This window comes from Pogona vitticeps, chromosome 5 (genome assembly GCF_051106095.1).
Source record: "Pogona vitticeps strain Pit_001003342236 chromosome 5, PviZW2.1, whole genome shotgun sequence".
Lineage (NCBI taxonomy): Eukaryota > Metazoa > Chordata > Lepidosauria > Squamata > Agamidae > Pogona > Pogona vitticeps.
The window spans coordinates 4,271,198-4,414,979 of record NC_135787.1 but is presented as its reverse complement, the minus strand read 5'-3'; the positions used below and the strand labels follow the sequence as shown (position 1 = coordinate 4,414,979).

Genomic DNA, 143,782 nt, shown 5'->3' with positions numbered 1-143,782 from the left:
CCTCTCCACATAAATCTGCATCTCTGGCTCGTGGCAATGAGGAGCAATATGGAGCCGTTATACTCATGTCATGACAGGACATTCAAGCAGAAGGCATGGGCTCCTCTCATCAGAATGAGCCCCAGATCCTCTTAGTGGCAGGATTCATTTCTTTTGAGAGAAATGAAATGCTCATGAATTGTTAAAGATGCCCGGTGACTGGCAGACCAAATTCTAAAACTGATGCACGGATCGCATCCTGTTCAGTTAGAATCCTGCTGGTGTGTACATTTGCATAAGGGTAACCCCATCAGAGTAATTGCAGAAATGCTTTCATACAAAGGAGGAGCAGGAACTGTTCCCGATCATCCCAAGGTGCAGGATATGCAACAAGGGGCTCAAGTTCCACGAAGCTAGATTTCGGTTGAATGTCAGGAAAAACTTCTTAACTGTTAGAGCAGTACGACAGTGCAACCTGTGACCTCGGGAGTTGGTGAGTGCTCCAATGCTGGAGGAATTCAAGAAAAACTTAGATAATCACCTGGCATATCTGCTTTGATTGCATTCCTGCCTTGAGCAAGGGGTTGGACTTGATGGCCTTTTAGACCCCTTCTGACTTCACTTTTCTACAATTCTATGCATTTTCCAGGTTGCCCGCCTTGTGCCACATCTTCCTGTGGTCAGTCCAGTCAAATCTCCTGCACGATAAGGGCAGCCAGAAGATATGAAAAATACCTCTGCTAATGTCTTGAAGAAGGTGGAACATTTCCAAGTGCTTTTGCACACTAACGTGTTTGCATCACACAATCCAGAAAGGAGCATGATGGGTAGTAAGAATCAAACCATCAGCTGCAGAGTTTAGAAAAGTTGCTTTTTCTGGACCACCCTACTCCTCCAGATGCCATTCTGGCTCAGGCATTCTGGGTGCTATCGTCTCCATGAATAACATTTCCAAACCCTGGTTAGGTCACAGCCGAGCCAGGGAGGCCACACACTGCATTCTGAAGCTCGCTAGGTCTTGCTAGAAGCACCTCTTGCCTGAGACCTTGCTAGTCCCCGTCGAGAGGAAGGTGAGGAGGAAATCCGAAGACCTGCTCAAACGGTGGCTTGCACGTGGTTTTATAACTTCTGTTTTGGCTATTTTTGACACACCATTGTGTAAAGTTTCTCCCCCAACTTCAGCTCCAAAAACAGAGTCCTCGGGCACACTGGCTCCCCATGGAGATGTGTCAGCTGCAAATACATCAAGGGCAATAGGGGGCTGCGTGGCTTCAGTGGAGATCATCCACCCCAAAGCTAAAAGCCTCCCCCTGCTTGGGTTCAGCGGCTACTGCTGCCACCCACTCCATAACAGCTACATCTACGGTGCTCCCCCTTGGTCTTTCCGTTGAGGGTAATTTCCTCCGGTTGAGAACTTACCTCTCTGTCTCACTGCATGGATTGTCCATGGCTAAGCTTCGCTACATGGCATGGAGATATCATGATGATAGGTGCCCCCCCCGCAAAGAAACACACCCCTGCTTGCTAGCTGCTCTGACACCCTCGAAACAAGGAAAGCCCCTATTTAGGCTAGAGCTTTCATGACTTCTTTGACAGCGGCTCCCAGAATCCCCTAGGCCACCTTCTGAGGTGGATTCTGGGTGCTGTCGTAAAATAATTATTATTATTCCAAGCTCAAGGCACTAGTTTCATCTATAGAGCCAGCACTGAAAATAACCATAGAGGAAAGGGCAGGGTCACCAGCTCAAGATTCTTTTTGCTGCCTGAGGCAAGGGACAATAGCAAACAGATAATTCCACATACAGAAAGCAACTGAATTGATGGTTGACTCTTCTTTCAGCACTTGAGACAGGGCACAATTCCCCTTGATATCTGATAGCATCTAGCAAGCTTTGGAGATGCGGGAGGGACAAGTGCATACAACACAACTTGGTCCTCAGTACGTTGATGCCCACTCCTCTCTTCTTTGCACTTTCTGCCGGAGGTGACCCTCCCTGTTGTCCTGATGGTAGGACTAGCCCTGGCCGAGAGGGTCACCTCCATACAACCCAGGCCAAACAAATTTGTGCTGGGCTTGCATAGCCCAAAATGATCATTACTGTAGATTTGAAAGGGCTTCTTTACAAAAAAAACCTTTACAAAAAATACCTCTGCAAAACCACGCCAAACATCTGAAACCTGAAGTAGGAGTAAACAGGGCCGGGCAGTTTCCTGGGGTGATTCTTATCTCCCCAAAGTTGAGGGTGGAAGAGTTGGTCCAGCTCCTACCTTGGCAAGTCAGAGGCTGGCCCTCCAGGTTGGCTGCTCCCTACCAAGTTTATTGCTTTGTAGCATTTCTGTGTGATGACAAACCGAGACAGCATCTTAAAAAGCAGAGACCTCACGTTGCCGACAAAGGTCCGAATAGTCACAGCTATGGTTTTTCCAGTAGCCATGTATGGAAGTGAGAGCAGGAACATAAAGAAAGCTAACCGCCAAAGAACTGATGCTTTTGAATTGTGGTGCTGGAGGAGACTCTTGAGAGTCCCCTGGACTGCAAGGAGAACAAACCTATCCATTCTAAAGGAAATCAACCCTGAGTGCTCACTGGAAGGACAGATCCTGAAGCTGAGGCTCCAGTACTTTGGCCATCTCATGAGAAGAGAAAAGACCCTGATGTTGGGAAAGTGTGAAGGCAAGAGGAGAAGGGGATGACAGAGGACGAGATGGTTGGACAGTGTCATTGAAGCGACCAACATGAATTTGACCCAACTCCAAGAGGCAGTGGAAGACAGGAGGGCCTGGCGTGCTCTGGTCCATGGGGTCACGAAGAGTCGGACACGACTTTACAACTAAACAACAAGCATGTCTGTACTGCTTTAATACAATAGAATCTTGCTGTGGTTTGTGTTAAAATGCATATTCCTGTTGTTGCCGTTTCAGATGCTTGCCTGCAAGTGTGCTGGCTTTGAGCGGGGAAGGAAGTGGCCTGGAAGCTCTGACCAGTAAGATACCTCCTTACTGGTGTGGCCGGTTGTCTCTCCTTTCATTCTAGAAGGGAAAGCAGAATGGCTCATCTGTGGTGTTTTCTTTCTTTCTTTAATCTTGTTTTTGCAGCAGGGTCAAACTCCCACAGCGTGTGCCTCCAGGTGACATCCTGTCCGGGTAGCCAGCGACACCAACGCAGACAGGTGCGAGAACCAGACAGTCTGTAGGCTGCATATTATCCGTAGAAATGGATAGCGGTTGTGTGAGCAGAGAGCAGCAGAGCTAGCACTCACGGTAAAGGAAAAGGAAACATTTATTATTTCCCAATAAACTATTATTCCAGCAAACATCTTTGGTGTCTGAGCCCATGATTATCTCCAAATGTTCTGTTCTAGAGACCGAAGCAAAATAGATTCCAAGGGCAGGAATGATCTTGCTTGTCGCATCACCGTAAGGGGGAGCCACAAACTCTTTTTTTTTCATTTCTACGACTGTCAAAACTCTTTTAAATTTTTCCAGACTCATGTTTTGATGTGCCAATTCCATCCTCCTGCTGCTTTCTGTTAGTCTTCCCAGTTTTTAATCTCGCTGCATTATTCCGACCATTTAAAAATGAGTCTGTGTCCATTTTAACGGTATATTGCTTGGAGTTCATTTGATGTAGAATAAAAATAGGTAGATAGAAAGGGACACAAATAAATCGGTCTTGTTAAGCTTGGCGGCTGCTAATTCTGAGAAAAGATTTATTTATTTATTTTATTTATTTATTTAATTTATATGCCGCCCACTCTACCCAAAGGTCTCTGGGCAGCTTACAACAACAGATGTTTACCAAGGCATCTGGAACTCCCTGCCACTGGAGGCCAGTGTTTGCTGTCCTTCTGCAAGCAGACAAAAAGACCTTTCTCTCCAGTCAAGCTTTTCCTCAGTAACCAGGTACCCGTGTGTGAATTTTAGATAGATTGTTATGCATTACCGCTCTGACTAAATTTTTAATATTGCTTGTTTACCATTTTTCAGAATAGCATTTGTTCCTTTTTAATATTTCTGTACTTAGTGCTTTTAGTTTTAAATGTGGTCTTTTAATGATGTAAACTGCCTCTTTGTACTCATCCTTTTTATCTTTACATGTCGTCTCTTAAGGATGTAAGCCACTTTTGTATAAATGTTTCTAGCCTTAAATAATGTCAATCTGTGCCGTAAGCAGCTTGACTCCTTTTTTAAAGGAGAAAGGCGGGGTAAAATTTTTTTAAATAAATAAATAAAATTCGTTACTGACAATATTTTCTGCAGGTTGAAAAAATAGGTCCATATTCTCTGTCCTGCCCTGAACCACACAACCATCTTCGCTTACAACTTTAAACAGCTAACTGTGGCGTACAGATTTACTGTGCTTAACTCTTCCTCACTCGTTCAGCCCCATTTCTGGATCTGGTCACATTCCCTGACCCCTCGCAGGGAGCCGTTACACCTTTGAAGGTCAACGTCCGAGAATATCATTTAAAACAAAACCCCATAATCTTGCATCTCGTTCCGCTATCAGCCTCCGTGGAGTGCCGGCTGGGTGGAAAAAATCTGTGCTTTGTTCTGCGGCCCTTTGTGGTATTTTTAGAACCGTTGGCACCGGGGAGGTGGAAATAGGATGGCCGAGACCCCGAAAGGGAGGAAAGGCACAGTACATAAAGAGACTCCTGCCAGCCTCTTTGGCTCGCCTGACCTTAGCAGCAGCAGCGCGCATGGAAATGGGACAGGCGTAAGGAGTGACCTCTTCCATCAGGCAAAGGGTCTGTGCAGACAAATCTTTTTTATGCAACGGAGGCAGAGGGAGAAACCCCTGTGGCATCGGAGCAGGCATTCGGAGGTAAGGCAGTGTAGTGTTTTCTTAATCTAGGCAAATTTCGAAGCCCTCTTCTCTCTCTCTGAGGTGGAGGAATTTCTGGACATGTGCAACAGAATGTACGAGTGCTATTTCATTTTGCAATGATCAACTGATTGATGGATTGGACGACAGCTCTCATAATCAGTCTTCCAGCTTTACGTTTACCACGAAACCTGCTGACCTCAAGCTGGTCCCACAAATTTGTGCCCTCTCTTTTGGAATGTAACTTTGACAACAGATCCTGAATCTTCCATTTTTCTTTCCTGCAGCCTAGCCCACAAATCCTGCAATGCCCAGACTACTTGGAAAAGAGTCTTGCAAGATTAAAATCTCTCTCTCTCTCTCAATCTTTCTCTCTGTGATATTTTAATGGTACATAAGGCCAGATTTAGACATACTGTATCAGGAAAAAAAATGTCTTAACTGTTAGAGCAGTATAATGATGGAACCAATTACCTCAGGTTGTGGGGAGTGCTCCAATGCTGGAGGCATTCAAAACTGAGGAAAACCATATGTCCGATCGGCTTTGATTTGGATTCCTGCACTCAGCAGGGGGTGAGACTTGATGGCCTTTGAGGGCCCCTTCCAACTCCATGATTCTATGTTAAAGGCAGAACTCAACCTTTGATTTGGAATGTATTTTGGAACTACACCATCGTCTCCCCTTTTGCCTAGTGTGCTCAATGCAGGGCTATGTCTGGCCCTCCCTCTCCCACCTTTATCCTCACAACAGACCTGTGAGGTAGGCTAGATCGACAGAGAAAGTGTCAGGGCCAAGATCATGCCATGATTTACGCAGATCACTGGGGATTCCCCCAGCAATATAAGGAATATATTGCTGGGGTAATCATACAGAGGAGGGGCAGGATCTGTTCTCGATCATCCAGAGTGCAGGACACGTAATAATAGATTTAAATTACAGGAAGCCAGATTAAGACTGAATATCAGGAAAAACCTTAACTGTTCGAGTAGTATGACCATGGAACTGATGACCTCATGGGGAGGTGGTGAATGCTCCAATGCTGGAGGCATTCAAGGGAAAACCGAATAACCATCTGTCAGATTTGCTTTGATTTAGATTCCTGCACTGAGCAGGGGGTTTCACCCGATGGCTTTAGAGGCTTCTTCTAACTCAATTAATCTCTAATTAAACTCAATTGATTCTATGCTGACCAACCTTATATAGAAGTTATAAGAACTTTCCTGATAATCAGTCCTCTGAAAATATGGAAGTGTTACAGAAATTGTAGTGCTAGAGTTAATTGTCTAGGAGATCCCTTTAAATGTATTTTATGCTTTTAACAAAACATAATTGAGCTTTTAATTTTTGGCAAAGTTTTCATTCCAGTTTTTTATTTGCTGCTCTTTGCTGGGTGTTACGCCTTGGCATTTTTCATCATCACCTCGTTTCAAGGCATCTGGCCAAAAAGGTGGTGTAGACATTTTATGTAAAAGGCGAGGATGCTATATTGTACAGTGATACCTTTCATTCCTTCTGTGAAACAACTCAAGGCAATGTGTTTTGTGTTTGCAGAGAAGGTGCTGCATTTCACCCAGAGAAGGTGCTGCATTTCAACCATGTAGCTTGGATAAGTCACTTCTCTTTCCGCCAAACTCCCCCCCCTTCCAACCACCAGCAGCCACCTTCACTGGATTCTGGGAAGCCCAGTTCAAGAAAGAAAAAATGTCCACGTCCTGTTCGATATTTGCCCATCCACCGTGCATAAAAGCTTCACACGATGCTCCTGCCATGCGATGAAGCTTTGGCTCTATGTGTCTTCCTGTTTTATTCAGAGCAGGGATAGGTTCTGTACCGGCGTTACCCTGTTCTTCCTAAAAGTTCAGTAGAGAGCCAAGAAGCTTTCAGTAAACTGATAAGGTTAACCGGGTTTCCATTCCAGAGATAAGGGTGCAAGATTTACGCTGATGCTGTCTCACACCAGAACTTGGCGGGATGACTGTGCTTCTCCTTAAAGGCAGGAGAGACTGATGGATATTGTGGGTTTTTCAGGCTCTTTGGCCGTGTTCTGAAGGTTGTTTTTCCTGATGTTTCGCCCGTCTCTGTGGCCAGCCTCTTCAGGAGTCGGAACTTTGTCTGTGCTCTGGTGCAGCTTGTTTGGATAGTTGAGTATTTATAGCTGTGGGGTCAGCTTTTGTCCTGTTCAGGAGATTGGGTGATTATGGTGATCAGCATGTTTTTTGTTGTGGGTGTATTATTGTGATAAGGGGGAGAGATGATCTGTCACTGTGATTGATGGGTGTCATTAGCTGGTCTTTTGTGTGTAGTGATCACATATCCTTGTGGCTGGGTAGAGTTCGTTGACTTTCTGCAGGCTGTATTTTTCAGTGCTGGGAGCCAAGCTTTGTTGAGTTTTAAGCTTTCTTTGTTTGTTGTTGTTGAAGCTCTGCTGCTGTTTGTGGCTTTCAATGGCTTCCTTGTTCAGTCTAACATAAGGATTGCTGGTGTTGTCCAGTACTTTAGTATTTCGGAATAGAATTTCATGTCCAGCTTGTTTTAGGGCATGTTCAGCTACTGCCAATTTTTCCAGTTGTTTTAGTCTGCAGTGTCTCTCATGTTCTTTGATTCTGGTGTGGATGCTGCATTTTGTGGTTCCAATATACACCTGGTCACAACTGCAAGGTATCCAATATACTCCTGCAGTGGTGAGGGCGTCCCTTTTGTCCTTTGCTGACCGTAACATTTGTTGTATTTTTGTGGTGGTCCTGAATACTGTTTGTAGGTTGTGTTTTTTCAGAAGTTTCCCCATGCAGTCTGTGACCCCTTTGATGTATGGCAGAAATACTTTATTTGTGGGTGTCTGTTTTTCCTCTTCAGTTTGGTGTTTTCTTGGTTTGATGGCTCTTTTGATTTCATTCTTGGAATAGCCATTTGCCTGTAGGGCCCAATTCAGATGGTTGAGTTCAGTGCTGAGAAACTGAACTTCACAGTTCCGATTTGCACGGTCTACCAGTATTTTGATTATGCCTCTTTTTTGGAAAATGGAAAACCTATCCCTGTTTTTGGATGATCGTTTAGCTCTGAAAGAGGCAAAGGTAGGTGTGAACTACTCACACCTACAGGATGTATGGGAGTCCCATGGATCGTCCCGCTCCCTCTGCAGCACCCTCTCTGTCCCCAAGGTAGTAGGGTTTTAGAAATGCTAAAGAAACGGAAAGTCAAATCACACACCTCATCTAGTTTGATCGTTGATCAGCCGTTGATGTTACGTTCCATAGGAAGAGATTGAAAAGCAGAGTGAAAAGCCCCATCCATAAATAAAGGGGGGGGGGGAAGAGCATCAAATTGATCATCTCACTCTTTTTAATATCAGTTCACCTGAAACAGCAAAGGCCCTTAGGGTGATGATGTCCATTTCAGTTAAGATAATGGTCCTCTTGTCCCCCTTTTGGTTTATCATTTTGCATTCTCCCCCAGCCTACCTCAGGAACGGGGTCCTACACCAGGGTCTTTCATCCCATAATTTGCAAAAATACAACAGAGTTAGAGAGAAGTATTTCATACATGCATGTGTGTAGGAACGTCCACATGAGCTTGTTTGTAAAGGCCAAACTATACACTACAAATATCTCAACAGAAGAGGGCATTCCTTAACTGCAGAGAAATCTGATTACAAACTACAGGATTTTCACAAAGCCGGTGGTTTGCAAATTACTTTGCTTCCCTTTGCAATTGGCCATTGGGAGGGTGGATTTTTTTAAAATACAAAGTTGTGCCTGAATCACGTCTTTAGAATACTAATGGGTGACAGCAGGCTATCTGTAAGATACAGTTTTGCCATGTTTGAGAAGGAGCAAAGTACAGATGGTAATATTAACAGACGTTCCCCGCTTTGCACTGTCCCATTTCACCCTCAGTTGTCAAGAATGAAGCCAGAGGGCAAGCAGAACCAATCCTCCCGAAATACCAAGGACCTCAAAATGTCCTTTCTGAGCCCATCGTCCATCATCAACAACTTCTCCAGTAGATGCCCCGACATAAATGAATTGGGATACACTCAGGGCCAACACCACAAGGGAGAAGTGACAACCTCAAGGGGAGAGGCCCTCTTGTCCACTACCGGAGAGAGCCAAATGACAGATATTTGTAACGGCAACGTTCCCCAGGAAGGAAACCTTTCTGAGGATCTCCAGGGCTGGTCTGTGGGAAGCCCTTCGCAGAAATGTCTCGGAAGCCACAGCGGGAACAAGAGACGTGGACAATTCAGCCAGCAACCCAAAGACACCTTGCTTTCCAAAACGACCACAGAGAGCCCCCAGGCGTTCCCATGTAATGATATATTTCTGTTTTGGGCAAAGAAAGTCAACGACAGCAAGAGCAAAGTTCCTTCAAGGGCTCTGGGATCTCAGAGGCCCCTCAAGAAGCGACCATGGATGGCCAGTTCTCACTGTGGACTTTCCAAAGAGGGGAGGGAAGGCGTGAAGGGAAAAGGCTGGCCCCCTTCCCTCTGTCCTGAAACGAAAGAGAGGAAAACACGACGAGAACTTTTCCCTGACTCGGAGGTTTTCAGGCAGCTCGATGCCCACGTTCTTCATGTCAGTGAGCAGGTGGGTGTGATGATGAATAACAATGGTATCCAGAAAGGCTAAAAGGGACCCTTCTGACTTGAGCTGCAGGTGGCCTTCCATTTGCAGAAGAATGGATTCAAGGTTTTCAGCGGAGACGTTATAAGCACACCCGCTGAATTCGATCAACGTGGGTGTTCACCCAAGCTGTTCGCCTAAGCTGACCAGTGATAACAACAATTTGCCTTTAAGGCTTGCTTTGGGGCTTACCAAGGAAGCCCCCTTGAACCCAGACACCCTGTAGGCCTACCTGAGCCTAGAACCATCAACTCTGATGGGAAACGATGGCTGTCCATGGTTTCAGGTGCGGTTCTTTGCTATCTCTCTCCGGAGAATCCCGTGTTCCCTAATGGTCACCCATCCAAACACAGGTCAACCTTGAGCCTGCTTAGTGTGTGAAATCCGTCAAGCGCAATACACTGAGGATGGGGGGGGGGCAGAGATAGAATCTGGTTGGTGTCCACTTTGATATCTTTGTCAGATGTTTGATTTAATGATCGACTGCCCAATTTTCCACATGATTCTAGGCTGAGATTTCCTCAACCTGGGGTCATTGTATTGGGTTACTCCTCCCAATACACCTAGTATGGGCATGATGGGATCTATAGGCTGAAGGGATCCAGGTTTGGGAATATTGATAAGAGTGCTTTCAACCAGAGTGTTGAAAATATACTTTTGGGATTACAGAGGCCAGAATGGCTGAAGGATTCTGGGATATGTAGTTCAACAAACATCTCCCAGGCTCTGCTCTGAACAGATGCTCAGCAACTGGGACTTCCAAAGAGGAAGACAGGTGAATTGCACCCACGCCCAACCTCCGTAACCCGGCTCTTCTTCCTTTGACAGCTAAATCCCAAACGGGGACCGTTGTCCACGGAGGCTCTTGTACCATTGATTACTGAAGGGGCCAGAAGCCAGCTGGAGAGAGTGCGAGCCATATGGGTGTGGTTGTGCCACAATATCGGTAAGTGTGTTTTTGTGGGTTTTTTAAAAATTGCTTTAAATTTAAAAAAATAATAACAAATAATAATTAAAAATAATTATTAAAAAATTTATTTTTAATTATTATTTTTTAAAAAAATTAAATTAAACTGTGTTTTAAAGCAATTCAATTGCTTGAAATTTTAAAAAAAATAACAAAAATAATAATTACAAATAATTTTAAAAATAATTTAAAAATTTATTTTTAATTATTATTTTTTTAAAAAAAATTAAATTAAACTGTGCTTGTCTGAAATGTGAAGAAAAGGTAAGTGTTTTCTGAAAAAGGACTCTAGAGAAGACGCAGAGTCTGTTATTCCCATGCCACTGGGCAAGCTGCAAAGGGCGATATTCCCTTTTACATCTCTAAGGACGGACACCCCCTCCCTTTCCTTTTCCATGCTTGGGGCATGATCCAGATTTAAGCACTTACCTCTGGGTCAGTGGACATGGATCCCCTTTTCCCCTCCTTCCTACAGCAGCTTTTATGTCCTCCTGAAAATGGTACAGAGAAGGGCATAGAAGAAAGTGTATCGGAAGAATGTTACCCAGAGGGGCAAGGGGGATTGTCCATGGGGAGAACGTTTTCGCTGGTATAAGGGGTGGACAAAGTGTTCCCCACAGCCAAATTTGGTCTGCAGGGCTCCCACGGTGGAGCTCCAGACCCCAACTCTTCCACCCGGTGCAAAAGCTAGATAAGCCAGTTTCTGCTCACAGGGAAGCCGGAAATAGATCACAATAGCAAAACATAACTGGAGATGTGAAGGAGGTACAGGGAGAGATTACAGAGCAGGTGTAGCCCCCATCATCCTAAGTGGGGAAATATAAACTTTGCACCTCTGAAAGTCACCTACTCCTGCACTACCAGAAGACTGAGCATGGGTCCTACCCCTAGTCCAAACCCTGTCCCACAGCTCCCCAAATCCTCAAGGAGCACCAACAGGCTAAGGGATTCTGGAGACTTCCATAGACATAGAGGAAAAAGTTCCTAATCTCTGAGTGAAACTCAGTATTTCTCTGCATTACCCATTTTTTGCAGCTGCTTTTACATCAGAAAGCCTGCCAGAGAATGGACTCATCCAGGAATGCAGCAGAGCACCTCCTCTGAGGAAAGGCCGCTCCATCGTGGCTTTTGATTGGGTGTGGCTGGATCATGTAACCCAGTAGATCCCAGTGTGGAGATGATAGATTCACCCACCCTGGAGGAAGTGGATGAGAAGGAGGGGGTGCTGGCAGCCTTTAACAAGGTGGTCTGTTTCTCGCGGCCAGCGAGAGATGCCCTCAAGATGGATGCCTGTGTTCTTCTTCTGGGCAGCCAGGGAAGGTCCACGGGTCCGTGGAATCAAAGTAGGGAACTCATGGATGAAGAAAGACCCCAGTCTGTCTCCTTTGGCTTCTATTACAGCTAAATCAGCAACAGTCTGTTTTTTTCTCTCCTGTAGAATATGACGTGGATGGATTCCTGGGGTTATCGGAGAAGATCCACACCCCTCAACAGGTCCTCCAGACCGGAAGGGGTGTGTGCTCTGGATATGCCCACCTATGTCGTGAAATGTGCAAGTATGGTTTTTTTTTTTGATGTATTAAGCCCTTCCCCTCCTTAAGCTTTGCTGCATAAATGTATTCACGAAGGCTTTCATGGCCGGGATCTAATGGTCGTTGTGGGATTTTCCGAGGGCTCTTTGGCTGTGTTCTGACGGTTGTTCTTCCTAACGTTTCGCCAGTCTCTGTGGCCGGCATCTTCAGAGGACTGGAGTCAGAACTTGTCTGTGTTCTGGTCCACTTTGTTTGGACGGTGCAGTTTGTCACCCAATCTCCTGAAAAGGACAAAAGTGGATCCCACAGCTATAAATACTCCACTCCCAAGCAAACTGCACCAGAGCACAGAGTCCTCTGAAGATGCCCATGGCCACAGAGACTGGTGAAATGTTAGGAAGAACAACGTTCAGAACACAGCCAAAGAGCCCGAAAAACCCACAACAACCATTTGCTGCATAAACTGACTAAGGAAATATCCAGGTATCTATCCATGCCTGCTTAAAACCCACCTTGATAAAGATCGGTTGGGTCTAACACCCTGAGTCGGTAAGTCCCCACCTTGAGAAGTGACAGTCGGCGAAGGGACGGTTGCCTCTTGCCTCTACGCCCTGCGAATGAGCTTGCTTTATTTTCTGATTGTAGCTGCCGGGCAGGTGAACTCAGGCTTGCTCAGAGAAGCAGTATAGCCCCAGAGGGGATTGCTCCTGGATCAGCTGTTTTGGTTTATACCTGCCTTTACAGGGAAGCAGGGCTGACCTGCGTGGAGGTTTCGGGGCAGGGCCGGGGTGCTGGATACAGCCACGGCCGAAGCTGCCTGCAGCAGAAGTCCAACCACATGTGGAATGCGGTGGAACTGGAAGGCCAGTGGTTTCTTCTGGATGTTTGCTGGGGGGCTGGTCTCGTGGATGTCGAGAAGAGGCTGTTCACGCCTAGGTAAGAGAACTCCCTCTCTCCTCCCCTCTGGCTCTGTTCTACACTGCAGGTACAGAGGAGCATAAGAAGTGCTCCTCTGGATTAGGTCAGACCAAAGGTTCATCCTAATCCAGCATCTCATAGACTTTGAGGGGGCCAATAAAGCCAATGAGTCTCAAGGCAGGAATCTAAGTCAAAGAAGATAATTACAATAATCTTTAAATGGAACAGCTGAAAGGACCCCATGGATCATGGAGTCCAGACCCAATCAAGAAGCCACAGTGGCGGAATCGAACTCCAAACCTCTGGCTCCACAGACAAGAGGTCTAAGCCACTGAGCTATCCAGCAGCTTCTGATGGATGGTTGTCCAATGATCTTTTGAAGGCCTCCAGCGCTTCCATTGTGAAACCGCTTCGTTTTTTCCCCCCTGATATGCAGCCTAAATCTCGCTCTGGTAGCTTGAGCCCATTATTATGTGTCCTGCACTCTGGGGTGATCAAGAGCTAGTCCTGCCCTTCCTCTGTATGACTTTCAAATCTTTGAAAAGTGCTGTCCTGCCTACCCTCCATCTTCTTTACTCAAGGCCCATTTTTTTTGTCCAGTCCTTCCTCAGAGGGCTTCGTTTCCAGCCCCCTGACCACCCTGGTTGCCCTCCTCAGAACTTCCTCTAGTTCGTTGGCATCCTTCTTCAAGGTCGGGGTCCAGAACTGGACACAGGACTCTTTTGTTGTTTAGTCGTTAAGTCATGACCGGCTCTTTGTGACCCCATGGACCAGAGCACACCAGACCCTCCTGCCTTCCACTGCCTCCCGGAGGTGGGTCAAAGTCATGTTGGTCGCTTCGATGACCCTGTCCAACCATCTCGTCCTCTGTCGTCCCATTCGCCTCTTGCCTCCACACTTTCCCAACATCAGGGTCTTTTCCAGGGAGTCTCCTCTTCTCATGAGGTGGCCAAAGCACTGGAGCCTCAACTTCAGGATCTGTCCTTCCAGTGAGCACTCAGGGTTGAGTGGACTCTACAGGACACTAGAGGAGGATTAACCAGTGCTGACTAGAGGAGAACTAGTCTTCTTTCCAGCCATAGCCAACCAGACATCACTGGTGTGTGCAGCTATAGCCTTGCCTCCTGTTGTTTTTCGGGACAGGAGATCCAGAAAGTGGCCTGTCTCTGCACCCAGAGATGTGGCCTTCTAGGACTGACTGCCCGTCTCTAAGACAGAAGACCCACAACCCTTTTACATTCCCGCCTCCTGGCATTCTTTGAATACGAAATAGCCAACCAAACTGAGTTTATGACTCCAAACGACTTGGGGAACCTCAGCCCGAACCAAATCTCCCTCCTGAGTTTGCTTGTCTGTTGTAATCCAGGAAGCAGCTCTTCTGAACTTGCTAAGAGTGTTCAGTAACACTGACACAACCCCGTGCCCTACACACTATGTTTTCCCAGCTGCAGTGAGATAGGTATCTGTGATATCATAACATGATAAATCTCTCACTCCTTGGTGGGTTTATTAGGTGACTCCAGGCATAATTACTTGAACCTCTTTCAGCTTGTGTTTTTTCAGACCCAAGGTAAATAATGTGTGTTTAGTCGTTTAGTCGTGTCCGACTCTTCGTGACCCCATGGACCAGAGGACGCCAGGCCCTCCTGTCTTCTACTGCCTCCCGGAGTTGTGTCAGGTTCATGTTGGTTGCTTCGCAGACACTGTCCAGCCATCTCATCCTCGGTCGTCCCCTTCTCCTCTTGCCATCACACCTTCCTAACATCAAGGTTTTTTCCAAGGACTCTTTTCTTCTCATGAGATGGCCAAAGTACTGGAGCCTCAGCTTCAGGATCTGTCCTTCCAGTGAGCACCCAGGGTTGATTTCCTTTAGAACTGATAGGTTTGTTCTCCTTGCAGTCCAGGGGATTCTCAAGAGCCTCCTCCAGCACCACAATTCAAAGGCATCAATTCTTCGGCGGTCTGCTTTCTTTATGGTCCAGCTCTCACTTCCATACATCACGACAGGAAAAACCATAGCTTTGACTATTCGGACTTTTGTCGGCAAGGTGATGTCTCTGCTTTTCAAGATGCTGTCAAGATTTGTCATCGCTTTCCTCCCAAGAAGAAGGCGTCTTTTAATTTCAGGGCTGCTGTCTCCATCTGCAGTGATCATGGAGCCCAGGAAGATAAAATTTGACACTGCCTCCATATCTTCCCCTTCTATTTCCCAGGAGGTGATGGGACCAGTGGCCATGATCTTAGTTTTTTTGATGTTGAGTTTCAGACCGTTTTTTGCACTCTCCTCTTTCACTCTCATTACAAGGTTCTTTAATTCCTCCTCACTTTCTGCCATCAGAGTGGTATCATCTGCATATCGGAGGTTGTTGATATTTCTTCCGGCAATCTTAATTCCGGCTTGGGTTTCTTCCAGTCCAGCCTTCCGCATGATGTATTCTGCATATAAGTTAAATAAGCTGGGGGACAATATACAGCCTTGCCGTACTCCTTTCCCAATTTTGAACCACTCAGTTGTTCCATGACCAGTTCTAACTGTTGCTTCCTGTCCCACATATAGGTTTCTCAGGAGACAGATAAAGTGATCAGGCACTCCCATTTCTTTAAGAACTTGCCATAGTTTGCTGTGGTCCACACAGTCAAAGGCTTTTGCATAGTCAATGAAGCAGAAGTAGATATTTTTCTGGAACTCTCTGGCTTTCTCCATAATCCAGCGCAAGTTAGCAATTTGGTCTCGAGTTCCTCTGCCTCTTCGGAATCCAGCTTGTACTTCTGGGAGTTCTCGGTCCACATACTGCTGAAGCCTACCTTGCAGGATTTTGAGCATAACCTTGCTAGCGTGCGAAATGAGTGCAATTGTACGGTAGTTGGAGCATCCTTTGGCACTGCCTTTCTTTGGGATTGGGATGTAGACTGATCTTTTCCAATCCTCTGGCCACTGTTGAGTTTTCCAAACTTGCTGGCATATTGAATGCAGCACCTTAACAGCATCATCTTTCAAGATTTTAAATAGTTCAACTGGAACGCCATCACCTCCACTGGCCTTGTTGTTAGCCAGGCTTTCTAAGGCCCACTTGACTTCGCTCTCCAGGATGTCTGGCTCAAGGTCAGCAACTACATTGTCTGGGTTGTCCGGGATATCCAAATCTTTCTGATATAATTCCTCTGTGTATTCTTGCCACCTCTTCTTGACATCTTCTGCTTCTGTTAGGTCCCTCCCATTTTTGTCTTTTATCATGTTCATCTTTGCGCAAAATGTTCCTCTAATATCTCCAATTTTCCTGAACAGATCTCTGGTCTTTCCTTTTCTGTTATCTTCCTCTATTTCTTTGCATTGTTCATTTAAGAAGGCCCTCTTGTCTCTCCTTGCTATTCTCTGGAAGTCTGCATTCAATTTTCTGTAACTTTCCCTATCTCCCTTGCATTTTGTTTCCCTTCTCCTCTCTGCTATTTCTAAGGCCTCGTTGGACAGCCACTTTGCTTTCTTGCATTTCCTTTTCTTTGGGATGGTTTTCATTGCTGCCTCCTGGACAATGTTACGAGCCTCTATCCAAAGTTCTTCAGGCACTCTGTCCACCAAATCTAGTTCCTTAAATCTGTTCTTTACTTCCACTGTGTATTCATAAGGGATTTGGTTTAGATTATACCTGAGTGGCCCAGTGGTTTTTCCTACTCTCTTCAGTCTAAGCTTGAATTTTGCTATGAGAAGCTGATGATCAGAACCGCAGTCAGCTCCAGGTCTTGTTTTTGCTGACTGTATAGAGCTTCTCCATCTTTGGCTGCAGAGAATATAATCAATCTGATTTCGATATTGCCCATCTGGTGATTTCCATGTGTAGAGTCGCCTCTTGTGTTGTTGGAAAAGAGTGTTTGTGATGACCAGCTTATTCTCTTGACAAAACTCTATTAGCCTTTGTCCTGCTTCGTTCTGAACTCCAAGGCCAAACTTCCCTGTTGTTCCTTTTATCTCTTGGCTCCCTACTTTAGCATTCCAGTCCCCTAGAATGAGAAGAACATCTTTCTTTGGTGTCAGTTCTAGAAGGTGTTGTAAATCTTCATAGAATTGTTCGATTTCAGTCTCCTCAGCAGTGCTGGTTGGTGCATAAACTTGGATTATTGTGATGTTGAATGGTCTGCCTTGGATTCGTATTGACATCATTCTATCATTTTTGAGATTGTATCCCATTACAGCTTTTCCCACTCTTTTGTTGACTATGAGGGCTACTCCATTCCTTCTACGGGATTCTTGCCCACAGTAGTAGATATGATAATCATCTGAGCTGAATTCGCCCATTCCTGTCCATTTTAGTTCACTGATGCCCAGGATGTCGATGTTTATTCTTGCCATCTCCTGTTTGACCACCTCCAGCTTCCCAAGGTTCATAGATCTTACATTCCAGGTTCCTATGCAGTATTTTTCTTTACAGCATTGGACTTTCCTTTCACTTCCAGGCACGTCCACAGCTGAGCGTCCTTTCGGCTTTGGCCCAACCACTTCATTAGCTCTGGAGCTACTTGTACTTGTCCTCCGCTCTTCCTCAGTAGCATGTTGGACGCCTTCCGACCTGAGGGGCCCATCTTCCAGCGTCATATCTTTTAGCCTTTTGTTTCTGATCATGGGGCGTTCTTGGCAAAGATACTAGAGTGGCTTGCCATTTCCTACTCCAGGTGGATTGCGTTTAGTCGGAACTCTCCACTATGTCCTGTCCGTCTTGGGTGTCCCTGCACGGCATAGCCCATAGCTTCTCTGAGTTACTCAAGCCCCTTCGCCACGACAAGGCAGCAATCCATGAAGGAGAGGTTTGATTCAAAAAATTGATAAATATGTTCAATTATTTCTCATTAGACTCATTATGGAGTTGTCACTTCCTGGCCAGCTCAGTATAATGCAATCAGTGTGGCATTTGTAATATCTAACCATATTACGTGCAACAAATTTACTCCGTGTGTGTGTGTGTGTGTGTGTGTGTGTGTGTGTGTGTGTGTGTGTGTGTGTGTGTGTGTGTGTGTGTGTGTGTGTGTGTGTGTGTGTGTGTGTGTGTGTGTGTGTGTGTGTGTGTGTGAGAGAGAGAGAGAGAGAGAGAGAGAGAGAGAGAGAGAGAGAGAGATGGCTTTGTTCCCGTCTTCAATGCAAAGGACTTGAACAACAGGATCTTGAACAGGCTGACTTAAAATGCAGTTTAAGATCTATGGTTATGGAATCCATAAACACCTCCAAAATATTTTGCCCTCCAAAATTCAACTTGTGCACCTCAGAAAACTCTGACGCCTTGTAATTACTGTTTGGTTCATTTTAGGGACTTCAAAACCCCTCTTTAAAAACAACAAGGGACCAACTCAAGAAACCATAAAGGACACACAGTCTTGAGGGTGGGACAGATTTGCATTTTGGAAGCAAGGTCTGAGGAAAGGCAAAAATGGCCCCTGGAGTCTTTGAAATGTCTTCCTCCTAGAAATAACTAAATCTTATTTGGTTAAATGCTTTCATTTTATGGTTTATTGGTAGCTCATTAGTACATGATCTGTTTTATTTATTGTTGCAAACCCGCCAGAATAGTGCATTGCACAAATGGGGTAAAATGTTAAGCCAACCAAGCAAGCAACCCGCCAGCCTGCGCTCCTGTTTAGGAGGCTGGAATGCCATGGCTTTGTGTGACTTGAGAACCTTTTCTGTGACCTGTTCCTTTTCCTCGCTGCCGCCTTCCCTCGCAGGCATGACGATTTTTTCTTCCTAACCGATCCAGAGGACTTTGTCGAGAGCCACTGGCCCGATGACCCGGCGTGGCAGCTGCTTCAGCCCTCCATCGCCCGGGAGGTCTTCGAAAAGAGAGTCTTCAAAACGCCAGAGTTTTTCAAAATGGAGCTGCGCCTCCTCTCTCCAGACACGTCTCGGCTTCAGACAGGTAAGTCCAGGTAAGGACATCTCCGGATCATTCTGGCGCCTCGAGCAATCGGCTCCCACTGGTCGACATGACGTGTGTCATTTAAAAATAAGATTTTTTGGGGCCACACCTGTAGCCTCTCAGAGGCACCTAAGAGTCTGGTGCGTGGAGTAGCCCATCCGTGTGATTGAAAAAAGCTGGTCCAACTTGTGGACGTTGACCGGAGGTTACGTCTTTAGGTTCGGCAGCATCCTCAGAGTCTCATGACCCTCAGGGCCCACTTCCAAGAACTGCTCCATCCCTCAGAGACAGCCCTCCTTTGCCTTCAGACCTAGGAAGACTCCTTCTGTCCCTCACACATGCTGGAGCACAAGGCCAGTAAGATATCTAGAGAGACCTTTAATGCGGAGTGGAGGGGAACCGGTAAGCCTCCAGATGCTACGAAATTCCTATTTCTGCCACTCCTCAACTTTGGGCAAGGTGGTTGTGGCTGATGGAAAACTGGATCTGGAGAGTCATGGGTTGTCCAACTCTACTTTGTGGGCTACGGGGCCACACAAGGAGGTGCTTCTGAGAGACACTGGCCAACCAGCCATGTTAAGGCCTCAGTTGCCTGCATTCCCGTCCCCCCCCCCCCGGCTGAGACAAGATTCTTCTCCAGAGGGGGTGCTTCCGTCCGTGGCTCTTAATGTACGCTCTCCAGGGTGCTGAAGTTTTGTTAGCTGCTCCCCGGAACCTGGACCTGCCTAGCTGGACTCGGTTGGTCTCCAGCCGCTTGGGGTCCTTTTAAGGAGAAAGGAAGGGTTAAAAAATATTTTAAATGATAGATAAACAAAGCCAATAAACAAACACAGGTGAATGTAAGAGTTTCCTCCCTCCGGGCTCCTGAACTGGAAAAAGGTACTGCATGAATGTGCCAGGGTTGCGAAGCTATAAACCTTCATAGTTTGAATCGTCCAAATGTGCATTAAAACTATGAACAAACCAAAATATTCAATGCAGGACAGAAACAGGCAGCGTTCCCTGATATTTTAAGTCTTCCAGACTTCTGCCTTGCCTTCCCCTAATCATAGCCCAAACTCTCCCGCTGCCTGAAGAAAAGAGATGTTCCTTCCACTATTTCCACTCCTCCCCTCCTCTTCCTCTTCATCCCTGTCCTCCACCACACAGGCCCCATCCTGCCTCCTGCAACTCCTTTCCATTTCAGACAGGAGTGAAAGTCTTGGGTGGGGCTGTAGAGAAGACTTGTGGGTCACACCAGGCCCTGGAGGCTTTCAAATGTGAGTGTACTGGGTCAATATGGAAAGGGATCAGACTCCCAATTCCAATGTTGACTTGGAAGAGTTTTTGAGGGGATGTCTAGGACTGTGTGTCCCCTCCCAAGCAAAAAAATAAAAATAAAAAATACTGTATTTTTCAGTGTATAAGAAACCCCCATGTATAAGACACCCCCACTTTCCTAACCCAAAATTAAGAAATCTAAGTGCGGCTTAGCAAGTGGAGGGGGAAAGAGATCAAAGCACTGCAGGATCACTTTGATCCTGCTTTCCTCTCCACTTGTTTTTGTTCTCTCCTCAGCTTACTTCTGTGTATAAGACGATCCTCAATTTTTAGTCTAAAGATTTCAGACAAAAGTATAGTCTTATACATGGAAAAATTCAGTATATACCTCACCTGGAGGATTCCAGGAAAAGAAAAGCCACCTTTTATAATTAAAAAGAGGTTTTCCGCCCAAGAGACATGTTTGAGGACCCAGGAACATGCAGAAATTGGGTACCTGGCCAACTCTGGTTTAAACAGGAGGTGCCAGCCTAGCCGGCCAGCTTGGTGCAAAGAATGTTCCAGCCGCTTTGGGCAACTGGCACATCTTTGCAGCGACTGGTGTGGGGAAGCCTACACATGGTGGTAGCCATTTAGGCAAGGTGCCAAGGGAGAGAGGATGAATGAGCAAGTGAGCATGGCAGACCATGGCAAGTTAGAGGGAGTCCCATGGGCCCAGGGTGGTGGCAGAATTCCCAGTGCCCGGCCACCTAAATTGGCAACATCATTCTGCCTGGTTTCCTTTTACTGGCATCCTAAACAGAGGAAGGCTTTCCCCAGGGACAAAGTTGTGCAGCGTTGGTCCTCGTGTCAAAAGGTTGACCATTCATTGTACTAACGGTGTCACGCGACGATCAACGCCTGTCCCCTTTTCTTCCTTTCCCCTTTTTCAGAAAAAGGGGAAGCCACCGTTTCTTTCGCCAGTCCCCGCTCAACAGAGTTTGCTTACCAGCTCTTGAAGGTTTGCCCCGATGGCCGCCAAGAAGACGCGGGCAAGACTCATGGCATGCTGACCATGGCTGAGAAAAGGATGAGCCTAAGAGTCTTCCCACCTACAGAGGGACTCTTCGACCTGCAGGTTTTCGCTCGACCTTCCGGTTCTAGGAAGCCGTACTCTTGGGTGTGCTCCTATCAGATTGAGTGCTTGGAGTCCAATGGCAACGAGGAATTACCCAAGAGCCCTTTCTCCTTCTGGGGGCTACATCCAAGAGCAAAGGAGTTTGGGATCACCAGGTGCAACTGGGAAGACGATTTGACCCTTGCCACCACGGGGATGCTGAAGTTAGCTTTGCAGACCCAGAGACCTCTCTTGGCAACGTATGAGTTCGTTCATCAAGACTTAGATGAATCTTTGAGTAGGAAGTGTCTTGTTTCCCAAGCAGAAGATGAGAAACTCAGCTGCCATGTTCTCTGCCCTTTCTTGGGCTATTACAGGCTCTCAGTGTTCACCAAGGGTCTAAGTGAGGATGAGTTCAAGAACACGGCCAACTTCCTTATACGTTGCTCTGAGCCCATCAACCACAACAAACTCTTCCCACTGGGTCTGAGCGCACACTGCGGGTCTGGGATCAGCTCCCAATGGAGAGGGCTGTCCAACCCAAGTCACACCGACCCCATAATCTCTACAAAAAAGGGCCAGTGCACCATCACTTTCCACACCAAGCCGGGCTTTGAGGTCACTGCCACTCTGGACAAGGACAAAATAATGAACAAACAATACCCCATGGAGCGATACGTATTGATCACCCACTTGGAGAACAAAGTTAGCATTTCTGTCCTTCTCCCCGAATCCGGACTTTACCGGGTAGGGTTGTATGGAAGGAATGCTGAAAGTGAGGAATTCACCCATGTATGTGATTATGTGATCCGCTGCTTTACGAACCCCCGGTGGCTACCCTTCCCCAAGATCTACAGCTCTTGGAGAAGAGGCTGTGTCCTTCTCCAGCCTAGAACAGGAGTCCTACAAGAGAAAATCTGGGTGAGATTCGGGGTCAAGATGCCCAAGGCCTACAGTGTCCACGTTGTTGGACATTCAAGGATGGAGCTGAAGCTCGGGCAGAACAAAGTATGGGAGGGAGATGTATACAGCGGCCTTGCTGGGTCAACGCTCAAGGTGGCAGCCAAGTTCTCACGCGAGTCCCCGAGTATGGATGTCCTCCTTTCCTTTGATGTTGAAGGCAGCTCATCGGCCATGGATGACTCTTCAGGATAAAACCCTCTGTGAGGGCTTCAAGGGAAACAACCCTTCCTGCATCACTTCTAGCTTTCTTGATGGACTGGACTGGAGACTGGAACTGTGGGCAGGATGGTAACTGAACCATATCTTAATCTTGGACTCTTTGGATCTTCCAAGAGTCAAGCCAGAGAAAGGAAAGAGGAAGAGTTGCCTTCTGCTTAGTCAGATCATTTGTTCCTCTAGCTCAGGATACTCCACCCTGAGGACCAGTTGACTGTCCAGGATTTCGGACCGGATTCCTTCCTGATGCTACCTGGAATTGCTTGGAATTCCTTGGTGGTCTCCCCTTGCTTAGCTTCCAATTCAGATGAGGTTAAGTGTGTTTGAGGCAGTGTTTTGCTTCAGAACAAGTTCCTAAAGCAGGTAGTAAGAAACCAGAGTAGAGCCAACAGCCAGAATCCCCACTTTGCAGGTAGCCACTGGCCAGTTGACCTCGGTGGTGAGTCCACCCAACCCAGCATCCTTAGGCCCATTATCAAAGGGAGGTTGGAACATTTCTAGCTGGTATGTTGGCCCAGACCTGTTCTTGCTCCTCCTCCTTCCCTTTGTGGGAATGTGTGAAGCACAGTTTGCTTTTGGTTACAAAAGGGGCTGATGGTGTTGCCATTGGTGCTTTTCTTCCCTTCGATCCATACATGGAAAGGGGAAGGATATTGGAAAGGGAAAACTTGTGGTCTCCAACCAGAGATCAAAGTTAGTTGAGTTTCCTTTCACATTAGCCTCCAGGGCAGTGATGACCGGTGACTCCAACTTGAGGGTGTGTGTGCTGTAAATCCACTCCAGGTCTTCGCCATCACTTTACAGCAAGTAGCCGAGGGGGAGGGGGATAGGGCTCGGCTGCCTGGAGAATGCCTGGAAAGTGCGAACTAAAACCTGCAGTGGATTGAGAGCACCTCTGGAACTGGAGTCACTTCTAGTAGCCACCACTTCAGAGAGCAGGTGTTGAGATGAAGAAGAAATCAGGAAATGGCAAAGGCCTGCCAGGAGATTTCTGCGGTCTGGATGAGACTCATGATCTAAAGGTCCCTGTCCCCTGATGGAGAGACAGATGCTGCACAGCTGGGGAAAATCTGAACAAGCCCAAGACCAATGCAGATCTGGCGGACTTTAGAGCGCCTTCTCTCCCAGTTACATGTATGGCTCTTTGAGTGATTGAAAAGCTTAAAACATCAATGCGTGCCTATAAGCAAATATATCTCCAGCAAAAATGAGGTCGTGCCCTGCAATGGATCTTTATCCTCCCCAGCCAGGCTTGCTTTTTTTGAAACGGGATTGAGCAGCATGGCAAGACTTTCCCTGGAATAGAAGAATTGCATTCAGATATTCTTGGATCTGAAAACCAAGCCACACCATCCCCCAGACCCTCCTAAGAATCCCATGCAACCCGGTAGGGCGCATTATGTCGAGATTTTGATATGAAAAGGTATTAAATACTAATGTCGTACAGGATGAAACTTGGAGTAACAGAAACATGAAGTCTTTTCCGATTGGTCCCAGAACTGTACATAAATCATGTGTAAAATGAACGTCTTTCTCTGCTGTAAGTCAGATCACTTTTTCCAATGCTGTGTGTTGTTGCTTCATGTCATGCTATGTTGCCAGAGGAATGTCTATTCTCTATGTATCTATGTCAATAGACTAAGTTGTTGGTTTTACTCTCTCAGTGTCATAGTGTCATAAGTATCTCTGCTAACCAATATCTCCTTACTCTGCTGATGTTATGAGAATACACGTTATAATCAAAATTCTCAACACATTTATGTTCTCCTAGAGGGAAAGGGTAACAAAACAGAAGGAGATCCACATCTCTGGCTACTCCTCTTGGCTGACATAAAACAATGATGCAGAGGTGGTTGTCCTCATGTCCCGCCTGCCTCTCAAAAACTGCTGGATGGAGCTTACCTGTGTACGAAGGAGGCACATAATCCCCTCTGAAGGTCTGTACGGGCTGATGTGCATACAACTCAGTGTGCGCACACGAGAGGTCAGGATTGCACCCGATGGCCAAGATCTCCACGCTTTACCGGAGTTGTTCCCTGGGGGGGAGGGGTCTATACCTGTGCAATTTCTCTTACGCTCTCTTTTTAGAAGGGACAGGAGACCGACTTAACGGCAGGTCCACTCCTGCACCCAATGGACAGATTGGCAGGATCTTCTCTTTCACTCTTCATCCTCTCTTTCATTTCAAAGAAAAGCTGGAAAAAGACCCCTATATTTGAATCAGGCTCAGATAAAGACCGCCAAGAGGGTGTCGAAGGGTATCAGAAGGCCAAAATCCCACAGGTAGAGCCTGCAGAAGTCCAGCCACTCAATGAGTCTATGAAGTGCGAGTCAACGCTTTACATGAATCTCATCCATTCAACAGGTTTACGCAAGCGTGGGGGACGACCCATTGGAACTAGGCCACAATTTTCAGGGGGAGTGGTCAGCAAGTCGGGCGCCTGGCTGCAAAAGTTGGGCGTTCGATTCTCCACTGTGCTTCCTGCACGTAGAGCCAGCCTGGGTGGACTTGGGCCTGCTGTATACTAGTCCCAGGGCAACCCCCCCCCCCTTTAAAAAAGGAATGGTGATTGGATAGGTCAGTAATTTATATGCCTGGCTGCACAATTCCCCACTGTATATACTTATTGTTACTCATTTAAATGCTCTCTTTTAACATTTGTAAGCTGCCTTGGGTCCTTTTTTAAGAAGAAATATGGGCTAAAATATTTTAAATGCATAAACCATTCTATAGATCACTCCTGCTTCCAAGAAGAAGAAAAATCTGTTGAGGCAGCCAGCAGGGTAGTAGACCATGGGCAGTGTTGCCAGCTCTCCAACTTGTGATGGGGTGGGGGATGATGTCTAAACAAGCTCCTACTCTATCCTGACGATGGGCTTTATTACCACCTCTTTATCTCCTCCTGCAACTTAGCAACCTTTGCAGGAGCTGGTTTTCCAAACTGGCCTTGGCAACTCCGCACTCCTGCCTAGGAGATAAGACAGAGCTGTCTACGAGAGCTTGGCTGGCGACCCAAGCAAGCCGCCTCTTCCCTTCTTCGGTGAGGACACAGCTTTAAAAAGTTGCTTTTCCTCTGCCAAATGGAGCTTGGAGGGGGTGGCAGGTGGACCTTTGGCACTCGAGACATTTGGGGTTACAATTCCCACTGCCGTTTTATCATTGGCCATGCAGGCTTGGGATTCGGGGAGTTGTAGCCCAAAATATCCAGACCGAACTGCCAAGAGAGAGACGCCGAAGCGATCCACTGAAAAACAAGTCCTGGGATTGCACAGGATGGAGCCACGGCGGTTAAAAGTGGAGTCTAGCTCCTGTAATGGTCTCATGTGTGCAACTTCCTACGTTAAGCAACAAGACTTTCGCCGCTGAGCATATGTGTCTCAACACACAAGGGCTGCTGTGACACTCTGCTGTCCAGATTTATGCCAACGGAGTTATGCAGTACTATGAACAGAATTCGGCCCAACACACGTTCTGAGATCCCCTGTGTTTGTTTTAAAGCTCATTTTATTTTATGCTTGTTTCAATTCAGTTTTCCATCTGCATTATAGTGTATTAGATTTCATTCATAATGCTCTAAATCTGATCAGTACAGGAGACTCATTGAATCAGCTGCAGATTCTTATGCAAATCTCACTGATTCAATGGCGTTTCCAACAGCTGGAACAACCCATTCAATTTGGACCATTGGATTCTAACCTTTATTGAAACGCTGTCCATTGGGTAGTACAGGAATGCAAGCTAATAAATCAATTCAGAATCAGGCGCACAAAAAGGTAGAAATATCCTTTTGCTGCTCTGCTTTGTTTCAGAGCTAATGGGCACCAGATGACTAGAGTGAACGAATCTGTATTCACCCAGACAGGCACACAGAAAAAACAGATGGATATAATTTATTGGTTTTTAGAATCGCATCGGAGTTACAAGTGTAAAAAACAATAATCACAAACAGCAGGTATAAATGTGTAAAATAATACAAAAATAAAGGGAAAGGTACTTTTATATATTTACTGAATCAAGTAGTGTAATAAATACAAATAAGCAAAAAAGCTTCAATCACACATTTCAGTTTAACTGAAGTTACAGTAGAGTTTGTAAAAATAACATTTTACTGAACGTTGCAAAAATAAAACCAGTTGAAAACTAGTAGGAAAAATTAATTTTGGCACCTGGTTAAAAAAAGCCTTTTTTTTTCACAACTGGCTAAAGGACAAAGCAGTTTCTTACTAGTTTTCTGAGGTACAGTTTTAACCATCTAAAATTAGATTTAGCAACGCAGTTCTAACAACTCACAGTTTACGTATTTTCTTCCCCCCCCCTATGCTAGTTACGATTTTTCCCTTTTGAGAACACGCAATGGTATTCCAGAGCTTATTCGCTGTGCAAAAATTCAGAAAGAAAAAGAAGAAACGCAGAAGAAGAAACTGGGAATACTTGAGCATCTGCAACCTGATCTGTGCTGCTAACTGGGCACTCGGTAGGGATCCTGCAAACTTTTCGGCATACACAGAGAACAAAAAAGCACAGTCCAGAGCGAGGTCTTCTTTCACAAGTCCCTCTGGAAACAAAGGGGACTGTTCAAGAACACACCACGCCTGTTATCCTTAAACGATGGTGGAAACAGATTATCATCGATGTCCACTCCCTACCCTAAAACGAGGGGCTGGCACAGTGCCTACTTTGGTGACTTCTGTGCATCCATCTCAGCAGTCCGAGAGCTGTCGTCGGTGTAAGTGGCGACGGGTCTGCCTCGTAGAGTGACCAACCCATCATAACATTTTTTACCCTAACAGCACAGGTTTGGGCTTGCCCAGTGTTCCCGTTCCCAAATCTGCCCCCCCTTCCTGCCCACCCACCCACCCCGCCGTATAACTTCAGTGTCTTCTGACCGCACTCATTCTCAGGTGATGCCAAACCACACAAGCTGCTAATGAAGGTCAGCAAGCACAGAAACCCCTGGAGGACTCATTTGTGCCCTTCCGCGACAAGACGAGGAAGGCTTTAAACTCTTTCCGCCGTTGCCGTTTCGGACCCAACAGCAGCGGTGTAAAGAACCGTCTAATGGCACTTCTGATTAGGAACGTTTGCAGCTAGAAACGGTGCTTGGTTTTTTTTGTTTCCTGCTTTACAGTAGCTTAAAAAAGTCAAAACTAGAGATTTATTTGCAATGCAAATTTCCCCCTTTTGTAAAAAAAAAAAAGCAAGCCCCTCCCACACCCCTTATAAAAATGCTGCCGAATCACTGACGCAATTCCTAAACGAGATCAGCAACTGCCGTCACGCCGACAGGATCAAGTATTTCTCCATTGTTTTAAAAAGTCCTCAAAGAGTTTATTATTATTATCCGTTTAAAAAAGACACAAAGAACCGAACTTAACCATGTGTGCTAAATATTCTTTGCTAAGAGATCAAAAGGTCCTTTCACCAAAATGGTCCTCCTTTCCTTCAAAAGAAGGGGCACGCAATAGGAACCATGGCGTCATCATCCGCTCGTACAATTTGCGCGGCGTTTCGATGGCGCCACCAGCAAGGCACTGACATGCTTTGAACTGGATCCTGCTGTCACAGCTTCCGCGTTTTGGCTGTTTTCTCCCTCTTCCCTCCCACCCCCCTTCGGAAAAAAAAAATCACAATAGTTCAATGTTAGCAAAGTTGAGGTAATCCCAAAAAAATGCGTCCACGTCAATAATATCAAAGTGGTACCAAGGTGGTGAAAGGCCTTCGTAGTATAACATGGTTACTGTTCTCACTTAGCATGCAGTACAGCATATAATTCTCTCTACCATGCTTTTGTGCTAGAACTCTGGCGCATCCGTGCAACCAAACTGGGGTGGGGTGGGGGCAGAAAGGGTCCCCTGTTCCTGCTCGGTTCTCACAGTGCATTTGCCTAATTACAAATTTAGTGCAGAATGAACCCATCACAGGTTCACCTGACTGGGGAATTAGCTGTCAATAGTTATGCAACCTGGAGGCACGCTTATGGGCCATCTCCCTGAACACCTCCGTTGGGTGTGGTATGAAAAGACCCCAGAGGAAGGGAACGACACGCGCGCAGAAGGCATACCCCACACCAGCTTGTGGGCCACAACAGGATAGCTGTCTGCCCAAGGGGCAGACGCTACGGAGGGACGCATCTGGTCCTCCGAGCAAGGACCCCGTTGATGTTCCTTGTGCTTCCTGGATAGAAATCTATGGAGTCCTGTAGGTGCCACCCTGAGGCACATTCTATGGCTGCCATGGAAAGAGCTGCTTTGAGCCCCTCCGCACGGGCAACCTCACCCGGCTCGTCGCTGTTGACATACAGATGCTCAACAGGCGACTCAGGCTTCTGCTTTCTGCCCACCGCTGGAGACAGCGGAGGAGAAAATCGGGCTCTGGCGGCTAGCGGGATGCTGCCCGGTAGGTCTGAAGAGCCCCCAAGGTGTTGCAAAGTGGAGTGTCCTCAAAGCAATTCCATGCAAGTGTGTGCGCGCGCCACAGTGGCACGGCCAGAACGGTCAAAAACTGCACGCGATTGCCATTACCCTCAAGCACATGCGGAGAGCCTCCCCGGGACGCTCCCTGCAATCCCCGTCTCTCACGAGAGCAAAGGCGGTGCCGAATCCAAGGTTGCGCTTCAGCCACTCCCCGGGACCTGATTTTTGAGGATCCGCGCAGGAGGCGGTTTCCCCCTCCGTTTGCTTCCGAGTCCAGCAGAGTCAAGCAAGCTACAATCTCTTCACCTATTTCATAACAATTGCACTTAAAACCTATATAATTATCAAGGAAGAAGCCGAGGCAAAGCACCTAATTTGCCGTTTGCCTCAGCTTCTGTGTAGCAATGCTGTTATTTCTAGATATATGGCTTTTTTGCAGATCAATAGACAATCTATGCTTTTTTTATATAAAAAAGGAGCAATGTGGGTTTCCACCAAATTATGCTGGCTCTGTGTGTGTGTGTGTGTGTGTGTGTGTGTGTGCGTGCGCGGAATCCTGCTAACAATCTCTCCTCTCCTCCATACCCTTCGCAGGACTCCCCAGGGACCCATACTAAGAGGGGCAAGTTCGCAGCCCATCTCCAGTAAAGTTTGAAGACCTTCAGGTGGTCAATTTGGACGTGACTCAATTTTAGGCCATAGGGGGATCCATTTTGCCTTTTAATGGGCAGGGGTCACAAAAAGCAGCCAAGGATTGGGTTGTCTACACGCCACCTCCAGGAACGAGAGCAACCGCGGGAATTTCTTGCCTTGCTTGTGGCCGGACAAGATGGTGTCCCCGATTCCCAAGAATTCTGCCCAGAACTCTTGACAGGCACGCACAGCCCTCCCCGCCCGTGGCGGCTTTCTCCTTGCCTGCAGGAGAGATAGCCAGTTCCCAAAGAGGAAGCCCAACGATAAAGGGACGTAAGGTCCATCTGAGGTCACACACGGGGGCTTTTAAGAAGACACTCTGCATTTGGCAGGGCTGTGGGCACTCGAAAGAATATAGCGGTGCCAACCTGTGCCGAATTAGTTTCCTGGGAATGACTTATGGATCCCCCCCTGCCCTGCAACATATATAAGGCTGACTCAGGAGTTGGCAAAAGTAGCTTATAAGTTTCTCCTTGAAAACATGTGGGTGCAGGTCAGGAGACAGCCCCTGATGCCTTCTGCTGGAGCCATGTTAAATTTGTGCTATCAGAAAAAAGAGACACCCTGAAGTTTAATGCCAGACTGACTCAGGTGTAACACTCCAATTGCTCCTTCGAAATTAATTACTAGCTACACTTATCCTACCAGGCACTATCAGTATATTTTAAAGAATAACAAAGGTACAGCCATGCATAGATAAATTCACGGTCCTTACATGGACACTCTATTACCATGTTTCCCCAAAAATAAGACAGGGTCTTATATTAATTTTTGCTCCAAAAAACGAATTAGCGCTTATTTTCAGGGGATGTTTTAATTTTTTTTAATGTACAACAATCTATATTTATTCAAATGGTCATGTCATCTGGTTGCTGCACAAGGGTGGAGGGCGGGGTTTCCCTTCACTGTGGCTGGGTTAGGTCATTGATTTTCAGGCCAGGTCTTATTTTCGGGGAAACAGGGTACCTGTAATATGGGCATTACTACCCCACAGAAAGCTTAGTCACAAATGGGTGGCTTACAGGTTTAAGGAAATGACTTTAATCCTATTGAAAGTCCTATGGCGTGCAACAATGACTTAGCGTTTGAAATAAGTCCACAGGTGTGAAGGAGCCACCTTAAAACATTCAAAAGCTAAGGTGAACCACCTAGAATTCTAAGCTGGGGGTCTTTTTAAAGGAAGGGTCATACGGAAGCCAGGAGATCAAACATCAGTTACACTCAATGGGCAACAAATCTTAAATTATGAATAAGGCTTCCTGGTTATTATTCTTTGTTGTTGTTGTTAATGATTGACCTGAAATGTGAATCACAAATCCATTCAGACGTTTTTGTTCCTTGGGTACTTCTCCAGGGTGAGTTAAGACACCGCTGGCCAGAAATGAAATCTTGGGCTTCCAAATTCTGCAGGCCTTGAACAAGAGCCTTTTAATACTATGAGCAGTCAGGTTTCTTAATTTATGAGAACTGCACCAGGTCTCATTGCTCAAATTACTAAGGGACAGAAAAAGTGGTGCTAGGTAACCCTGCTCAGTCACAGCCAATATCAGCCCTGACCTTTTTCCAGACATGAAATATAAGGACAGGATACAGTTAATAACAATTTAACGAATGTACCACATTCAAAACATAACGCAGACAGCAACTGACCAAGGCTGGAGAGAGTATCCTGTTAATTCTTATTTGAGACACTCTGATTCCATCCTGTTGGCAAAAGTAATGCTGAACAGGATTCGTGTTCCGCGTTTGTGACTCTTGGAACCCAAACCAAACTCTCAAGCTGGTAATGAATAACAGTGAAAACCAGATGCATTCCAGCTTCAGAAACGCTTGAATATTACCATGTTGGTTTGAAGCAGAGCTCAAAAGAAAATGTGTTTCCCCCATTTCTCCATTCCAAAAATGTGGGTTTGGAGAAGCCTTCGAAAGCAAAACGTGTTCCCCCATTTCTCGCTTTGGGAACACCTTCCAAAACCACCATGTTGGTCTGGAGAAGGCTTCGAGACCAAAACGTGTTCCCCCATTTCTCGCTTCGGGAACAGCTTCCAAAACCACCATGATGGTCTGGAGAAGCCTTCGAGACCAAAACGTGTTCCCCCATTTCTCGCTTCGGGAACACCTTCCAAAACCACCATGTTGGTCTGGAGAAGTCTTCAAGAGCATAACGTGTTCCCCCATTTCTCGCTTCGGGAACACCTTCCAAAACCACCATGTTGGTCTGGAGAAGCCTTCGAGACCAAAACGTGTTCCCCCATTTTTCGCTTCAGGAACAACTTCTAAAACCACCATGTTGGTCTGGAGAAGCCTTCGAGACGAAAACGTGTTCCCCCATTTCTCGCTTCGGGAACACCTTCCAAAACCACCATGTTGATCTGGAGAAGGCTTCGACACCAAAACGTGTTCCCCCATTTCTCGCTTCGGGAACACCTTCCAAAACCACCATGTTGGTCTGGAGAACGCTTCGAGAGCAAAACGTGTTCCCCAATTTCTCGCTTTAGGAACACCTTCCAAAACCACCATGTTGGTCTGGAGAAGTCTTCAAGAGCATAATGTGTTCCCCCATTTCTCGCTTCGGGAACACCTTCCAAAACCACCATGTTGGTCTGGAGAAGCCTTCGAGACCAAAACGTGTTCCCCCATTTTTCGCTTCAGGAACAACTTCTAAAACCACCATGTTGGTCTGGAGAAGCTTTCGAGAGCAAAACGTGTTCCCCCATTTCTCGCTTTGGGAACACCTTCCAAAACCACCATGTTGGTCTCGAGAACGCTTCGAGAGCAAAACTTGTCCCCAAATTTCTCACTTTAGGAACACCTTTCAAAACCGCCATGTTGGTCTGGAGAACGCTTCGAGAACAAAATGTGTTCCCCAATTTCTTGCTTTAGGAACACCTTCTAAAACCACCATGTTGGTCTGGAGAAGCCTTCGAGACCAAAACGTGTTCCCCCATTTCTTGCTTCGGGAACACCTTCCAAAGCCACCATGTTGGTCTGGAGAACGCTTCGAGAGCAAAATGTGTTCCCCCATTTCTCGCTTTAGGAACACCTTCCAAAACCACCATGTTGGTCTGGAGAACGCTTCGAGAGCAAAACGTGTTCCCCAATTTCTCGCTTTAGGAACACCTTCCAAAACCACCATGTTGGTCTGGAGAACGCTTCGAGAGCAAAACGTGTTCCCCAATTTCTCGCTTTAGGAACACCTTCCAAAACCACCATGTTGGTCTGGAGAACGCTTCGAGAGCAAAACGTGTTCCCCCATTTCTTGCTTTAGGAGCATCTTCCAAAACCACCATGTTGGTCTGGAGTAGCAATGAAGAGTTTCCCATTTCTCGCTTAGGAACACCGGGGTTGCACGCTGACACGTAAGAACACAACAGTACTCAATATTTCCCCCCTTGCTAAAACTGAACATAAGGGTAACCTTGGGACAGCCAAAATGATCGTTCTTAGAACCAGATTTACAACCTAAGAAACACGCCTTTGTAAATCATTACAACAAGAAATCCCACGTATTTCCATTAGATGCAGAAGAATTCTAGGTCAATCAACGCAACGTTAATGTGGAAACGCACTGCTACTGAAATGCTATGATCATTATGAGAATGTTTTCAAGAGATGCAAAGCTTAAATGAATGGTGACTTAATACGAAATGGCTATCTGAAAGACATGATTTCATTTTTCCACACCCTTGTTAGCCAGGAAAGATAGTAAGTCATTCTTGGTTACTGCCATTTAAAATTTTTAACTTTTTAATTCTGCCGAAGGGTGCTTTCCTTAGGTCTTCTGCTCAAATAGGTCATGGTACTCTTGCTCCTCCAGTTCTCTGTTGTACTTTTCAATCTCTCGGTTCGCCTCTTCCAGGTAGTCATTCATGAACTGGTCCATTACTAATGTAAAACTAATAAGGAAAATAAATGCTTCTACATTGTGGAAGAGGCCCTAAGATAAGGTGGTTCCTAAAACCAGGGCAGCTTCAGGAAACTTCTAAAATATGGGCAAAGGGTGCACCCGATGCTGAAAATACAAATAAAACCAGACCCATACCATTAGAAATTTATCTTACACATCGCTCAGTGACAGAAAGAGCATCTCCGCAAGACTATGTCAAACCACAATTTCAGATCCACATTCTTTGGTTGTAGAAGCAGCCAGTTCAATGTCCTGCCTCTCCCATTAAAAGGACCACAGGGCAGATGATGGAGCAAAGACTAGTTCTCTGCCTGAGAGCCTGGAATGCTGCTGCCAGGCAATCAGTAGGCATCCTTCAGTCTCGAAAGACTATGGTAGCGTGCTCTGTATGGAGGACTTGGAACAGCGTCTAGTGTGGCTGAGGAGGCCAATTCGAGAGTTACAATCTCTTCCACACTGAAGACAAATCCAATCTGTCCCCTGTCCAGCTCCCTGGTTTTGCTTCCTTTGTGACTTCCTCTTTGCCTCGGCCTGCTGGACAAGGGTCTCTTCAAATTGGGAGAGGCCGTGATGTACTGCTGCTGCCAGGCAGAATATGCAACTTTGGACCAGATGTGGCCTAGCATATAAAGGCATTTTCCCTTTCTAATGTCGACTAGTGGTTCCACTCCACCGGAAACTCCAAGCACGGGTCTACCTCCGTTAGTATAAATTTCAGATGAAATTGCCACGGTGAGCAGGGGCATTTGCTGCCATGTGCTGAGTCACATGAACTATCTGCACCCACTTCTTGACTTGAGACAATTCACAGCAGAAATTTATGCTGATTCCGGCCAGTCGCAGGGCCGGCCTAAGATATTCTGGTTCTTTAGACACGATGGCACTCCTTCCGCCTACAGAAGCCACATGAACTGGCGCTCCACTTCTACATGGAAGCTGCAGGCTAATTTAGAGGACCCTGGGCCAGTTGTGTGACGGAAGGGAACAGCTGTGGGGTCCATGGAGAACAGGACTGCCCCCCACTGTCCATGCCCTTGCCCCGAATATCATCATTCCCTCTCAAAGCCTATGTAAGGAGGGCCCCACTTACAGTCCCTACCTGTGGCTAGTGAAAGGCAAACAGCACGGAGGAAGTCATAACGTGCAACACAGGGGCTTTTTTATAGGAAGGGGTAGCTTTCTGTCCCATGCCTGCCTGCCTGCCAAGAGTGTAGACCCAACCAGACAGAGAAGACCCACGACACGTACTGGGGCATCCTCAAGGGGCAGTTGCCCACATTAAAAGGTAGGATACATGGGTGATAATCCATTTTGTCTCCAAAGAAATTCACAAACTGTGTCCCGTTGTAGAAGTAGCCGGCGGGAAGGGGGTCCAAGTGGCGTTTCACCTGGATGGAAAGGAAAATATATTTCTCAGCATTGCTCCCTGCTTAAAGTACCTGTAATATGCATTCCTGTTTCGGGAGCCTGCATCAGAACTGCTGACGGGGCCGGTCTTTGCCTAGAAAAACCACAGGCAGCGAAGCAACGGTGCTCAGTGAAGGAAATCCTCTGCGGGGTTATTTTAAGACCGCTTCATTTGCTACGCTATTGTTTCTGTTCACCCATAACTTCCTCCTCACCGCACAGCCTCTTTTTTTAAAGCGGTGAAAGCCCTCCAAAGGACAAAAGCATTAAGACCATGGGGGAAAAAAAAGAGAACTTCCGATCATATGGGTGGTATGGAGAGATCCACCCACATTCTGGAAAATTCTCTCGGCAAGAAGCACTTATTCAGTGCTGCAGGGTTTGCATTAAGGTCTAAGGTGAAACTCTTGCTTAGGTTCTACAGTCCTAAGAGACCAAGAGAGGACACGGGGTCAATTCGTGCAAGTCTCAGGACACGTCAAGCCGGATCCAAACCCCCTCTTCCCTGATTTTCAATTGGATTCAGACTCAAATCTTCCTAAACCTAAAAGAGTCAAAGATCCATTTTTAAAAGCAAGTCTTTAAAACCAAAGGATGGCTGGAATCGCGCAGTTCTTGCTGCCCTCTGTGAGTTCAGTAGGGGTGAAGCCAGGAGCCAAGGAGCCTTGGGAAGGAGAGTGGTCCACAATCAAGGTGGCCGCACAGCGACTGCCCTGTCTCGCTTGTCCTCACCAACCGAGCCTCCTAGGGTGATGGGACTTCTGCTGTAGATCTCACAGTATAGGTGAGACCTCATTGCATGTGTAAAGGTAAAGGTTCCCCTTGACAATTTTTGTCCAGTCGTGTTCGACTCTAGGGGGCGGTGCTCATCCCCGTTTCCAAGCCATAGAGCCAGCATTTTGTCCGAAGACAATCTTCCGTGGTCACATGGCCAGCGCGACTTAGACACGGATCACTGTTACCTTCCCACCGAGGTGATCCCTATTTATCTACTCGCATTTGCATGCTTTCGAACCGCTAGGTTGGACGGAGCTGGGACAAGCGACGGGCGCTCACTCCGTCACGTGGATTCAATCTTACAGCTGAAGATCTACAGACCTTACAGCACAGAGGCTCCTGCGGTTTAACCCACACGCCACCACATCCCACCTATATTTCTGACTGTCCAATCATCTGCTAGCCATGCTGTCTAACTCTATCAGGAGTAGCAACCCAACTGGATAGATCAGGGTTTTAGGCATCTGGCTGCCAAGGTGATCCATTGGATCCTTTCCAGCTCTACAGTTCTAAGAGGACGCCAGTGATTATAAGACATCTAGAGACTGGAGGGGGCTGCCTGGCAACCATTAATGCCCCCTTCACTGCTCAGCCCTGCTCAATGATTCTGGGATAACACAGCCCATGAAGTGACACCCCTACCCGCAGGCAGGGAGAGAAGAAGACATCTTAGACAGGTGTGCAAGACTCACGTGAATGTTTTTAATTTCTTGCAAGGTCAGCATGCCCCGGGTTTTCAGCGCTTTTCTCTGCGGTTTCTGCATCAGGATGGAAAACACGGAAGAATCCCAATTACAACAAGAAGTGGAGTTAGGAGAAGTATTAGAAGCAGAATCAGTTCATTGCCTTGAGCACCGACAAGACGGCATGCTTAGAATAGACCACGAAGGGGATGGAAGTTGAAATAATGGCATACAATTTATAATTATCTCTCCAATTTTATTTGATAGCATTAATGGAAGAGATCCTCTGAGCTGATATGAAAATGACTGAATACTAAATGTGGGCCAATCAGCAATCTGTTACAGATGGAAACAGAAAAATGCCCCGGAACCTTTGGGAGAACAGCAGGTGCGGGAAGAGTTTACATGTTAAAATTTGCAAACTTAGTCTAAGTAGAAGTAGATAAAGGAATAAGTTGCACTGGGAAACTATCAAGCTTTGCTATGTTTTGGAAAAATAAGGTTGAGGATATGATATGTGCGTACAATCTATTGGGAACACTGCAAATTAAAGAGAAGAGAGACTGAATTACGTCTATTCATATTTATAAAAGCTTTCAATATTTGGAATAGTATATGCATTTATTTGCTATGATTTAAGATAATTACATTTCCCTTCTATCTGCAGACCTAACAGCTCCACCCGATCCCTGGGAGAACGATATGGGTCTCTGGACAATTTGATTAACCTGTCCTGGCTACCGATCTCCTGTTTCTTTTTTGGGGAGAAATTCTGCACTTCGCCCCAGTTTCTTGGAACAGGTTCAGACAAAATCGTATTTCAAAGAATTGAGACTTTCATTGCCACTAGAAGTCAGTGGTTCTTAAAGTGTGGGGCAGAAGCTTCAAGGGACAACGTGTTCATGATAGACTTGTTGCAGAACAAAAGCACATGCCATCCTTAGCCCAGATTAGAAAAGGATGATCCTTAATTAATGAAAGCATTTGAGTGTGTCAACGGGAAAGTCTCTCAGTTCCAGAAGTGAACAAACAACCTTGCTTGATTTGTGTGTTGACTGCTCTTCAGGAAGTCAACCCGGGCTTCCTTTGACGTCTGGCTTTGCAGACCCCAAGATCTTCCTCAGCTGCTTCTCTCCAACACAAATGTGCTTCCAGATACAATTGTGGGCTATGCAGAAAGCTTGTTTCTGCTCTCATTTTAACTGATGGGGAAAATGAAATTCAGAAGGCAGCTTCCAGGGCCTATATGACTGAACAGTGATTTGAATCCAGGACCGGCAGGCCAGACCCTGGTGCTCTCATAGGCTTGGACTTATATAAACCGATTTATTTAATACAGTATACTTCAAATCAAATGGAGGATGAAGTTTTAAACAGTTATTTTAAACAATGGCTCCTACTGAAGCACCTATTTGAAGCACCACCCTCCCCAAGGACCTGACATACATCAGGGGTACAGCAGTGAAGCTTTTAACTTGATTACGGTTCCAGATATTCATTTTCATGCAGCAAGAACTGACAAACCCTCATTATCTGAATCACATCTGCTCGACTGTGGCGTTGTCACAAAGGCTGTTTATGAATTTTCAAATGCTTTTCAGTTGTCATGCTTCTAAAGCAACTTTATCCTTTATGGGCAAACTGGGTTGATAGGCAGCCATATATTTATTTCGGGAAACTGCAGAGGATGGCTTAGATGGGGAAGATCCACCAAGGAAAGGGAGAGAGGAGGAATGGCTGGGCTTTGATCCAAACCGCCCCCTTTCCACAATGTCATTTAAAGCAAGGTATGTGGTAGAAGAGATGTTTACAGCACCAAGAACTAAGCAACCATAAGGATCAAGTATTTGTGTGATGCCTTTTGGTTGCATGATTACGGTATTTGCAAACCTCTGTTCCATCATGTATACTGAAGTATTTTATATGTTTAAAGAGTAATGTCTGTGTAATCCTCCCATGGAAGTGTTGACGTTCCATGAATATGCTTTAGGTTGTTTTTTTTTTAAATGATAAGAAGAGTCCCATATAACCACTGAAAACTCCTGCATTTGGAACTCAGCTTGTGAATTTACCTACACATGAACATTTCTGATAGGGTCCATGCTGTTCAACCTTCTCCTCACAGACAATACTTAGCTGCAACTTTCTGGGACCTAAGGTACCCATTCAGACTGGCATTGCTGAACTTTCTGGAGCCCAGGAAGATGCCAGGGACAGAAATGGGCACGAATCGCTGGCTCAGCAGTTTGGGTGGGAAACGAACCAAGCCGAACCGCCGCTTCGTGCCCATCTCTAGCCAGAAACCTATGCCTTGACGTCTGTGAAAAACATTCAAGGAGGGGATTGGACTCGATGGCCCCCTATGGTCTCTTCCAACTCTGAGATACTATGAGGGAACCAAGGGAAGCGTCTCCCTGAGGTAAAGTCTGGTCAGAGCTGGCAAAAAGTTCCTTTATTTTTTGGAGAGGGATGCCTAGAATTCCCAGACAGTGGAGCCATTGGTTCCTAGGAATTGTAGTCCAAACAGAAGAGGAACTTCTCCAACATCTAATCCTTGGGAAAGCAATGGCCAGACATGCCCACATCAACTCAAAACCTTACCACAACTAAGAGAGCCTTCGAACCAGAGAGGAAAGTGGAGTCCCAACAGATCTCAGTTCTGGGCACACACCTGCTTCGCTGTTTGTCTCAGCCAGTCCTTCATGTCACTTTCTTTGAGAGAGCAGCCAACGAACACCAGGTAGCATTCCTCAGGTCCGCCGTGTTCTTGGCTGTCGTTTCTTGAATCAGGAGGGGCCGGGGTCGGCCCTTCCTGAACAGGCACCAGGCTTAACGTGTTTGAAGCTGCGTTGTGGCAAACCTTGATCAGCCGATCGGAATCTGTTGGGGGAAAAGAAGGCGAGGAGACATTTAGCACAGCCCCGGGGCTGTCAGGAGGTGTCACTAGAAACCAAGGCCAAGATCACCCATCCTATGGCATTCCCAAGAGCTATATATGGGCTTGAAAGCAAACTGGGGATGGGGGGGGGGCAAATTGCCACATTTAAAATGTTCTGCTGGATGAGAGATTTATTGACATCCTGGAGTGCCAAAAAGACAAATCACTGGACATTAGATGAAATCAACAGTGAACTTTAATTTGCTGTGGAAATGACTAAAACGGGGCCATTAGCCTTTATACATGTCACAAGTAGGCAAGACTTGAAAAATTCAATAATGCTGGAAAACGCAGACGGTAGCAGGAAGAGTGGAAAACCAAATACAAGATGAATTGACCCAATGAAAGAAGCCACAGTCTTTAGTTTACAAGATCTGAGCAGAGGTGTTACTAACAGAATCCTTTGGAAGTCATTAATTGATAGGGAATTAAGTTGGAAGCACCTCAGAACAATAATAGGCACAGATACAGTGGTGCCACGTTTGATGAGGATAATTTGTTCCATTCAAATCACTGTTAAGCAAAATCCTCGTCAAGCGAAATTAATAAACCCATTGAAATGCATTGAAAACCGGTTCAATGCGTTCCAATGGGCGAAATACCTGCTCGTTTTGCAAAGATCCTCCATAAGGCGGCCATTTTCCAGTGCCTGTAAAGCGAGGAATCTGTCCTAAAGCACAGCGGGGAGCCATTTTGCACAGCGGCGGGGGGGGGGGGATTTTAGAGCCGCAGATCAGCTATTTTATAATCGTCGTCTAGCAAAAAATCGGTTCCCAAAGCAGGGAACTGATCATCGTTAAGCGAATTTCCCCATAGGAACATTGTTTTGCGATCACAAAAACTTCATCGTAAAGTGGTTTTGTCATTTAACGAGGTAATTGTTAAGCGAGGTACCACTGTATTTGTTAGTGTGAAGCTTGGAGACCATGACGAGGAGTCACCACTTCCCCCTTTTGTGGGAGGGAGTCTACCCCCAGTGGGAGCAGCTGATCAGAACACAGGATCCTTACCACAGCACAGGATTTCCAGAAAGTGGCCATCTGAAACCCCTTAATAATGTCCTTACTCCACAATTTGGAAAGGAACTTTCAAACCCTGTATATGACATGTGCCAGAAGGCCCACTTCATCTACTCAGATAACCTCTTTCTCTCTTTGACCTCTTTGCACCGACCTCCCCATTTTGAGAATTCAGTTTTCCGTACTATTCCTTTACCTGTAAGTGTCAAATGCATATAAACACATACTTGGTAGCTTCCCTGGGCATTTCATGCAACCGAAGCATGTGCCCCTTTTCTTTAGAGGGAGGGGGGGGGAAAAGATGGATCAAGAGGAGGGGGCTTTTCAATTACCTGCAAACTTCACTCTCCCAAAAATATGGTATATGTTTCCAGAGAAAGGGCTTGGCTTATTGGAGGACTTCATGGCTGAAAAGGCAAAACACACACATACATACACAGAATGACAATCTGATTCCTGGATTCCTGACATCCTGGAGCACCAGAAATACAAATAACTAGATATTAGATTAAATCAACACTGAACTTTTAGGCCTAGCTCTTAATAAGCTGCAAGGATCCCAAATATCAATCTGCGATACACATTTCACCCTAGAATTAATTCTGCACACGCTGCAATATATACTGCACTGCAAATGAAAGTTAAATGAAGGACTTCAGCATTACAAAAAGGACAATCCTCCTCAAGGTCTTAGCATATTGCATACTTTCAGGAGGGAAGAAACAGACGGGGTGTCCCCCCACCCTCAAAAAAAAAAAAACAAAAAAAACCTCTTGGAAGAGGAATCCTGTAGGACCAAATAAATTAGCAAAGTCACATGGATAAAGCAGAGACTTAATGCAAAGAGTACAGTAATGAATGTACAGCATCTCTACAGAGCTATTCTGCTGGAGATTTCATAGCTCGCCCACGCATTTGGCACAAGTGGTTCTACCACTAAGGATGCTGAAGAGAGATTTCAAAATATTCAGGCAACGGTTGCAAAAGGGTCCATTTATGTTTCCAAGGCATGTTGCTTCCAAGCTATACAAGATTTGTGATGCTGCCTGTTTTTTATTCGTTAAACCGAATATCAGCTCTCTTGCCTTCTCTCGCACCCACTCCCTGTCTCTCAACAAAGAAAATGTCCAACAAAATATCCCAAGGGAGTCGATTAAGGGCCAGCAAGTCTCTGGTTCAGATCTATCTTCTGCTATCAAACCACAGGGACAAATCATGTTCCTTAAGCCTTGTGTCTCTACCTGTGATATAAAGTTAATGCTGACTTACATGATGGGGTTGTTGCAAGGATGACAGGCATTAAGCCAACACTTTGAAGATTATAAAGCATGGAGAGAGGACAAAAAGACATTCACAACTAAAGCCAGAGCAGCAGGGAGTCTGTGTTGAAGAACAGAACAAAATCCTAGATTCAGGGCCAAGTGCCCATGTCTGTGAATCACAGGGGCCACAAAAATAATAATAATCCTAGTTTCAGTGCCATTAAAAGCCAGGTATTAGAACACGTATGCATTTATGTAAAGCAATTTGTCTTTCCTCTGCATTATTTTGTAGAATTTCTTCTACTGATTCAGGACCGGAAAGGAGGAGAAGGCGTGCCAGGGTTTGTACCCTGGCGGGATTCCTGTGTGGCTAGCAGGACCCCTCAGCACCAGTGCTTGCCTTCATCCAGGCCAGGTGAGTCAGGGAAGGAGGAGTTTTAGATTTCCTGCAATGTCCCAGGCCAGAGGAACATCCTATTTCGCTCATGCTGTTGTGAAGCGCTCAAGGCAGCCTGGTTGATCAATTCACCAGGAGCCTCCTAACCGCCCACCTGCTATGGGCCATCACATAGGAACCTACGGCTTTCAAGGTTCATGAGATATTTAAGCCGTGTTCCAATCCCGCCCCCGTGAGTTTCTGTAGCCAAGCGGGGATTCAAACCTGGGTTTCCTGAGTCCTAATCCATCACTCTTCCAAATCCGCGCCACTCCACTCCTAGAGGTGGATTGAGACCCGCTCTTATGTCTGGACTTGTCCACAAAAACTCACATTAAAATATAGCAGTTAATCTCTAAGGTGCCACTGTGTTTTTGTCTGTTACAATTTTATTTTTGCTTGATAGGCCGGCACAGACTAACAGGGTACCCTCTTCGAAAACGGCCACACACGGCCAGGTATCCACGAATCTTCCATGCAGTCCTGGAGGAAAGCTCATTAGGCCACTTAAAAAAAAAAAATAAAACCCTGCCTTTCTGGCATCTGGCAAACCCTCGCAAATTCTCTTTTGACAAACAGAAACCTTTCCCGTGGTTTAAAGAACATGTTTTGACCCTGAAACAGGATGCAGTTTTGTTTAATAGGATCTGTAAACAAATGAAAGTGTAAAACCCCCAAGCCCCCCCCCCAGGGATGCTGAAGCAGTTGGAGGAGGGACCCGGGAAGAAAATACCTGCTCGGCAAGTATGTCCAGAGATAAGAAAATCAACCTCCACGTTATTTGAAAAATTGCAGAATTGCTTTTTTTACCTTTACACTTGGCCACAAATCGTGTTTTTTCCAAAGGACGGTTAAACCACACACAGATCTGAACCATGGGAGGAAAGACTGAACCTGCTCTAAATTTACCATCAAACCTAGAGGGAGTGGGGGGGAAAAAAAAGAAAAGAAGGAGATGATCACTCCGTTAGATTCAGGTTAATCTCACCCCACTGTTTTGATGGTGATGATGATGTAATACATTAGACTTCGCCTGTTCTACCTCAAAAGGTGTATAACATTTTTTTCTATAGCAGTGGAGAGGGACGTGGTAGCGCTGTGGGCTAAACCACAGAAGCCTGTGCTGCAGGGTCAGAAGACCAGCAGTCGTAAGATCGAATCCACGCGACGGAGGGAGCTCCCGTCGCTTGTCCCAGCTCCCGCCAACCTAGCGGTTCGAAAGCATGCAAATGCGAGTAGATAAATAGGGACCACTTCGGTGGGAAGGTAACAGCGTTCCGTGTCTAAGTCGCACTGGCCATGTGACCACGGAAGATTGTCTTCGGACAAAACGCTGGCTCTATGGCTTGGAAACGGGGATGAGCACTGCCCCCTAGAGTCGAACACGACTGGACAAAAATTGTCAAGGGGAACCTTTACCTTTACCTTTTTTTATAGCAGTGGAGAGCACTTTGTGGCCTTGATCTGGAAGTGGATTAAACGTAACAAAATCTTTCTGAATTTGCTTCTTTTCGTTTGCAAGAGTACCAAATCTTTCTAGTTCTTCACTAAACTCTCGCAAAGTGTTGTTCACTTTAAGCTTCAAGTATGCTGAACTGAATTTTGCAAACTGAATGTTAAAGCGGAATACCTGGGATTATTAACACAATTGCTTGTTATATCTTATTCTTTTATCTGGACTTGTACAGAACTCTGGTCTCCACACGAAGAATTCTTTAAAAGTATTTTATTATCATGGATAACGGAGTGAGGTAACGGAATGCATTTTTCTAGGAATCTAACACAGCATTTAATGAACAAAGTGATTTAGAAGTTAAATGAATAAATGAATAACAGTGTTTAATGGAATTCATGCTTATTAAAAGCAATTGCACTTGTAGGTTTTGCCAAAAGGAAATACTTGCCAGCCAGGATACATTAAATAACGAGTTGTCAGCATCTGCGGGTTTGAAAAGCTGTTTTCAGAGAGGATTAGTTCAATGTCTTCATTCCTACGGGGAGAAAGATCAAAGTATTATCGGCCAAAAAAACCAAAACAAAACAAAAAACCAGCTTCTAGGCTGACTTTCATATTAAACAGTTGCAATGATCTGAGTCATCCATGGAGGAAGCGAGGAACTGAAACTGGCTCTCCCTTTTCTTCTCTGAGTTAGTGTACCTTGGTGGTCTCTGACTTGCTATTTTGAAGCTGCTGCAGGAAGAAATTATAGGAGAAATTCGTCAGGTCTGAACTGAACTGCAGAAGTTCAGACCTGGTGAACTGATAAATGAGCTGAAATATATGTGCTCTGAAATGCACACTTTTCCTTCAGCATTTTGTTATCTGCTAACACAGCTCAAAAATGAGCCTACCATAGAAAAGCCAGGCACAAGAATATTTTGCATTAGGGGAACTACTCTAGTTAAGACAAGCATTGGATTTAGGTCAAAGAGGGTACACAAAATTAGAAAAACACAGTGTGGGTGGGGAAGCACAGAATGCAAATATGTTTCTGGGTGGTTTGGGGGCAGGCAATGTTTCCTGTGTTTGCAATCTGGTGGAAACAGCAAAATGAACTCCTAGTTTGGGGAGGGGGAGATTAGCACAACCAACAGCGGTAAATTTGGGCATCCCTAGCCACAAAGTGGCTGTCCAACGAGGCCTTAGAAATAGCAGAGAGGAGAAGGGAAACAAAATGCAAGGGAGATAGGGAAAGTTACAGAAAATTGAATGCAGACTTCCAAAGAATAGCAAGGAGAGACAAGAGGGCCTTCTTAAATGAACAATGTAAAGCAATAGAGGAAAATAATAGAAAAGGAAAAACCAGAGATCTGTTCAGGAAAATTGGAGATATTAGAGGAACATTTTGTGCAAAGATAGATATGATAAAAGACAATGGGAGGGACCTAACAGAAGCAGAAGACATCAAGAAGAGGTGGCAAGAATACACAGAGGAATTATACCAGAAAGATTTGGATATCCCGGACAACCCAGATAATGTGCTTGCTGACCTTGAGCCAGACATCCTGAAGAGTGAAGTCAAGTGGGCCTTAGAAAGCTTGGCTAACAACAAGGCCAGTGGAGGGGATGGCATTCCGGTTGAACTATTTAAAATCTTAAAAGATGACGCTGTTAAGGTGCTACATTCAATATGCCAGCAAGTTTGGAAAACTCAACAGTGGCCAGAGGACTGGAAAAGATCAGTCTACATCCCAATCCCAAAGAAAGGCAGTGCCAAAGAATGCTCCAACTACCGCACAATTGCACTCATTTCACACGCTAGCAAGGTTATGCTCAAAATCCTCCAAGGTAGGCTTCAGCAGTATGTGGACCGAGAACTCCCGGAAATACAAGCTGGATTCTGAAGGGGCAGAGGAACTAGAGACCAAATTGAAAACATGCGCTGGATTATGGAGAAAGCCAGAGAGTTCCAGAAAAACATCTATTTCTGCTTCATCGACTATGCAAAAGCCTTTGACTGTGTGGACCACAGCAAACTATAGCAAGTCCTTAAAGAAATGGGAGTGCCTGACCACCTTATCTATCTCCTGAGAAACCTATACATGGGACAGGAAGCAACAGTTAGAACTGGCTATGGAACAACTGATTGGTTCAAAATTGAGAAAGGATTACGACAAGGCTGTATATTGTCCCCCCGCTTATTCAACTTATATGCAGAATACATCACGCGAAAGGCTGGACTGGAGGAATCCCAAGACGGAATTAAGATTGCCGGAAGAAATATCAACAAACTCCGATATGCAGATGATACCACTCTGATGGCAGAAAGTGAGGAGGAATTAAAGAACCTTGCAATGAGGGTGAAAGAGGAGAGTGCAAAAAACCGTCTGAAGCTCAACATCAAAACAACCAAGATCATGGGCACTAGTCCCATCACCTCCTGGGAAATAGAAGGGGAATATATGGAGGCAATGACAGATTTTACTTTCTTGGGCTCCATGATCATTGCAGATGGAGACAGCAGCCACGAAATTAAAAGACGCCTGCTTCTTGGGAGGAAAGCAATGACAAACCTTGACAGCATCCTAAAAAGCAGAGACATCACCTTGCCAACAAAAGTCCACATAGTCAAAGCCATGGTTTTCCCTGTAGCGATGTATGGAAATGAGAGCTGGACCATAAAGAAAGCTGACTGCCGAAGAATGGATGTTTTGAATTGTGGTGCTGGAGGAGGCTCTTGAGAGGCCCCTGGACTGCAAGGAGAACAAACCTATCCATTCTGAAGGAAATCAACCCTAAGTGCTCACTGGAAGGACAGATCCTGAAGCTGAGACTCCAATCCTTTGGCCATCTCATGAGAAGACTCGACTCCTTGGAAAAGACCTTGATGTTAGGAAAGTGTGAAGGCAAGAGGAGAAGGGAGATGGCTGGACAGTGTCATCGAAGCTACCAGAATGAATTTGACACAACTTTGGGAGCCAGTGGAAGATAGGAGGGCCTGGTGTGCTCTGGTCCATGGGGTCACGAAGAGTCGGAAATGACTAAACAACAAAACAAGCCACCGGTACTGTTTTTCTTCTAGTTCTCATAAATCATCTGGAGACATAGTCTGCTCTCCAAAGTCTAGGCTTCATCTTCTTCCTCCGGATCCAAAACATGCTTAAGGGCATTTTTCCTCAGTCCTGCAAAGAAAGGTTGATAGCATCTTCCGACTGTTTCAATGCTCCAGCGTATCAGCCGGATGGAACGCCCTTGGTGAATTGCAAACTGAAAACACCTGATAAGGGATGAGGGATGGACCGTGGGGAAATGGTCAACAAAGCATCAGTGGCTGAGGTGTTGTAGCCACAGAGAGGCAGCCAGGACAGAGTAAATGAATATTTGTCTGTCTCTTTATTTGTAAAAATAAACCTCGACTCTTTTGACCCTCCCACATGCCAGCGAGATAGAGAAGACTCAAGAAACCTTTGTTGTTACCTTGTCACGACCCCGTTTTCGGCCAGGATAAATGAGACGCCAGGGTTTGCCGCTCGGATGAGGTTCTGAAGCTGAATGAGAAGTGGGTTCCTCTGTTCAGAGGTATGGCTTGTGAAGGCCACGTTGCTCACTAAACCTGCAGAAGGAAATCGGCCAACCATGTAAAGGAAAACATTGGCATGTGGCTGGCCCTCTCTTTGGAAGCTGTGATCTAGGGGAGAGATGGGTGATCTGCAAGCATCTTCTGGCATTTGTTCCCTTCCCTGTGGGCCTCTGGATTAGGCCAGGAGGCAGAGGTGTACAAACAACAACTTGCTCAACTCATTTCCATCTGGCGAAATCACCTGTACAGCAGTTGGGGCACAACTCCAGTCGTCTGCCTCTGCCTTGGCCAACCACCATCCGATTTTCAACTGGCTGTCAACAGTACAGACCTTCCTCCCCTTGTAGGACACTATTAAATCACCCTCTGCTTTGCTGCCCAGTTGCTGCCTTTTCAGAGAATTATTCTCTTTTTTTTCTGTCTGGTTATGGTGTGGTTCCCCCCCCCCCAAAAATCTGGTTGGGGATCTAGTTTGGGAGCCATGAGTGGATTTCCAATCTGTCTGTCCTGTATAAGCTCAATGACATCTTGATGTAATAGATGTGACTATCAGGAAGCCTGAGGCACCAAGGAGATTTTTTTAAAGAAAATAGGAATATCTTATCATTTTTGCAACTTCAAGGGTTAAAGGCTCCCCTCTTAGTTTCCACAATAAAAATTTTTAAGGACATCATTTACCTTGTGAACACTGGTCCAGGAACTTGGGAAAAAGGAACCTGCAAAATGCAAGGCACAAACACACAAATCTTAGTGTTAAGGATGTCAGAAGATCAGGCAGATGTTGCCTGCTGGAATTCCAAGCTTACAGGCATAAATTAAGCCCAAGATTATCCACCTTGGTGGTTCCCACCCTTGGGTCACCCGGGTGTTCCTGGACTAAAACACCTAGAAGCCTTCACCACCAGCTGTGCTGGCCAGGATGTCTGGAAGTTGTAGTCCAAGAACATCTGGAAACCCAAGGTTGGGAACCCCCCGTCTATCTCTACTGATGTGAACATTCCAAGGCCTCTAACCATGTTACTTACTCTTGAGCTGCCAGGGATCAACACTGGGCCCTTCCTTATGCAAAACAGGTGTCCTGCCTAACCTACGCATCTCAGGTTGTCCATTCTAGGGCTGTCGATCTGCAGATCAGTTCTAAGCACACATTCCCCCCCCCCTCCATGAATGCCAAAAAACTGCCCAAGTATCAAACATTATGGTCTCTGGCTGCCTCCAGTGGCCACCTCTGGTAAAATACACCCTAGAACTACATATAAACTTATACTTCTGTTTTTGTATTTTCAGGTGGCGGATAAGTGAATCAGTGGATAGTGATTCCGCGGATGGGGGGGGGGGTTCCTACTGTACAGACACAGTCTCTTTCCCTCGCTCCAAAAGTGGGTGAAATCTGAACCAAAGCTTAAAGCTCAGGACACATTCTGTAACCAAGTGGTTATACTGTACTCCCAATTATAATGTAAATTATCTGGAAGAGCTATTAGAGGGCAGGCAAGTCCTTTTCTATGGCGGCCGTGTCAAGCAGTGGTTTTCTTGAAACCCAACAGCAACATAGCTCAGAAGCGCCTCCTTCCTGCCTGAGAAGTCCACTGTTCTTAGGCAAGGCAAACGATCCTGTAACCTCCTCTTCTAAACAAGTCTGACCCAGAAAACAACGCAGGCCCAGCTGTGCGTTGATGCAAAAAGACATTAATTTTGATGAGGTCTAAACAAGAGCTGTTTCTCTGCTGGACCGTGCCCAGAGGCTGCTCCAGTCTTCGCTCTCTTCTGGCTCCTGGCCTTTAAGCAACCGTCTCTGCTCTGTTGATCATTTTGTTTCCCGTCCTGCTGAATTATCAGAAACAAGCCGGCACTCCAGCAAGGCACAAGCGCTCAGCACCCGCTCAGTTGCTGAACATCTTTTCAAAGACCTCTGGCTGGGACCGGCTTCATTCACAAGGCAGCGTTATGCGCCCCATGTCCTTCCATTCCCCACTTCTTTCCCTACTTCACACATTACTTCTGCTTTGACGTGTTGTACAGAGGTGGTGGCCTGACTATGCAAAAGCCTTTGACTGTGTGGACCACAACAGACTATGGCAAGTCCTTAAAGAAATGGGAGTGCCTCACCACCTTATCCATCTCCTGAGAAATCAATACGTGGAACAGGAAGCAACAGTTAGAACTGGATATGGAACAACTGATTGGTTCAAAATTGGGAAAGGAGTACGACAAGGCTGTATATTGTCCCCCCGCTTATTCAACTTATATGCAGAATACATCACGCGAAAGGCTGGACTGGAGGAATCCCAAGCCGGAATTAAGATTGCCGGAAGAAATATCAACAACCTTAGATATGCAGGTGATACCACTCTGATGGCAGAAAGTGAGGACAAATTAAGGAACCTCTTAATGAGGATGAAAGAGGAGAGTACAAAAAACCGTCTGAAGCTGAACATCAAAAAAACTAAGATCATGGCCACTGGTCCCATCACCTCCTGGCAAATAGAAGGGGAAGATATGGAGGCAGTGTCAGATTTTACTTTCTTGGGCTTCATGATTATTGCAGATGGTGGCAGCAGCCATGAAATTAAAAGACGCCTGCTTCTTGGGAGGAAAGCGATGAGAAGCCTAGACAGCATCTTAAAAAACAGAGACATCACCTTCCCAACAAAGGTCCGCATAGTCAAAGCTATGGATTGTCCAGTAGTGATGTATGGAAGTGAGAGCTGGACCATAAAGAAGGCTGACCGCTGAAGAATTGATGCTTTTGAAATTGTGGTGCTGGAGGAGACTCTTGAGAGTCCCTTGGACTGCAAGGAGATCAAACCTATCCATTCTAAAGGAAATCAACCCTGAGTGCTCAGTGGAAGGACAGATCCTGAAGCTGAGGCTCCAATCCTTTGGCCATCTCATGAGAAGAGAAGACTCCCTGGAAAAGACCCTGGTGTTGGGAAAGTGTGAGGGCAAAAGGAGAAGGGGACAGCAGAAGATGTGATGGTTGGACAGCATCATCGAAGCAACCAGCATTATTTTGACTGAACTCCGGGAGGCAGTGGAAGACAGGAGGGCCTGGCGTGCTCTGGTCCATGGGGTCCCGTAGAGTCGGACACGACTTAAGGACTAAACCACAACAAAGAGGTGGCCAGAGATGTAAATGACTCCACCCACTCCAGGGTTTTAGGAGGCAATGCAAGACCCGGTTGTTTCCTCAAGCCTTCCAATAGTTTGCTCCTAATAAATAAATAGATATGTAAGTAACTTCTACTGAGCCGCTTGGAAGACCTTTGGTAAAGCGCAAGGACTCCTCTGGCCACTTCCCAGCCAACGTCTCAGAAGCAGCTCCCGTGGTGTTCGCTGCTTTTTGGAAGGCCTCCTCTCTAGAGGCTAAAGGGTGGGGTGGGGGGGTGAGAGCACAACTCACAGGAAGCACCACAACCACTTCCCTTTTTTGCATGTTAACAGCACATTTCAAATACTCGGAAGGCAGTCCTACAGAGGAGGGGCGGGATCTGCTCTTGATCATCCCAGAATACAAGGCATGTGATCGTCGCCCCAGTGACAGGAAGCCAGATTCAGGCTGAATGTCAGGGAAAAACTTCTGAACTGTTGGAGCAGTATGACAATGGGACCCATGACCTCAGGGGGTGGTGGTGAGTGCTCCAACACTGGAAGGCCTTTAATAGACCACCCTCCGTCTGATCTGCTTTGGTTTGGATTCCTGCCTTGAGCAGGGGGTTGGACCCGATGGCCTTAAGAGGCCCTCTTCCGACTCCATGATTCTCACAGGAAGCAGAGCCAGAGAGATCCCTGGTCCAGGTGAATAAAAGGAAGTGGTCTGCAGATGTGCGTTTCGGGGTGGGGGGGGAGGTACTCCCAGAATTCTGCCAGGGGAATTCTTGGGAGTAATCCGGGAGTTGGAGCCTAAAAGTAAATTAAGAGTGAACAGCCCATCCCTCCAAAAATCATCCTTCAGACAACCATCTTGTCTGCATAGCCTCCTGCAATCAGCTTCACTTCTTAGTAATTTCTCTCCCCGACCCTCTCTCTCTCTCTCTCTCTCTCTGCCAAGGTCAGCAGCTGGAAGAGGCACATCTAAACACCTACACAACATACTGCTGTACTGCTATTTAAAGCATCTGGTTAGGAGACGATCAACGCTGACAGCCTATGAGTCCGGCTTTAGCGCTTCATGTTGTAGCTTGTGCCCTTTGAGACACCCCACCACCACCAAGCTGCAGTATCTAAAATTGGGAAGGACAGATCTGTTGATCATCCTTCCTACTTTCCGGCTAACTCATGAAGCAAAACAGGGAGATTTAGAATCCCTCCACTCTAGATTTTTTTTAAAAAAATTCCAACCTGGATGGAGAGAATCCTTTATTTCACAGGCCGAACAACATGAATCTGCATGGAGAAGAAGCTGCTGCCCAGTTAGGATTGGACTCCGAAAACGTACCTGTGCCCCATATAGCAACTAAGTGGTTCAACGCAAGTCGTAACTGCTCCGATGATAAAAGAGGCCTTCACGTCCGCATCGGGGTGAGTCTGAAGAGCCTGCACAACGTCAATGACATCCGTGTATCTGCGGGGAACACAAAGCAAAGCGTTGCAAAATGACACGGCAACGCAAAAGCATGCTCTTGCTAACAAATGAGAGAGGGCAGGCTTGCAGGTGGCTGCGGTACAATTCTGAAAAAGGACTCGTCCAGCAGAGAAATCGGGCGCGGTTTGTGGCTCCCTAGATCCAGCTGAGAAACATTTGGTAAAAAGTGTATTTTTGGGGGCTCTCAAGAACCGTGATTTCAAGGGACCAAAGCAAGGAAACCCTAGATACCTCCCAGAGCATTCCTTTGGCACAGGCTGGGATGGGGCCAGGCCTTCCTCCGGTACGGAAGCAGACGCTGTATAACCTGCCCCTGAGCATCTACAGGGCTGCCCTGCCTGGAGAACGGCTTCAAGACAGGAGGCTGGAGCAGCCCAGGAGAGCTTCTATAACCTACAGTCTTCAGAACAGCTCAGGGGTTTAGGGGGTCTCTGGCTCGGGAGCCAGAGGTTGGGAGTTCGATTCCCCCCTCCCCCCAGTGTGCCTCTCTGAAAGGGGCTTGGCTTGACGATCCAGAAGGGCAATCGAATTGCAGAACCACTTAAGGCTGTTCCAGCAGGTGGTTCAGGAAAGGGTGGACCTGACAGCAAGACTTGGGGGGGGAGCAGTGGGAGAAAGAACAAAGTGACCCGCATGCCCCTCTCCTGTGGCTGGAATGTGGGATCACCCAATAAAGTGGCGAGGCAGCATGTTTACGACTGAAACAAGGCTTTAGTTCGGCAGACAAACCATATTTAACGTCTGGAATTCATTCCACATGAAGACGGGCAGATGTTTTCAGCTGTCCAAACTAGGGGCCAATAACAACCACTGGATAAATTCAAATTCCAAGAGGAAAGAGCTACCAATACTTTTTATTTTTTGTTGCAAGAGAACAGCAGAATCTTTGTGTGTTCAGAAGCCAAAACAACAACAACCCACATTTGAATGCCTGCCCACACAGCAGGGGAGGGAAGGGGCCTCAAAGGTCAGCTTGCAGAACTTCCCGGCGGTGCCTGTCTTGCTGAAGGCTTGCAAGAGGTTCCTCGACTAGAGCAATCCTTGGCCTCAAAACAGCAGGGCTCCTGAGATGACCTCAAGGTGTTCTTCCCACAGATGCCAAGCAGGGAGAGCTGGTGAGCGGAGGCGAAGGAGCACGGAGAGGAGGAGAACACGAGGGGGGGTTTTGAAAGACAAGCCCGCTCTTTGGGAGACGAGCACAGCTATTAGGTGTGGGTGACCTTCCCCCCCAGCGCAGCCACGAAAGCGGGTGAGGGAGGACTAAGGAGAAGAGGTCCTTGGTGGAGGCCATGACTCCACAAGGGTCTCATCCACTGACCAAGCTACGTCCAGACACTGGCATGGCGTCGCAACCAAGAAAAGCAAAAGGCTGTGCGTTGGCCGGGCTTCCCCGTTTTCCGACGTAACTCTTTCATTCACGGAATGTCCCAGGCTGTTGCTGAAAAAGCGAGACTTTTGCGGAGGACCTTTAACATTGCTTGCTTTCTATCTAACAAAACTGGTTCTCAAGAGTGCACAACTGCGAATTTATTCAGCATTTAACTCCAGATAAGGAGCCTAACATAGGCGGTCTGAGCAAACTGCCGGTGATGGATTTCCAGCAAAAGTCCACACACACCCTTAAATCAGCGAGGATTTTCTTACCCTTGCAGAACCAGCAGCAGTCTCATTTTCTTCTTCTTATAAGCTGTGAGCCGGGCAGCGCGGTTATGCTGGGATTCAAGCACACTCGACAGGTACTTCTGGAAGTGACCTGCGCTGAAACATTCAGGGCTGTCCATGGTTTGGCGATAAACCAGCCACCTAGAACATTATCATGAACAGAATGAAGTTAGATCACCGATCGCTTTCTTTGCCAAAACACCAGTTCTTTAAAAAGCCAGAACGGCACTTTGTCCGCCTCAGGTTTGTTTGGTCTGTCTCTCTTCCAGCCCTTTTGGTCATGTGCGGCGCCTTGAAGCAGGGACGCGGTGGCACTGCGGGTTAAACCACAGAAGCCTCTGTGCTGCAAGGTCAGAAGACCCGCTGCTGTAAGATCAGATCCATGAGATGGAGTGAGCTCTCATCGCTTGTCCCAGCTCCTGCCAACCTAGCAGTTCGAAAGCATGTAAATGCAAGTAGATAAATAGGTACCACCACGGTGGGAAGGTAACAGCGTTCCAGGTCTATGTTGTGCTGGCCACGTGGCCATGGAAACTGTCTTCAGACAAACACTGGCTCTATGGGTTGGAAACGGAGATGAGCACCGCACCCTAGAATCGGACACGACTGGACTAAATGTCAAGGGGAACCTTTACCTTTACCTAGGGCCTTGAAGAGCCCAGAAAACTGGCTTCCAGACCTGCCAAATTGGTATCGTCCTGTTTGATATGGCTTCCAGCGCTCCCAACCTCCAGCTCCATCCCCTGAAACCAGGAATATGAAAACCGATCCTGCTTTGGGAGCGGCCCTTGGCGACTTCAATGCTGAAATAATTCACCCCTGTTCAAATGGACGAAGCCAGGTGGCAAACCAGCAGGACTGCCTCGAGAACCGGCCCTCAGGCTGAGGCCTGCTGGGGTCCCTGACAGATCTGAAGGCTCTTGGGGCTACCTGTCCAAAAGGACTGGACACCCATTGCACCCCTCATTCTTCTCTGGCAAAGGCAAAGGAAGGCAGAAGCAGCAGAGAGCAAACACAGGGAGGTGACAAACGGGAGCTGTCCTTTATGTCCTATTTCCCCGCTAATGAATTTCTATATTTGAAGCAAAGCAAAAAGTGAAGGATAAAAAGCGTGTTGACAAATACACACTCGACCGCTAAAATATTAAGCCTGGCCAAGGCTCAGTTCAGAGAGTCATTGCTAAAATACAGTGCAATGCAATTTTTTAAAAAAAGCCTCTACTAACCTTCCATATTCTTTGTTGAAAGTGACTAGGAAAGAGGATAGCTCAGTTGAGTGACATCCTGGAAGACCCGTTAAGATAGTGATTACCACCTGAAAAGAAGGAGGAGGAGTCAGATTACCTTCAGACTCCTACTATGGCCCAGACCATAATATAGAGACAACAGCACAGAGTCTCTAGTGCCTGGCAACCGACAGATGCCTTAGAGCAGAGGTCATCAACCCCCAATCCGTGGCCCAGTGCCAGTCCATGGCCTGAGCTGGACCGGGCCGCAGAGACAGACCTCTCGCCCCCTCCTGCATGCACTCCTCACCCCACAGCTGCTTTGCGCATGCACGCACCAGCCAGAATGCTCCCCCACCCCTTCACACATGCACCCAAGCACCTGCGTGAAGGGGTGGGGGAGCATGCGTGCTCCACCGCTTCACGCATGCATCCGAGAGTACGAGTGGGGTGCGTGTGTCTTCCTCAGAGGCTCAGTTGGTCCCAAAAAGGTTGGGGACCGCTGCCTTAGAGCAAAGACATTTCCCAGCAACATGAGGCTCTAGTGAACGGTGGGTGTCATACATTTGTTTTTCCGCTGAATTTTCTATCTCTGCATTTTCCTAGACCTCACAGTAAATTGCTGGCAATTCAACTACCTTAAAACCGTCTTCCCATTTAAAAACAAAGTGGCTGAGAAGAAGTTAAGATGAATCCTTAAAGGGTCTCTATAATCTCTTATGACTAATTGCTTGTAACACCCAGCTTGGACAGTCCTGTATGGCCTTTGGGCTTCCTGGATCAAGAAGGCCCAAATACATCTGTATCCAGAAACCCCCTTGAGTAGAGAGAACGGGTGGCTTCGTGCAGACAACACGCCCTCTCTCAGGAAGGACAGCCGTCCCTCCTGATCTCTGCCCAATACACAGGATGTCTTCTTAAAAGGTACGAGAACAATGCTCCTGGTCCAGCAGAGTATGGAGATGTGGGATACCCGGCTGTGAAACTGAAGACTTCTAACTCGCTTCACCACAGTCGCTTTAGTGTCCACAGTTTTCCAGTTGTATTATTATTATTTTTTAAGATTGTGCCTAGATGTCTCTCAGCAAGAAGGACAATCAAGGAAAAACACGGCAGGTTCTTTACCAGCTCCACACCTTTACAGAGCAGGTTCTTAGCCTCACTCTTGGTCTGCACGCAAACCTGAGATGACACTGGCCTTGTTCCTGACCCACCAAGTTTCCAAGGAACATCCTCTACTGACGTTTGAATGGACGAACAAACAAAGAACTCTTGGGAAATCACGACACAAGGGGCTCAATCTTAAATTAATCCCTACTACAGCAGACCCACTGAATCAACAAAAATCATGTTATTCTTAACTGATAAGCACCAGTCGTTTTAATTCTGTTTTGTTGGGTCTCACAAATATTCAACCCCATTGTGTCTTTTGCTGACCACATCAAGCCTTTTTACCTTTCCCAGACCTCCTGTTCTCTGACAATCCAGACTCACCGTCAAGAACCCAGAGTGCATTTTCCCAGAATGTACATACTTCTGTTGACAGGGGAAAGTTAGGCCCTATGGTAGACAGCACTCCATCACAGTCCCATTTGAAGAACTTTGGCGGGTGATGTCTTCAAGCGACACACCCCAAAAGATAACACATTAGTTTAAAAGCAATTTTAAAAAGAGAGCAAGAGAGACAAACGGAAGCCCACAAAAACCCCTGAAACGGCGTTGCTCCGTTTTTGAAACAAAAAAAGAGAGGAAAGGCAGAAACAAGCAAATTAACTTCAAAAGGGCATGTTTCAGAACAGTTGGCTTACTTTATCATTCTCAGCCACATTCTCAGGAATGACTTTGGACTGCTGCAACAATATGGGGAGATGAGCTCTCGGCACCGGCTCATGGCTTACGCTGCTGATGGTGAAGTGTTGCAGGAATCTGTACAGGAATAAGACAAGGCAGAGCTGTTTACTGCTTCATAGAGCAATTCCTTCTCCGAGACCTAGTGGGTGCATGGGTGTCTGGATGCCTTCGTGACAGCCGTTAGTACAGAATCTAGCTGCCTGGTTAGACATGCTGAGAATTTCCAGTAATGATAGGTTCAATAACCCCCTGTTTTTCATTAGAAAAACCATATACACCCACCTCATCCTTCCCTTTGAGCTCAGAATCACAGAAGTTGTCTCGCAGGCAAACTACCTGCTACAGAGAGCGTGGGCTTGGAATTCGTTAGGTGCTTCAAAGAGTCTGAAATAGCACACGCTGTCTCACCTCCCTTTCCAGCCCATCAACCTGCTTTATCCAGTGACTGGTCTTGGGGGGGGGGGCTGGGGGCTACCGTCAGCTGCAATTGCAAGCCTCAATGCTCAAGGATGAGGCTCTAGTGGCATCATCATTAGCTGATGATGGCACCCCATTTGTAGCACCTCATGTGTCTGTCCACAGGCTACGGAAGACCCTTTTTCTCATGAAGTCTAAACCGGCAAAGCATTTACCAAAACTGAAATATCCAACCAGGACCTCCTTTCGTCCCTCGACCCCAAAGAGGAAGAGATGTTTGTATAGCTAAAGAAGCGAGGAGACTTGTATGTCCATGGGGTTGTTAGTCCTGGGGGGGCAAAGGCTACCTTTGAAAACCCCACCTGTCCAGATCTGGGAGGCTCGTAGATATTCTTAGGTGACTCCATTTTTCCCCAGGGGGAGAGGACAAGACATTGAACAGTTTCTGCATCGTGGAATGCCTGGAATAAAGAATGCAAGCAGAAACCATTACTCGGAATTAGGAAAAACAAGATCTGCTTCTCTTCTGTCAATGGGCAAAACTGAAAAAATAAGCATTTCTCAAACTCTGACTGCAAACCATCTTTTAACCAAGCCCGGGTTGCCCAGAGGAATGGGTTTTGAGAAGCAGATCACACGAAGGATGAAAGAAACTCAACCTCTTGGGGGGGGGGGAATCTCTCTTTTTTCCCTTTTGGAATTCCTACACACAGAATTCCATGGCCAGCACAGAGATTCTGGAAGGCGCAAGGCCACATGGGAACTTGGCCAACGACGCCCCTCCGGTGGGGCCTTCCTCCCATTCTTTGAATCTCTCCACGAAGACAGCAAAAGAAAAAGGACAGACAGGATGGTGGTGCTTAATGGGCGTGACCCACCTCAGGTTGTAGTCAGACTTGCCTGGTGGCAGAAGAGTCTTTATTATGAAACCACTAGACATACTAGTTACCTAAACGATCAAATATAATTGATCAGAGGGAGGGAAAAGGAGAAGGAACACTCCCTGACAGGCACATGAGAATGCAAGGGCAGTTCTGTGGCATTCAATACTGATTAATTTTGCTTAAGCAAGAAACACACAAGAAAGGGACTCTCGTATACCAAAGTGAAAAAAGCACGCTGTATATATACTGCCCCACTGTGCTTAAAGTACTTTCTGGGAGATTTACAATTTAATTATACAGGCTACCTACCCATTGCCCCCACACAATAAGCTGGGTACTCAATTTATCAGCCTCGGAGGGGTGGAAGGCTGAACCAACCCTGAGCCAGCTACATGGGACTGAACTTGGGTTGCGAGCAGAGTTTCGGCCGCAGTACTGCAGTTTAACCACTGCGCCACGAGGCTCCCTTACAAGCCGCCACCCCACACACACACACACACACACACACACACACACACACACACACACACACACACACACACACACACACACACACACACACACACACACACACACACACACACACACACACACACACACACACACACACACACACACACACACACACACACACACACACAAACTTGGAAAACTGTTGAGCAGGTGCACCCCACTCGGCCACATTTTCTCAAAGGTCTTATCTGTTTTGCATAAATTCTAAAATTCTCACAATCTCTCGTGTTCCTTAGGCAGGCCATCTTCTTGGGTCATCTTTAAAGTTATTCCTGAATTCACCCGTTGTTGCCAGACAGAGAAAACCTAACAATGAAAAAAATGAAATCTGTATTGCACAATTCAGCACTGCGTGGAGCAACACAAAACCCAATTAAAGATACTATTTTGTTCAGGAAGATGAATCACCACGATGGTTATCCAGAGGTTTCCCGAGGCTCGAGTTATTACACACTTTAATTAAAAAATCCTCTCTACTGAAGCATTTAAAAAGATTGAACTGTGCTTCCCTGAATAGCCAGGGTTTCATATCATCTTTGATACTCCATACCAATGCTAAGGGAGAGAAACCAGATGCATTTGGACCACAGAGTGTTCTGTTTAATAGCCAGGAAGACAAAGAATCTCCATTTGAGAATTAATGTACATTACAATTTGGAATGTATTCCTTAACGTGAAATCCACAGCACTTAGATTACTGCTCTTAAGAAAAAGAACTGACTCACACCCATGGATGTGTTCTGGGAGTGGTTATTCCAAGCCACAGTTACTACCACCATCTGTGGTTGCATGACTTAAACTGGCAACCTCCTGCAGCAGGAGCCTCACTTCCTCCCCACCTCCTGCAGCAGGTTCCCTAGTTCTTGGCCAACGGAGAGCGAGCGGTCTGGAGAGCCATGTAAAGAGATGGCCTTCTGCCTCTGAGACACACAAAGGCCACACGGCACAGCTGCTCACAGGCAGAAGGAAGGTCCCTTGACCGTGAATCACCTGTGAGTAGAAGGCTTTGTAAAGCTTTGACTTCGGGAAAAGGGCGATCATCAGGGAGTTGCTCGGGGTATGGAGCTGGACCGGCAGGTGAGGCCGCAGGGAACTTTTGTAATCTATCAGGAGAGCAGCAACCACACTGGTGGAGTCCTAGAAAGCAGGAGAGGAGAAAAGAAGCCTTTAAGTGAAATTTAGTGTAATTCTGAGAAGCCGACAATATGGCAAGGGTTGCCTTCTCCAGAATTCTCTTAGCTGACCTTTTACCACCAACTTCTACAAACATCTTTTCCCACTATGTTAAACCCAATTATTCTTGAGGGCGGACTAGCACCATTTGTGCAGAAATATACCACCACCCCCTCCACACCTCTGTAACTCCACACCAAAGGGAACAGCCTGATTCAAGATTCATCCAGTGTGCGACACAGGGGGTGCCCATTGTAACAGGTACCCAGAATTCACATGAATTTCAAGCACTTCCCACCGCCAATCTGGATACCAGAGGAATTTGGGCAGTCACCCTCCAAAGTATGGGGCAACTGGGGCCCACCTTGGCTTTGGAGGTCAGGTAATATGTGACCCATAGCCACCAAAGTCAGCTCCCATGAACTATGAACTTCCCCCTTTCAGTGCAAGATTTTGCCCCCATGCAGTGCTGAGTCGGCTCCATCAGTAAGTGGACACAGTGCTCAAGGTACATCTGTCACTCTTTAGAAATTCCACTGACATGATTGCTCAAGAATTGTTAATTGTATGTGGGTGATGATAATATAACGTCCCAGTTGGAATGCAATGCTCTTGATCTAGTAAGATGGGATTTATGAGCTAAAAACCAGGCTATGTCCAGGCACAACTTTTCCCTGATAATGCAGAGCTTCCTGGGTCTGTTTAAGCCACAGTTTCCCACTATCTCCAAATCAGGAAACGGTGTCTCAATCTCCAGCAACAGAAGAAGACTATCGAACTCGGATCAGAGACCATGCTGGAGGGGAGGCGGATCACGGGCACTGATCAGAAGTCTTTATCTTAAAAAGCTGGCTGATTTCTGTTGGGAGCTGACGTCCGAAAGAATGTTTCTGAATCAGTTCAGAGCCTCTTTAGAGTGCGATGGACGGGAAACAGATACTCAGGCAACCAACTAAAGGTGGAGGTGACGCCAGTCCGACCAACCTCAAGTGGAACTGGCAGGGATATTGAGATTGCTTGCAAAAGGAATGGTCCTCAATGCCCCAGAACCTGACGGCCATTCCTGTTGAATTTTGGCACACAAGAGCAGAGGCCAACAAGCTTCAAATGCTCCCGTTTCCACCCATAGCTTGCTTTTCCTGGACGGCTATCAACAGAAACAGTTAATGTCAGAAAATAGGCTGCTTGCTGAGAAAACAGCCCTTTGTGCTTGTTGACGGGGAGATTAAAATGCTTATCTTTTCCGGTATATCTGTATTATTATTGCTATGTTACTGATGTCCCCAACAATTGCTACCTCTCATCTCATTTATGTTATTTTTAACATAAATGAGACCTCGAGAGGTTGGGTTATTTTCAGCGGCCCAGCCGGCCGCGTGACTTTTGCCAGATCGGGGAAACAATGCAAATTCTCTTTCAAGGTTTTTCTCTCTGCACAGAATAGCTGGCAGCAGTTCAGAAGTGATAGCCCGGGCCCCATAAATAGCTACAGAGGTTGATAGATGTCGGGTGCCTTGAAACCAAACAATAGAAGGAAGGTCAGGGCTGAAGCAGAACTTGCTGGGCTACAAATAAGGCAGCAAAGCACAAGAGGAAAAGAAGCCTTCCAGCTTCAGTCCTTACACAAATTAAATTGAAGCACCCCTTCTATCATGCACTGTAATCTGAGGCTACAGCCATTGGCACCCACAATGATAAAACTAAAGATTCAAGGCAGAAACGGTCAAGAGCTGGTCTCTACCACCAACCGCTCTGGGCACGTCAGACAGCTCCCAATGTGGAAGCCCCAATTGTTTTTAAAAAAGAATCCAAGACAACACGAACAATCATCCGCCTCCTGCTGCTGCACCCCCAGCCTAGAACTAGGTCAGCGATGGTGGCCCTCCAGATGTTTTTGGACTGCAGCGATCATAATCTCCCACCATCACAACTGATGGGAATCGTGGGTCATCAGACATCTAGAGGGGGCCACGGTTGCCCACGCTTGTTCTGGGACACGAATTCTCCCTGCATACCTTAATCTTAAGGTTCCGTGCTTCTCGGGCAGCCGCGTAATCATGGCACAGATTAGTCTAGGTTTGCTGCAGAGGTAACCCCTGAAACTAAAGGTTCCGGATGTGGACCAAAAAAAAACAAGGGCCCTGGCTCAGAGTTCATCATCAGGGAGGTAAGGTGGGTTGCGAGAAGCAGCGTTTCCGTGCAAGACCCCTGGCTGACGGGGCGAAGAAATGTTACTGACAGGGCTTATGCGGGACGGCAGTGCTGTCTGATCTTGTACCCAGGACAAGATCCTATACAGCAAGAAAAGCAAATAAAAAAAACACAGTGTTCGCAATCACTCTGAGTATGCGGAACACCCTTACTGGATACAGGGCTCTGGGGAACACAACACTCTCCTGCCTGACACTGCAAGGGAAGCCAGTGAAAGTTTCTCGGCTTTCCTGGATCCGTCCTGAGAAGAACGACGGATGGGATGGATGAACACTTACTCCGTCAAAGAACCGGATGGACGTCATGTGGGACTTAGAGATCGTAATGCTTCCGTAGTGAGGGTGGATGAACAGGAGTCCTTCGGAGAAGAAATAGAGTTTACCTAGAAAACGAAAGGAAACGGAGGCCTCAGATGTTACAACCTGTGTTAAAAGCTTCCTTTGCAGAAGTAACCCAACATTAAACCCTTTGTTTAACCGTGTTGTAATGCAGCCAGCTTCTCCCACCCCATTTTGGAAATCTATTCTCAGAAGATTGCTGTCAGATGGTCCTTCAACCATTGTCTGGAAATCTCAAACAAAGGAGAAGCCATCCCTTCCTAAGGCAGACTATGCTTAGCACCAGAAACTTATTCTTAGCGCTTGGGCTTTTTTAATCCCCCCTTGTCATCTGGACCTATCAATCCAGGTCCTATCTTCTAAAGCACGGGGGGGGGGGGAGATCATTCTGCTTCCCAGGTGAGATCCCTTCAAATATTCAGCCTATGTTTGCCTATCCCTCCAACGTGCTTTTGAGCATAGGAGGCGTCACTCTTCAAACCCTACCCACTGTGTTCTGTTCAATAACAAATTTCTCTGATAACTAAAATTACAGACTGTTAAAAACAAAGCATGCGCCTTGCAAGGAGGAATCAGAATGGAGAAAATGTTTAATATATCAACAACAACAACAATAATAATAATGAGCATGTGTCCCTCCGAAGGCATCTCTTTTCAACATCCTGCAGGTACACAACAGAACCGGTTGCTCACCTTCCTCGGGTCTGGAGAGTGAATTGCTAGAAGAAATATAGGCCCCCTCACCTCCGGTCAAAGGAGTACCCAGGAAAGATTCTTCTTGCTAAATCAGGGAAGTTTTGTAAGGTCAACAAACGGCAACAGGATCAGGACCAGGTCTATTTAAAGGCCCTTCCCCCTGCTGGCTAAGCTGGTTTTCAGCTGCCTCCTGGAACTCAGGGACTTGCCTTATGCCCAATCAGAAAATGTGCCCACTGGTTCTCGTAGCAAATATATGTGACCTGTCAAGTCTCTCCAGGATCTTTCCCTTTGCCTGCCTTGTGGCTTTTTTTAAAAAAACAGTCGTGTTAGGACTAAGGTAGCTCCTTCTGCACGCATGGCACATGCATCCTCAACAGAGCAGCATCCCCGTCTTCATCAGCCAGGCCTTTGGGCAGAATAAATGCCCATTGACCCACATGGGATCTATCATGGTGACCCCCCTCCTGCGTGTGTGTGCGGGGTTTCCGGCCGAGACCGGAAGCAAAGGGCGGCCCTGATCCAGGGCTATGAGGCTGCGCAACTTAGAGGGACCTTTGATGGCAACTGTACGCACACAACTGTGTAACAGGAGCTGCAGGCCAACATATCCAGAGACGGTCAGATTGAGACAAGGCTGTCTTATTCTAATAGACAACACTTTCCACCTCACTGTGTTGCTGTTATGGGCCATCAAGTCAGAACCGACTTAACAGGCAATCTGAATAGGGTTTTCAAGGTAACTGCAATATTACGGGAGTGGTTTTACCAGTTCTACAGGCACAGTTAGTTTCCGTGGCTGTCACCCTGTCCACTATACTGCAGTAGGAATCCTCTAACTCACTAGAAGCATACATATTTCTCATTATGAACGCACACTCTATTTTTCTCTGAATAGCTAAGTTTGCAAAAACTTATCGGAGAGAAAAAAAACTACAGTCATGGCTTCTGAGTTATCCCTGACACCATCACAATATCCACTATCTGTGGGAACAGCAGCTGATGCTGTCTGGCCTTGCAGCGTTAGACCTATTAATCCAAACTCAGGCACAACGTCAAGCTTAATTAAGAGACTGAATTTCATTACAAACCTTCAGGATTTGCTGAGCCTTCTCAGACAGTTTCACTTCGTAATCTTCAACCTACAAACGAAGCCCACAATTGCTTTAGTTTTGTTTCTCCGCTACTGCAGTAAAAGGATGGCATGCCATTGTCACAGCACTCTGTAACTGGGCCTGCTTGCGGTCTAAAGGTGCACGTTTTTCCCCCCATGCCTCACGTGTTTATCACAGCAACCACCCGTGGAGCCGTCAAAAAATGTAAAGTGGCTCCGAACATCCAACTAGACAATACAGTTAGAAAACCAACAGAAACTGGGTTCCTTAATAGAGAAAAAAGGATGTTACAGTATCTGCTCCATAGATCTTGCATCACGGCGAGCTTGGTTTTGTGACTGGTCACTAGAAGGGTAAACATGAGCTTAATTTGCAAGTCTAACTGCCTATGTTTGTAACTCTGAGGACATCACACTGTGGGAGGGGGGAAAAAGGTTATCCACTTCTAAACGGGATCTGAGCGTTTTGTCTAATTTGACCTGAAACACAGAATTCTCTTGATCATTTCTTCTGGAGTAGCAGCTAGGGGACTGAATTATGAACCACAGGATCCCTACAATCATCTTCACCTCTGAACAAACAGAAGCGACTCTGTATTCTCGAAGGCTTTCACGGCCGGGATCTAATAGCTGTTGTGGGTTTTTCAGGCTCTTTGGCCGGGTTCTGAAGGTTGTTCTTCCTGACATTTCGCCAGTCTCTGTGGGTGGCATCTTCAGAGGAGTGGAGTAGGAACTCTGTCCATGCTCTGTACAGACAGAATTCCTACTGTATGGAGCATGGACAGAGTTCCTACTCCAGTCCTCTGAAGAGGCCAGCCACAAAGACGGGCGAAACGTCAGGAAGAACAACCTTCAGAGCACGGCCAAAGAGCCCGAAAAACCCACCACAACCAGAAGCGACTCTCTTTGCATTCCACACCTGCAGGGCAGGATGGCTCACCTTAACTCTTCTTATACTTTAAGGTTGGTATGAAAATGGGCAGGCAGTGTACTGAGAACTCAAGGCTGCAAAATATTAGTAAAATCATTAAATTCCCAAGTATTTGCTTTTTTCAAAATTCTACCACAGATAGTAACTCTGGAATGTCACGTGTAAGGGGGAAAAAATTCAGAATTCTCTTCCCACCATATAAAACAGTTAATACTGCTATTTTAAGGAATTTGGGACTTTTACAGTGGGGCATTATAATGGTAGAAGTGTTTCTATACTACTACTCAAAGCATTGCATGAGTGAGATCTGAAGGGGAGTGAGCATTTTGTGACAAAAACTGGTTTCTGGAAATAATATAAAATACATTAATTTAAGATGCCATTTCTAATTTCACCTGCCGGTAGCGGGAGGCCATATTACCGTCTTAGACCTGCCATGATTTGACTTCCTGTTGGCTAAACTCTCACACATCTTGGTTTAGTGTAGGTTAACAAGAAAAGTTCACGTGGCTTTTCTTATTCTTGTTGGATATCTTTTCCCTGGCACTGTTGTCAGAGGAACTGCCTCCAGTTCATAATCCTGAGTTTCCTTTGTTTCAACTAAATGCCGAGCTGCCTCATTAGGAAGGTTCTTTGATTCTGGCGCAGACTGACAGGAATAGTTCTGAAACAAAGCTTCTGAGTTCCTTTAAAAAACATTTTCAAAAAACAACTAAAAACATTGATGTTTCGGCAGGCCTTCCCCTTTGTCAGTTCCTGACCCCCCCCTCTCCTTCCACTCCCTAGTTCTGTCCCATCTTGCTGTAAGCTTTCCTATTTAAAATTGCTTTTAATTATATCGTTGTTCGTTTGTGCTGTTGTAAGCCGCCTAGAGTAATCTTAATTGATTAGATAGGCGGGATATAAAATAAATAGATAGATAGATAGATAGATAGATAGATAGATAGATAGATAGATAGATAGATAGATAGATAGATAGATAGATAGATAGATAGATAGATAGATAGATAGATAGATACAGTGGTGCCCCGTATAGCGAGGTTAATCCGTTCCGGATTAACCTTCGCTATACGAAAACATCGCTGTGCGGGGCAGGAAAACCTATTGGAACGCATTAAACTTAGTTTAATGCGTTCCAATAAGTTTGTAAACTTACCCCTCCAGCGATGTTTTCGCTCCGGCGGCCATTTTGGAGCCGCCGATCAGCTGATCGGCGGCTCCAAAATGGCCGCCGCATGACCCGAAATGCCCCCCCCCCAGCGTTTTCGCGCCCTCCCCTTGCTTAGGGAGGTCGCGAAAACGCTGCAGGGGGGGCATTTCGGGCCATCCGCGGCCGTTTTAATGGCCGCGGATGGCCCGAAATGCCCCCCCCGCAGCGTTTTCGCGACCTCCCTAAGCAAGGGGAGGGCGCGAAAACGCTGCGGGGGGGGCATTTCGGGTCATGCGGCGGCCATTTTGGAGCCGCCGATCAGCTGATCGGCGGCTCCAAAATGGCCGCCGGAGCCCCAATCGTCGCAAAGCGAGTGCGGCGATTGGGGCTGATCCGTATAGCGATCCCCAAAATGGGATCGCTATACGGATCTTTCGTTAAACGGTGCACTCGTTAAGCGAGGCACCACTGTAGATAGATAGATAGATAGATAGATAGATAGATAGATAGATAGATAGATAGATAGATAGATAGATAGATAGATAGATAGATAGATAGATAAAAGAAAACAAAAAAGAGGGGACAAGGCAACCCAGAGGTGGTTTCGCGAAGAAACTGAACAATCCTTACCAGCCACGAAACGGATCTCGGGATCGCCGCAGTGAGAATGATGTAACTGGTGTCGGTGTTAATGCTCTCGTCTGCAGTCAAGTGAGAGAAATGAGGCATGATATGATTCCTGACCACCACCACCCCAGATGCCTCTTTCAAGGCAACACCATAATGATAAATCACAAAGACACTCCGTTGAACATTCCTCTATCTCGAACATGGGTTTCTCTCTAAGCGGGGTTTCCTTCCTTCCTATAACTTCACAAAACCGACCCCGAGTCCGATAGAAGGAAGGCTGTCCCCTGAGTAGGATACACATTAGCCTCTTAAGGAGATACCGCATGTAATGATAACAATAATCTTGAAACTGCAGAGCTGGAAAGGACCCCATGGAGCACCGAGTCCAGCCCCTGCGGGGAATCAAACTCCCAACCTCTGGCTCCACAGCCAGGTGCCGACACCACTGAGCTATCCAGCACTTCAACTCCTTTCCGTTCCTAATGGCTCCCTGCTCCTCCGTGGGCTGCTTCTAGGAGGACCACAGAGGCAATGGATAGATAGGTCTGCCCTCCATAGGCAAAAGGGGCGGATGGAAAACTAAGCCGCAACCGTGGCTGTGACCTCCCATGGCTTTTCACAAGACAGCCTGGGAAACCGTTCCTGTCCGGATGGACTACAAGCCCCAAAACTGGATTGAGGAGACACTCAGCAATTTTGCAAGGAGAAAAGAGGGCCGAAAAGGCATCACCCTCTCTTCGTATGAGCAGCTGGGACAGAAGACACGGAATGCCAGCCTTGGGCTTTTTAACCTGAGAGACTCCGTTCGCTCAGGGGAGCACCACAGAATGGTTAGCTGGCCATTTACCGATTTGGGGCCCAGCATATTATGCAAAAGCCGCGTTTTTAAAGGAGATACTCAAACCTCAGCAGCCGAAGAGACCACCAAAGGGGGGGGAGGGGAGACTCTGAACATCCAGGCTCGCTTTATACAAAGCTCAGGGGAAGGATTCCCAAAATGGTATACTGTATATAGCCGAGGCCCCAGGGTCAAGAGGGGCCCCACACAGTCTAATTCGGCTTCCAAAAGCCTGTGCAAGCGAGAAAGAGAAATCAGTGTCTCTCCTGTAAAACAACATGGGTGTAACCTTCACCCCCTGGTTCAATGTTATTCCTTTCCCTCGTTTGGTCAACTCACATGGTGAGCCACCGCAGAGGAGAAACCTCTGCTCTAATGCTTCTTTCTTCAAACTGCTCACATTTCCGAGGCAAGTTACAGCAGTAGCTGAACAGATCATCCATCCTCAAATTATTGGATAACAGCAGACTGTGATAACAGTAAATTTTCCTGGCAAACAAGAGGAGATAGACATATGCCAGAGGGTCCCCCCCCCCAATTTTATTTATTTATTGGTTATATTCATATAGCCCAATGTTTTTCCTCCAGGGATTTCAGAGTTCAAAGTAAATGGTGTTCCTCCTCCTCATTTTCCCCCCACCTGACAGCCCTGCAAGATTGGCCAGGATGAGACCCGAGTGACTGAACTAAGGTCACTCACTACATTTCAAGGCTAAGGGGGGAAGACAACCCAGATCTCCTATGTCCAGATTTCTCACTGCCACGCAACCATATCGCCCTAAACCTCTGTTTAGTGTTAGATGGAATCAAGGCATTGCAAATACCCAAAAACCCATGAAATTTGTCGCTCTGCAGACCTGAACCATTCAAGTACCTCTTTCCTTCACGAGGATCTGTGACGCCAGGAAGGATTCTGAGAAGACCACCGAGCCCAAGCAGCCCCTTCCACCCAGCAAATCTGGGATGTCGTATACAGTCATGGAAGCCTGCAGAGCAACCAAAGGAAAGCCAGTGGCAAATTTCTGTCATTGAAACTCAGAATCTCCCACTGTAGGAGAACAGAGCTCCCGTAATTCTAGTGGCTGAATGGATTTGGTTTCAGAGGGGATAAAACCACAGTGATTGTGAATGTGCGTTATTGTGTTGCAGGCCAGAGACCATGTTACTTCCACCAAAATATACGTGCAAAACCAACTGCTCCAAATCTAGAATTGGGGGGTTCTGGGAATGGCTATCCCCTACCCCATTTTTTTCTCAAGCACTGCCCAAATTGTAAGACAGAAACAGGGTGTCTTAAGGATGCAGGTTGCCACTGACAACGATGGCTCTACTGCATCACAACACTCTTCTGTCCGGCCAATGCCTTCTACAGTGACCGGTGGTGTCAGTTCCGCATCTCAAGCCGACTCTTGTTCTCATAACCAAGTCTTTTAAAAAAGAAAATGGCCACTGATGGTCCTGGAATAGCCCAAGGGGGATTCCCTGTGAAGACCACTAAGTTACAGCCTTTCCTTTTTAAAGAAAAGCGACTGCTTGATCCTCCATGGGCAGCACAGCCAGGAACAGAAAAGGCGGCCAGAAAGCAAAGTAACTTTGCCTGGGGATTTGGGTAAGGACGCAAATCTGGCAGGAATCACCAGAAGATTTCCATCTGCATCTGCCTCAAAATGATGGAACCTCTTTTTCACAACACTTTTTTTTCCCCTTTCAAACTTTGGAGAACCTTCTTAGCCTTTACAAATGGGGCAGTGATTCCCAAGGCATTCCAGCTGAACCTTGAAATCTCCATTTGCTAACTCAAGGGGCATGACTTTAAAAAAAAAAATTAAATTTCACTTACTGTTTTCACCAAGTACAAGCTATCCTCATTATCCAGGGGAGTGATTCTGGAGGAAAATTAACATGTTTTTAGATGTTTCCTTTACTGCTTGGTGCCCTCCAGCCCATTACACATCAGATATTCAAAGTCACTGAGGAAAACGAGAAGGGAACGCCCATTGTGGATGTGATTGCTGAGAAGCCATGCAGAATCTGAGCATTTTAGAATGTCCATTTTTCATACATGACACTTTTCACCAGAAAAGCATCTAGAGAAACTCTGGTAGCCCCTTACGCAATCGAGAACAGATGGCATAAAAGCACCCTTAAAATCTTGTGTTAATTTCTTTTTAATGGCCTCACAAGGAGTCTCTGCCTGTCTCAAACCTGGTTTGTCTTCTAGATGTTTACAAAAACCTCTGGAATCTATTAGTATCACAATGCTGCTGCTAGCAAAAAACATATTTTATTTGATTACTGTCAGCTTTGCTTATGCCATTTTGTACTCCGATTCGGCAAGTGTTTAAAACTGCCTAAGGGTTGAATTTTAAACTGCTTAAGCACTACAGTATTTCTAACCAGCACGGGTGGTCCTTTTGAACTGAACGGCTTGGTGAGCAATGATCCAAGCGGATATGGTTTAGGTTATCATATTTTGTCTTCCAAAGCCAAGATACAAGCAAGTCTTTTATGGCTGCAGGAGACATTTCTGCTCTTCCCTTTACACTGGCAGCGAAGCCTGAAATTAACTACGTTTCTTGTTTCATTTTAAACAGGGAGCTGTGATTAACAACTTCTAAACAAGCCGTGGTATTAAACAAGTGTAAATGATTATGAAACCGGTACCTACAGCTTCCTAACTCAAATAAAGTGGAAAATGCTTAACTGGAAGCTCCTTTGTTAAATCATGGTTTAGTATGAACAGAGGAACCAAGGAGCTGTATGCATGGGGAAGAGATTTTGTGCATATTTTGGTTCTGTAAGAGGAGAGATGGCTGTCAGAACACGGCTGGCTGTTCATGTACCACCATGACACATCTCAAGTTGTTTGGAAATGGCAGACAACATATTTAAATCGTTGTAACACTGCTATTATCTCTTTTTGAGTCTTCTGACTGAAGACTCAAAAATCACCAAGCACACACGTTTCTGCAGGCAGTACTCTCATACCGCAACCTCACATTGTTGCAATGATTTTGACCTCTCCAAAATTATTCTGCTGAAGCTTAAAGGACTAATGGCGAGAATATAATAAACATAAAATATCAGTACCTTTTTTTAAAAAGCCAAAGAAAAGAAGACTACAGACAAAAACCGGTTGCTTTGAAAAGATGAACTACCAACGAGAAAAGCGAAGAAAATTACAGTCTTCTGAGAAGAAAGAGACGACTGACCTTCCGTGGCTGTTCACAGCTTGGATTTGAAAATCTGTTCTGGACCTATAGGGAAGAAATAAAGGAAAGACTTCCATTTAAAAAAAATGGCACCGTTTATAGGCCCATTTGAGACACAAAGGAATATAAAGCTGCACAAGGGCAGTAAAGCGACTGGAGTGGGGTGTGATGGTGTGTGTGTGTGTGTGTGTTTGTGTACGTGTTTGTGTGCATGTTTGTATGTGCATAAGGGTGCTTTAGTCTTTCCATACTGGTGTCTACTCTAAAACTCCATTCCAAAGCCAAACTTTCCTCCACAAATACTCAGGATAAATATTTAAGGAGCAGTGGTTCAACTGTAGTGCTGCAGAGAAAACTCTGCTCACAACCGGGGGTCAATCCCAGATAGCAGGCTTCAGGTTGACTCAGCCTTCCATCTTTCTGAGGTTGGTAAACTGAGTACCTAGCTTTCTGGGCCGGGGAGGGGGGAGGCAATGTGTAGCTTGCTTAATTAAAATATAAATCGCCCAGAGAGTGTTTTAAATGCTATGGGGGGGGGTGTTATAAAAGCAACATGCTTTACTTTTTTAAAACTTTTATTCTTGCACACATGCACACACAAAAGCACAGTCCAACACCTGATAAGGGACAGGTTGTGTGCCATGAAGGAATTAAAATAAACAAGCAGGGGCAAGTAAGAACCTAATCAACCCTTTCTCCCTCCCAGAAAATTTCACAGGCCTCTGAAGCTACCTGACCTTAAAAGACGGCTTCCATTTAATCTGCAGATTTCCCCCTAACTAGCCAGTGTTACTGGGCTTGTATACAGTACTCCTCTTTCAGAGAGATGCTAAAATGTTTTAAGATACCCTTCAGAATTCAAGACTTCTGTTGCTCAGATTTGTAGCACTGCTGAAGTTTATGATTATGTTCTGGTGAATAAAACAACCCAAGAGAAACATAAAGAGATATTTAATACATTACATTGAAATAAACTACCACTTTGCTCTTAGCTAAATTTCACAGCCACTACTCTGGAATATTGATCGGTTGCAACAAACAACCACACATATGTTTAGCAACCCTACTGATAATGGGGTGTTTCTAAAGGAGCTTATGAATGGCCAAGACCACACAGGCTCCTGCTTAAATAAGCAAGTAAGGATATGGTAGGTGACCTCCGTACTTGGAGAGAAGAAATTGATTTTGAAAAGGCTTTGGAAACCTGACAAGAGTTTCTGTTGCATGAAAAAACACAAGACCAGGCCAAAGTGCAAGTTGGAGATTATGAAAGGTGGGGAAAAGAAAAAGGAGACTCAAGTCTTCAAAGTATCACAGCGGCCAAGAGGAAACGTAGAAACACACCTCAAGGTTAATTCACCAGTCTGCATTTTAATTTATTTTGATGGCTGTGAAATTACTAAGGCGAACTCCTTTAAAGAGTTTCCTTTTCACTCACCTACAGATTTAGACCGCGGAAACGCTAGGCGATTAGACACAACCACTAGAAAACCTGCAGTACGTAACCGCATGAGAAGTTTTGTAAACTCCTCATCGTGCTACATGAAGCATCGTACATGTAAAAAGCGTAAGGCTTTTAAAAGGCTCCTTCCATTTTTAAAAGAGATATAAGAGTCAAATCTCAGATTTAACTGAGTCTGAAAAAGAGTGAGGAGGAAGAGACGGCCAAGTTTCCAGAGTTTTAAATTACATGCCGCCCAAGTCAATTCTGACTTAGGGTGACTTCTTCCAGAGTTTGCTAGGTCTAGAACACTCAGAAAGGCTGGCTGGGTGGCTTCAATGAGTTATGGATCCGGCCAGGGAGCCAGAGGTTGAAAGTTCAGTTTCACAGGGTGCATTCCAGAAGAGCCAGCCTGTGTGGCCTTGGGCAAGCTGCACCGTAGAGACAAAATGCCTCTAGAAGACAAGGGTGGGAAAATACTTTTGACTCCTGTCTATCTAGAAAACCCAGAAAAATGTTGCCATAAATCAGAATTGACTTAAGATGGTGCATAAATATTTAAGAGTACTCAGAAGTGTTTTTCCCATTCCCTTCTTCTGGGGATCCCCTGAGACTGTTGCCCAAGGCCACCCAGGCTGGCTCTTCTCCTAGGAGGTCCTTCGGAAAGCCAGATTCCACGTCTCTGGCTCAAGACCCAAGTGCCTAACTCAACAGCCTTCCAAAATTTATCCGAATGTGTTATAGATATAAAACTGACTCTACACAAGGTCCTAAACCAAAGGGCCCCCAAAATAGCTCTGAAGATGCATAGAGAGAGCCAGCCGCTGATGTCTGAGTCTGCCGACACGGAGTTCACCCCAAGTCTTGAAAAATCACACTGTATGCCATGAATAACCCCAAAGTCCTATCCATTGAAAAATACCCATCTTGGAAAGAAAGCAAAAAACGTACCGCAAGGGAGTTTTAAAATATGTGAGTTCAAAAGCATCGAGCCTTGTCAGGAATGTTTGTTCTGCTCCCTCCTTTGCCTGCAAAGACAAACAGGAACAACAAGAAAGAACCAGGTCAAAACCTCTCCATTGGAACAGGGTCACCATCCGCATCACATTTCATAAGAACCTTATGAATATAAGTAAACATGCAGCCAAAGAGGGAACTTTGTTGTTGTTTAGTCATTAAGTCACGTCTGACTCTTTGTGACCTCATGGACCAGAGCACGCCAGGCCTTCCACTGCCTCCTGGAGTTGGGTCAAAGTCATGTTGGTCGCTTCGATGACACTGTCCATGCATCTCGTCCTCTGTCGTCCCCTTCTCCTCTTGCCGTCACACTTTCCCAACATCAGGGTCTTTTCCAGGGAGATTTCTCTTCTCATGAGATGGCCAAAGGATTAGAGCCTCAGCTTTAGGATCTGTCCTTCCAGGGAGCACTCGGGGTTGATTTCCTTTAGAATTGATAGGTTTGTTGTCCTTGCAGTCCAGGGGACTCTCAAGAGCCTCCTCCAGCACCACAATTCAAAGGCATCAATTCTCCGGCGGTCAGCTTTCTTTACGGTCCAGCTCCAGAGAGTGAACTACATGTAGCTAAAATCATACAATTTTTTAAAACAAGCCGACTAAATGAAGGTGACTTAAGCAGATTCTTTTCCTAGGGCCCACAGACCGAGGTCAAGGGGCTGGGGCCTGGCTCCCGCACCTGAAAGCATTGCAACTGGAGGAGACCTCAATAAACCTCAAGAATCCATATCCAAGTATAACATGGAATGATGGCTAAAAGATCAGACATGGAGAGGGAGAAATGGGAGAGGAAGCCTTAGAAGGCAACTTGGTTCAAATATCTGTCGGGAAGAAGATGGTTCACCATCAAAAAGTATTTTTCCAGGGTACCTTGAGGCCTTTGCCCTGATGCGCTTCCATGGCCTCCCCCCTTTGGTTCCTTCCAAAGTCACGTGCCCTAGCAGTGCCTCAAACATTCATGAATTGCAAGAACAAATGAGAAAAATGTGAGTTAAGGCAAGGTGAAGGGGCAAGTTCCCAGGCTAAATGAGAAGGACTCGTAGCCCTTGGTTTCAGACTTGATCTTCCTTGCAAACAATTATCATAATCCTAGAGGGCAAACAGAAAACCCTTTCCTTTCTTGCCAGGCTAGTATGATTTGGCACTGGTGCAATCAATGTCTCTCTGGCAACAAGGAATGTTAGTACCTTGGTGATACTGGATGTTTTTGAGTAGGCGTCTATACCAGCCAGGACGGCCTCTACGACAGCAGCATAGATTTGAGACAGCAGCTTCCTAGAAAATAAAACAAACAAGCTAACTATTAATTATCACGATTAATGGGCATTTTAACCAAGAATTAATTTTAAATTAAACATAACCCTTTGTGTGCCAGTGTGTATTCCTGATGGACCATAATAGGTCAAAAAGACATTAAAACATGAGTCCCACAGTGGTAGAATTTGGATCCTGGTTATGTTTGGAAAGGAATTCAGAAGCTCAGCAGGGTCACACATGGAAGTGAGGAGCATCCACACTATAAATGTGGGCCAAGTCCATCCGATCAAAAGAACTCCCTCTCCCACCGATGCCTTCATTCATGCATTGCAAAACAAAGACACGAGTGGAAACAGGCACTCACTGTTAATTGTATTAATTGAACTTGACAAAGCACTTTGCAACAGACACTGACGGGATTAGCAGAAAAAAATTAAGAAAGCAACTTACACTTGTTTGGCTTTCTTTTCCACCTCGTTATCATTGCCTGCTATGAGGATGAAGAGTTTTGTTACTTTTATATTCCACCACCTTGACAGATCATTCCATACATGCATCAGCTATTACTCTGTTTCCCCGAAAATAAGACCTAACTTGCAAATAGTATGATTTTTCTGGATGCTCATAATATTAGCCCTGCCCCAAAAATAAGCCCCACTTAAGTGAAACCCCGCCCGCCACCCTTGTGCAGCAACCAGAAGAAGAGGACTTGACTGTATTGGAATAAATGTAGATGGTTGTACATGGAAAAAATAAAATACCCCCTGAAAATAAGCCCTAATGCATTTTTTGGAGCAAAAATTAATATAAGACCCTGTCTTATTTTTGGGGAAACATGGTACTGTACTCTGTATTATTCATAAGACCAGGCTATCCATATTTTGTTTAGAGGACACTGAATTTCTTCTCTCCTGCTCTCTTTCTTCCAAGGGTCATGCATGCCACAGATCACTGGCATGGGGAACAGGCAAAAGCATGGGGGGTTTGGGGGGTGGTCCCCGACTCTCCCCAATTTGTTCCTTTGGTCTTGCACCTGCCCCTCTCCCCTACTTCCAAGCCTATCATGACAAAAGACTGGGACGGAAAAGCAAACCTAGTCCTCTGCTGACCATCACAGCGAACCATCGTGAGTGAGGTCAGGAGGAGGATGGATGGGGGCAAGGCACGTGCCCCTTGAAAGGCGCTTTACCACACCAACAAAAATTTAGATTCGACCCAAACGCATTGGATGTGAAAGAGATTCAGAAAGGGTTCAAGGAGGACCCTGTAGGTTTTGAAGGACCTAACTGAGAAGGCTGGCATAGCCGAGACCTTGAGAGCTTCGAGTTCTCCTGGATTATTTTTATCCGTGCGTGTTCTTTCTTTCATCTTGCAAGCCCTAGCGAGGAAATAAGGCAGGAGCGCAGATGAAGCACACCTCAAGGCAGGATGGCAGAACACTTACCCAGGTAAGGAGTGTGCATGGCTCCGAAGAAATACGTCCTCGAGCATGCCAGGGGTCCCTTCGGAGAGACGCACTGCACGACCTAAGTGACAGCAAACACAAAATAGGTAAGTGGAATCCGAACTCCTGCTCCCACTTAGCCATCCCTGATCCCAAAAGAATCTGGCTGCACATCCACCCTCCCGCCCCCCCCCCCCGCCCCCATGGAATGCACAGCTTAACTGTGGGCTTCCCAGAAGCCTGTGGTTGTGGGAAGACAAGACGGAGCCACCCTGATCTCTTCGAAAGACGGTGGCTTGGCTCCCTGTATCATAGGACCCCTATGGAAGGAAGTGGGTCTTAATGATGGCAATTTTAATTGTATTTTTAATTGTATTTTAATTGTATTTTAACTGTATTTTAATCATTTTATTTTATTGCATTGAATTTTAATTGTTGTAAGCCGCCCAGAGACCTTTGGGTAGAGTGGGCGGCATATAAATTAAATAAATAAATAAATAAATAAATAAATAAATAAATAAATAAATAAATAAATAAATAAATAAATAAATAAATAAATAAATAAATAAATAAATAAATAAATAAATAAGTGCTCTGCTTTCTGGTTCTGTCTTTCAGCGACAGAACTAAGGGGGAACAAAAGCCGGAAGCGGGATTCCCCTTCCATCGGTGGTCTCTGTTACCCGGAACGGCAGGCCCCGTGCCAAGCAGACTTCACAAACAACCCAAGGAGTTTGCTGTCCTCTGAAGATGCCGGCCACAGAGACTGGCGAAACGTTAGGAAGAACCACCTTCAGAACACGGCCAAGAAGCCCGAAAAACCCACAACAAGGAGTTGTCGGTGAGGCAACGAAGCCGTGTAGCAACCAAGAGAAATACTCCAAGGTCAAGCTGTTGTTCTGTGCCATCCTGTCATTTCTGACGGAGGGCAGCCTTGCCAACTAGCAGCCTCCCCAAATGTTCGATCGTTAGCGACCCTGCTCAGGTTCTGCAAAAGGTCGTGGCGTCCTTTATTGGGTCGAACCACCTCATGTTTCGGTCTTCCTCTTTTCCCGCCGCCTTCCTCTTTTCCCAGCACTGCTGTCTTTTCCTGTAAAGTTTGTCATCTCATGATCTGCCCCAAATACACCAGCCTTGATTTAGTCATTGCTAAAAACCCTGCTCAGATTCTGCTGCTCAGAGCAGCAACATGTCTTACATTACAAGAACTGGAGACACCCCCACCCCCACAGCAGGAAAACTGTTCCTGTCTCCTTTTGTGGGTAAAAAATGTAGAGGACAATGAGAGTACAAACACTACAGCTTCAACAATGAGGACTGTGAAGAGGGAAGCATGTCCCTTGTGGTGCGCCTACAGTAAGGCCCCTCTTCATTGGAAACCTCTACGCTCATAGTACTTATGACCTCATTGCTCCTGCCATGCACTCTTATTATAATAGTAGACGATGGTCACGTGCTCTGAATGGATGACTTGGAATAGCATCTAGTGTGGCTGAAAAGGCCAGTTTGAGAGTGACAATCCCTTCCATACTGAAGACAAATGCAATCTGTCCCCTGTCAAGCTCCCTGATTTGGCTGCTTTTGAGACTGCCTCTTTGCCTCGGCGTGCTGGACAAGGGTCTCTTCAAATTGGGAGAGGCCATGCTGCACTGCCTGCTTCCAGGGTGAACGTTCAGAGGTCAAGGTTTCCCATCTGTTGAGGTCTATTCCTAAGGCCTTCAGATCCCGCTTGCAGATGTCCTTGTATCGCAGCTGTGGTCTCCCTCTGGGGAGATTACCCTGCACTCATTCTCCATACAGAAGATCCTTTGGAATCCGACCATCAGCCACTCTCACAACATGCCCGAGCCAATGTAGCCGTCACTGTTTCAGTAAATGTATACATGCTAAAAATTCCAGCTCAATCTAGGACTACTCTATTTGGGACTTTGTCCTGCCAGGTGATGCCAAAAATGTGTCAGAGACAACGCATTATAATGCTATTTAAACAACTGCTTTGCCATACTGTAGCAGGTCAGTACTTACCATGTGCTTGGCAGTGCTCCCACCGAGACCGGTGTTGCGAAGGAGATGTCCTTCAGAGGGGAAGTTGAAGTTGCCAGAGTTCAGGTTCTCCTTGGACGCGTGAGTCCCAAACAACACAAAGGGCTGCCTGCTCGGGCTGATTCCCCCACCCCCCAAAAAACACATACAGTTACCACTTGCTAAAAACTTGGGAGACAGTTCTCTGTAAAAGGTGAACAAGCAATTTTTTAAAAACAGCTACATTAGCTCTACGCTGCATTGCAACACTAAAGAAGGGGAATCGATAAATACTTCATGATCTCGTGTTCCCGTTATTGCCAGCACCAAAATATTATAGGCACAGCGAAAGAAATGTTTAAAAGCCAAGAAATTGCAAGGCTCAGCAAGCACTAAACACAGGTTTTAAAAGATCAAAGATAAACCCAAGCAACATCCATTTCTAAGATTTATTCAACGTATGTATAATTAATGCCATTTGCTCAGTTTGTTTGGAATTTCATGATCACCTCTTAACTGGTTTTGAGGGAGGTTTAAAAGCACACAGATCAGAAATAAGGGGGTGGCCGTATATCTTAATGGCGAAGAATATACAGTGGTGCCTCGCTTAACGAGTGCACCGTTTAACGAAAAATCCGTATAGCGATCCCTCTTTGGGGATCGCTATACGGATCAGCCCCAATCGCCGCACTCGCTTTGCGACGATTGGGGCTCCGGCGGCCATTTTGGAGCCGCCGAACAGCTGATCGGCGGCTCCAAAATGGCCGCCGGATGACCCGAAATGGCCCCTATCAGAGTTTTCGCGCCCTCCCCTTGCTTAGGGAGGTCGCGAAAACGCTGCGGGGGGGCATTTCGGGCCATCCGGCGGCCATTTTGGAGCCGCCGATCAGCTGATCGGCAGCTCCAAAATGGCCGCCGGAGCGAAAACATCGCTGGAGGGGGTAAGTTTAGACACTTATTGGAACGCATTAAACTAAGTTTAATGCGTTCCAATAGGTTTCCCTGCCCCGCACAGCGATGTTTTCGTATAGCGAAGGTTAATCCGGAACGGATTAACCTCGCTATACGGGGCACCACTGTATTCTGCATGTATAAAGCCCCAGGTGTAACCTCAGACACCGCCTAACTGTTTGAGGTCAAAGACGGTAATTTTAGCTTGGAATTCCGCCCCCCCCCCCGGTCATAAATTGTTTGGATCTCTCACGTATGTTGAAAGATGTGTCTATTTGGGGATAATTTAGTGTTTTAATATGTCATTGTGTGCATATGAGAAGCAGTATAGAAATATGTCTTAAAAATTAATAAACAAATGGGGGTGTTTGTGATGGTGATGGGGATCCCAGTTTCACATACTGGCTGAGTGAACTAACCAGAATGAGATCTTGGAATCGTAACCCACATTTCAGTGAAAATATGCAATCAACTTGCAGTAGCTGTAAAAAAAAAAAGAGGAAAATTCCATGTTGGGGATTTTAAAAAGAGAAAGGGGAAAGCATGATGCTTACATTCCAGCCCACAGTGCTTAAACACTCTCTGTGTGGTTTACAAGTTAATTATGGAGGCTCCGCACTGCACGCACACACACACCCCAAAGGAGCTGAGTACTCCTTTCACCGACCTCAGAAGGAGGAAAAGCTAAGTGAACCTTGAGCTGGCTACCTGGCATTGAACCTGGGCTGTGAGCAGAGTTTTGGCCACAGTACTGCAGTTTAACCACTGTGCCACCAGGCTCTTAAGAAGTTAAGGATAACAAAAAATAAAAACAATGATACAGTGGTGCCTCGCATAACGAGCGCACCGTTTAATGACGAATCCGCATAGCGACGCGTTTTTTGCGATTGCTAATGCGATCGCATTGCGATGTTTAGAAAACAGCTGATCGCGGTTCCAAAATGGCCACCGGATCAGCAAAATGGCCGCTCACAGCGTTTCCGCACCCTGCCCTCACTTACTGGGCAACGAAAATGGCGGCCGGATGGGGGAATCATCACTTACCAGTCAGTTTTCCCCCCATAGGAACGCATTAAACTGAGTTTAATGTGTTCCTATGGGGTCCCCCCCGCATAGCGACAAATCCGGATAGCGACGTTAATCCTGGAACAGATTAACATCGCTATGTGGGGCACCACTGCATTATAATGCTTTCATAGACATCTAAGGCAGGGGTGTCAAACTCAAATTCATCGGGGGCCGCATCAGCAGTTTAGTCCCCATCAAAGGGCCGGTCTGGCTCCTCTACGCGGCGTCCGGTTCTGCAAAAGCCTTGGCCCTAGCAAAACAGTAACCTATACTTACCTGCGAGTAAGCTCCATTTGATTCAATGGAATTTACACCTGAGCAGACAGGTACAGAAATGCACTGCAAAACACAGGACCTTCTCTAACTTTTAATTCTCCCTCTGCGTGCAACCAAAAAGTCTTTCCTTTTAATGCTGCTACCAAGGGGAAGAAAGAAAAGAAAAGAAAGAAAGAGAGATAGAGAGAGAGAGAAATAGAAAGATAGAAAGATAGAGAGATATAGAAAGAAAGAAAGAAAGAAAGAAAGAAAGAAAGAAAGAAAGAAAGAAAGAAAGAAAGAAAGAAAGAAAGAAAAAGTGTTTTTTGGGGGAAACGAACCTCATTGAAAGGACAGGAATGTAATTTTATGTTTCTTTGTGTCCTCTCGTTAAAAAAGAAAAGTACTGGAGTGTATCCTGGGTTGCTCCACCCCCCCCCCCCTCTCTCCCTGGAGCCGTTTCCAACCAGCACGTTACAGGCAGCCTGAAGAGGAAACGTTGCTTGGGATCTTTCTGCCTGCTCGAGAAAGATCCTGCTGTTCAGCCTGAAAGGCACCGAGCAATTCTTGCTGGCCTCGTTTCTAATGAAGAGGCGTGGGGTCGAGAGCGGGGGGGGGCAGAGAGAGAGGCGTAACTGTTGTGGCGGCGGGGCTGTGTGTGTGTGTGCAAAACCAAAGTGAGGACAGCAACCCCTTTTTTGGATGCAAAGAGACTGCAGTGGTGGGGCTTGGCACCTAATGGCCGGAGAGAGAGAGGGAGCAAGCGAGGAGAGGAGACCGACTCTCCGCGGCCCCTTTCCAGCTCCCTCCAACCCTTCGGGGGGAACACAAAAGCCTCCTGAAGGGGCGGCTGGACGGCCGCTTCTCTCTCTCATACACACACACACAGGGGGGGCACCTTGAGGGGCCGCGAACTCGCCTTCCCGAAGCCAAGTCAGGGAGGGCGGCTGGCCGGCCGGCGAAGCCCTCCTCCTCCTCCTCCTCACCTCATTCCCTCAGACTCACCGAGAAGGAGCAGGAGCTGAAGCGCCATCGCTGCCGTGGCCATCTCGCTCTCTCTCGCTCTCCACCCTTCCGCGGCCGGCCACCACCTCAAACCCGCCTTCACTCCATGCCCCTCAGGAACCGCCGCCTGACTCCCTGCACCCGGGGCTGCTGCCGGCAGCCACCACACTCCACTCTACTTCACCCCCCACACACACCACACTACACACCCACACCCGGGATGAGGAGGAGCTTCCGGCCGGGAGGAGCATCCCGCTCCCTGCCAGGCAGGCCGGAACCCGCTCCTTTTTACCCGCCCGTCTCCTTAACAGTTAAGGAGGCACGGAGTAAATTCATTTTTAAAAAAAGGGGAGGCTGCAAGGCTGGCGGCGGCTCCGCGGGCCATCAGATGAGGTCTGGCGGGCCGCATTTGGCCCGCGGGCCTTGTGTTTGACACCCCTGATCTAAGGTGTGATAAAATGTGGAATCCTGGGTGCAGATCTAATCAACGCAGCCTCCTTAGGGTGAGAAGGTAAAGGTAAAGGTTCCCCTTGACATTTAGTCCAGTCGTGTCCGACTCTAGGGGGCAGTGCTCATCCCCGTCTCCAAGCCATAGAGCCAGTGTCTGTCGGAAGATAGTTTCCGTGGTCACGTGGCCAGCATGACTAGACATGGAACGCCGTTACCTTCCCACCGTGGTGGTACCTATTTATCTACTTGCATGTTTATATGCTTTCGAACTGCTAGGTTGGCAGGAGCTGGGACATGCGACGGCCACTCACTCCGTTGCGTGGATTCAATCTCACTGACATTGTTAAAATGAACTAGGGCAACCCCACATGCTTAAGGGATTGGAACCGATCAGTGGAGGTGTTGGAAGTCAACTGCCTCCTGGAGTCCCACTTATTCAACAGCCCTACTATCGTACAACTTTACTATACTAAACAACAGGATTATAGCCGTTACATCATCTCCAGTATAGGAGGTGAAAATGCCTCTAAGCTAAAGGGTGCCCGTAGGTTCCCATCATGTTCTAAATTGGGACATGACAAAACAATAACTTCTCATGATTGCCTGAATGCACCCTTCACAAAAAGAATGCTGGATGAAGCCGATCCAGCAGAATGATTCTTATGTCCGGCAAGAAAAACAAAACTCCAGCATCATCTAGAATAACTGCTTTGGTTTTAGCCCTTGCTGGAACTAGAATGAAGCAGTCAGTAGCTTAAAGAAATTCACATTCACTGGATTTTTAGCGCATCAGCGTTATCATTAAAGGCCCACAGTTTTTAGTAATTGCCTGCTCTTTGGATTTTTTTTTTTAAAAACAAGCTGTGTTTCATGCCCAATTTTATACTTCACTGGCTCAGGGCTCTTTAAAAGGAAGAATACCTGTTGTCTGTTATATGGCTGGAGATCATCCCATGACTAAAGTAACTTCGAAAGGGCTAGGGAGGAAAAAAAAGAGAGTATTAAAAAGGCTTAGTAACTACTAAAAATAAATAAAAGATCAAAGATAAACCCAACAGACATCAAAAAGGTGTTGGAGATAGGATCAAAGATTATGCATACAATATACAACTTCTCTGACAATTACCCTTCCCCTTTTGTTATTTATTTATTGAATTTATAACCCGCCCATTTAGTCAACTGGCTACTCTGGGCAGCTACAACAGCTTACTAAATTTAAAGTGCCAAAGTACGGTGGCAATCCATTATACATATACTGTACGTGAGTGTTAAAACTGATGGATTACATTTTCATTGTCCATCTCAGGAATAACCACTGAAACAACTGTATATACAATGCCATTTTATTATTTTATTTTGTATTTGTTTGAAACATTTTTAACCCTGCCTTTCTGCTCCAAGAGGCCTGAAGTGGCTTACATCCTTAAAAGACAATATTTGAGCTAAAAACAGTAAGTATACAAATACTAAAAAGGACCAAACAAATACCACACTAAATAGGGTAAAGACAAAACAAAGCATTTTCCTGGGGAACCTTTGGAAAAGGATTTATTTGACAACCACATCAGCGCCAGCCACAACCAAGGTCAACGATTTGAGGGCTTGCAATGTCATACACATCTGGAGGGCATTGGGTTGTGTCCCCGTGACACACAAAATAATGGGAGGGGGAACCCCTTCCTTAGTTGTGTGCAAGTGTGGTGCGTGTATCCAACTTCTGCAAAAGCAGTAATCATCATTTATATTCTACATGATACACCACTGGTTTAAAAAAGAACAACTAATATTTCCTTACCCAGTCACCTGTTGTTGTTGTTTTTAATGTTTAATTTACTGTACAAAAAACAGGGTGGCAGGCTAGCACAGTGCAGCCTGCCAGTCAGACAGGTGCAGCTCTCTGGGTGTCCAAATGCAACCCCAAGCCAGAAGACACCCCACCCCCGTCCTTTCCCCCGTCATTTATTTTCATGCAATTGCTGGAAAGCACAGAGATAACGGTGTCATTTTGCACTGCCACAAGCTGTTTTCTGGCCAATTATATCATTTCTTCCACTACAGAAAAAGCCATCTGGAGCAGGACACGAGCAATCGATAAAACAAGGACATAATTAGCTAACAACAATGAGAGTAAATGGAGGGGGGGGGAATTTCCCCACCCCAGTTAAAACAAAATGACAAAAAGCATTTTTGAGGGTGGGGGTGTGCAAATGCCTAGGTGGCTTTTCAAGGCCCAGCGGTAGACATCTATAGCCCCTGAACCCCTGGGGAATTGCCCATTTTTGCCACAAGTGAATGGCCCCTCGGCCACCTAGAAGCGTGCCTGAAAGCCAGTCCGATGCTCCAAAATGCCAAACATCACAAAATCTCTGAGAGTCTTCTGAACAGTTGCTCCCCTCCCATGAATGACCTCCGTTCCCAAGTCCTACAGACTGACTTCTGCCTTGGGTCTGGAATCTTATCCACCTGTGACCAACCAGGAATATCTCTCTGTCCATTGACACCGGGGGTGGGTGGGTGGAGGGGGGACACTCCCAAGGCGCTGGAACCAGTGTGTTTCGATACAGATGGGTCCTTCTGTTTTCCTGAATGTGAAGTGACTTCTACAATTCAGTGAAGGGCAAGATAGAAACTGGGTCATTTCCCAGAGTCCCATGCGGCAGAAGCTCCACTCTGCATGCTGATGAGGTGCACAGTGAGCCAGAAGTCGGAAATGGAAAAGCAAATTTCCCTTTCATGTAAAAAAAATAAGTCACATACCTCCCCCGCTTGAGACTCTGACAGCTCCAGGATGAAAGGAATTTCAGTGTCAAAATTGGCAAAGAAGTTGGTCCACTGATGTTCAAAAGTCATCAGATTCTGGAAGAAAGAGACACATCTTTCATCGATCTCGATGTTTTAAGAGGCCGTGTTTGTTCCTGTCAACGCTATACACAACACCGAGAAAAAGTTAACCTTGAAGAAGTAAGATCACGCTCTTACTAAACTGAAAAGTTTAAGATGCACAGTTCAACTTCTGGAAATCTGAACAACAATATAAAGAAAGGTGGAACAGTTTTAAAAGCTCAAACTGCAGAGGAATATTCTTTACAAATGGGTCTACCTCTCCCCTCTCATTTAAAGACAAAAAAACTAACCCTGTTGTTCTGCTTTTTGCAAACTGAAGAAGTAGCTCATAACAAAAAAGGAGGGGAAAGACAGTTGAAAAACACACATATAGCAATGGAACAATAAATACACATTTCAATAATTAGGGAAAAAATCCATTATCATAGAATCATACAATGAAGTTGGAAGGGGCCTCTAAGACTATTGAGTCCAACCCCCTGCTCAGTGCAGGAATCCAGTTCAAAGCAGATCGGACAGAGGGTGGTCCAAGTTTCTTTTGGTGACTCTAGCATTGGAGCACTCAACAGCTGTCAAGGTAAAGGGTTCCGCTGTTGTTGCTCTAACAGTTAGGAACGTTTTCCTGCTATTCAACCAAAATCTCGCTTCCTGTATGTAGCTTGAGCCCATTTTTGCCTGTCCTGCACTCTGAGATGATCGAGAACAGGCAGAAAACAAAAGAACAATGGCTTCCAGTAAAACTAAATGATTGGGCACAAAAAGGCCATTTGAAAAGCCACGTCTTAAATGAGCATCAGAAGCACCAGAGTGTTTTTCTGGGATACCCCCAAGCTTCAGTCAAAGAGGAAAATACACAGCAAAGTCGTAGTGCACTTTCTTCCAGAAGGCATCCCACGGTGGCCTTGTTTCTTTGCTCAGGCAAGAACGTGAACATACAATGATTGTGTTGACGTCCCTACTGTGATCTGGAGTCACATTCTCCATTAGACATCTCCTGGTGACAGGGGATAATGGGCTAGAATGCTGCAGACCCCCTTCAGGGCAGAGATGCCCAGTCATGAACACAAGGTGAACAGACTTAGAGGGCAGCAGTATATGCCCACTTCCTGCTTTCAGAAGGGAAGTTTTCAACTTTACTCTTATTGATCCAGTTCATCATTTCCTACAGAGAGTGGCTAAAAAAACCCCTTTCTTCTCGGAGACTGAAAGCAGAAGTTTTCAATCCAAGAAAAGCATTACATTAGAAATCAGATCCATAGTCAGAGAGAGCAAGAATGGAACCCAGTTAGTTCAAAGCCTTTGGATTTTTGTGGACAAAAAGAATGTTTCACAAAGAGATGAGGTTTCAAGATGGCTTTAGGAACTGTTAAGTCATTTTACCTACAATTTTAAAATTTTGATGCAACAGCTTAAAAAGCACAAGCCTTTCCTTTTTTATTAAAAGGATATTTGTTGTTGTTGTTTAGTCGGTAAGTCATGTCTGACTCCTCGTGACCCCATGGACCAGAGCACGCCAGGCCCTCCCGTCTTCCACTGCCTCCTGGAGTTGGGTCAAATTCATGTTGGTCGCTTCAATGACCCTGTCCAACCATCTCATCCTCTGTTGTTCCTTTCTCCTCTTACCCTTACACTTTCACAACATCAAGGTCTTTTCCAGGGAGTCTTCTCATGAGATAGCCAAAGTATTGGAGTCTCAGCTTCAAGATTTGTCCTTCCAGTGAGCACTGAGGCTTGATTTCTTTGAGAATGGATAGGTTTGTTATCCTTGAAGTCCAGGGGGCTCTCAAGAGCCTCCTCCAGCACCACAATTCAAAAGCATCAATTCTTAGGCAGTCAGCCCTCTTTATGGTCCAGCTCTCAGTTCTGTACATCACTACTAGAAAAGCCATAGCTTTGACTATGTGGACCTTTGTCGGCAGGGTGATGTCTCTGCTTTTTAAGATGCTGTCGAGGTTTGTCATCACTTTCCTCCCAAGAAGCAGATTCTTTTAATTTTGTGGCTGCTATCACCATATGCAGTGATCATGGAGCCCAGGAAAATAAAATATGTCACTACCTCCATAGTTGAAGTTCTTTAAGAACTTGCCATAGTTTGCTGTGGTCCACACAGTCAAAGGCTTTCGCATAGTCAATGAAGCAGAAGTAGATATTTTTCTGGAACTCTCTGGCTTTCTCCATAATCCAGCGCATGTTTTAGCAATTTGATCTCTAGTTCCTCTGCCCCTTCGGAATCCAGCTTGTACTTCTGGGAGTTCTCAGTCCACATACTGCTGAAGCCTGCCTTGGAGGATTTTGAGCACAACCTTGCTAGTGTGTGAAATGAGTGCAATTGTATGGTAGTTGGAGCATTCTTTGGCACTGCCTTTCTTTGGGATTGGGATGTAGACTGATCTTTTCCAATCCTCCGGCCATTGCTGAGTTTTCCAAATTTGCTGGCGTATTGACTGTAGCACCTTAACAGCGCCATCTTTTAAGATTTTAAATAGTTCCACTGGAATGCCATCACCTTCACTGGCCTTGTTGTTAGCCATGCTTTTTAAGGCCGACTTGACTTCACTCTCCAGGATGTCTGGCTCAAGGTCAGCAACCACACTATCTGGGTTGTCTAGGACATCCAGATCTTTCTGGTGTAATTCCTCTGTATTCTTGCTACCTCTTCTTGATGTCTTCTACTTATGTTAGGTCCCTCCCATTTTTGTCCTTTATCATGTCCATCTTTGCACAAAAGTATTATTATTATTAAAAGGCTATTCATAATGCCATCAAATATCCATTAGTCCTAGTACACTGAATTGTTATTTTTCTACTCGACAGAGATTGCATTAACAATTCATTTCACACCCTGCTCTTCATAGTCCCTGTTTTTTAAAAAATCTTTCCTCCATCTACTTTCCACCTCTTTCTCTGACACGCAATACAGAGCCTCCTCCAGTGGCACAGCTACCCAGAACTGCATGGCTGATAAAGAATTCATACAGTTAGGTTTCAGCAAACCAGAAAAAAACATTTGAGGAAGGAACAGGCTCCGGTTTCTTACTGCTACACAATATGTACCTGCTGTTCCTGCACAACTACCTTTCAGGCATGTGTGCCTGCCATAAAGGCATCAAAACCGCTCTGTAGGCACAGGGGTTGGTTCAAAACGAAAAAAAGAGAGAGGCAGCTGTAGAGCAATTCAACCAGCGGCCACCAGGTGTCAGCCTAAGCCCATTTTCCAACCTCATTTAGAACAGCCCTTTATTGCTTTATCATACCTAGATTTACAAAAGCAATTAAAAAAAAAACAACCCACACAGGCCACCACATCCCAGGAAGCAGAAGGGGATAAAGCTGCAACAGAGGGAATCATGCAGATGTGATCCCACCCATCATTTCTCCATAAACTAACATCAAGAATGTTTGCTGAGGTTGCGAGAGAAGGAGTGGGTTTTAGTCACAAATTATGTGTGACTTCCTTCTTTGTGGGTAACGAGAAAGCTTCAAGGGTCACACAGAGCGACTTCAAAGATTATGACAAACCATGGTTTGCCATAGTAGAGAAGAAATGCAAGAAGCTTTTGGGGTCTCTCACACTTTCCTTTTCAATTGACAATAATTTGTTGATTACTCTGAATTCTACAAACTGGTCGGAATCTCCAGTCTGTTTCTCCGAAGCCATTTCAAAAGGTGGGTTATGAAACCGTATGGTTCCAAACCATTAAAAAGAATCGAAGTTTAGGACTTAGGGTTTAACGCTGAACAGGTAAAATTTGGACGCAGAGCGAACGGAAGAGAGAAAAGCTTCCGAAGCTCCTCCTTGCCAACTGGACTAAAGCAGAAGCAAAGTTCCAGGTGCAAAAGTCTAGGGCTACTTCCTGCTACATGAAGTCAACGTTCCCTCTGTTTTTCACCCCCCGCCCCAGGTGGGGCTCCGTCCCTCACGCGCATGACTCCCCCCCCCCCCGAACGGAACCAAAGGGGCTGGAAACACTCGCTGTGGGGGCACAGAGGGGCAGGGACACTGTGTGGAGGGGGACACAGCGGCGCACAGCTTAGAGGGAATGTTGCACACATCCCAAGTTTCTTATGACATGTGAACGGGGCCAGGGCCACCATACAGCATGTGGGGAGGGCTGTGCATTCCATGGAACCATGGTATTCTTGCAAAGCTTCCTGGTGGGAAGTCAAGCTTCGCCACATGCGGACAAAGCTAGCTGGCAGACGTGTTTTATTTCTTATGTATGTTTTTATAATATTGATAGGTAAGCTGCACCGTCCCCGTGGGGCCTGGGAAGAAGGAAACGGTAAACCCTGCTTCTGTGTATTCTCTTCTTGGAAAACCCTCGAAAAGGGTCGCCGTAAGTCAAAACTGAATGGGCAGCACACTATTATTAATTATTATTATTCCGCCGCCACTCCGCCTAACATCCCCGGGTTCTCCGATGATAGGAAATTGGATGACGACTGTTCTAAAGCACTTCACTCAATGATGCTCTGTGGCAAATCATTTTAGTTTGGAGGACGTTTAGAAAAGGAAGCTCGGCCAAGTACAGCATGTGGCGCCATGTGCAATTGTGGCAGGCAGCCCTCCCCTCCCCATCCCGCAACTGCACATATGCCTTTAATCCCACGCTTTCTGGCTTGCTTTCTGCGGGGGGGGGGGATTCCCAGGAGGCAAACACATAACTGCCACATTACCTCATAAAGCAAGTTCTCCAAAGAAACAGGATCCATTTTGCTATAAGCTTTCCACAGATCCACACTGACGTCCATTAACTGCAAGAGAAAGGAAAAGTGTTGGAAGGAGCATGAACGCAGAGGGGGGTTTTATCCTCCCTGTTCCCAAAACCCTAATGGAAGCTGGAACTTAGGGAGCGCCAAGCAGTTACTAAGAATGACCAAGCCAGCGGTGCTAGGATGCTGTGGATTCACAGAAACACACATAAAGAAAAGAGCTGCAACTGAAGGCTTATAAAGAGAGGCTGTTTACGTTCCATCTCAAAAGAAGCAACGCTGCATTGCAAAATCTCCATTTACACAGGGCCTTTTAAATGCCAGTATAAACAATATGCTAGATTGTCTACAGACCAGTACCATGAACAAGAGGTGGCAGTGAGTTACTGAGCACCCAGTTGCCTTGCAAGGAACTATTTTATGCATATCTTCCCATTTTAGGCCCACTAGAAACCTTTCTAGCAGTTCACAGAACTGAACTATAACTGTACAAATCGTTTTGAAAAATAGCAGCAAATCCTGATTTCTTTTATTCTTTCCCCCCAAGACTTGCTTTTAAGAAGGGAAGCCAGGATTCCTAATACTTACACCCCCTGGTTTAATTCCATTGGCAATGCCCGGCCTATGGAGCTGTCACACAATCCCTTGCTTGTTATTGCACAAGCACATGAGCTACCACATACATAAGAGAGTAGTGAATGTGCCCTTGCACAAGCTCCAAAGGTAAAAAAAAAACCTGCACAAAGAGTATGATGCAAAAGGTAAGACGGAAGAGCATTTCATCCAGAATCACTAAAGAAGGCTAGAGAGACGCAAAGGTTCAAAGGCCAAAATCCAGTTGCTCAGCAGCGTAAGTCATATCTGAGTAGGCCCAATGAAACAGTGGAGATCTAGTGAGTCAACTCCCCCATAGGTTCCACTGATTCTAATAGGCCTACTCTAATTGAAACCTACCATGCAGAAGAAAGTCACAATTAGAGCAGACCATTTGAATCACTGGAACTTATAGAGGAGTTGATTCACCATTGAATCAATGGGCCTATTTTAGTACCATTTACTCTACTAAGCAACAGGATTTTGGCCAATGTTAAGGGGCACTGGAAAATAATCAAATATGCTGTACTATTCCAGAATATTGTAAGACTAGGAAGATGAGCTGACCCTTTCCCCTCACATCGTTCTGGTCCACTTTCCAGGAGACATCACAGAGGGAGCATTATTTAGCGCAACAAACCTTAAGCCCTTACCTCGTATTTCATCGTAAAGAAGCCATCTCCCCCTATTCCTTCTAGGGCAAAAGCCTGCACTATCGGCCACTTTTCGACAACAAACATGTCAAAGATCTGCAGATGCCCTGAAGGGAAACAAACCATCATTTTTGAGGACCGGGCAAGGAATCTCATTTCTCTGTCCTTCTCAAACAACCTCACCACCGTGATTTTCAAGTGAAAGACAACAAAAATTCATATTTTCCTCCAGATTAAGTTTCCCTTATTGCTGGAGTTCTGTTGGTTCATTTGACCTTTCTTTCTTTATTCATTATCAGACCGCTGCAACATTTAAAATTATAAGGACATATATGAAATACTGGTGAAAATTAAAAACAAATTAAAATGTTCGAAATAATTCTCCTTCCCTTCAGAAGTGTTGCACTGCAAACCTGCCGATGAGTCAAGTGTTTCTTTGATCCTTTCAGGTTAGGATAAAAGAGCACACTCAGAATATTAGAGGAAGATTGGCTTCTATAGATCCTTGAGCTTTGTTTGCATTTTGCTTGAGGCAGCCTTTCAGCCTATAAACCCGGGCAATGTGTAAGTACGAGGAAAATGACGGCATGCAAGCGTGAACACACGTGACAAGGTAATCAAGTGGAGACCAAAACTCTTCTTCATTAAAGATGATAAAGCCACTCAAGTAGGCTGATGTAAGTGCAATAATAAAACAGGAAATGTTCTCCCCGAGTTAAGAAAAATGAAGATCAAAAAAAGATGTGGCAGAGAAGACGATCAGAACTGGATAGCACCCCATGGACCATCTAATTCTACTTCATGTCAGATTTGTTCCTTAAAACAGGGGCAGTGAAGTTTTCTGGCACTACAGATGTTTTGGACTCCCGGAATCCTGCGCCTGCACTGCCAGCAACATAGGACTTTGGGAGTTGTAGTCTAAAACATCTGGCTCAGCAAAGGTTTATCACCTTTGCTTTACAGCCATTGTTCCCAACCTTGGGTCACCCAGGACTGCAACTCCCAGAAACCCCGGCCAATACAGCTGGTGGTTAAAGGCCTTCTGGGAATTGTAGTCCAAGAACACCTGGGTGATCCAAGGTTGGGAACCACTGCCTTAGAAGAAAACAGCCTATATACTAAATCTGATAGAGAAAAACACTTTCCTCAATGCAATAAAAGAGCAATTGTTTACTGCATCTGCCATTCTCTTTTGTTATTTTTGGACAACCATGTTTTATCTTATGACTCCTATCTTAAAGGCCCTTTCCAAGGCTTTCTAATGAAAAAGAGCAACCCTTTCTTCATGACAGTCGTATCGTATCTCTGTAAGTGGCAAAAATGTCCAACCAAAGAGAAATGCTGCATGATCCGGACAAAGATGCTGTATCGGTTTGGACCAGCTGACACCCAGACACGACAATATCATGCCTCCATTTCTCCTCCTCCTTCTCTGCCTATCTGGCAAAGTGGAGCCGTATGGCATTTTTGCTCTCTGTTGCCTTAAAGTCTAAAGAACCATGTGAGAAAAGATGACACCAGGAGTGAAGGACCACAAACCAAAAAACCAGTGAACTAGAAGAGTCTCAGCTCTGAAGCAAATGATTCATAATGACCTGTTTTAAATCTGGTTAAGCATCCGGGTCATGGGTATAAAGTTAAAAGGCCGTGCAAGGCAAAAGAGAAGCTCGGTCTCTTCTACTCTCAAATGTCTATGTACTGAAAAGAAACCCTCAGGGTTCGGCAGAGTTTTTGGCTGAGCTGATGCAACAAACTCCAATCATGCTTCTCACCGTTACAAAAAAAACGTGACAACTGATTTCACTCAAGAATACCCAAAAGTCTTCTCTTGAGACCAAGGGAATGCCTTGATACGAGAAGCAAAGAAATAATAGACGGGTGCTGATTAAGTGGCGTTACACAGAAGAGTCTCCACCAAGGAAAGCCTATTGCCGCAACGCCTACGATGCATGGGGTTGTCACATGTTGTGCTCTTTCCAGAATGGCTTCTTTAAAAGTCGGAATTAAAAGCAAGAGAGTTGCCGCTTTCTTGCAGCATCCCATAAGTGGGTTATTTTCAGCAAAAACAAATCAAGACTGTTCTGCTTTCTCTCCTGGCTCTGAGTCATGCACAGGAAACTGGAGTCCAATCTTTTATGTTCTAAAAAGGGAAACCTGCATAACAAGAAGAGGGCTGTTTCTTTCCCTGAATAAAAGAGGCTTTATATAAGGAAGGCATAGAGGATATCTTCATTAGTCCATTAACAACAACACACGATGACTAACTCAAATGACTTGGGAGGGGGTCCCCAATTACTCATTTCTAAAATGTGCAACAAAAATACAATATTGTGGCACCTCAGAGATTTAGAGATATATTTTAGTATGAGCTCTGATGACTTATAATCACTTCCTCACAGCGACGTAACCACCATGTTGATCCACTGCTCACAGGGAACAAGGATCTTTAATGAAGGATCACTGAAGTCAAAAAAGGGTGCTGCTTCTATACCGCTCCCAAGTACTCTCTGAGTGGTTTACAACTTGCATATTTAAATAAATTTACAATTTAAATATGCAGGCTAGCCTTCCCCCCAACCCTCAGCAAGCCTTCCCCCCAACCCTCAGTACTCAATTTACCAACCTCAGAAGGATGGAAGGGTGAGTGAGCCTCGAAGTAGCTATCAAGGATTGAACCCGGGTTGTGAGCAGAGTTTCGGCTGCAGTACTGCACTTTAATCACTGTGCCACAAGGCTCCTTGTCAACATTGGCATCAGATGCCTGTCTAAGCAAGGACCTGAATCTGGGTTTTCACCATTTAAGCCCACCTTGCAAACCAGTCGGCTAGAGTTTATGTATATGGAACCGGGGCAGTTCTAGAGGTGACTATACAGAGCCACGACTTCCTTCCCTGGAGGCGCTACTTTGGTTTTGAAACCTACCTTGTGAGCTAAAGGGAATGCCGATCCGACTGCAGTCACGAACCATGTCTACGAAGCTGGAAATTTTGAACTCTTCGGCAGCCTCTTCATCTTCATACTAAAGAATCAGATGGAGGAGGGGAAAACATTTTAAGATGACCAGCATGGAAGCGGCGCAAAGATTTGGAAAATCACACCGGTCATGTTATTATCAGATTAAGTCAAAAAATACGGCCAATGCAAGATCCAATTAATCCTTGTTGCCAGTCTGGCAGAAAAATCTACATTTTTGAATTCTCCAGTTGCTTTATCCACCTAATCAAAGAAGAAATCTTCAAATGTTTTCCCTTGTGTGTGAGAAAAATGATATCGTGTTGATTTCCCCCATATTGCATTGATTCCCCACTGCTTGGTTGAGCCTATCGTTCTACTGGGACAGTCGGAATTTTAATTCAGAAACAGTCCATGTTCATAAGGTCCATATCACTTGTGGAACGTTTTACAGGAGGCCAGGCAAAGCTTTGCGTTGTCCTGGTTCTCTCCCCTCCACAGTGCACATACACGCTGCACCTCAGTGTATGCCACAGGGTGTTGTGTCATGGCATGCGTGGCCTTCCATGAGCTCACAACACTGGAGCACTCTTTGATTTGTGCACTACCCCTGGGCAGGGAAGGGGGTCAGACCTACACTCAGACGGTTCAAGCGCATGCCAGTTTACAGGGTGGGGATCTGTCTGTTGGAGGGTGAGCGTGGACTGTGCATTGCTCCTCCTCAACTTGTCCCCCTCTGGGAAACCAGGGCGAAACCTGGTCCTTGGCCAATAGGGTTCTGAAGATATCACTCAGTTTGTCCCGTGACCTGATCTGGCCCATGAAGGTCTGTGCAGGGGTGGGGGGTGGGATTTGGCTCCCTTCCTGATGCGGGTTCCACTGCCCTACGGCTAAGCATCTGTGCCGCAGTTCAAAGGGACTCCTGACCCTCACAATATGAAATAAGTTAAAGAATGTATGATAAAATAGGCCCAAAAGGTGGGCCACAACTTAAAAGTCATGGTCACAAACATGGGAAGGTAACATTAAGCTAACAAAAGCAATTCGTTACAAAGAAAAGGTGTATAAGACGTTCTATAGATGGCATAGGACACCTGAAAAATGATCGGAAATACATCAAAGTACCTCCAACAAATGTTGGAAATGCAAATCAAAAGAAGGTTGCTTCTATCCTAAGTGGTGGACTTGTAGGGAAACTAAGAGCTTTATAGAAACCAGTCTGTGAGTTTTTACAAAAAAAATGTTATCCTCTATAATTCCATATGAACCAGAACGGTTTTTGTGAAATATAATCCCTTGGATCTACCCTCACAGCTGTTGCAGGAATGGCCAGGACAATGTCAGAGAAGCCCTTGGAATACTGAAAAAGCACCGCACGTGGACCATTTTATGCATGGTTCTCTAAACGCACGGCGATCAATGTGGCTAACCAATCCTTGCTGATTTCCAGAAAGGGCTGCCGTGTCTTGAAATGGTAGCAATGAATTAAAGTCAGCCATGCTGCCGCCCACGGGGCCTCCATCGCACAAGACCTTGGTGCTGAGCACCATTCTCTCCCAGTTAAGTCTGAAACAGGCCCCTCCGGCGCTCTGTCCCATGATTATCGCAAGGGCGAAATGGAAGCTGCGGAGAAGGGGTTAGCTCTATACTGTCATGCAAAGCCTTATTATCTAATCTTTTGGAAACTAGGACTTGGAGTTCTGGGCAATTTGAAACTGTTCAAAACAAGGCAGTGCGAACATTGCCCAATTCTATAGTAAAGCAGATATTATTTTACTAACCCTGTCCATTTTCTTGCATTAAAAGGGGGGGGGGGAAGCTTTCACCACTCCGGGGGAAATGGAAAAGAGCCTGCCATTGATTTGGACGGCAGTGCTGGAAGATTCTTCATAAGAGCTCGCCACTTCAATCTCATGATTACCACGCAGGCAATATCTATTTCATGGACACCAAAAACTCTTGGAAAAGCTCATCTTTATTGTGTAAGTATTCGCATTACCCAGCCAGCCCACTTGAAAAAATATCTGTTGCCAAAAGGGGAGGCAGAAGGGGCCGGATCCAATAGACGCTGCACAAATCAGCATGGCTCAATGCAACGTGAGTCCCAGTTTAGTGATGTACAAAAGAAGAAACATCACTGCAGTTACTGTCCTCCCTCATCTGGAACACAACTCCCCTACAATTAACACGGATTATACAACAACATAGGATTAAGAGAGGCTGCTTCAGGGCCTCCTTCCTCTACAAGTCCACCAACTTCTAGTTGTCCTACTTTTTCCTCCGGTTTTAATAAACTTAGTTAGTAGAACTCTTTGTTTCATTCAGAAACCCATAAGCCAGAACAAAGACAAAATGGTACTGAAATCTCCCAGCACTAATGTTGTTGTTGTTGTTGTTGTTGTTGTTGTTGCTGCTGCTGCTGCTGCTGTTGTTTTTTAACAAGATCCATCATTTCAATCTCCTCCCATAGCATGTCTTCCACCCACTCTAGGTGCATACCACTCCCTCCCCCCCCCCGGATTTCGGAGGACACATCCATACAGCACACAGGAAATTACCAACCCAACTTCAAAACAGCAAGAAGATTCATGTTGAATTATGGCCACTCCCCCCCCCTTTTTTTCTCATGGCTTCCCAAGAACAGAGACACAGAGCAGGGGTTCCGCCACTGCTAGACTGCCCAGGAATATGCTCTGCGTGGTTTCAAGGGAGTCTCTAGTCAAGAGCCGGATAATCCAGACTGTGGCAGAAGATATGCAAATACAGGGAGGTAACACTTAAGATAATGGAGACACCTACACAGCTGCTTTCATCGAACAGATCCATTAGTCTTTCTCTAATCCATCATGTTCAGACTGCAAGTGGGGGAGCATTTTGGCAGTTACCGTATTTTTCGCACCATAAGACGCACTTTTCTCTCATAAAACAGGGGGGGTGGAAAGTCTGTGCGTCTTATGGAGCGAAGAAAACAGATTATATTTTCCTGTTTTCTTCTAAAAAATTGGTGCGTCTTATGGAAAGGTGCGTCTTATGGAGCGAAAAATACGGTATTTTGGCAGGCCAGGCTCTTTCAAGCGAGGGAGTTCCTAATGCACCAACCAGGGAATTCTGATCCGGCAACCACGCAACAGAAAGATCCCATACAAAACCAGTGCAGCCGTTTCTTCGGCAGCCATCGCTATAGATTTGTCTAAGAACTGCAGCCTAATCATTAGACAAGACAAAAATTAGTACCCTTTTTTTCCTTTCCTCACAAAAGAATCCAAAATGCCAAGAACGGTAAACCAACCACAGGCAAGAGCCTCGGTGTGCCTTGCTCTAATTATCATCACCCTAATGTAACAACAAGCACAGGCTAACTCAGGAACAAACTACACTGAACGAGTGGGCAGCTTCCTAGTAAACAGACACAGGGTCAAACGGAGAGTCAGGAAGCTCATTGTTCTCTTCTCTTCCGTGTGTTTAATTCGGTCCTGGAGACAGTAGGATGGCTACGGTCGGGTCATCCCAAGGGTCATCCAGAGACAAGAGACCATCAACCCAAGATCTGTCCCAGGAAGCTCAAACAGCCACAACTCCTACATGTAGGAAGGTTTCAATTGTTTTTTTTTAATTGTCTTCCACGTTTACTGCTCGTTGGCTCACCTCATTTTCAGTCAGGCAATGGAAGTGCAGGTTCCTCCAAAATGCAACGTATGGCAAAAGGTAGTTATAGTTCACAGGGTTGCAGTAGACATGGACGCTGTCCGGCTTTATCAGTAGGATCACGTCTGTAGGAGAACAGAAGTCAAGATTTAGAGAAAGGTAACTAAATCAGAAAGAAGTAGGTGCTGTTAAGTTTCGAAATAATAACTTGCTTGTCCTTGTAATGCATAACATAATAACATAACAGTCCTTTGATTTACTTAAAACTTTCTCCCAACTCTTGTGCTGAAAATGGGTCTAGAATAGCTTTGGTAAGTAATGTGTCAGACAGAGCCTGCCTGGCATTTTCAAACAAAAAAATACAAAAAAAATGAAAAAGGAACAAAGGAAGCACCACCTCCCAAAGCCCTCGCAGGACACCTCCTCCCTTGGGTATCAAGAAGGGCAAGAGATAAAATGCACTTTCCTACAATTGTTTTCTGAAATAGATCTAAGACAAAGTGACAGCCATGAAACAGCATCAACTGAAGAATCCCAGATGACATTCACACAACCATGATCGAACCACAGATGGAGGAAACAAGACAGCTGATGTAGGGGAGACTTTGTCCAAGGTCATCGAAACAGCTCACAGGTTGAGCAGCTGGACCGTTTATAGACAGTCTTGCAAGCCAAGTCTGGCCTTTTGTATGAATTATCGAGAGTCAGCCAAAGGGGACAGAAACACCTTCTCTGCTGTGTTTTGGCAAGCCACTCAGGGCCAGAGGCTCCAAGGAAAACAAGAGTGTGACGCTCACAGACTCTCTTCTCTTGCCCACCACAAAATACGGGTGGCTGTTTCTACCAATCAGAATTGTGGATACCTACACAATCCAAGTGGGGAAACCGTGAGCCGGACACCACTTTGCTTCCTTTTTACATGGAGCGCGCCCTGAGAGTTGGGAGGAGGCCCTATCCAAGGTAGAAGGAGCACAGCAGCACCCTTGGCTTCCGAGAGGGCACAGCAATGCTTCTGCCTTACCATCAAGGACTTCTTCCGGATATCCTGATTTCTCAAAGTCATTGTTGCTCTGGTTATACAAGCCAAAGAGAAGGTAATTGGCCAGCTCGCGGCAGCCTTCGTTGTATCGACTATCAATTCCTGGAGGAGGAGGAGACAGATACATGCATTAGGTTCCTGGGGAAATAACTTCTCTGTTCTCACTTGAAAAAAACAGAATGCATTCCACCAATAAAAATGTGTTAATCTTTCAGTGGGACCCAAGATCCTGCTGTTCTTGCCATGTGAGGCTAACACAGCGACGCCTGGAAATGATTAACCCATGGCTTCCAAATCTCAGGATGACCAATTATAATGAGGAAATGACTGCAACGTAGAAATATCACGACCGCTTCCTCTCCAGTCTCTTACACCTTGGCAGGAAACGGCAGTCTTTAAGGTACCTCAAAATCTAAACGACAAGTCATATTTGATGAAAACCAATGTCAAGACCTCATTGAAAACAGGATGAGGCTCAAACATTAGCAAGACAGCATGAAGACTCACAGATACCCACCCACAACTACGGGGATCAACACAATTATTTTTTTAAACAAAGGAAAACCCTGAAGCTGCATTAATGGCATCTATAAAACCGTATTTCTGACTTGCTAAATAGTGTGACCACAGCTAAAACAGGAGACCTACTTCACTGACCCTATAAGCGCTAGTAGAGACAAGCTGGTTTGGCAGCGCAGTCCATTTCCCGGCCAAACAGCTGGTCTGTGGTTTGGTGCCCCATCTCCCCTCCAGCCGGTGCCACTCAGCAGCAGGAGCACCCTGTCTGTTCCACTCCCTCCGGGTGCGACCTCCAAGCGCCTGCCTGATGGAAGGGGTGGATCAGCTGTTCAGTGGGGAAATGAACTGCACTTTGACCAGCCAGTCAACTGTATTTCCAAGCCCAGTAAGAAAGCACATTCGACTTGCATGTTTAAGCCAAGTACTCCAGTTGGCCCATGCAGCAGTAGATTAAATGGGATCTATGTTTTCATTCTCTCAAAAATATTTTATTTTTTTCGCAACTGCCCATTATGATATTGGCACTCAGCTCTTTCTGGACCAGAGAGATACTTGGAGTTTGCATCCATCGTAACACATGCAGTTGGAACATTACAGTATACAGTAGTGCCATCACAATAAAGAAAGTGTTGGTTCAAGATACTTTCTTGACAGCTATGCACTGAACTCTGCGCAATACACATATGCATGTAAGTGTCACACATTTTTTAAGGCAGGAGGTTGTGCTCTCAGGCACAAACTTTGCTTTTAATTTTTTTTAAACTTTGGGATGTTTAAACCTTTCCCACCAGCTGCTCCTGCACTCAAGATTTACCTCCTCGCCTGTTCTTCTCCTAGGGGGATTCTGTCTGCTTTTTCCCACACAGAGAGAAAAGAGTCTGGAGGAAGCGGCTTTCGGATGCAAGATGATAGATGAGCAAAAGGATAAGCCGGCCACCCCATCCCTCATGGAGAACCTCCTGAGGCTGGCTCTAAATGGCATTCTATGGCTTTTTTAAAAAAATAAATAAATAAAGAGGAGAAAATGTCAACTACATCTGCATATGCAGCGTCTAGGCTGACCCTAAGGACTAACTAGATACCTCTCTTCCATTTCAAGCAAGCAGCTTGAAACCTCCAGGGGCACCCACCCTCCAGGATGCAATGTAAGCTGGCTGGATTAAGTTCTAAGTTTTCTTCTGCTCCAACATGCATCTGAAAAGCATCCATAACCCTAACTATGTTCCTCCCCACTGAAGGGACAGAATCTGCATCCGAGGCCATCGGAGTTCCCGGGTGACGGTCCATCTGTCCTTCCATTTAAGTGGTGAGGCAGGAACGTAGTCCTCTGTGGACGTCAGGGGAGAGGGTCACGGACCTGGAAAAAAACTAGCCAACCCTACAAAACCCTGTCCAGACATTCAGGTTATCCTGGGTGCAGAGGCTGTGGAGATGGGTGTTTCTGGACTGCAACTCCCAGAATCCTCCAGGTATGGCCACTTTGCAGCCTAAAAACACAGAAGCTGCTGGGGTTCCAACTGTTCCAGTGTATTGAGGTGCCCTTAACGGATGGAAAAGGGAGCTAAATAAAAAAAACACAGCCCCTTTTCAGAAGCAAAAAAAGTGACTTTAGAAACAGTGACTAGACAATTGATGCAGTGACACTAGGGTGCAGAAGCAGTCTAAAACAGAAGGACTCTGTGTGCATTTATGTACACATAGTCAGTCCTCAAACCATTCCCGTACCAGGCACCCCACCAGAAAGACTTCAGACTGCTTCTCTCAAATGACCTCTAGCCGCTACATCGTTTGGGGCAACTGGGGATTACTTCAAAAATCCCTTTGCAGATAACAGTAATCTGAAGGCAGACACAGAGTTTGGAACAGGGATACCAAGGTCATCTAAGCAAGCCCTGGGGCGGAAAAAAAAACATTTTTGAAGGGAAAGGTGCTCCTGGTGACGAGAGAGTAGAAGAGAACAGGATGATAAAACTGATTTACATACTTGATCAAAAGAGTCACTGTAATATTGCCTCACTGTGCACAAATAATCCAATCCATATTCCTGATCCAGATGTTAAACCAGAGGTTGCCAAATTTGGGTCCCCAGATTGGACTACAATTCCCAGAAATCTTAGCTAGCACAGCTCATGGCTGAAGGCTTCTGGGAGATTTAGTCCAAGAACATCAGGGGACCCAAGGTTGGGAACCACTGCTTTAACCCATTCCTTCCTTCCTTCCTTTCAGGCATAAAACAGTTTTCCTTATTGACTCAGAGCTCTCTGCCTTGTCTACAATCCAAAAGAGTTGTGCTCTATCAGGGCCATCAGCACGCCACCCTGCATACTGGTTATAAAGATAAGGGGACAGATAGGAAGATCCATGCGTTGAGGGCTAGTCAGACTCAGGTAACAGTTTCATGAGCATGAACCTATATTCCCATGTGGATCAAGACTACGCAGCTTTAGAAGATGATCTTGGCCATTCCTGTTTCCTTCTACAGTAGACCCCCTGTCTCCATGGGATCTGTATCCGCTGTTTTACTTATCCATGGTCTGAACATATAATTAAAAAAAAAAATCCAGAAAAACCTATTTTCACATGTATTACCAGAACCGACCAATAGAGGGAGACAGAAACCGTGCTATGAATAAAAAAGGTAAAGGTAAAAGTTCCCCTTGACAATTTTTGTCCAGTTGTGTTCGACTCTAGGGGGCGGTGCTCATCCCCGTTTCCAAGCCATAGAGCCAGCGTTTTGTCCATAGACAAGCTTCCGTGGTCATGTGGCCAGTGCGACTTAGACACGGAACGCTGTTACCTTCCCACCGAGGTGGTCCCTATTTATCTACTTGCATTCGCATGCTTTCGAACTGCTAGGCTGGCGGGACCTGGGACAAGCGATGGGAGCTCACTCCGTCACGTGGATTCGATCTTACGACTGCTGGTCTTCTGACACTGCAGCACAGGCTTCTGTGGTTTAGCCCACAGTGCCACCACGTCCCTATTGTGCTATGAATACTTGTTAATAAAGAATACATACCATGGTCTCTGGTGCCATCTAGTTGCCAGTTCTGTTAATGCATGTAAACTAAATGTTTTCTCCCCCCACCTTGTACCATGCTGCATTCAGTCACGGTTTTCAGTATCCACGGGGTCTTGGAATCAATTACCAGACCATATGGGGGTCTTACTGTACATGTTTCCTCTTGATCTGACTACATTCACCAACAAGTTTCTTACAAGTTGTTCAGTTAATTAGTGTTTCAGGTCTCTTTCAACAGAGACGACTGTCTACTCCTCTTCCCTTTGCCTCTCTGATTCACAGGATCCTTGTGTTCAAATATTTGCTACCTATCTCCCCAGTGACTTAATTCCTCCCCCCCCCCCCGAGGGTGGTGGAGAAAACCAGGTTACAACAGATTCTAAATGATGGGGCTGCCCCAGTAGGATTTGGGAAGGCTTTCTTAATAATTCCATTTTATGCCTCTGCCTCTACAACATTATTTCTCTCTAACTGATATGCTGACGATGGAAGCTTCCTAATAAACTAATCTGGTGACCCAATTCTTTGGTGGCAGGCTTTGTGATTAAACATAGGCTCATAAGAATTATAGCAGAAATCCTGGAATGATTGCCAGGTTGACAGGTCTCTAAGAAATAACCTCTGCTCCTGCATAACGTGGCTGTCGGTAGAAGAATCCTACCTCGGGGTGATTCATGCTGAGGCAGCAAAACAACAATTATACTCATACTTTTGCCGGAGAAACTGCCACGTCACGTAGACCCGCTTGTGGCATGATACTTCAATGCCAGGGAGCCGGCTCAAGGCTGACTCAGTCTTTTATCTTTCCAAGGTGTATGCAGCATACATTACTCTCGAGCACAAAATTCAACAACAAAGAGGTTCACTGGTTTAGTTGCATAAGTGTACCCACAGAACTAAGAACATGGCCACTGGTCCCATCACCTCCTGGCAAATAGAAGGGGAAGATATGGAGGCAGTGACAGATTTTAGTTTTCTGGGCTCCATGATCACCGCAGATGGTGACACCAGCCACAAAATTAAAATACACCTGCTTCTTGGGAGGAAAGCGATGACAAACCTTGACAGCATCTTAAAAAGCAGAGACATCATCTTGCCGACAAAGGTCTGCATAGTCAAAGCTATGGTTTTTCCTGTATTGACTTATGGAAGTGAGACCTGGACCATAAAGAAGGCTGACCTCCAAAGAATTTATGCTTTTGAACTGTGGTGCTGGAGGAGACTCTTGAGAGTCCCCTGGACTGCAAGGAGAACAAACCTATCCATTCTGAAGGAAATCAACCCTGAGTGCTCACTGGAAGGACAGATCCTGAAGCTGAGGCTCCAATCCTTTGGCCATCTCATGAGAACAGAAGATTCCCTGGAAAAGATGCAGATGATGGGAAAGTGTAAAGGCAAGAGGAGAAGGGGACGACAGAGGACGATATGCCTGGACAGGGTCACCGAAGCGACCAACATGAAGTTGACCCAACTTCGGGAGGCAGTGGAAGACAGGAGGGCCTGGCGAGCTCTGGTCCATGGGGTCACAAAGAGTCGGACATGACTTAACGAGTAAACAACAACAACCCACAGAAATAAGTTCATCGCTCAAAGAATTTCTTTTAATGGCCAGATTCCCCAGAGGGTAGCACAGATCAGTGGAAATGTGAAACTCTGCCTGCAAAACTTCATGATTCCCATCCTTCTGAGTTCAGTCCATCTCCAGGCAGAACTGGGAAAGAATCTCTGGAGAGCTGCTCACGGTGACAGCCGACAACACTGAGCAAGATGGATGAATGGCCTACAAGTCAATATAAGGCACTTTTCACCATTCACACCACTCCGTGCAAGAGCTGTGCCTCCAGTTAACTGAAACACATCCTCACCACCAGCAAGCAGCTAGTTTTGGAAAAAAAAATGGAAACCTGGCAGTCTTTTTCAGCCATCTGAGCTGGGCACAGGAGAAGCCGGACAGAACCACAAAATCTTGACTCGACTGCAACATTTCTGAAATGCGATGGAGCCCCACTTTGGATCTGGGATTCAGAAAAGGCGACCCAAGGAATGCAAAGTTGGAAGCAGACAAGACCAGATCTTGCCCGGAGAAGCCCAAGGCATAAAACAGAAACCAAGCGGGAAGACAATCCAAGCAAGGGGACAGAAATGCCACACATGGAAGAAATCAGGAGAGAAGAGGAACTTTTTAAAAGCGTGGCCCAACATTTCACCTCCAAGAAAAGAAAAGAGGTGAAAAAACCATTTTCTAAAGTGAACTGGAACTGTGGGGTAGTATTTCAGGCAAGATTTAGGGGACTATCAGTTTAAAAAAAAGAGGCAAAGAGCATAGATTAATTTCAGATGATCCCAAAGACATAAAAATCTGAGAAACAGAACATCTCCGGTTCTCAACGTTTCGATTGGGCCACAACTCCTGAGAAAGGGTTACGGTCGCTCAGGATCAGATTGCAGTTAACATCTGGCTGCCTCTTCTACCACGGAGCCGGCTGGCGCTTGGGCTGCTCAGCTTCCGGTCTAACCGTTCAGTTCAGGCTTTCACACAGGGTTATGCTGGGATACGGCTCAGAGGCTGCCAGCAAATCCAGATTTATAGGCAGGGGCCAGACGAAGACTCGGGGAAAGCTGCAGAAGGAGAACTAGGCCACTAAGGCACCTTTCAAAGTCAAGCGGGTCATACAAACCAGAATATTTATACAGCCTAGAAACGTGGTTGACCCCTACCTGGTGTCTCGCCACCACCATCGCCACCCTCCATCTGGCTTGATTTTTAATTTAGGATGGGATGCCCAAGGTATTTCCAGGGAAACAAAAATATTTTTGTTTGTCATTCATTCATTCATTGATCCATCAATCCATTCATTCATTCAACATCTGTACTTCCTCACCAGTGCAGTGCATGACTCTGGGCAATCCACAACATAATAAACATCCCGTATAACAATAAATGAAGCAGGGTCATGGTGAAAGGCCTCCCTAAAAAGCAGTGTTTTGAGCTGCCTTCTAAACGTAAGCAGGGAGGGGGTCCGGCGTAGCTCCAGTGGATGCATACTGATATTACAATATCCATAATATTACGATGCATATAACAGGGCTCATATTGGCAATACATTAGACTAGCCCGAATCAGGGACGTGGTGGTGCTGCGTGTTAAACTGCAGAAACCTCTGTGCTGCAAGGTCAGAAGACCTGCAGTTGTAAGATCAAATCAACGCGACGGACTGAGCTCCCTTCGCTTGTCCCAGCTCCTGCCAACCTAGCAGTTTGAAAGCATGCAAAAATGAGAGTAGATAAATAGGTACTACCTCGGTGGGAAGATCACAGTGTTTTGTGTCTAGTCACGCTGGCCACATGACCACGGAAACTGTCTTCAGACAAACGCTGGCTCTACGGCTTAGATATGGGGATCAGCACCGCGTCCTAGAGTCGGACACACCTGGACTAAATGTCAAGGGGAACCTTTACCTAGCCTGTTGAAGGTAGACACGCCTGCTGCAAGGGCTGGTGGATCGTCTGTCACTAACTCTCCTCAAACACAGGACTGTTTTTTGATGCGTGTTGTGCTTCCTAAAACATTCCACCATATTCCGCTGAGTTTGCTTCTAGGCAACTGTGCATCTCCCCACTCTGCCTCTAATACGGTAACCAGGTCCTTTAACACTTAAAATACACTTCCTCATGCAGGCCCTCCTCCCACAGATAGTTAGGAAGAGAAATTGCTGGAATTTCTATAGCACATCTGGACCCGATGCTCACCATGGAAATGCAGGTGGCGTCGGTTGTCCGCTCCACTTATTTCCATCTCTGGTGGATCGCCCGGCTGCGGCCCTACCTTGACAGGGGGGCGCTCACTAGGTTGGTGCACACGCTCGTAATCTCAAGATTAGACCACTGCAACGCGCTCTACGTGGGGCTGCCTTTGAGGTTGATGCGGAAACTTCAGATGGTGCAGAATGCAGCGGCCAGACTCCTTACTGGAGTGAGAAAACACCAGCATATTTCTCCTACCCTGGCCAGACTGCATTGGCTGCCCATTCGTTTCCACATCGACTTCAAAGTTTTAATACTTACTTACAACGCCTGCTCCCACCAAGATCTACCCAGACCACCCGCACGAGCCAGGAGGTGAGGCTGAGGAGCATGACGCCGAGGGAGGCCCGGAGGGAAAAGACTCAAAACCAGGCCTTCTTGGCGGTGGCTCCTCGCCTTTGGAACAATCTCCCTCCTGAGATTTGCGCGGCCCCTACGCTGGGTACATTTAAAATTCAACTAAAAACATGGCTTTACATCCAGACCTTCCCTCCTGTCAGCATTTAACTTCCTTTCTCTTGGCTATCTATTATTTATTATCTTTTGGAATGTTTTGTCACCAATGATGTTAATGGATTTATATTATTTTAATTGTATATATGTTTGTTGTTAGCCGCCCAGAGTTATAGAATATACCAGATGGGCGGGGTATAAATCAAACAAACAAACAAACAAACAAATAAATAAATAAGAAGGAATAGTTGCATACCAATCATTTCTACACATGGTGAAAGACAAGCTCAAATGCCACAGCATTCACCTCCTTTGGGAGCAAGGAATTAATTTAGTCGCCATCTAGCCTTCTGTCCACCCAACAGTATTTGTTCTCTGAATGGCTCCAAACTTTAGGAATCCAAACAATCTGTTCCTCTTACTTTGGATTAAGCTAACGGACACCAACTTCCCAGTAAGAACTCAAGACTAGGCCCCTTCTGCAGAGCTTAGATTTCACTTGGAAGAAAACCACATGTGGAGATCCGCATGAATCACTATGGGTAGACTGACCACATTAGGTCTTTGGGCCAGACAGAACGAGACAGCCGAGTCAGAGAGCTGGAAATTCAAAATTCGCTTTTTAACGTGTGTCTTGTTCTGTCTTCATCTATTCAGTTTTCACCCTACCCCCAGAGATTTTTCCATGACTCAGAGATGGATAATATCCTGTGACCACTATGGCAAGCAGATAGCTGTTCTTGAGAAACGGTGCAATTTTGCCCAACCAGTGAATCCATTTGATCCTTGTTATTTTCCTATCTAATTATCTTTATCCTTTGTGTGTGGACTGTCCTTGGACCCGGGTCACTATTTCTGTGCCAGCTTATATGCTGCATTTAACTTTACCAACCCAAAACACAGAAATGCAATAAGGAAGAAGTCTTCCGAAGCAACACACTTCAGAGGGAGAGAGAGAGAAAAAGAGGAATAAAAAGGAAAAAATAACGAGTCACACTCAACCCCCCCCCCCCACTGTACACTCAGGGTTACTCACAACAGTCCAGGAAGTCAGAACGGATTGCTTAAATTTTTGCAGTGCTGCTTCAATTATTTAGAGATAAATCTGCCAGAGGCAGCCAAAGACTCCAGCTGTATTGTTTAGCCTCCCGTGCCCAGAGACTCATTCTTTCCACATTAGAAGCACTCTCTCACCAATTAAAGACTGCTCCGTGCATGCAAGCTCCCAAAGTATGGATACGTGGTCCAGCAGAAGCACCTGACCAAACTTCAAAAACTTGGGGGACAGCTTAAGATCTACATTAAGGCCTATCTCTGCAGCTACGTCTTCTAAACCTGGCTAATTGCTTTTGGTTGTGATGATGAGAGACGCCTGAAGCATCCTGGATGGCTAACAGAATACATCCAAGAAATGTGGCCGTTCCAGGAAAAAATCATAAGCATGTAGTAATGAATGAGTTACATGTGCGGACTCCTCGAGTGTTTCACACACAAAAGAAACTTCTGAAACTTCACTAGTTCAGAAGCTTAGTTTGCACACTGCAAAAAACAAACAAAAGCTCTCAATGTATTATTAATAACTAAAAGCATTTACCCAAAATGCACAGGATTCCATCTGGTTGAGATTTGCTGCTTTGAGTCAGAATGCTCTGAATTTGTCGGAGGCGGCTACAACTGAAAAGAGAGAGGAAAAACAATTAGAGATGGTGTTTAAGAAAAACCCGGCCGGGGAGAGGCTCAGAGCAACAGGCTGTCATCTGGAAATAAACAGTTAGCTGCAGAAGTTGGCTTCTCTCCTTTGATCAGCATCTGCACCCAGTCAGGTTGTCTTTGCGTTTTCAACAACAAGGGTTTCCTGCTAGAACCATTTTCATCACGCCCATCAAGTTGGCCAAATCCCCTTTCCACCTTTTCTCATGCTGGAAATCGGAGCGCCCTCTCTACCAACTCATGGGAACCGGGAACCTGGATTACAGATGCAACGTGGGCAGTGTAGCTGCTACCAAAGCACCACCTTGCCATTCGCAAGGTCACCAAACCATGTTTGCGCACAACATCTCAACATGCTGAGCCCGCAGAAGGAAGCTATGGTCATGCTATGGTCATGCCATGCTCGCAGGGGGCGGCCGGGGGTGGTGGTGGAAGAGAATGACTGAGTGCTGGCCTTCCCCTTAGAGCCCTCCAAGAAGATTTTTTGATCCAAGAACGGAGCTGCTACACATTCCCTTTGGGCAGAAGAGAGCAGGATGTCAACCAGCTGACCGGGCAGGCGTGACTTCATTCTTAAAGCAAGCCAGGCGGCCAAGCAGGCAGGACTAGACAGGCAAGAACCCGCTCGAGCTGGCCTTTGCTCAGAACACCAATACAGTATCTTCAAAAATTAAAAAGTTCACCTGCAGACTTAGAACATCTATCTAGTTCAATAAAAGTTTTCCATTTCCTCCTTTCTCTCCCCCCTCTCAGCTTTTTTTTAGTATGAACGAAATCCTTCTCAAATGAATTTTCTAGCAGATTCTTTTCTCTTTTCTAGAATTACTCTTTGCTGTTTAAAAATTCACGGAGGTAAGAAATGCCCGTTTCCCTGAAAATAAGAACTAGTATGGGTTTTTTCCAGGATGCTCGTCACATAAGCCCTATCCCCCAAATAACCCCCAATTAAGTGAAACCCCACCTCACCCTTGTGCAGCAACCAGAAGAAGACAGGACTGCATTGGAATAAATGTAGATTGTTGTACATGGAAAAAATAAAACATCTCCTGGAAATAAGCCATACAGTAATGTGTTTTTTTTGGAGCAAGAATTAATATAAGACCCTGTCTTATTTTCCGGGAAACACCGTATATTATGTTAGGGTGGAGATCCTCCACCACAAGAGGCCAAACCGGCTCCCTACCAGATACTTTCATGCAGGGTTTTCCCCATTGTAAAAGGTGTGGGGGGAATGTCTCTCCAAGGACTCAAGTTACTCTCTACAAGTTACTTAAGCTCCCATAACTTGGTATGAACTTCTGGGTGCCTGAAAGTGGCTTCCCATCCTTGGTCTAACTGGTTCTAACACGAAAGGTAACCACACAGTTAAGACACAGCTGGAATAACACAATAAATAAACAAATCATTAGCAATATATTTATTATGGCAAGTCCTCTCTGATAGTCTTGGAGCCTGCAGTTGTGATACTTTGCTTTTACAACATGCTGGGAGGAGCAGGGAAAGCAAAGTGTGCTGCTTATATACCACCCCACGGTGCCTAAAACATTCTCTGGCTGGTTTGGAATTTAATTATGCAGACTACGCATTAAACCCCCACTGCCATCAGTAAGCCGGGTCCTCAGTTTACCAACCTCAGAAGGATGGAAGGCTGAGTCAACCCCGAGCTGGTCACCCGAGGCCATCGGGATGAAACTCTGGTTGTGAGCAGAGTCTTGACTTCAGTACTGTAGTTTAAACCTTGCACCACGAGGCTCATTAGGGTAGAAGAACAGAATTTGGGGGGGGGGGGGGGGAAAGAACTGGACAGTTCTCTCTGAATTGCATGGTGCTTTCCCGATTATCCCATCATCCTGGATTCCTATGTCTACACTGGCTCGGGCATGTTGTGAGAATGGCTGACGGTCAGATTCCAAAGGATCTCCTGGATGGTGAATGAGTGCAGGTAAATCGCCCCAGAAGGAGAGCACAGCTGCCATACAAGGAGATCTGCAAGCGGGATCTGAAAGCCTTAGGAATGGAGCTCAACAGATGGGAAACCTTGACCTCTGAGCGATCAGCCTGGAGGCAGGCGTTGCATCATGGCCTCTCCCAATTTGAAGAGACCCTTGTCCAGCAGGCCGAGGCAAAGAGGCAGTCCCAAAAGCAGCAAAATCAGGGAGCTAGACGGGGTACAGATTGTATCTGTCTTCATTGTGGAAAGGATTGTCACTCTCGAATTGGCCTTCTCAGCCACACTAGACGCTGTTCAAAGTCCTCCAGACAGAGCATGTTACCCTAGTCTCTCGAGAGTGAAGGATGCCTAGACACATCTTGGATTCCTATGTATTCGTGGTCCCATCCTTGTTATGGAAACCTAAGAATAAGAACGGCATAAGAAAGGGGTCTTGGGGGGCAAAGTAGTTCTTAGGGCTTTATTTATTTATTTGAAACATTTTTATCCCTCTTTTTTCCTTGAAAAGGACCCAAGGTGGTTTACAACAATGAAAGACCACATTTCAAGTTGAAAACTATGAGCCTACAGCAGTGGTCAGCATAATTAAAAGGCAATATTTAAAACTACCAACCACGAATAAGAAGGCATCTTGCAGCAAGTTCTAGAGCAGGCCACACTTTTCTGGAGAGCGCAAGTGCATAGTATGGGGTACTCTTTGATCCCACTAAGTCACGAGTAAATGACATGGCCTTGGCAGTTTGGCTGGTGTACCTACCTATGACATTCTGGGTTGGGGCAGACTGGCCCTAGTGGTTCAGGCTAATGTCCTGACTGGACTACTGTCATGCAATGCACACTGGACTGCCCTTGAAGGCAACTCAGAAGCTTCGAGTTGTGCAGAAGGCAGCTATGAGAGGGCTAAGGGGCGCACGCTGGACGGGCTCTCGTGATATGGATCCCGAGGGAACGGAACTGCTTGCCCATCTGCCTTTAGGCCAAATACAAGGAGCTGCCTTTGACTTTCTAAAGCCCTACAAAGTTTGGGGTGCAAACACCCGAAGGGGGGACTCACTCTTGCTACATCAGAATGCACATCAAAGGTCACAGACATCCTATGGTCTGGCTTTTCTAATTCCAGTATCCCATTCGCCCTCCGGTCTACAGACCCTCAATGTAGCAGCAGGATAATTCCGCATAACTGCATTGTGAATGAATTTATCGGGTTCACGAAGAGAGGGAGAGGCACGACGGCAGCGTAAATGCGAAAGCCCCAATCCCATTCCCCAACGTCTCATTATCTGAGAAGCATAGACCAAGAAACCTTTTTCTCTGTCTCATTTTAGTAGAATCCAGAGTTACCCATTCAAGCTGAGCGTCAAAACATTAAAATGTGCTCTTCGTACGGCACTAAAGGTGAACTGTGGATTTCCATGCCACAAGAAGGAGCCAAGCTGCCGACTTGGGACTGCTATAAATTCGTGCAGGCTAGAAGCCGTCAAGATGGCTCCTGTTCAGAAGGGACCCATATCAGCTCTTGTACTGGTGGTTGAACGCTCCTGTCCCGGACGGCAGAGGATGTGCTTCCCCCCCCCCCCCCCCCGCTTCAGGCTTCCCGGAGGCATCTAGCTGGCCACTGTGGGAAGGAAGGAAGTACTGCGCTAGACAGACAGACAGACAGACAGACAGACAGACAGACAATGAGAACCGGACCAATTCTCCTTCTGCTTGGACAGCATTGCTTCCACCTTCCCAACACCGCGGCTCCATCCTTATTTTGGAGAGAAACTTCAAACACCCTTTTCTTCACATTCACTAACCCAACAATGAAGGCAGGTCACCTCAGTTCCCACTCAACCCTTTTCTGTTTCAGAAAAACCAGGAACGGGTACAGGCAACAACCATCCTAGCTGTATCTGGTTATCTGTTACTTTCCCCCGGTTTGGTTTCCTACCTTGTGCCTTTTTATTTTCTTTTTAAAGCTTTAAGGCATTATTCTAGACAACTCTTTCTTCTTTGAGCAGAGAGTCATATTCATCTTACCACGATAGGTTAAATGCATTAAAGCATAGAGTGGTCCTGACCCGACCAGATAGGCGGGATATAATTTAAATAAATAAATAAAAATTAATATTTCCTTTTAAAAAGACAAGAGGAAGGTTTGGATTGACAAGCGCCCAGCAGTGGTAAAAAAATTAAAAACGCCCATCTCTATGGGCCCAAGTTCCAACCCTAACCTCTAACGCAACTGCTCCGATATAAATATACAACACGTGATACCAGGTTTAGCTCTGCAATCTATTTCAATTTATCTGCAACACCGTTGTGTTGTAAAAGGGCTCATATGCAAACAAGCAATAAAACTATTACAATAGACTTCTCATTCAAGTCACATTCATCTTCCAGGAACAGAAAAAGGTGTGTTTTTTTGTTTGTTTGTTTGTTTGGCTGTAACTGCCTCCTACCATGGCTTTTGAAATGCAGGGCTTCATGAGATAGAGAGGGCAAACATTATGGGAGGGCCGAGAGGGCGTGCAAACCCATTCAAAGCTATGCAAACTGAGTTCAGAGGTCTTCTGAATTGTGGCTGTTATCTCAGTTTGCAGTATCTAATCATCGGATCAGTGTGTACACAAGTTGGTACTATTCTGCGGTCTTCAAAGCAGAAGCCTGATTAAGCTGAGTTATTAGGCCCTTGACGACAAAGTGCCCAAACCAGAAAGTTACAAAACCAGGCTCGACACTTCCCTGGGAGAGGCTTACAACCAATGCTCTGCTATTATGGTTAAAGGCTGTCGCTTCAGGGTGGATTTGATTCAAATCACCATTTTAAATAAATTTCAAAAGAGAAAGGAATTTTCTTTGATAATGTACATTTTTATTAAAACTTTTTTTATTTAAATCAATTTGATTTTTTTAAAAAATCACTGATTTTTATCCATCCTCCGTAGTGTCATTATCCAGGTTGCAGGGCAGCACGTCTGGACCACTACATGGTTTGAAAAGTGTGCAGGGCTGTACTCCCAATGGCAACACCTCTCCTTTACTTCCTTGACTCCCACAGATGGCTGCTGCTGGAAACTGGTAGCTGCAAGAAAAGGAATATGAAGCCCCGAGAGCCTTACTGGGTGTCACGAGAGTCAAAACTTCTGGCCCTTGGGGGGCTCTTATTTCCAGGAAGCACTCAGAGTCTCAGCAATGGAGGTGTCCATGAGAGGGCAGGACACCTTTTTTTTTTCTGCCATACTTATTCCAGAAGCAAAAGGGAAAAATATGGACCACCTGGCCAAAGATGTCTTTCCTGCAAAAGACAAACCGCTTCTCAGGCTCCTCTTCGGTAGGTAGGTAGGTAGGTAGGTAGGTAGGTAGGTAGGTAGGTAGGTAGGCAGGCAGGCAGGCAGGCAGGCAGGCAGGCAGGCAGGCAGGCAGGCAGGCAGGCAGGCAGGCAGGCAGGCAGGGCTTCGGATTATTTTGATGTTTCGTCATTAAGTCATGTCGGACTCTTTGTGACCCCATGGACCAGAGCACACCAGGCCCTCCTATCCTCCACTGCCTCCCGGAGTTGGGTCAAAGTCATGTTGGTTGCTTCGATGACATTGTCCAGCCATCTCGTCCTCTGCCGTCCCCTTCTCCTCTTGCCTTCACACTTTCCCAACATCAGGGTCTTTTCCAGGGAGGCTTCTCTTCTCATGAGATGGCCAACATATTGGAGCCTCCGCTTCAGGATCTGTCCTTCCAGTGAGCCCTCAGGGTTGATTTCCTTCAGAATGGAGAGGTTTGTTCTCCTTGCAGTCCAGGGGACTCTCAAGAGTCTCCTCCAGCACCACAATTCAAAAGCATCAGCTCTTTGGCGGTTAGCTTTCTTTATGTTCCTGCTCTCACTTCCATACATCGCTACTGGAAAAACCATAGCTTTGACTATGCGGACCTTTGTCGGCAAGGTGATTTTTCTGCTTTTTAAGATGCTGTCTAGGTTTGTCATTGCTTTCCTCCCAAGAACCAGGCGTCTTTTAATTTTGTGGCTGCTATCACCATATGCAGTGATCATGGAACCCAAGAAAGTAAAATCTGTCACTGCCTCCATATCTTCCCCTTCTATTTGCCAGTGCTGAAAGATGAGTGCCATGTAGCCCAAAGCGCTGTCAGATCTACTAAGTTCAATTTGGACCACCACCCCCACTTCAGACCTGCCTGTTTCTGAGTAGCAGTTGGGGTGGTTGATGTATTCTTTGGGGCAAGATCTTAACAAGTGCTTTGGAGAACATATCAAATCTGTTCTGCTGTGTTTGAAACTAGTCTTCACTGAACTCAACCCTTTCAATGAATGTTTTATGTTCTGCACAGTGTGATATGTTTTACTTGATATTTTAGTTAAACTTGATTTTACTTGTCATTCATTTATTTTTGTGTGATGATTGGGAAGCCATCCCTATGCACTACCTTTCTAGTGAGTTGGGGATGTAACGGATAAATATAGACCATGCAATCCAGCTTGCTCACCCTCTTCCCTTATTTCACCACCACCTGCAAGAGCAAAATAAGATTCAGAAAACCAGGATGCCTTCCTTCCAAACAGAAGCAGCATCGAATGGACAGGCTGGACTTCTGGGAAGGGGCTTCTTGACCTGTCTCTCTGTGGGGCAAGGGGGCTGCTCTCTACATAAGGGTGTGAAGTCACCGGCACGACTCTTCCTGTTTATTGAAAAAAGGAACATCCTGCAGGAAGCCGGATGTGACAAACCCAGACCTACTGGGACCTGCCACACAGTTACACTAAGCTGCCACCAACCATTCCCTTTAATAAGTCACACAGACCAGGGATGGATTTTTAAACAATAAAAAGAATAAAGTTTATTTAAATACACACAAGGAAAAATAAACAATCAGGTGAATAGGATAAAGTAACGTGGCTTATTCTCACTCATACAAGCATACAGTTTGGTTCACCCAGAACCCTTAACTTGAAGCACAGACCCTGAACCTATCAGTTCTGGCTAACCAACAGACACCTGAACCTATCAGGTTGGTACTCTGACACACAGTAGTACCCTGTCTGACACACAGACTCCCACAACAGCTTCTTCTTCCCAGCTGCTGCTTCGTCACATCCCAGTGTCTCTCTGCATCACTCAGCATCTCATATTTATACAGTACAGCCCCTCCTCCTGATGTCCCGCCTTCCACTCCCCATAGGATGGAACTTTCCCTCCAAACCCATGACAGACAGGTAACATCAGTGCTGTATGTAACACCTCCCCTCTTTATAAGTTGTTTTGTAGGGGGAAAGCTAACGTGCTTTTCACCAAAAAACAACCTGGGTAAAATACACAACAACAGTTATACATACCATATTATACTTACTTATACTTACATTCTAAGTTAACCATAGCAAATAGGCATTTAAACATTTACCATATACATTACATCAATTTACCTTTATTCATACAAACCAAATTCAAAACCAGGTACATTTTACTTTTTGTCATCATTATATACACATAGTCCATGTTTCTTTCGCCGTCTTCATTCTTCAGGTCTTCTTGATAAGGCGTCAGCAACACAGTTCACTGACCCTCTGACCACCTTCACTTCAAAGTCATAGTCCTGTAGGTTTAAAGCCCACCTCATAAGTTTGCTATTGTGGGTTTTCATTGTCTTTAACCATTGCAATGGTGAATGGTCAGTACACAGAATAAAATGTCTTCCCCAGATGTAAGGCTTGGCCTTCTGGATCGCGCAGACTATGGCCAAACACTCCTTCTCCACGGTTGCCAAATGTCTCTCACCTTTTTGAAGTTTCCTACTCAGGTAGGACACTGGATGTTGGTCACCATTCTCATCCTCCTGGCCCAGAACTGCTCCTACCCCGCTGTTAGACGCATCTGTGTAGATGATGAACTCCCGGTCGAAGTCTGGAGCACGCAGGACTGGATAGTTGATTAACGCCTCCTTCAACCTCTGGAACGCCGCCTCACAGTCGCTGGTCCACGGGATGCGGTCATCAGCCTTCTTCCTCGTCAGATCGGTCAGCGGAGCCGCAATCTCGCTAAACCTCGGGATGAACTTTCTGTAGTAGCCCACCAACCCAAGAAATGATTTGACCTTTTTCTTGGTGTTGGGTCTAGGCCAATCACGAACAGCTTCTATTTTGGCCTCCAGGGGTTTTATCATTCCTCCCCCTACCATGTGACCCAAGTATTTTATTTCTGGGCTACCCAGCTGACACTTGCTGGCCTTTACTGTTAGCCCTGCTGCACTTAACCTCTGCAGCACTAACTCCAGGTGTATCAGGTGATCTTCCCAGGTATTACTGAAGATCCCTATGTCGTCAATGTAGGCCACTGTAAAGTCACTGAGCCCTGCCAAGGTCTGGTCCATCAGCCTTTGGAATGTGGCTGGTGCATTTCTGAGACCAAAGCTCAGGACTCGAAACTCATAGAGACCAAAAGGGCTGCAAAAGGCAGTCTTTTCTTGATCCCTGGGATCAATTCTTAATTGCCAATATCCCTTTACCAGGTCCAATGATGAGATGAACCGACAACCCCCTATGGTTTCAATCAGGTTGTCTAGCCTGGGCATTGGGTAGGCATCAGGAGTGGTTACACGGTTTAATTTCCTGTAATCGACACAAAACCTAATGCTCCCATCAGGCTTGTCCACAAGGACTATCGGAGAGGACCAAGGACTAGAAGAGGGGACGATTATGTTCTCCCTAAGCATCTCGTCCAGCTCCTTCCGCACCTTGTCCCTATAGGGTCCCGTTACTCGGTATGGGGATACTGCCTGCGGGGGTGCATCCCCTGTGTGGATCCGATGCATCACTCCCTTCACTATCCCCGGCTTGTTGGAAAACACCTGTTGATATTTACTAAGCAGCATTTTTAGTTCTTGCTGCTGGTCTTGGGTGAGTGCAGGACTGATCTTTACCTCCTCTGGGTTGTATTTTACTTCCCCTCTACCCTCCCAGAATGGTAATTCAGCTTCCTCACTCTCAGCTGCTTTTATCGCGAATAAAACCCTCTGTTCCCCTCTGTAGTAGGGTTTTAGGGCATTCACATGAACCACCCTCCTTGCTTGGTTCTTCTCCTGCTCTATTAGGTAGTTCAGGTCTGACATCTTGGAAATGACCCTATATGGTCCTGCCCATTTGAGCTGCAGTTTATTCTCTCTGCAGGGCCTAAGCCAAAGCACCTCCTCCCCTGGGTCAAAGTGCCTCTCTCTAGCTTTGTGGTCATACCAAGTTTTCTGTCTGACCTTCTGAGCTTGCAGGTTTTCTGCTGCCAGCTCTAGATTTCTCTTTAGGTCATTCATCAAGGTGTCTATGTATGTCACAACGTCTTGTGGGTCATCCTGGGTGATCTGCTCCCAATTTTGTTTGATCAAATCAAGGGGCCCTTTCACCCCTAAGTGTGCAGCAAACATGTCAGAGTGACCCCTTTGTAAGATCATGGGGCGATACTTTTCAGGTACCACCAGCTGACTTCTGATCCCATCTCCCCCTTTTGAGATATTCCTCAGGGTCTCTCTATATAAAATCCCCTTTTTCTCCAGAAATCTCACTGGGGTTTCAGGTGTTAGCTGGGCGTCAGTCACCTGTTCAAAACACTTTTGGAGAGTGGCGTCTGCCTTTTGCTCCTGTCCAAATCTGCTGTCTGTGGTTAAGGTTTCCACCACAGCTTCTGAACTCCCCTCTGCTTCCGTCTCTGGCTCATCATTACCCCCCTGAACTGTCCCTGTAGTGGCTTGTGAGCGTGTAATCACTAGCACCCGTTTCACATGTTCAGCCAGGTCATTTCCCACGAGCACGGCTGCTGGCAGAGTCGATGAAATCGCTAGCCGCCAATCTCCCCTCCAGCCTTGAAAGTTGACAGGTACCTCTGCTACTGGCAGAGAGATTACCTGCCCCTCAATCCCTGCCACCTTCATGCTCTCATTTGGGATTATAAACTCCCTAGGAATAATATCTGGATGGCACAGGGTTACCTGGGAACAAGTGTCCCGCAGCCCCCTATACTGACGGTCAAGTATTCCTACGTCCACCCCAGCTGTCTCAAACAATTGAGAATCTGTTTTCACCAGCAAGCAGCGCTTTACCTCCATAAGAGGACCATTTTCCTCAGCCTGATCAGCAGAGATAGCTGTTTCAGACTGAGTAGCCATGGCAACAGGCTCCCTCAGTGACACTGAGCCTTGCTCTTTCTGGACACAGAACACAGCTTTTGGCTTGGTCCCACTAGCATTCTGAGGCACCATTCCTTTTAGCTGCTTTAATTTCTCACACTCTGAGATTAGATGACCCTTTCCCTGACAGAAATAACATTTTCTGGTGTATTTTGATTCTCTCTCATCTTGTTTTGGTTTTCCCTCCAAAATCTGAGGTCTTAGTTTCATGTCTGAGGGCTTCCCTTCACCATGGGCCCCTCCCCCTTGCTGGCTTTTCCCTGGTCCCTGAGAGTACTTGCTGTAGGTTTCTTTGGGTTTACCTACAGATTTCCCCTCACCCAAGGGCTTTCTTATTTGGGAAATAAAATCTGCGATCTCTGCGGCTTCTGCCACAGACCTCGGTTTCCTTTCCCTCACCTGGAATTTCAATTCCCCATGCAGGACTGAATAGAACTGTTCCAGCGCTATCAAGTCTTTAAGCTGCTCATAGGTCTCTGTTCCCTCCTGCGATAGCCATTTCTCAAGCAGCCTCACCAATTGGGCCCCCACTTGGGTAAAAGTCTGTTCTGGTTTTTTTGTGAGGGACCTGAATCTTTGTCTCAGCTGCTCTGCATTTATCCCATGTCTGGCAAACACCAGTTTTTTAAACTCTGCAAAATCTTTCATCAGTTCCTCAGGCATCTCGGCATAAACCTCAGCCAGGCTACCACTGATTAAAGATCGCATGATGGTCATCTTCTCAGTTTCCCTCACTGAGAAGTCCACAAACGCTCTTTCCACTAAGGAAAAGAACACCTCAGGACAATCTCCCTTGTGGTACACAGGGAATTTCTTCAGGTCAGCTTTAGACAGTTGGCCTCCCTCAGAATCCCTATTATTATTATTGTTCTGGTTCATCATTTCCAGTTTTCTTAATTCAAACGCCATTCTCTCTCTCTCCAATCTTTCCTCCCTCTCCATTCTCTCTCTCTCTAATTCAAATTGCCGCTGTTTCTCTCTTTCCCTTTCCTCCATTTCCCTCACCCTCAGTTCATGCTGTTGGGCTAGGAGCAATTTTCTAAGTTCGGGGTTCTGCTCTCCTGTGCTGTCACCTTGCACTGAGCCAAATTCATCCTCAGAACCTTGGTCAATCTGGGGGTCTTTCACTTCACTCATGTCTGCTACTTGGCTTCGAGTCAAGGGCATAATCCCCCCTCAGAACAGGCTGCTTTAAAAAGTCAAGCCTCAAAATAAAACGACCACTTTTTTCCTCTTGCCTCAGAACCAGCTTTCCCTAGAGATTGCTGCTGTTCTTCAGCACTAAACTTGCAACAGTATCGAGTCAGAGCCTACCCCCCTCTGCTGGGCCTCTCAGCTGGCAAGCTAGCTCGCTGTTGCTACGCAGTTTTGCCTCAGCTTTTTCCCGCCAAAACTAGGCTGCCTCAGAGCACCTTAATCTAAGTCTCCCCAGTTGGCACGTTCTTCTACTAGCGCACCTCCCCGTGAGGTACACCTAGAAGATTACCTACGCGCCTCAGACTGTCCCTGACTAGACCCCCCTTGCTCTGGGCACACTTGCCAAGGCTTTGCTGGACCGCTGGACAACTGGACCAGTCGTATCCCACACGCTGGACACCAATCAATGTGACAAACCCAGACCTACTGGGACCTGCCACACAGTTACACTAAGCTGCCACCAACCATTCCCTTTAATAAGTCACACAGACCAGGGATGGATTTTTAAACAATAAAAAGAATAAGGTTTATTTAAATACACACAAGGAAAAATAAACAATCAGGTGAATAGGATAAAGTAACGTGGCTTATTCTCACTCATACAAGCATACAGTTTGGTTCACCCAGAACCCTTAACTTGAAGCACAGACCCTGAACCTATCAGTTCTGGCTAACCAACAGACACCTGAACCTATCAGGTTGGTACTCTGACACACAGTAGTACCCTGTCTGACACACAGACTCCCACAACAGCTTCTTCTTCCCAGCTGCTGCTTCGTCACATCCCAGTGTCTCTCTGCATCACTCAGCATCTCATATTTATACAGTACAGCCCCTCCTCCTGATGTCCCGCCTTCCACTCCCCATAGGATGGAACTTTCCCTCCAAACCCATGACAGACAGGTAACATCAGTGCTGTATGTAACACCGGACACAATAGATGTCGTTGTGGGGGATGGCCAGCCAAGCAGAAGTGGGGCAGCCTGGACCGCACAGGGGTTTGGTGTTTTGGGATGGAGAGGCCTGCCCATTGGGGTTTGGGGCTACATCGCAAACCAAAGATAGTTTGAAGGGGGGAGAGAAAGCAAGCAAGAATGGGGAAAGTACCCAAAATGCATGAGGGTGGAAATTTATAGAAAGCGATCTCCTCACTAGCCCCTCCTGCATCATCCACGCCTTCTTAGCCTTACCAGGAAGGAAGGGGCAACAGCTACGTCGCAAGGGCTGGCTCCTGCTGGCACCAGGGGATGTTTGCACGAGAGGAAAGGCTGGCCATCAAGGAGCACCACCCAGTCGCAGGCAGTTTGAGGGGGAGTGGAAGAGGGGAAAATACCAAGGACAGAAGAGACCTACTGTTCAGAGAGAAGTGCTGGATAGCTCGGGGGTTTAGGCATCTGGCTGTGGAGCCATAGGTTGGGAGTTTGAATCCCCCCCCCCAGGCCTTCCTGACAGGGGCTGGGCTTCATGAGAGTCCCTTCCAACTCTGCGGTTCTAAGAGGAAGAGGATGATGAGAGCCCAGCACAGTGCCAGAAGTAAGGCAGATAAAGAAGGGATGGGAATGGGAAGTGCCGACTGACGTAACTCTGCAGAAACATGCTTGACGTTTCTGCTCCATTCGATCATGCCTAGAAGACACCAAGTCACAGCTGGCGCACATTAAAAGCATCTATGTTGTGGGTGGCGCTGACTTTCCTAAGTGGAGTTACGAGCAGCCTGGGAGGTAGCCAGCTTGGAGACGACAAGATTCAGGGCTCCAAAAGGATTCCTCGAAGCAGAAGGAAATAGCAATGAAATAGAAAAGGAAGTCCCATGTAACTGAGGAAACTGCAGCAAAACAGCCAAACTTCACGTATGCACAGATTCTACGCTGCCCGTAAGGGATCGAGAAAAAGAGCTTGGAATGAAGCTGAACAGCTCAACCAGAAAATCTTGCCCAAGATACAGCCCCTGTACAGAAGGCTGAATTCCACATCCAGGGATGATCGGGGAGGATTTCTATGACATGTCATATTTTTTCCCCCGCAGCCTTTGTTTGAACTTATAAGTGGTTGTGGACATGTTCAGCAGACATCTGGTGAGAAAAGTCCACATGACTCATAAACATGTTCATACTCGCTTGTGGGCTCATGCAGAGCTTGTAGAGGAAGTGTGAAATTTGATAGAAATCCTCGCTCCAATTAGCAATAAGGCCGAAAAAAGAACCTGCTGCCAATAACATCACACCTTTTTTTTTAAAGTGCAGGAGACAGCCACACTTGAAACCATCTCGCACTTCTGTGCAGTTCTGGCTGCCAAATCTCAACAAAGACCATGCTAAACCATGGGCAAAAGGATTAGAGGGCTTTGACAACTCTGCTCCAAGGAAAGGTTACACCATTTAAGGGGTCTTCATTTGAAGAGATTAGACATTCAACTAAATAATACTTTGTCTGATCCATCAAACTTCTCTCCAGTTCTCCTGTTGCTCAAGCCAATGAGCCAAGCTACATACAGACTTTAGTGTCCAGAGGAGGGTGATTAAAATGGTTAAAGGTCTGGAAGCCATGTCCTACGAAGAGCGGCTTAGGGAGTTGGGAATGTTTAGCTTTACAAAAAGAAGGTTAAGAGGGAACATGATAGGCATGTTTAAATATCTGAAAGGATGTCAGGTTGAAGAAGGGACAGGTTTGTTTTCCAGGGCTCCAGAGATTAGGACACGGAGCAATGGTTTCAAACTACAGGAAGAGATTCCACCTGAATCTCAGAAAGAACTTGCTGACAGTCGGAGCTGCAGAGGAAGAGGCTGCCTTGGAGTGTGGTGGAGTCTCCTTCTTTGGAGGTTTTTAAGCAGAGGCTGGATGGCCGTCTGTCGGGAGCGCTCTGATAGATGTTCCTGCATGGCAGGGGGTTGGATTCGATGGCCCCTGTGGTCTCTTCCAACTCTACGACTCTATGACTTGTGCCACAAAAGATTTGGGCAAAATTATTGTCAATTGCCCAAAGGGTAAATACGGTATCACCAGGACTAACACCAGAACAGCAGTAATATAAGAGCATTAATGTTAGAACCACACCAATGTTCTCTCTCATGCTAAATGTCTCTCTTGTGCTGGGTCTTTTCTGATCCCCCCTTCTTCAAGAGCCACTAAACAGGAAACATAAAAACACACACTTTGTGGGAATTGTGCATTCAGCAGGTTTGCTGGGGATGTTATTTAAGGAACCCTGAAAATGCCTCCCCCCCTTCCTTTGGTATACAGCCAAGGCTTTTAGCAGATTTTCAGCTTTCAAGTGCCCTGGATCAGCCTTCTTGTTCTGAGTAGTTCAGACAGCCCCAAGAAAGGATGTTTCCCCCCCTCTTAGAGCAGAAGAAGGACACATACCTACACACACACTTTGTGCACACTGGTTGCATCCGTCAGTTGATGAGGATCATTGGGCAACCTGGGAAACACACTGTCAGCAACAAATCAACTGCCAGTTATTCCACTCTTGCTCTTTTTGAATTCAAAAGCACTGTTAAGCTAAGCAGGGAAAAGGGGGAAAGGAGAATGGAAAACCAAGGAGAGCTGGAAGGAGAATAAAAAGAGACAACCTTTTAAGGGGAGGCAGTACACATGCTGGCAAACGCTGTACAAAGCTGTAAGAGCACAGATGTTTTCTGCAAATGAAATTCCCAAGGTAGGTAGCTCTGAAACAGCAGCTCAGTCATCACCAAGGTCATTCATTCCCACAAGCTAGTAAGCTTCACAAGCTTATTATAATCAAGTCATTCATTTTATTTTTAAAATCAAGAAAACATGCCAAAAAGACCAAATTCTAAATTCTGAATTTTTCTTTAAAATATTATTATTATTATTATCCAGGAAGATCTGCTAACAGGCTTTTTTTCTTTTTCTGTGCACAGCTGTAACACACAGGCTGGCAGCAAATTCCTTCCCCCCACCCCCCGAAACTCCACTTGTGACTAATTTAATTTGCCACTGCACAAGGAAAAGGAATGTAACCTTCAGACAGTCAGCCATGTAAATACACTGCAAACAGAAAGACCACTATTCTTCATGCCTGCCTTGGAGGGCTTAAGAGGCATGCGCACGCATGCACCACCACACACCCGTTATGAATAAGCATCTCGTTCCCCTGTTTTGTGCGTCTGCTGCAGAGAAGAAAGCTGACGACAAATGCAGGAGACTTAAATTGACTGATTTCCTCCCCCCTTCTTTTTGCACATTCTCAGGACCTAAAGCTTTAGTGCGTTCCGAGACTTATATTTATGTCATTCTCTTTAAGGGAGTGAAATGCATTGTCTTACATGTACAGGTTCTCAACCTCGTCTCTTTAGAAGAATTAAAGAATTTTGCCTATTTAAGGTACAATAGCTTTTAGCACAGTCTCCCCACTGGCTCCCGGCTGATCAATCCAGCACTAGAAAAACAGATGCCCCTTCTTAAACCATGTCTGTTCTCCCCTGGGTCTTTGCCCATACTGTACAGACCAACCCCACCCTAAAGTACATCTATATGATGTTTACCTCTCCCAAGCAATCGCTAAGACTGTACCTTCCCCAATGGCTACAAGCCAAAACCCATCTTACACAAGCCACCTCTTTTTCTGAGCCTTCATGGGTTCAACACGCCCTCAAATCTCTAATGCCGTAACGAAAGAGACTTCCTCGTCTTCCATGGTCATCTCTCCAAAAAGCTTCACCGGGTGGATGGAGAATTCTGAGGCCTAAGCCAGCCATTTCTAGGAACTCAAGAGACAGTGCATTGCATTTCGTACGTCAAAAGCAGCCTTTCGCTCTCTTTCCACGGATCCATTCGTAACAGGCCACCCGTGTCACACCTCTTCCATCTTCAGAACGGCACCCGCCCATCTTGGTTCAGGGTCCAGATTAAATGGGTTTAATCTTAACTAAGTCTTTGTCTGGGTTCCGACTCAAGCTGTTGTCTGACACGGGCCGTGATCTGTTAGGTTAACAGGCCATGAAAGAAGGCAGGGACCCCCAGGGTGTCCCAAAGAAGAGATCGTTTGCAACACAGAGACCTCCCTAAGAGAATGCGAGGGATGGGCTTTCGAGTAGACCTATTCAACCTCTGGAGCAGCGCAAGATGTTGGGCGTTTGGCCTTCAACCCTAGGCTGGAATCAACTGGACTTGCTGGAAATTATGCTGGCGGAAGAAGTGGGGCGCGGGCGGGCGGGCGGAGGCCATTTTGCCAAACATGTTGTGACACAGCTGTTTCTCCGGTATTTTAAAGTAAACCATTGCATTTTTGGAACAAAGGAAGAGAGAAAGATGCAATGAGACCAGAGGAGTCCCATAGAAATGCAGTATATAAAACAACAAACACACATAACCCCATCACGCCACCTCTTCATGTCCTCTCTGGCTGCATTATTAGCAATCCATCAACCCCTTCCTTATGGGATCCGGAGTTCTTGCACCCCAGTCTCCTCTGCTTCCGACTCCACAGGCCTTTTCCTGCACATCTGCTCCAGCCTCTCCCTACAACCAGCTAGACTTTCACACACACACCCCAAAAAAACCCCAACTTCCCTGCACGGGGGGGGGGGAAGCCTCCCTGGATAAGATGAGGGGAGGAACAGACCTCGACTTGATTCACCCCCATCGCCTTTTGTGTGTGTGTGTTTGTATATGACACCACATCCTATCTCCCTGCCCCCCCAAACTCCCTGCAGCCATGCGTACATGCATGCATGCTCCCCCTCCCCACCTTCCTTCCCCCCCTGCATCAAGGCACCCCCCTTTCACAGTCTCAACCCCACTAGACCTCACTGCCCTCCACCCAGAGCCCTCCTTTCGGGAGACAACCCCCCCAAAAAGGAGCCCCCTTTACCCAAAGCCACCCCCGGCTCCCCCCGCGCTCCCTGCCCCCTCCTTCCCCCCCCGGGCACCCCTTTCCCCCAGGCCAGCCTTCCCCCACCCATGGCACCCCCTGCCCCTCCCTCGCCCCCCCGATGAACACACCCCCTCCCCCCCTTGGCAAGTGACTTCTCTTCCTGCCTCCCCCTCCCCCTCTCCTCTCGACCCCCTCCCTTCACACACACACACCCCTCTTCTTCCTCACCTGACGCTGGGCTGGGCCCCTCCCCGGGCCTTGGGGCGCCCCCTTCGGGCCGGGGGCGGGGGCGGCGGCAGCAGCAGGGGGGTCCGCGAGGGGAGCAGCGCCATGGTCTCCCTCACGGCCGGCCGACTGACTGACTGACTGAAGGGCTGCCCCGGCGGCACCGGACGGGGGAAGGGGGACAGGGGCGGGCCGTACCACCCGCCTTGCAGCTGGAGAGGGGGCGCGACGGCAAAGGGCCTCCCTGCCCACGGCCAGGCCCGTTCCCAGCTGCTTCCCGACGACGCCCGCCTCCTCGTCCTCTCCTCTTCCTCCCCCTCCCCCTCCCCCCCACGCAGCGGCCTCGCGCTCTTCGCCGCCTCCAACGGGCGCCCCCCCCTCCCCGGACAGTCGCGATGGTACGGCCCGAGGGGGGGGACCAGCTGTTTCGCGGAGAAGGCAGAGGGCTGAGGGAACCGGAGCCGCCCAGTGGCAACCGCTGCCGAGCAACGCGCGCGCCCCGCCCCCTAGCAACCGTCTCCCCTCCGCCAATTCCCTGGTGGACGCGGAAGAAGGCCTGCCCTTAGCAACGCCCTCGGGCGGGCCACGCCCGGCAGCGGCTCGCGGGGAGGAAAGGGGCGGGGCGTCGCCGGGCAGGGAAGAGTGACTGACAGGAGGAGGGGCGGGCAGAGGACGGTTATTATTTGAAATGGGGCTTTTGGAGGCGGGCTCTTTGGGGACTGGGCGGGGCCAGGAAGACCAGGGCCTTCGTCCACCTTGGCCGGCTGGCTGGCTGAGGGGATGCTGGGAACTGTGGTTCAAAAACGAACTCTGCTTCCTGGGGGATGCTGGGAATTGTGGTCCAAAAATAAACTGCTTCCTGGGGGATGCTGGGAATTGTGGTCCAAAAGCAAACTGCTTCCTAGGGGATGCTGGGAATTGTGGTCCAAAAATGAACTCTGCTTCCTAGGGGATGCTGGGAATTGTGGTCCAAAAATGAACTCTGCTTCCTAGGGGATGCTGGGAATTGTGGTCCAAAAACAAATTGCCCCCTGGGGGATGCTGGGAGTTGAGGTCCAGAGAACATGTTGGCTGGGGCATTCTGGGAGTTTTTGGTTTTAAAAAGAAGTCTTTTGGGGAGTTGTTTTAAAAAGCAGTCCTTCCAAACGCTGAGAGAAATCAATAAATAGCTTCCAGACCATCCAAAGCTTGGATTCTCACTACATGTGTGAATAACTAAACGTAGATGATCGAATTTTGGACATACCGTGAGAAGACAAGGCTCGCCAGAGGAGACAGTGATGCTGGGGACCATGGGAGGCAGGAGGCAGAGTCTGAACACCTGATGGATAGACTCAATAACGGAAGCCACAGGCTTGAGTTTGCAAGACATGAGGAGGTTTGTTCATGAAAGAACCTTTCAGACATTATGAACCGTAGCCTCCTAACCTGAGGAAAAATATGAGGCAGGAATTCTAAGGGGCTCTTGATTGTTTAGGAAAGCCATGTTGGAATTACATCCCTGGAAATGAAGGAGGAAACGATCGAGGACTTCTGTGTGACTCTTCTGCGTGGCCCTTGTCTTTTTTGGAAAGGAAGTTTCGGCATACCGTAACCCCCTGCAGCACTGCTAGCAGAAAATCCAGGAAAGCAACTTTGCCCATCCCTGCCCTTTAGTATCATTTCTACATTATTTCTAAAAACATGGTTGCCGCGTCACTTTCCTGGCTTGTCTTCGGTCCCCTATGGGGGAGGGGAAAAGCGGCACATACAGTAAATAATAGGAATAAATAAAAGTTAGTTTCACTAAGCTTCCCTTCGAAGGATCCTGCAGGAATCCCTGTTTGGTCTCATCATTCATTCAAGAATATACAGTATAAGTGTGCTTTGGATCCTCAACATAGCCTCTGGATCGCTCAGACTTGGATGCTGAGCTCACCCGCAGAACACCCAGTGTGTAACACCCGCGGGTATATTCCCACACACCCTAATCTTGAAATCAGGAGGTACGGCATCTTGGCCGTTAGTCCACAGAAAGCTCTTGGAAAACTGTATTTTCTGTCGCTGGATGAAGAATTCACCTCCGCATTTCCTGGCTGTGTTGCTTCCCTTCTTCCTTGGAAACCTTAATCTGCCTTTTGTTTATATACACAGCGCATATTCATGCCCCTTAATTCACTAAGCCTCTCTTTTTTGGTGCAAAAAAGCTTTATTTTTGCCACCCCTCCCAGCCAGAGCAGAACGAAAGCCCCAGGCCTGGATCAAGCTCTCCTCCCATGCGCCCATGTGGAGCTGGCCCATGGGCTCCCTGGACTGCATGCCCGAATGCAGGATCCAGCTCCTAACAAGGAGATGGTTAACTCTACCCACCCGGCCCTTGTAGGGTGAGAAGCCCATATGATCGACCCGTTTCGAAGGAAAGTCCCGGCTGTTTAAGGAAGGAAGAATCGGCCGCCATTGGCAGCAGCGAAGGGGAAGATTTGCCGTCCCACAAAGCGTTTATCTCCCTTGATGCCAACTAAGCTGGCAAGGGTGTCTGAGCCCCTGGTCTTATGAAAGGCTTTCTCGGGCATGACCTCCAGCCCAGCGTCTGATCTACTAACCCCATAAAGACCCCGAGCTTTCTCTTCTCTCTGGCAGTTCAACAATACGGCCCAGGAAGCAGCTCTTCAGACTTCTGCCAACCCTCTCACAAAGGCTTTTACTCTGGCATCGCCCGAGAAAGGTTTCGGTCAGACAAAGGGCTCCATTTTGCCCCGTAAAAACCCGTCAGAAGTCTCCTCTCTGCTTCCCTCTTTCTCCCAGGCCCCTACCCGTCCACATTTGAAAAGCCCTTTTTTCATCATTTGTAATTGCATAGGGCTCCACCGGGTTTCACACGGAGGCCTAGCAAAACGCTGCGGCTGGCACCCTTCGGGGTCTCCGTGCGGGATTACAAATCTGCTTTTCAGCTGTACTTTTAAAAAGCAGAGCCGCTCAAGGTCCCATCCGGTGAGGCTTGCGGGCAATCAGAATTGCCTCCATGCAGCTAAAATTCAGGAAAGAGTTGCTCCAATTAAAAGAAACCCAAGAGCCATAGGGCCACATATACATTTAAAAAGAGACAGGGTCTGCGGGCTGGATACTTGGAGGAGTTGATTTAAAAGGTTCATGTTTCCTGCAACAGTGAGGTTTAGTTTGGAAACTTAAGGAAGTTTAGCTCTTTTTAGCGATAATGCTGGTGCTATTCCAATTTTTTTTTTTAAAAAGTGCAATATTGTTATGAGGTTAAATATATTTTTATTCCTGTAAACTCCCCTGAGAATTCAGATAAGTCATGCGGGTAGGAAGGAAAAGTGGTGTGGTGGGGAAGCCTTGGTAGCCCTAGGACGACTCGAAAAGGGCAGCTCCCCGGGCTACTCTCTGCTACCCACAGGAGAATAATGTTTTTAAAAATGTCGTCTCTTGACAACCACCTTTAAAATGCTTCTTTTTAGAGTTGATTCTCTCCAGCGTATCAGGCAAGAAGCAAAATGAAAATGGCTGTAAAACCTGAAAGACAACTTCTGTGTATTTGAATATTAGTGGAACACGGGCCACGTCCTCAGACGCAAGAGCAGGAATCAATGATGGCCGTATTTATATAATGCCAGATGGGGATGCAAACATGGGCAAAGTTTCAATGGTTCGTATAGTAGACACAGGCTGGAAATTATGTGAGTCAACGTGACATTTCACACTTGGTAAGGACTTTGTCCTTTTCGCAGCCCTGGTTGTGGATTTTCCCGGGCATGGAGTTTTGAACCCTTGCAGGTGCATGTTCTCTGCTTACTTCACTAACAAATATCATTTGTACAATGTTATCAAGCACAACTGGCCTGCACAGATGTGGGGCGTGGAGGGGGAGAAGGCATTTAGGCAGGGTGTGTGCGCGCGGCTTCTACAAAACCTTGATAGTTGCTCCCTTAAGACATCTCTGTTAGGCTTCCCAGTTTATAAATGGGGTTGGCCTCTCGCTTTAAGCCGCCCTCCTATGCCAAGATCCCCAGCCAGCGTGGCCAATGGGATATGTAATCCACCTGAAGACCTCCCTATTGAGGAAGGCTCATCTAGGCTGGTGGAGAGTCAAGCCCTTTCATTAATCCTCTGGACCACCAAACTTCTGTCCTTCATCCCCTGCATTGATATGGTCCTAGTTGAGCTCTTGTGTCTTTAATACAAGCTGAAGGTGACCTGGGGAAGCCGTCCCCTTAAGCCTGCTTTTGCTCCACTTGGGAAAAATGGTCTCTCCTGTTTAATTTCTGTCTTTCCCGCAGCCTCTCAATGCACAGGAGGCAAGCATGGAAAAACAAAGGTGACACAACAGTCATAAAAAACAGCAGCGGTGGGGTGGGTTTCTCATTGTGCCAGGAACAACAAGAAAGGAGGGAGGAAAAGAAGGTGGGCAAGCAAGCAGGATGCTAATTATGGGCCGCTCTTCCTGCTGCTTCCTGACCTAGTTCTCCTCCGACAGGCATCTGCAAAATCTGGGTTAAGTACACACTCTTCCTCGACGCTTGACCCCAACAGGCTACGCTGTACGTGGCCAAGCCTTCGACTCCTGCGGGAAAAACCTGGCTCGACCACGTGCTGCATTTTATTTTATTTAATCAAACTCCTGCACCTACAGCTCAAGGGAAGGAACAAATACGCCTTGGCTGACGCAGCGTCTCGCACCTGAAATTCCTTCAGGCAAACCACACCAAGCTCACTCGGCTACAGGCCAGGCGAAGGCATATTTTTAGGTGTGTGAGTGCTCCAAGCCCTGTAATTATTATTTTTAATTGTTCAGGCACAGGGCCATTTTTTTCATTTAAAAAAAGAGAAAAATCACTGTCATGAATCTGGAACTATCTCAAATGGGCACAATTGGCTTTCCAATTTTCACGGTCAGCCCAACACCTTTCCGGATTTTCTGCCCCTCTGCATTTGTCCAAGGTGGGGGAAAAATGTCCGAGCAGTGATTGTCTAACTTTGGGTCTCTGCCCCCCATAAGGATCTGTAGGCTGCATGCCTTTGCTCTTTTAGATTAATTGTTTTCAAGCCGCTGAATGGCGGCTTGGTGAAATTAGTTTTGCTAGCAATTCTGACTCATCACCCTTTAAAAAACAAATTCAGCCTCTCTGATGTCTTTGGTTCTTAATTGTCGCCGTGCTATTGTTGGCTGCCACAGGAAAGGTGGGATATAAATATTTTTAAAATAAATCCTTACTTGTCATCCTCTGCTGATCTTGGCACACCAAACTGTCTTTGCTGGAGTGGTTGGCTGACAAGCTGGCACCTTTACCAAAAGTTCCGCTTACATGCCACATGTTGTGCTATGCGATACCATCTCGGGTGTCTGCTTTTCACCAGCAGTGAGACTCTTCTGCTGAGCGAAGGAAGGTGGGGGAACAGCAGCGGAATAAAGAGTGCAACGACACCGTTGTTTTGTCTAATGTGTGCTTTCAGAGCTACAGTGGAGATGTCTCTGGGGATTGTTGGATGAAAGAAAGGGATGTTTAATCCCTCTCATCACTCCATAACTGTCAGTTTCCCCCCTAAACATATACAGTAGGACCCTCGTATCCATGAGACCTTTATCTGCTGGTTCACTTTTGTTTACTCGTTAAGTCATGTCCGACTCTTCGTGACCCCATGGACCAGAGCACGCCAGGCCCTCCTTTCTTCCACGGCCTCCCGGAGTTGGGTCAAAGTCATGTTGGTCACTTCGATGACACCGTCCAGCCATCTCGTCCTCTGTCGTCCCCTTCTCCTCTTGCCTTCACACTTTCCCAACATCAGGGTCTTTTCCAGGGAGTCTCCTCTTCTCATGAGATGGCCAAAGGATTGGAGCCTCAGCTTCCGGATCTGTCCTTCCATCAGGATCTGTCTTGTTGATTCACTTATCCAGATCCTGATATATATGAAGGGGTCCAGTTAATACATATAAAATATAAACTATATCTTAGCCTATGGGGACATGGTGGCGCTGTGGGCTAAACCGCAGAAGCCTGGGCTGCAGGGTCAGAAGACCAGCTGTCATAAGATCGAATCCACGCGGCGGAGGGAGCTCCCGTCGCTTTATCCCAGCTCCTCGACAACCTAGCAGTTCAAAAGCATGTAAATGTGAGTAGATAAATAGGTACCATCTCGGTGGAAAGGTAAAACGGCATTCCCTAGTCACGCTGGCCAGGTGGCAACAGAAACTGTCTTCAGACAATCACTGGCTCTATGGCTTGAAAACGGGATGAGCACCGTCCCCTAGAGTCAGACACGACTGGACTAAAAAAAAAATGTCAAGGGGAATCTTTACCTTTACTATATCTTAGCCTAACCGTAGCCATTTTGTTTTCTGTAACTTGCTTTGCTGTGTGAATGTTTTGCTTAGGCAGGGAAGAATGAACAAGGGAGGAGGGGGAGGGTTTGTGTCAGAGTTTGTTCCAATAGTTAAGGTATTTCTAAATGAAATGTTTGACCTTGGAGAAGCCTGAGTGACTTACATGGGATGGGGGAGAAATGGATGGTAGCCTGTTGCCCAGACACCTGCAGTCCCTCTTTTTCCCCTCCTTCTCCACACCCTTTGGCCTCCTCCTTTTCAGGTTGAACTCATAAAAATGTATACTTTGGTATGTGGGGCGCCTTCTCCCTCTCGTGCTTTTCCTGTGAGCGGAGTTTGCCTTATTTTGCTTACTTTCAGCTGAAAATAAATAAATAAAATATCTGTTGGATCGCTCTGTCTCTGGCTGGTTGATTAATGTGTTAGAGACCGGCAAGAACCCAGGAATTAGTCCTGGATATTTCATTGATTAATCCTGGTACCCTTCATTTATATACAGTGGACCCTCGATTGACGGAATTAATCCGTATTGGAACAGTGGCCGCAGATCGAAAAGTCCATAGGTTGAGGGTCCGTTTCCCATAGGAATGCATTGAAAACCATTTAATCCGTTCCAGCAAAAAACAACAACAACAACACAAAAATCGGGCTTCCAAAGCTGCATCCACTGCCCTTTGCCCGTGGGGACAGGTGACAGAAGGCAGCGGGTGCAGCTTTGGAAGCCCGGGAAAACGAAAGCCGCTCCGTGCCCGCTGCCGGCTTCCCGGGCTTCAAAACCCCCTCTGCTGCCTTCTGTCTCCCTGCCTCCTCTCCCATGGGGACGGGAGACAGAGGGCCTAGCCCTTGCCAAATAGAGGGGATCTAGTACTTTGCAGGATCTGGAGACTGTACTTCTGTTAATGCAGCCTAAAATAGCATTTGCCTTTTTTGTAGCTGCATCACACTGTTGGCTTATATTCAGCTTGTGATCTACAATAATTCCAATATTTTTTTCACATGCAGTATTCCTGGGGCAAGTATCTTGTAACTGTTCTGGGTCTCTTTTTCTTAGGTGCAGAACTTTGCGCTTATTTCTTGGTTGAGGAAAAGCTCTTGCCCATTCACTGGCAAGGGGCCACAGAAGAGAACACAGAGTGAATCTTACTAAAGCAACAATAAACTTCATTGCTTTTGAAAGAAGGAGAATCATTGACACACACACACATAGTATATGTGTACACTGAGTTTCATCAAATAATAAAACAGTTTCTTCTTTTATAGCTCCAAGTGGATGCTGAGAGTTAAAAAGGAGAGAATATTTGACAACAATGTTCCCTCTGTTGCAGGGACTTCCCGGGCTACAATAGATGCCCTCCGCAGTGGAAATCCCCTACTTGTGTGTGTGCTTTCGGTGGAAGCCAGAGAATTCCTGCCTAGCCACGGCCTTTGTGCGTGTGACTACATTCTGGAAGCAGTGAGCAACGAGAAGAAAAATACGACGCAAGCCAGAGGCAAGTCATTGCTTCTGCTTCTGCAGCTTGGAAGGAGCGAAGCCTAATTAAGGTCTTATCTTTGGAATATGATGAGCCTGATGAAAAGTTTAGGCCTGGGTCCCGCCAAGAACAGGGTTCTTTTTCCTGGCCTGTGCCTACAGCCAGTTAAAATGGCAGTTCCACGGCCGTGCCTCACTGTAGCATCACATTGGAAGAAGCCTGAATCCTTGTGGCAATAACTAGGACTCAGAAGGCCTGGGTTCGAATCCCTGCTCCGCCATGGAAACTCGTGGAGGGAGCGGAATTGGCAAAGCCACTTCTTAAGTATCTCATTTACCTCGAAAGCCCTCTTAGGGTAGCTGTAAGTCGGTTCCTGATGGCACATCAAACAACAACAGGATCCTTTAGAGATGTGGGCAGCATAGCTGGCCCATCACGTTCCTGACGGATGGTGACTGCATTTCTAGGGATGTTGAAAAGCACGTACTTCTGCTGCATTCATATCGTTGTCTTCTGCTTCTTCCATGCCGTTCGGAGGACTTATGTATTTTCAGAACATACATTATTCTGTATTAAAGATGTATTCATGCTGTCCTATGAAAACTCATTTTTGGAGCCGTCGGCAATAAAGCGCCAATAAAACAATGGATTTGGCAGCTTCTTTTCCAGCATCACAAGGGGAGGCGTATCCGTCCATGTGTGAAGCTCCCACCCTCTACAGTTCGCCGCGGCGCATCCTGGAGGTTGCTCTTGTTGTCTTCAATAGGGATTCCTCTTCCACCAGGAAGTACCAGGGAGGCCCTAGCCGGGCAGTGGTGTCGAACTGTGGCCCTCCAGATGTTCTTGGCCTTCAACTCCCAGAAATCCTGGCCAGCAGAGGTGGTGGTGAAGGCTTCTGGGAGTTGAAGTCCAAGAACATCTGGAGGGCCACAGTTCGACACCACTGCCTAGCGGGACCCTCGTGCCTCTATGCCCAGGGATACGGACCTCACAGAAGACTGCCCTTTATCATGAAGACATGCAACAGAACGGGGACGCAGGCAAAACCTATGGGAACAAAATTTAAATAAAATGAGAAATGAAATAAATAAAAGGAAACCACAGCATCCACGAGATTAAAACAGAGGTTTGGGGAAAACTCAAGTCTTTGGACTAGAACGCCACCCTCTGCCATGGTGGTTTGGTTGGTGTTTCTGGCCATTGTAGTTCCCCGAAAGGAACTTTTCGGAGCAGCTTCCTTTCCTCCCTATGGCATAATTGGCAGAGAGCACATTTTCTTCTCCGGCCAAAATGCAGAGAGTGACCTAGCAGAGCGGTGGAGTGAGCAGGAGAAGAAGACCCAAGAAGGCACCAACATAAAGTACATTCTTGTTTCTGTTTTTCTCCCACGTGCCTTTTCTTTCTCCCTATTAAATTTTTAACAAGGCAGCCTTGGTTTGTGTGTGTGTGTGTGTGTGTGTGTGTGTGTGTGTGTGTGTGTGTGTGTGTGTGTGTGTGTTTCTCTCTCTCTCTCTCTTTCTGTGTGTGTGTGTGTGTGTTTTGCCCAAGGTGCATGAAAGCATTTTAAAAACCATTTCCTGAGAGGTAAAAACCACAGGCTAATTTTTGCTGGCATACACCCATGCTGTCAATCCAAAGAGACTGGGATTAAATGAATACCTTGGTGTTTAAGGGGTTGGTTGGTTTGACTTCTATACCACTCATTTAGCCAGAGGCCACGCTCCTCGGCGGATTACAGCAATAAATATAACCATAATAATAATAATTTAAAAAATAAATAATAAAGGGATGTTGTGCTGTGTAAATCTCCTGCAGCTGAACCTTAATAAAACATGTAAGGCTTCAAAGAATGAGAAGTCTGTCTTCACCCTAGGGAACATTTCCAAGGTTATTCAGGGGTCGTGTCTGTGTTTCCTGCCACGTGAACCACAACTTTCTCTTTTTGCCTTTATCATTTGGGGTGAGGGATGGGGGTGGGGGAACGACACTTCCTCTTGTGCATGTTGGACTTCTGTTGCAATCATCCTCATCTTTCTTCCTGCAAATTCCCTTATTTCCCACGGCCCGAAAAAATGCATTAACTTTTTTTCCTTCGAAGGAAAAATCATACGGAGAGGAAGCAACCGCAACCAGTTTTTATCCTCAGTCCTGAATACCTCCGAGCCTGCGACCTTTCGATGAGGATGCTGTTGAAATCTCATTTGCAGTGGTTAAGAAAAGGAGAAGAATACAAAAAAGCAGCGTCTTCCTGTCGGAGTCCAATCGGTGAGAAAAGTCAGCTTTCTCCTCTCCAGGGCTGATCTCTGTTCTTGAGCTTCTCCTTCTAGCTGCCTGAGTGCTACTTGGAAATACAGTGGTGCCTCGCTAGACGATGATAATCCGTTCCACTGAAATAGCTGTTTAGCGAAATCATTGTCTAGCGAAAAGCATTTCACCATTGGAATGCATTGAAACCAGTTTAACGCGTTCCAATGGGGAAGAATCGTCGTTGTCTAGCGAAGATCGGCCATAGGAAAGCCGCTTTGCGAACCGCCGATCAGCTGTTTAAATCACTGTCTTCCGAATCTTAGGTCCTGAAAACACCTGTTTTGTGAGCATGGAGGGAGCTGTCAAAATCATCGTCTAGCGAAAATTGGTTTGCGAAGCAGGGACCAAACATTGTCCAGCGAAATTCCCCCATAGGAATCACTGTTTTGCGAATCGCTTTAGCAATCACAAAAAGTCAAAGTTTAGCGGAAAAAACTGTCATGTGGGGCAACTGTCTAGCAAGGCACCACTGTATTTGAAAGAGCATGAATGCACAGAGGCCAGGGCAGCGATGTACCAGATATGCTGCACACTTTTTCCCTGCATAGACATTTTGGTTTTCATTCAGATGGAGAACTGTAAAACAGTTCTGCCACCTGCATAGCCACATCCTACGCCGAGGTGTGGATGGATGCACGAAAATAGAGTTGCAGTCTGTGGTGGAGGAGGTTGCCCTCCTTCTGAAATTGCACATCCACAGCTGGGGAACGCTCCTGGTTTCATCTCTGAGCCTGGATGGGCAGGCTTCCGTGGTAGCCTGGACTGCCGTTGCACAGTTAAAACCAGCACATCAGCTACACCCGTTCCTCGAGAGATCTGATCTGGTCACAGTGACATGGGCCCTAGTTACATTTCAGCTGGACTACTGTAATGTGCTCTATGTGGGTCTGCCTTTGGAGAGTGTTTGGAGATTTCAGCGGGTCCAAGATACTGAAGCCACATTGCTAACTGGGGCTGGTTACAAGGAACATTTCCCTCCCCTGTTACAACTGCTCCACTGGCTGCTGATCCATTCCTGGGCAAAATTCAAAGGGCTGGTTTTAACCTATAAAGCCTTAAACGGCTTGGGTCCAAGCGATCTCAAGGACTGCCTCTCCCTCTATGAGCCTGCCTGGGCATTAAGATCCTCAGGGGAGGCCTTTCTCTCAATCCCACCACCCTCACCGGTGGGAACCCAGGAGAGGGCCTTCTCAGTCACTGCTCCCAGTCTCTGGAACTCCCTTCCACTGGAGGCCTGCCTGGGCCCATCTTTCCTGTCCTTCTGCAAGCAAATACCTTTCTCTTCTTCAGGCACTCTTTTCCTTAGTGACTGACAGTCAGAGAGGAGTTTTTAAAATGGATTATTATTCTCTTTTGTTTTTAAGGCACTTTTAGGATTAAAATCCTAATGGGTTTTCATATAAGGTAAAGGTACCCCTTGGCATTTAGTCCAGTCGTGTCCAACTCTGGGGCGCGGTGCTCATCCCCGTTTCCAAGCCATAGAGCCAGCGTTTGTCCGTAGACAGTTTCCGTGGTCACGTGGCCAGTGCGACTAGACATGGAATGGTATTACCTTCCCACCGAGGTGGTACCTATTTATCGACTTGCATTTTTACATGCTTTTGAACAGCTAGGTTGGCAGGAGCTGGGACAAGTGACAGGAGCTCACTCCGTTGCGTGGATTTGATCTTACAATGGTTGGACTTCTGACCTTGCAGCACAGAGGCTTCTGTGGTTTAACCTGCAGCACCACCATGTCATAAAATACTTGTTTAATTATCCTTTAATATCTGTATACTCACTGTTTTTAGATTTTAAATATTGTCTTTTAATTGTTATAAACTGCCTTGGGTCTTCTTTTAAGGAGAGTGGTAGGGTAAAAAATATTTTAAATCAATAAATAATAAATCCAAGCAAACACCATTCCAGGAATGCGCAAAGGCAGCCTTCCAGATGTTGTGGGACTGCAGTTCCCACCGTTGCTTGCTATTGGCTGTGCTTCCTAAGGCTGATAGGAGATAAGAGTCCACCACCATCCACATGGACACTCGGCAGAGGTTTGCATGAACCCATCAGCAGTGGCAGCTGGTCAATCTTATTCTACAGGAATGCTGGATCCAAATTGCCGTCTGAACTTTGTAACCCCTTCACCTGGTGCTGGACTCCAAATTCAGTTTCAGCACCTTGGAGAGCTCAGTTCACATTCAGGCTCCTATTCAAGAGCCGATCCATTACCCTGCAGAATGAGAACTTCTACTGCTTCCAGAAGTTGGGAATGGGGTTCTTTATGCAACTGTAAGACGAGAACAAGTACCAAAGAAAAAGTAGTGCTTTGTAAGGAAGACTCCACATTCCTTAGAGATAAAAATGTGTGCTGTAGCAGCACACAGTTGACCACCTAATAAACTGTTTACCTTCTCTCGAAATAAAAGCCCAATATAACCCATGACAGAATGGCCTTTCCAGTCTTTCGGGCTAACATCTTTGTCCGAACCATCGCTCCAGTCGTATGAAAACCACCGCCGTCAGGCGAGGCCTGTGCAAAGACCCCTTTCAAATGGTAGATTATAGAGGAAATATAGAGAGATTCCACCACAATTTATTTTGCAAAAATCAAGTCCATCCGCGTAGAGCCATGTTAGATTATCTTTGTTGTTGTTGTTTAGTCATTTAGTCATGTCTGACTCTTTGTGACATCATGGACCAGAGCACGCCAGGCCCTCCTGTCTTCCACTGCCTCCCAGAGTTGGGTCAAGTTCATGTTGGTCGCTTCAGTGACACTGTCTGGCCATCTCTGTGAATTTCGTTGTATGGGTATACTGTGTATATACTTACAATGACAATAAATTATTATTATTATCTCATCCTCTGTTGTCCCCTTCTCTTGTCCTCACACTTTCCTAACATCAGGGTCTTTTCCATGGAGTGTTAGATGATCTACCTGTGGTCAAAACCAGCCTGATCTTGATCACTGGGTGGAAAATATGAATGAAGTAGTGTCCCAAATAGAGATATCCTCACCTGTTCTGATAGGTTTTTAGAGACCGCTGAGTGGAGAGTATCCTGTGCTATAATTGGAGTATCTGTGATGAAGCATAGTCTGTCTGTTGGCCAGTGGGGGAAATGGCACCACATTCATTGACTGTTACGATGGCTCATAAGGCGGGGTGCTTTACAAGGTAAAGGTAAAGGTTGCCCTTGACATTTAGACCAGTCATGTCTGACTCTAGGGTGCGGTGCTCATCTCCATTCCCAAGCCACAGAGCCAGCGTTTTGTCCATAGACAGTTTCCGTGGTCACGTGGCCAGCATGACTAGACACGGAATGCCATGACCTTCCCACCGAGGTGGTCCCTATTTATCTACTCGCATTTTTACATGCTTTGGGACTGCTAGGTCAGCAGGAGCTGGGACAAGTGACGGGAGCTCCCTCCGTCACGTGGATTCGATCTTACGACTGTTTGGTCCTCTGACCTTGCCGCACAGAGGCTTCTGCGGTTTAACCCGCAGTGCCACCACGTCCCAGGGGTTTAAACAAGTTTTGGAGGACAAAACTACATCTCCAGGTCTCAGGTTTTGGCCCTCAGATTTAGGTTTTGGTGACTGTTTTCTAGGTCTCAGTCTCTGGATCTGAAATCTCAGGAAACAAGGTGCTGCCATGTTGGCAGCTCAGATTTTGATATTTATCCACTCCACTGCACTCCACTGGCTCTTCATACACAATACTGGTAGAATGCTGAAGAAGAAGAAGAAGCACAAAGTTACCACTTGTTTTTCTGGCCCTGCACAAAGTATGCGGCAGATTTTCAGCCAATGTTTTTTATTCTGTGGAAAGTTCAGCATCCTTTAATTGCACATTGTGATCAAGGTTGAGTCATCCCTTCACCCCACCCTTCCACGCACAGAGGCATGAGGAAAGATATGCAGACCGGGTTAATTAAAAGTAATTATACATGACATGAACGGAATTAATAACACCATTGTGTGATTATCTTGCTGTTTGGATGGCCTCTAATGAACTCAGTTGTAATCCAAACTCATTTGTTTCCTAAATTTCTTGGTCTTTTCTTATGCTAATTAAGATGCATTGATCTGAATTTTTCTAGTAATTAAATTTCCCCCCCTAAACAGTTTCAGTTGAAGTGGGCCCACAGAATGAACAGGGCTTGTTAAATCGCTGTCTATATAAATCCTGAGGATTCAGTATTTCCTGCTGGGATTAGCAATAAGATTTAAACTGTGTATTGTTGTTCATTGCAGAGAGAGAGAGAGAGACAGACAGACAGAGACAGGCAAATGAATGGACAGACAGAGAAAATAATCCTATCCGTATTTTAAAGAAATTATTTTCCTTAAATACACACTGTTTGCATGCTATCATTTTATCTCATCTCTATTGTCGAATTTTAGCGAGGTAATTTTGTATTTTGTTATCACTGACGAGAGCATTTCTCCAGAGGAGCTAATCAACATGTCCCAAATAAGTCTCCCTACACCCAATTTTTTCTTCCCCCACCCTTTATAAGCATGCCTTGATCAGAAATTGGCAAACCATTCTTCCTTGGAGTAACCCCGATAAGCCGAACGCCTGCCGTTCCAAGGCAGTGCGTGATCCCTGATATGCAAAATATGTCTTCAGATGGTATTGTTCAGCAACAGACAAAGCTGCTTCTTTGCTTTTCCTTTCTTATTTTTCAAGAAAAGAAGGCCATGGAAATCTGGGTGGTTTTTTTGTGGTTTTTTTTTTTGCCTCCTTTAAAAAAAATAGGAAATTCAAAATGGTGCAGCCAAGAATGGGATGATGTTTCCGTCCAAAGAGAGGTTTGTCCAGGAAATAGGCTAGTCGCCTAGAGTGGCCGTTTGACCAGATAGGTGGGATATAAATACAATAAATAAATAATAAATAAATAAATGAATACAAGAATGCATTAAATATAGAGGCTGTTTGTTCACCAGAAATAAAAAATATTGCGCCTGGTGGGAGGAAATATATCATGTCACATGCGGATGTGTGTGTGTGTGTGTGTGTGTGTGTGTGTGTGTGTGTGTGTTGTGTGTGTTTGTGTGTGTGAGACTGAATCAGCACAACAGGTCTTAGGGATGATTAGAACTAAACGTCTTCATACCCGGAGGAAAATGTACAAGATATGATACAGGAATATGGATGTGTCTGATCCCCAAGAGGCCAAGGGGAGTGAAGGCTGAGGGATTCCTTCCTTCCTTCCTTCCTTCCTTCCTTCCTTCCTTCCTTCCTTCCTTCCTTCCTTCCTTCCTTCCTTCCTTCCTTCCTTCCTTCCTTCCTTCCTTCCTTCCTTCCTTCCTTCTTTCCTTCCTTCCTTCCTTCCTTCCTTCCTTCCTTCCTTCCTTCCTTCCTTCCTTCCTTCCTTCCTTCCTTCCTTCCTTCCTTCCTTCCTTCCTTCCTTCCTTCCTTCCTTCCAAGGACAGGAATCGGAACTCTGTTTGCTCTGGTGCAGTTTGTGGGATAGCTGAGTATTTTGTGGGATAGCTGAGTATCCCACAAACTGCACCAGAGCACAGACAGAGTTCTGACTCCTTTCCTCTAAAGATGCCAGCCACAGAGACTGGCAAAACATTAGAAAGAACAACCTTTGGAATACAACCAAACAACCTGGAAAACCCACAACAACCACCGGTGCCAGGACTAATTCCTGGTTTTTGCCTGTCTCTAACACATTAACCAAACAGCCAGAGACATAGAGATCCAATAGAGATTTATTTTCAGCTGAAAGCAAACCTCACACGCAGAAAACGTGCAGAGAAGAAGCCCCCCCCCTTATTACAGAGTACACATTTTTATGAGTTCAACTGGAAAAGAGGGAGGCAAAGGAGAAGGAGGGGGAAAGGGGTGGCTGCAGATGCCTAGGCATCGGACAGTAATTCATCCTTCCTGGGTTCAGCGTCAGACACCCAAGACTCTTATCAGTTCAAGGACGGACTCCTAATTAGACCAGTTACTTACAAGCAACAGAATGCAGGCGGCCTCCCTCCGTGTCCTATTCTTGCCAAGTAAGCAAAAACGTAACCTTTATGCAGCAAAGCAGTTACAGAAAGCAAGATGGCTACGGTTAGGCTAAGTATGAGGCAAGAAGACAAGAGAGCTAAGATCAAATCCCTACTTGACTATGGAAATGCATTAGATGTGTGTGTTTGGGAGAAGGACAATATGGCAAACCACTCCTTGAATATCTTGTGTACCTTAAGAACTCTATTAGGGTCACCATAAGGCAGAAGCAACTTGACATAACCAATTGATGAGGCCTGAAAACCATTGAGTTTACTTCCTGATGTGTTCGGCATCACTCTACTTCCTAGCCCTGAGCTTGGGAAGTTTGTTTGATTTTTTTTTTCGAACCAAGCCCATGCTGACTGGGGATTCTGGGACTTGCAGTCCTGTCCTCGCTGCCCCCAAACTAAACATTTCCAAGTTCTGCATATTTGACGTTGCCCAAGGCTTCCCGTAACAAGCCGGCCTGCTTCGCCACCTGCTGATTCTTCTGTACACACAAGGAGGCAGCAAAACCACAAAAAGAAAACCACCGTGTGGGAAGGGAAAGGGGTGGGAGGGAGAGAGCGAGCGAGAGCTCTTTTATTGCTGGGAATCTCCCTGACTCAAAAAGGATCTAGACTCCCAGGAGCCTAAGAAGCCTCTTCTTCCGCACGCCCAGATGTGAGGGTGAAAGAGAGGGCAGCCAGCTGTGTTTCTAGCTGGGGCTGATGTGGTTGGAGAGAGGGGGGGGGAAGAGAAAAACATTCTGCACATTGAGGAGGTGGGAATGACAAGCCCAGTCAGGTCTCCTTATATCCCTCTCGGAGGTCCAGAAATGGAGCAGAGGCATGGAGGAGGCGATTTAGGGCGGCCACTTGACATGTCACCAAAAAGAAGGGTAAACAGAATGGAACAGGGTGCCTCTTTGCCTACATATATGGTGGTTGTCGTTTAGTCGTGCCTGACTCTTCGTGACCCGATGGACCAGAGCACGCCAGGCCCTCCTGTCTTCCACTGCCTCCCGGAGAGTTGGGTCAAATTCATCTTGGTCGCTTCGATTACCCTGTCCAACCATCTCGTCCTCTGTCGTCCCCTTCTCCTCTTGCCCTCACCCTTTCCCAACATCAGGGGCTTTTCCAGGATGTCTTCTCTTCTCATGAGATATATGGTAGCAGGCACCAAATGGGTAGCAGGCCCATTTCTATGTACAGATGCAATGCCAGGGGTGATTTTTATCATTTCCGGGGAATCGCAAACAATGCCTCTCCCCGTACTGGGGAAATCTGCAACCCGGTGTTCTGTCTGCTGTTCAAGAGTTCCAGAGGGGCACTCCTTCTAGGGTTCTTTCTCACCAGATCAGCGTTGGCCCGGAGAGCCCCTCCAACGAAGGCCTCCTTCCAAAGAGAGGACTGTTCTCTGGGAGCTCTTCAAAAGGAAGGGGCGCCCTCCCTGAAAGAGGACACGTGGCCATCCTAGGCAGAACACAGGTTCACTGTCCAACTCTTCCAAGACTGCAGAGTAGTGCAGTGTAGTAAGTAAAATAAGCACATGCTTAGGGCATCAACAAGGGAAGAGGGCACCACAGGATTTTTCATTCCTCACCCTTGGCGCTCTCCCTCCCTCCATCAAGAGTCCAAGAACACCATCCATCTACCTAAATTAATTAGTATGAACCAATACAAACTAAAAAGTATAAATATCTAGTATTTGAAATGATGAGTCACAATCATTGAAATGATGAATCATCATTGCTTGGTGTTTGCTTTTTTAATTTTTTACTTCTGTATTTTGGGAGGTTGGGTGGGGGATAAAGATAGAAAGAGCTGGTGGCCTTTTCTGCACTCTTTGTGTAAGCCAAAGAAATGATAGCCACTGACAAAACGTCTTTAAAGGGGTTTTATGCTCTTGTTTGAGCTTTTCAGTTTAGAGATTCTGACAAAATCTGTCTCTCCATTAATCAAAGTGGGAAACCACAAGATTTTGCTGGAAGCCGTAATGTGATTGTACATGTGATTTTGTATATTGTGAGCCGCCCAGAGTAGGCTATGTCTAGATGGGCGGCATATAAATGCAATCAATCAATCAATCAATCAATCAATCAATCAATCAATCAATCAATCAATCAATCAATCAATCAATCAATCAATCAATCAATCAATCAATCAATCAATCAATCAATCAATCAATCAATCAATATTGTTTTTTGGCCACATGCTATACAATTAAATTACTGCATGCCTATAATGTGTGTATTATACAGGTTTTTTCCCAAACCATGGGACCTGCTGTGCATTATATTTACAGAGGGCATCATGATCTTCTCAGTGCTTAGGACCTCTAAAGGTCTTAATGTGGCCTTGGTTAAGAACTATTGGCTGGGGGCTTCTACAAGCATTTTCCAACTTTTCATGCACAGCACTGGGCTTCTGCAGGCTGTTGTTGCTAGAACAGATAGTCTCGGGGGTCTTGGAGGTAAAAAGTAAAGGTTCCTGTTGACATTTAGTCCAGCCATGTCCGACTCTAGGGCACGGTGCTCATCTTCGTTTCCAAGCTGTAGAACCAGCGTTTGTCCGAAGACAATCTTTCCGTGGTCACATGGCCAGTGCGACTTAGACACGGAACGTCGTTACCTTCCCACCGAGGTGGTACCTATTTACTGTATCTACTCGCATTTTTACATGCTTTCGAACGGCTAGGTTGGCATGAGCTGAGATAAGTGACAGGAGCTCACTCCGTCCCATGGATTCGATCTTACTACTGCTTAGTCTTCTGACCTTGCAGCACAGAGGCTTCTGCGGTTTAACCTGCAGCGCCACCATGTCCCCAAAAGACGAACATGTTCAGGGTCTGGCTAGTCCCATCTTCCCTGTGCCCTATAGTTGCCTTGGCGAAGAATTTGAATGTTCTCTTTTCACGTAAACTGCATTCTTAACCGTTCCTTTGTACAGACGTGATGGTCCTGAAGCAACGAGCGGGACGATGGAAGGGTCCAAATTCCAACTGGAGACATAACAAAGCTGGCGCAGTTAATCCGTTCCCAGTACTGTGCGTAATGCATGCCTGTAACCTTGAGAACTTTGCTTATGATCCCGATCTCTCCCTGTGCTTTGGGCCCTGTGCGCTCCACCTGGTTAATGGTTATCTGTTTGACCTTGAACTCTTTCCCCACCCATCCTCAGAACTGGGCTAAAGGAACTTGAATGAC

At 46.4% G+C, this 143,782-nt stretch overlaps 2 protein-coding genes across 3 annotated transcripts; one reads left to right on the top strand and one right to left on the bottom strand.

Annotated features, from left to right (window-relative positions):
* Nucleotides 1-4,584: 4,584 nt before the first annotated feature.
* Nucleotides 4,585-23,934, top strand: LOC110069783 (kyphoscoliosis peptidase). Its single transcript, XM_020777335.3, has 7 exons — nt 4,585-4,807; nt 8,702-9,391; nt 10,256-10,373; nt 11,833-11,950; nt 12,671-12,862; nt 18,554-18,744; nt 20,937-23,934. Exons 1-7 carry the CDS (start codon nt 4,589-4,591, stop codon nt 22,253-22,255), a joined length of 2,847 nt encoding a protein of 948 aa, XP_020632994.3. The 5' UTR covers nt 4,585-4,588; the 3' UTR covers nt 22,256-23,934.
* An 8,629-nt stretch (nt 23,935-32,563) lies between these two features.
* On the bottom strand, nt 32,564-124,733 carry DNAAF9 (dynein axonemal assembly factor 9). 2 transcript variants are annotated; one of them, XM_073002138.2, is made up of 37 exons: nt 124,501-124,733; nt 107,007-107,086; nt 97,597-97,716; nt 96,576-96,700; nt 92,901-92,997; nt 89,979-90,085; nt 88,696-88,773; nt 83,932-84,030; nt 82,096-82,151; nt 77,449-77,584; nt 75,424-75,505; nt 74,430-74,469; nt 73,910-73,997; nt 72,660-72,736; nt 70,268-70,312; nt 68,896-68,941; nt 67,930-68,041; nt 66,218-66,288; nt 63,484-63,534; nt 62,390-62,477; nt 61,637-61,740; nt 58,965-59,111; nt 58,192-58,280; nt 56,940-57,038; nt 56,118-56,235; nt 54,310-54,398; nt 53,066-53,224; nt 51,275-51,400; nt 47,515-47,552; nt 46,734-46,869; nt 43,720-43,806; nt 42,626-42,732; nt 40,450-40,524; nt 38,832-39,040; nt 36,170-36,235; nt 34,588-34,681; nt 32,564-33,271 (listed from the first exon to the last, which is right to left on the bottom strand). In XM_073002138.2, exons 1-37 carry the CDS (start codon nt 124,602-124,604, stop codon nt 33,159-33,161), a joined length of 3,558 nt encoding a protein of 1,185 aa, XP_072858239.2. In that variant the 5' UTR covers nt 124,605-124,733; the 3' UTR covers nt 32,564-33,158. The 2 variants fall into 2 exon arrangements, with proteins under 2 accessions (XP_072858239.2, XP_072858241.2); XM_073002140.2 differs by having other exon boundaries at nt 74,430-74,466.
* Between the last annotated feature and the right edge of the window lie 19,049 nt (nt 124,734-143,782).

What these genes read in the sequence shown, in the direction of transcription:
- LOC110069783 (XM_020777335.3), top strand. Translation starts at nt 4,589, where the DNA reads ATGGCCGAGACCCCGAAAGGGAGGAAAGGCACAGTACATAAAGAGACT. An exon ending in CTATGTCGTGAAATGTGCAA is followed by an intron (nt 11,951 to 12,670) that starts GTATGGTTTTTT and finishes CTGCCTTTACAG; the next exon opens with GGAAGCAGGGCTGACCTGCG. An exon ending in CACGTCTCGGCTTCAGACAG is followed by an intron (nt 18,745 to 20,936) that starts GTAAGTCCAGGT and finishes CCCCTTTTTCAG; the next exon opens with AAAAAGGGGAAGCCACCGTT.
- DNAAF9 (XM_073002138.2), bottom strand. Translation starts at nt 124,604, where the DNA reads ATGGCGCTGCTCCCCTCGCGGACCCCCCTGCTGCTGCCGCCGCCCCCG. An exon ending in TCCGGAAGAAGTCCTTGATG is followed by an intron (nt 96,701 to 97,596) that starts GTAAGGCAGAAG and finishes GTTCTCCTACAG; the next exon opens with ACGTGATCCTACTGATAAAG. An exon ending in CAGAGTCTCAAGCGGGGGAG is followed by an intron (nt 82,152 to 83,931) that starts GTATGTGACTTA and finishes TTTCCTCCCTAG; the next exon opens with CCCTTTCGAAGTTACTTTAG.